Source organism: Hippichthys cyanospilos, chromosome 2, assembly GCF_059441005.1.
Source record: "Hippichthys cyanospilos isolate Australia breed blue-spotted pipefish chromosome 2, RoL_Hcya_1.0, whole genome shotgun sequence".
Lineage (NCBI taxonomy): Eukaryota > Metazoa > Chordata > Actinopteri > Syngnathiformes > Syngnathidae > Hippichthys > Hippichthys cyanospilos.
In genome coordinates, this window is record NC_142370.1 from 15,864,063 (window position 1) to 15,967,102 (window position 103,040).

Here is a 103,040-nt window from a genome sequence, read left to right on the forward strand (position 1 = left end):
AAAAGTGACTATCGAAGCCTATGGCAAAATTCTCGTCTCGTTCTGGTGGACTCAATCCATTTGGGCATCATGTTTTTGTGGTATTTGTGTCTCATCACATCGCTGTGTCAATAGGGATCTCTTCTACAACAAGGCATGTTTCAATCATTGAATGAATAATCTGTTACCATCGGTGGCACCATTAACGCCTGGATTTTTAACTTGAATGAATGATTATTCGTGTGACTCCCCTAAAATAAAAAAAAGTAAGGCAACACATAATTAGGGCAATTTAGCAAAAGGTTTTACTTTTCTCTGGACCTTTCATTTTTCTCGATATCAAAACATCTTGGGAAGTCACCAAAGTGGAAGGAAACTATTTTGCCTCTTCAATGCCTGGTCCTGCTGCATTGTGCAAAAAGAATCACACAAGACGGTGAATTCGGTACAACAACCAGCCAGCCTTCATGAGATATTAATAATGTGCAAGCGCTCAACTGGCCTCGGCATCTGTCCATCCTGATTTCAACTCTTCTCTCTGTCTTTCTGTGGGTTCTGTCAATCTGGATTGCCTCTAACTCTCATTGCCTGCAAAGTGGAAATGGCATTGGATCTGCAGAATGACTAAAAGCTGGGGAATTGTTTTCACAAGTGCCTGCCAATTGAGAGAGGGGAGACAGCTCGGGAGGAATTCCAAGCCTCTGGAGGAAGAAAAAAGCTCGTCCATTTGTAAACCCCAACTTTCCCCACTTGTTTAACGTGCTCCATTCTCATGCCAATTCTATGACGATAATCACGATATGAAACCACAAAAAAAAAAAAAAAAGCTGTGCCTCTTATAAACTTACAATTAATAAAAAAAAAAAAAAGGAAGACATCAGTATTATCTAAACAATTACAATTCTTTCCTATTTAACACTGGATTTGTCATGACCAGACTGGGTCTGTGGTGCAACACCATCTATTTATCATTTTCTATAAAACCGCTTATCCCGGCCATCTTCGAGCAATAGGCGGGGGACACCCTAAACTGGTTGCCACAAAATCACACCTGGGGACAATTTAGAGAGTCCAATATACTTTCCATGAATGTTTTTGGAATGTAGGAGGAATTTTGTACTTCATTAGATACTATTTTTATGGTCCTACAATCGATTGACATTTATATTTTCTCCTTAAGTTAGGCAGTAAATAATCGGTTTTCGGGGCTGTTAGTGCAGTGGGGTTCAAACTATGGCCATGAGCCATTCGCGGCCATTTGTGGACATCCATTCACATTTTAGCAGCTCTGATCGGTGATCAAAAATAAATAATTATTAATGAATATTTGTTCACAAAAGTAATCAACATAAAGTGTCAGACCTGTTCTAAAAATAAATAAATAAATAAATATCTGTCAACAAAAAAAATATTCAACTTAAAATGTCCTCTTTAGGAATCATTGTAGAGACCTGTTCACAAAAATAAATAATTAACTTGACAGGTAACAAGGGGTGGCACATGACAAGTTGGGTCGAACCATTCGAGCATGGGGAGAATCTGGGTTTATAAAATAATGAAATTGAATAACGTATTGAACATACCGGGTAATTTCTTTTCATGAAGTTATTTTTATTTCATTAAGTTATTTAATTAAATATTTTTTTAAAGTGTTCTTCCATGTTTACTTGTCTTATTTACAATTTTGAGTACCCCCAGGGGTACCCATACTCCTGTTTGACAACCATTGTACTAGGCAACTCTCTGCAATGAACAGATTACAAGACACAGAAGAGTTTAACATTTCAAAAGGGCAATTAAAACAGACATTGGTGATCACAAGGTTAAAATATATTGAAACATTCCTTATTAACAAAGTACCAAATTGTACATTTTCACGGTTGATGTTTCATTACACCCCATCCCAAAAGGTGAATTAAAATTGCACTGGTTTCTGGGGGGAAAAAAAATCGTTTCAAAGACTGTCATCTAACATTTAGAATAATTTCGAAACATGAATACCTATAATTTCAATTTTGATGGATGTAAAACGCTCTCTGTAATTAGCAGTGAGCCTCAGGAGGATACCAACTTCTACTCCGAACCTTCATTTTGCATCCTACGCAGTAACTTTCATGTGTCCTTGCACACAACAAAAAGCCCATTGGCCCACGCATTTTCCATTCATGCTCACGATATATCAAGGTTGGACCATTTAGATAAGCCTGCCGAGGGAGAGCAATACAGACCCTGAGTCTCTTTCAATCAAACCCCCTTGAGAAGCAATATACCAGGAGGAGGAGGAAATACCTGTACTAATTCTGACAAAAATCTTGCTAAACGCAATAATTACAAAATAAAATTCAAAAAGTACAAATATTTGGCAGCCATCTAAGTGAAATAAACCCAGGCGATGGGTCTATTGCAAGAAAACACACACACACACACACACACACACACTCCTGATAAGGATACCTGCAGAACACAACAGCCCCCAGCTCATTCTCTTGCTCCAGACATAGACATCATCCCAGTAAGTCATCTTAAATGATGAACCTCTATCGCCGTAGGAAAGGTAAAATTGCAAGCAGCGGTGAGATGGTATTTACTGTAGGTGGGGCTGGGGGTGAGTAGTGACAGAACAACAAGTACTTATTTTTTCCTCATTAAAAGGAGACTCAAGCTGCAAATCGGTCGGCCACAAGCTGCAAACCTGCTGTGCTGTAAAGGTTGTTATCAAAAAGTTTGTTGTGAGCAGAGACCATCTGGATTCGGCACGGTGTAGCTTCACACAGCATGGCTGATGAGTCGTTGGGTTGATGAGTAATAGCAGAGAGCGGAGGACGGAATGGAGAGGCATGACTTGGCTTCGAGAGAGAGGGTCCCCTTCTGGATGTGCGAGACCTAACTAATTACCTAGTCAACTCAGTCAACGCCACAGTCACTGAGTTGACCTCAACATGCTGCCTTTGTTTTCCCATCTAATTCCTGGTGTGTCTCACGACAGCCTTGGGAGATCAGCGTAGAAGAATTACCGGAGCACAGGCATAATTTAACAGTACACCTTTTGCAGACTCCAAACATGTGCAAGGTTCTCTACTGTATGTAAAGACTAAAACTGCCAAAAGATTGTATTTTGGGGGAGCGGAAAACCAACCATTTGTGAGCTTTTTCATACACTATATAAATGGTTCTCAACCTTGATGTACGCTCTCTGAAATATTTTTCAGACAAGTACCCCCTAACCAGCGGAAAGCATTTATAGATGCAAAAATGACTTGAAACTGAGTGATGTGGCATCCAAGTCTGATTCAATAAACATTGGAACTACTGTACATTGATAGTAATATCTCTAGGCGTATTTTGTTCAGTAATTCCAAAAAATTGGTTGTGTAACGTTATTTTTTCTGGCTTTCATGTTCCAATTAATTTGCTTGTCATTTGAAATTAAGCGTACTATTTCTGTCACAGACAGATTTGCAGATACAGAAAGCCCCTAAATTACGAGATTAATCCGTTCCGCGGTTGGGCTCGTAAGACGAATTTGCCGTATGGCGGGCAATCCAAACCTATGTTAAACAGCTAATGCGTTGAGAACCCCAGATAAAAACATCAAAATTGTACATACATATTAAAAATTGGAACCAAAATGGTAAAGTAAGTGCTGCGTATATATAGTATACATGCATACAATCAGAAGACATCATAAATAAAAACTATAGAAAGGATTTATTTACCCTTGAGTGGCGCTTGTTACGACCATATTCCCTAGTAAGGCTAGCCTAGGTTAGGCTAGCTTCGTATTACTTGATTATCTCCAGCTAGATAGATAGAAACGTTTACACATACTGATTGAAATAGATTGCCTGCCACACTGTAGCTGGAGCTTTCCTAACTTTAAACATTGTGTCTTTATGAAGAGTGAAGAGTGCGTGAGTGATTGAACGTATTCACCCATTAGACTTTCGAGTTGTGATGTACTCACTCAGCCGCATGCTTCACTAACAGCTAACAGTCCCCCGCTGCTTGCAGGCTTTTAGACTGAGAGGTTTTACAGTTCTGCATTTTAATAGAGAGAACTTTGAATGGAGTGGCGAGGGTGAGGTGGGGAGTGGGTGTGGAGGGGCAAAAGGAAAGAGCATCAAAATATTTTCAGAGGAAAATGAAGTAATGACAAAATACCCACCCGGAGTGCGTCGAGCAAAAGAGGTTTCATAGAAATGAGCACTTTGCGAGGGGTTGGGCACAAGTGTCAAAAGAAGCAGCCCAAAAAGCAGTATTGAACATCTTAATTGCTTTCTGCTTCAGTGCCAAAACACATAAGCCTGAAAAGGTTCCCTGCTTGTACATGAAAGCAAATCAAACTGCCCTTATGGTGACGGCTCACTCATGTTTCAGTGATGCTGGGTGGAGTAATTATCAGTCGCTCCTGTGAGCATTATCTCAAAGAAGATCATTGATGTGATGGTTCAGTTACATAGCTTAAAGAAAATCAAACGTATCAATACTCCAAAGGAGAATGAAATAAATGGAAGCAGCAGATCATTTATTTGTATTTAAACGTCTGGCAGCTCTTTCATTGGCCAATTTGGAAGATTGCAAGTTGTCAGCCAAGGCCATCCAACTGCATCTCAAGTGAAACTAGAAAAGCACTCAGAAGAGCACAGGCCTCTGCTAAGGTGTGGTCTGCATATCAACAACTAGGAAACATACTCTCTTGTGTTCCACCTTAACAGAAGTAAGACTATTTTCAGCGACTTAATACATGATGCTGTTTTTCAAGGATGCAACCCTCCATGTGTGTGTGTGTGTTTTTTTTTTCAGGTCAGTAACCTGTAAATGGTGAAAATCATTTTAGGATGGAAAAAAAAGACTTGTGAAAATAATGGAGTGCTGTGCCATATGTGTCTTAGGTATTAAACTTTGGAAATATGTCACAAATGGCAATGTGCGTCCGTATCCTGTAAAAATAAAGGTAAACTACATTAAAGTAAAGGAATTACTAGAACACATTTTGGCAACAAGTTGCTTCATGATATAAAAGCGATCCTGCTCCTGTAAATTCAATAATAAAATTAAATTAGATTTGCCTAGACCTGAAAATTGTATGTACCGCTGTTATAAAGTACAGTATGATAGCTACGTTAATATTTGCATATGTGTAATAATATGGTGGTTTTCAATTGTAATGCTCTTTTAAAATGATTGGAAATGTTTGATGGCCATATGTACTGTAAAAATCCTTTACAGCAAATGATGAAATGAAAACACTAGGCCAAGTTTAAGACCATAATAATGGCAATATAATGATGTATCACGTAGACTTTTGTAACAATATAAACATATTGTACAACAAACAGCTCAAACAAGTGTGTTATTTAAAGCCAGAGTTGCGGTTCAGAACAGGTAGTGGTGAATACATTTTGTCACAAAGTGCAGCACAACTTAACAGGTTACTGCAATGCCACATATTCACAAAACCTACAAAATAACTCACACGAGCCAACCAACAAGGAGGTGGGGAACAGAGCCTCTTTTGCACTTAGCGAAAATCTCAAACAATCTTAGTCATTTTTCTCAGGATCATGGCTGGAAGACAAGCTGATTGGGGGTAGTAGAGAAGTAAACCTCTGAAGCCCCGGAATAAATCATTTAACTCACTAAAAGCTCCCTAAGAGCTGAGCATAACATCTGAAAACATGTGCCGAAGTAGAGAAGGGCTACCAACCCAAAAGATTTACCACAGCTTGTGGGTGAAGCTATCGTGATCTGAGATTTTGATGAAAATGAAATAGTTAATAAGGCATATTTTGTCATAAATAAAACATAGGGATGCAGCATTTCAGTAAACTCCCCCAATGGAGGGTCCCAGGAGAGAGATGTTTGTGAAATGGTGCAGCGCAGTAAAGGGGGCTATTGCACTTCGTCATCACAGTTCTAACTACATCCTCTCATCCAGGCCTATTCAACAAGGACTAGTTCTCTTTAAAAATTCATTAATTTACAGCAAAAATAGATTAAAGCGCTCATCTGCAACAACCTCAAAAGTTTGGCTTGTGAATAACATTAATAATGGAAGCAAGCATCCAAAACCTAGAGGCCCCTGGCTCCAAGGCATAGCTTGGCTTTTGTTGCGCTTTATAATGGAGAGTCATTTACATTTTTTAGAAGTACAACAGCTTTCTTTTGGTTCTTTGTCATTATATTGTTTTACATGCAAAATATATAACAATTGCAACTTAACAAAACATCCAGTACAATGCTATAACTCAACTTGTTTTAGATACTGTTCTATGATTTGCATTAGGCTCTGATGACTGACTTGGCTTCTGAGTTCAATCTAAGAGGCTTTTGAAAGTGATATTCCTGGCGTTTTCTTGACATTATTATCTTAAATTTACAAACTAGACTAGTTGAAAGACGTTCTAATGCAGCATCGGATGGTAAATGGTCCTCCTTCTTTATTAAAGAAAAATGCTTAAAAAGGGACACTGTGTATTATTTAGACCGTTTTTCAGTAAAAAAAAGGCAGACATTAAATAATAAATATCAAAAACTTACAAATAAATGTGTTCACAAAGACCCAAACTATAAATTAAATGTAATTGTAGGTCTAGTTAATGTTATCATTAAATTATACTACATGCGGGGTGGCATGTCTGTTATAGCTACGGACAATAGTAAATGCAGCACCTCCTGCTGTGGGTAATGAAAAGCGGTCTAAATCTTACACACTGTCCCTTTAAGTCTTATGGAAGGCATAAAACAAATAAAATCATTTACAATGAATATTACAGTGACGAGCACACAATCATTTTTAAAGGTAACTTGGTTGCAAGAAGGAATCAATCTGCTAGAGATGTTATGAGACACTGAGTGATCCATAAAATGGCACATTAATCCAATCAAACGATGCAACAAGAAAAAAGGGGATGCCCTGCATGCGTGCGTGCATGTGTTTCGATTTTCGACGAAGCGTTTCCTTTTTGCGATTTTCGCTTTCGGCCAAATATTTTCATTTGGGTGCATCCCTAACAATAATGTATTCAGATTTTTTTTTTTTTTAATATGTGTTTTTGCATAAATATACCACTCATAGCCTGTGCATAACTTGGTGAAATGTCACAATTAAGTAGCTAATCGCATTCATTGGAAACACATCTTGTAAACCATCCACCCAGCACTTTTTTGCACAGTCCTACATGGACATGGAGATGATAGCCTGACAAGTGACACTTTTTATTCTGAAAGTAAATCCAGCCATCCATTTTCTATAACAGCTCCAAATGTTCAGGATGCTGAGGAGGTTTGATCCGTATCAACTGACTTAGAGCAAAAAGTGGACAAGACCCTGAACTGGGGAAAGTCAGTCGCAGGACACATACAGACGCAGGCAAACATTCAAACTGTCACTGCGTGACACCTGAAAACATGCTGCCTGCACAGTCGTCAATTGGATGCATCACTAACTACGGTACATAACTACAGTACACCATCAGTGACGGTAGTCTATAAAAACAAAAAACAAAACAAAAAACATGCATTAAATCGAAATTGAATTCAATAGTTCATATAACAGAAGCTGCTCTGCTACAAGAAACTTTTTCCGACAGCTTGTCAAACGTAGTGTTGGACAGCTTGGAAAAACTGAGGGTGTGGGTGTATGCTAAATGGATATTCTTCAACGGTATGTTTTTCAGCTGATTGATTTCAAACTAACATCAGATGCACACATTGAGAAAAACGGTAGTTTTGAAAAAGTCTTTCTAAGAGAGCAGCATACAGCGGACAGTATACATGTGATACGATATATGGGTCAGTGCGGTGGTTAAGGCAGCTACCCACATCAAACGCATGTCTATTTTGGGCTTTTAATTAGGCGATGATACAACACCAAGCAGAAGCTTCAAGATGCTGCTGAAAGACCAGAAAAAATGTACTACACTGTGTTATAAAATGTGTACTGGCACCCACTCTAAAGATAACGTTTTGAAAACCTGTGCAAACAGCAAACGTCTGTGAAAGAGCAAGCTAAAACAAAGAGCATAGTTATAAATACATAGATCAAATATACATTCAACCAAAAATGGTTTCTCTACAAAAGACATTTATGGAGTATGTTGCCTTAAGTCAATATCGTTCCAAACATGTTTATTGTGTTAAAGACAGTCACCTAAGAAGTATTCCAAAGTCATCGTGAATAAGTAAGCAGACAAAGAAACATCACCACAGGTGTGTCAGATTGAGAGCTGAATGCTGAGGTCATCTTTAGCAGGGAAAACGAGACGAATGTAGCGTATCTACAAATAGCCCTTAATTCAACTTTCAAAAAGTTATTACCGCAGTGCATTAACTGACATCGAAAATAATTACAACGACCTTTCCGATGATAAAACACGAATCAGTAAAACATTATGAGGGTTCCTTCTCTTCCCGTTTCACGCAATTCCGCATAATGTTTTAATGAGGCATTTAGGGGGTCTAAGAGCTATCTACTGAGAAGGTCTACAATGGCAATCAGCAGAGAGTGCGGCAGCTGTTCAGCAATTAAAAAGCCAAATTACCCTCAATCAACACCATTTATGAGCGCAAGTAAATCTCAGAGCAAATAATGATGAGAGAGATCTGTTCAGACAGCTCTCATCTTGATAGGAATTAGAGACGCATCCAAACCCAGAGCGTGGCGGGCTCTTAAACATTGCCACACACACTTCATTCACCTTGTCCGTGTGTGATTTCTTTTTTCTTTTTTTTAAGCATGAGTCAGTCGCTGGATATCCATGCTCAAAAAGATGAACGGCAATGACTTTTTAGAGGTTATAGACCCCTTTTTGTAACCACATTACATCAATACATATGTGGAGGTGGTGAAGTAGCACTAGGAACAACATATAAATGTCACCCAAATACACCACTGAAAAAAATGCAGAAAATAACTGATTTATGATGGAGAAAGGCAACAATCCCTGCCACCATAGATAAAATATGACTCATTGATGACACCCTCCTCCCAAAAAAAGACATTTTTTTATAATTGCCTACATGAATTCATTCACTGACCTGTATTTTCAAAGCATACTGTAGTTCGCCATACTACCACCAGCCGGTTCAAGCATTTTGACTTAACTTGGAAGATCCACACAATATTGTGTTGTGGCAATAAGCGCTGAACTTACACAAAGTAAACAAAAACTCTCTCATTTCACCTGGGGAAAAAAAGTGTTTCTAGCTTTTGCCATTTTGTTTACTAAGTAATCAGCTGTCAAACATGATATTTTCTCACCAAAAACATTGGTTTATGAGTAAAAATCAGAGAAACTTTCATTTGTGCGCATGAAAAGAAACATGTCAAGCAAAACAGAGACTTTCATCCTTTTGTTGCGTTTGTGACACTTCACTCAAACAAGAAAAACAGCCTTTGAAGGCAATTTAATTCATATTTATAATTAATTTATCATTTAATTTATAGAAATACAATTTAGAAATGTGCTATGATTCAATGTGCTCCAAAATGTAGCTTCGTTCATATGGTGTTTAGCATTGCCTCCAATAAGGTTGATGACAATTGTCATGCGTGCACATAACTGGTAAGCATGCGCGACCGAAATCACCGGTGTGTAACGTCTCATGCTTCACTTCACACATTAGCGTGAATGTACTTAACTGAGTTGAACAAATGTTTTTTGTAGGGTTTTTTGTTTTTTGTTTTTTTCTGAAAAGTGGCTCCAAGGTGAAAGGTGTGTACCAAACACTATGTCCAGGTACTTATGGGTAACCCACAAAAAAATTACATGCACCCCTGACAATTGTACAAAACAGCTATTTTTATCCAGGCAAGTACTTTTATTTCACCATAGTGTATTACACTTTTTTGCACAAGTACTCGCTTGTCTTTTAGGTGCTGTGTTAGCGCAACTAGTACACATTGCCCATTTCCTTGCTATTATGTATCACTCTATTGTATGAGTCCTAAATAACCATGCCAATGTGACTTATTATAAGTGTTGCACAGGGACTGCAGTCAGTATCATTCAAGTATCCACTAGTCATTACAATACCCACTGGCCATTTACCAGATGAGTGCACGAGTGATTACGGGGCTTCAGTTTGGATTACTACAGAAGTACTCATGTCACTTGCACAAGCACAGTAGTCAGTACCACACTATTGCATGAATATATTATCGGTTGTCACGTTGACAATTCGTGACTGACTGACATGCAGTTATTCTCATGCTGTTTGCAACGCTGACAAAACAGTTTCACAGAGTTGAAATCAATAGCAACCACCTGCTGCCAATGCCTAAATGAGCTTTTTTTTTAACTTCATGATTTAAAATATTAAAAATGGTAAGGTAACAGCATTGCGCAAGGCCGAACGCATATTCAAATGTACGCACAAAAACAGAGGGAAACCCGTCTAAGTGATTCAACCTGCAACTTTTCCTCATGTACATTTGCAAAGGTCATGTCTACGACAGTATGCTTGATGTCATGAGGAGCCAGTCGCCTCTGTACGCATGCATCACTGTGCAGACTGTGTTCACATGCACACGACAGTTGTAACTGTCCACAGCTCACTTCAATTCGCCACATGGACAAATTGTTTTAATGGGCAGACCTGCTAGGGATTCATGCAGTCAGACAGTCGGAATGCTGCAATGTTATCACACCAAGCTTACCAGAAGTTTACTTTACACGGCATATACCTTTTGTGAGGAATAATTCTTTGCGGTGACTGCATGCACGCATGTACTGTCCTTACGTGCAATTTGCTAGAACCTCGCCGTATTCTTGAAACGCCAAAATCGGAAATGATTATTAGTTGTACCTTGACATTTCAAATCGGCTCGGCACTACTCACCGTGATAAGTGAACATGAACCGGGTTTTAATATTCGAACGCCGGTTTCGAAGCTCCAGACTGTGCCTGCACTGCACTTCCCAATGTGAGTCGACGACAAAAGCTCCCGGTTGGCTTCCGCTTCCAGCTGTCACCCCGGGCTGCGTACTCTGTTCACGGCAGGTGTGTCACGAGCCGCTGCCTCGGTCATCCGACTGTCATGATGGACGCCTTGGCCCTATGTCGGCGTCTGACTCCAGTCTGCTGGTAGACCCTGAGGAGAGCCGCTCTCCGCCGCTAATTCACCGGAACTACTTGCAACGTGCAGCCGAAGCACGGACTGGAAGAATTCATACACCGCCAAAGATTATGGCATATCAAAGTACTGTATCTAGTCCCTAATATTAATGAGGCGATTCACACATAATAACGTGGCAAGGGACACAGTGGATGACTGGCGAGCAGAGCCGCCTCGCAGTTCAGAGATTGTGGTTCCAAATCTTGGCTCCGCTCTCCCTTCAAGGCTTTTGCATATTCCCCGTTGTCGAGATAGGTACTCCATTTCCCTTCCACATTCCCCAAATAAGGATTGAACGCTAATATGCGGCTTGCAAAACGCATCAACTGCGCATGTGTGAGTGGTGTGACATTCTATAGCGTATGCTAGTATATGTGTGAGTGGTGTGACATTCTATAGCGTATGCCAGTACAAAACTCAAATAGTCAAGTTAAATTTCCCATTCGCAAAAGCCTTTTCACATTTCACTCCTTGGTTTGAATCAGTATATGATGTTGATCTTTATTTTGAGTCTCTAAAGTTTTTAAATAGTAAGAAAGGAGAAATTATTCTGAACTTGTATTCTAATATGTTTAAGTAAAGTCTGTACTTTATGTTTCTTGATTGTGTGGATGTGATGATTATCTGGAATGTCTTGAATGTTCGTACATATTTGTGTTGTTGTTTTATGTTTTGTTGTGCTGTTGTTCTACTGTTGTGTTGACAAGGATTTATTGTGATTTGTAAAATGATTATGTGTCAGTAAATAAATACTGAAGTAAAGCTTGCACGAATATTTTAGAGAACTTTAAATGTGCCTTAAAGCAGTGGTCCCCAACCCCCGGTCCGCGGACCGGTACCGGTCCGTGGATCAACTGGTACCGGGCCGCGTGGGCTGCACACAAAATAATGTTTTGGAGATGATTTAGTTTTATGGAACGCGTGCACCGAACGCGAACAAGGCGAACAAGCGGAGCGTTTTGTATAGTAGTCAATGGAGTTCGCGTGACTGGGCGCGAATGCACGTCAGGCGACGCGATGGACGCGAATGGAGCGATGCAAATGGCCGCGGTCACGAGAAGCGCCTTTCGAGTGAAGTTATTTTTTATTTACTTTTTCCGCGTTCCGAGTCGCCACAGCCAATCAACTTCGGGAACATTCAACGGCTCAAGCAGCGGGCAGGAATGAATCATGGCGGCCGCTTTGCGGTCACCGGAAGCGATCCAACACGGCCAGCTGAGCTTTCAATAGGAAACAGAGCCAAGCAAGAGCCCTCACCTGGCTTGTCGAAAGGCGGAAGGGAGAACTTGGGACAACTGGTATGTGCAACGTTTGCTTCACTTAACAGCTGTTGAACCGTAGTTACTGTGCTAAGCTAACGATAGCGCAGCATTGTCAGCACAATATTTAGCACGGTCTCGGCCACTCGACTGCGACATTGAAACTTTTATTTTTTGGCAGGCGAGTATTGCCGCAAAGAATAAAGGTGTTGTCGGTGAAAATGTTGGCTCTGTCACGTCCCAGAAAAGTGAAAGTTCTCAGCAATGCTCTTTTTTCCGGAGTCCGCAGTCTAAATTCAAGGCGTTGACGGGGCCGCGGTGATCAAAAGGTTGGGGACCACTGCCTTAAAGGGATAGTGTGTAATTTTTGCATGTGCCTGTGGGAGATCTAGGGGCATTACGGTAAATGCAGCACCTCCTGCTGTCCGTACCTATAACGGACATGGTGACCTCCGGAGGAGTGCCAGCCCTCATGTAATATAATTTAATAATACCTAGACCTACGGTTATATTTAAAACATACCGTTGGCCGTTAAGAACACATTTATTTGCAAATTTTTCAAATGTCTAATAATTTAAATGATTGATTTTTAATGAAAAAAGGACTAAATCTTACACAGTGTCCCTTTAAGTGACAAAATGACTGGTTCGCAGCATTTTGTTCCTTGTTTAACTGCTGCTGGAAAGTGAACAGAATAAGAATTTCATTGTGTGGTATAATAATACTATAATATGATAATAAAACTCTTGAATATTGAAACTTGGATTAAAAAAAAGCTCCATGTTCACACAAAAGGCAAAAAAAGTCATTGTGTTTGTAAACTTTCATTCTTTTTTTTTACAAATTTGAAAAAGGACAATTCAAGCTAATGTAAAAGCTGGACTAAAATTGTAAAATTATGGAACACATTGTGAACTTCCATTATTTCTTAACGATTTTGAAAAACAAAGATCCAAGCAAACGTAAAAGCCAGACTAAAATTTTAAGATTCATGAACACATTTATTTTGTCGAGCTTAAAACCGAGACCAGACAGAGGATAAGCATGGTAAGAGAGCTAACGGTCATTGCAACCAATTGGAAGACAGGACATCAGATCAGTTTGACCACAAAGGAGTCGTTCTCATCAATGTCAAGATTTCATGTAAGAAGTAAGATACATTTGCACATTGTGTTGATGATTGTGGTAATTTGCTAAGTGCTACATTAAGCTGCCTTCAGACCACTTAGTAATGTGATCAAAATCTCAATTTTATTTACACTATATGTGTTTGGCTGACAGTGTTGGGAGTAATGCATGACAAACCTATTGATTTAAAGACCAGTAATGTTTGTCAAAAACAACATACAGTAATTATGTCATTACAGTATGTATTGTTGGCACTGAATATCGCAGCGCACTGGAGCAAAGCACCACTTTTGAGACAGTGGTGGGTCCTGGGGACCAGCAAAGCCTTCTCTGCGGGCTTAAACATACTCATAAAAACACATTACACAATAGTTTTAGATAAAATCATTCTCCCTGGTTTGTCCTCTGGTCTGTTCTGACATTATATCCTCTTTTTCGCAGTGCTTCCAGTGCTATATATTTAAAAAGTCGGATGAAAACTTTGTTCTCCAATCATATTTCGACTAGCGAGTGTTGCCAGGTTCCCTGGAATCCGAAAGAGCCTTCAGAATGAAAGGCGAAGACCCTGCCCGCTACAAATGAATGGAAACAGCCCCTTGAGGTCAGTTCCAAATGGCAAGACTGCGACCTCAGGGGAAGAAATCAACTAGCAGTTATATTACGTGCATATCCTGCCATTGGAAAAGCTCTCCCGGGAATGTTATTTTATTTCAGAGGTGCTTTGGGGTTCCTAGATGTGACGTATGTATTTTAGATAACCCAAAAAAAATCTTTGCTCCCTAACCTTTAACCTCAACCATAGTGGCCCAGCAGAGGCCATTATGAACATTGTTGTGCATGGTGGTTTATTTAATTTTCCAAATAGAACAAATCTCTCAAAGCAATAAACAGGTGAATCGTAAGATGAACCTTGGTGCTTTAATCTATCTCAATTTGAACACTTCTCATTTAAAAAAAATTCTGACTCCTCGTCGTCATGTCACTTTTTTTAATCCAAAGATCTCATTGCCACTGGCTTACTACCAAGTAGACCATCTGCTTTGTCAACAACTTGCGACTTGCATTAATTCACGCACAGGCGCTCAGTAAATGTTCTTCAAAGTTTTCAATGTCCTTCAAGATACTTAGTTACTTTGCCTGTTTGACCAACCAGAATAAAAACAAGACTGATGCACAGAGCTGGTGCCCAATGGACAATTCCACAAAATATATCTGAGCTAAACAAACTTCTATAGTATATGCCTATTTTGATTTTCATTCATGCTTGCTTACTGGTAAATTGAACAAGGGACGTACGATAAATTTACATGGCACAGAGTTGTCATTGGTTGTCCAACCATTTTGGGGATGAAGCTTCTCCGCCCATTCATTTAGTCTCGTCTCGGCGGTATGAAGGAATCGGTGGATTTTGGCTTCTTGATACTTAGCATGTGACACACATTTGTCGGGACAGTATTTTTGTTTTCCGTCCATGAAAGTATGAAAGTCTCATGCAAGGCAATTTAAATAAGAAGCAACGACAGCTAACGGTGGGCTGCAAGGTGGCTCCGTGAAACGCATATGACCGTTATTAGCCAATTAAATGTACGTAGCGCCGAGATCCGGCAAGTTCTGATGTTGAGCGGACTTCCGTATACAGCCATGTTTAAAACAACTCAATATTGCCCTCTACTGGATTATAGGGACACTTACAAAGGCTATTTAAATACAGGCTATTAGTCAAGGGTGCGTATAATTTTTTTCATGTAGTTACTCAGATGTGTACCAGGACATAGTATTTGGTGCGCACACTTTCTTTCATTAATGAGTCTTCCTCAAAGTCCTTCTCGGTGTCACTCACACATTAGCAGTGAGCGTCTGTGTGTGCACAGCCAGCCTGTGTCCTTGAAAAGCTGTATAAGTCCATCAGTTATGCTTTGCACGGTGCGTTCGGTTCCCAGTTTAGTTAGTCCAAGGAAGTCAGAGGTAAATTCTACGTCACTGTAAAATGACAACATAGACAATCTCCTGCACATCTTTACGAAAGAGATACGCAGCCCCCAACAGCCAGTATAAGCCACTTCAGTAAACAAATATCCTCAGAACAGGAATAAATGGGATGCATGTGCTTAGCTTTCTGAAAGGCAAGAAAAAAACTATACATAGAACTTGCATTGTTTCTGCAATTTGTCTCACTACCGAGCAAGAGGGCGATTAGCTACAGTATTGATTCTCCATTAGCTTGTTTGTTAGCTATAAGTTGCGCTACATTCATGCGTTCTTTTTGTATTTTGTCAAATAAAGGATGACTGAAAATGTTCAACCCTGTATCAAACGCACGTCTGCTAGCTGAAGACATAAGCAATAAATCTGGCACCATATTTAAGTGTGCTTCAAGCCATGGCACAGCTTCTCTTGGAAGTTAACACTGGCAAAACTACCACAATGAGTCTGTGGCAAATACTAAATAAATTAATACAAAGTAAATGAAAGCTTAAAGGTCACATTCAAAAATACACCACAGTACACAAATGCATGAAGTAAAGCACGCGACGTTATCCATAAGTGATTTCTTTCGTGCATGCGTACCTGTATAATTCAAATCACGCCGACCGCTCAAAATCATCTATTTGTCTGAGAGCTTCTAAAGGATCAGTCTCGTTTTCATAAAATGTTAGCGGGGGATGATTTGTTCTGCCTTTTCAATATTCATTTCATGAACAATCTCAACCAATTGTGATGGTAAGCATCCAAATACTGTATATGATTTGACAGTCTTCCATCTTTTAAAAAGAATGTGGGTTTTGTTTAACGCAGAACTGATAAGGGGGGAGAGAAAGAGAGACAGACGTCACGTGATTAATGACATACTGTAAAACAAATCTTTTACCTGGGTTTTGTTTGATATTCATCCAAAGAGTGAGCAACCACTGTGCACGGCCAGGATACCTCCACCAATGAGGAGCATGACCTATGGTGACCTTCCACCATGTAAATCATCCATTTTTATTTTATTTTATTTTTTTAAAAGAGAATCAGTCCCTCCTTTTGAGGAAGAGAACCATCTACCGGCGATGAACATCCTATTTGGATGTCACACATCTCAGAAATCATAATGGACAAAATTGCGTTTTCATGCAGTCGAGTCGAAAGCAAAACTAAAAGTGACCAGTTACAACTTCAGGGTTCCAACCCCCTGCATTTTTCTTTGTGTTTTTTTTTTTAAAGTAGGCGTGTTTTGAGGTGAATTTTAACTTAATTGGAACGGTAGTGGGCTGGACTGGTAGTAAGGAGTTGAGACTGTAAAGCGTAGGTGGCATCCAGCAAGCATAGGCGGTAAATTTTGGACTTCCAGAAGGCATAGGTGTAAAATTTGGTCACCGTAAGGCATAGGCGGCAAATCTGGGCATCCGGACGTGATGGACGGAGACCGGAAGGCATACAGGTGGTCACCAGAAGGTCAAAAAGAGTGGGAGTTTTGTCCAAAGGGGGCGGGACTTCCCGAGAAAAGGGGCGGGGTTTTGTGGGGGGTGGGTGGGCCTGGTTTGCTCTTATCTTATTTATCAATCTCATTTTGACAGCTGTCCTCCTGGTTATCTCTTAAGTATTTACACTTGAAAGAACACCCAAAAACAGCAGCTGTGGCTTCCTTGTCTCAATGACGGCCGGCCTGCTACATAACATACTTGGATATTCCAACATGATAAAGATCTAAAACACAAAACCAAGTCTAGATGCCAATTGGCAACTGCAGATTTAAGCGAAGGTTATGGGAGAGCCAACTCGTTCTCCTCATCTCAATATCTTTGTGCCACCTTGGGGATATCTCAAGCATGCAGTTCATACAAGGCAGCCCAATAATTTGCAAAAGACATACAGTACTTGGCAGCCAGTCATTCTAGACCACACACTGAAAAATGAAGCCAACGGTCAAGTTTATTTGGTGTCAATGTCCTTTCGTGTCTTTGTCTAACATCATCAAGGACATCACAGGCACACTCGCAACAAAAAAAACCCAATAAAGAATCAACAATTTACAACTTTTCTTTTTTTTTTTTTTTTTTTTTTTACCAGGGGTGTTGTAAAGCACACATAAAAGTGACGGACAAATTTGTCAACATCAACAATGTTTCAAATTAAAACAGTGCCAGAGGTAAATCTATGTGGTCTCTTCTCAAATACCTATTTTTCCAGTTTCTCATTATTTTTCTTTGTATAAATTTGTTTTTATCAGAAAAAGATAACTAGATACATATAAAGAAGATAAATATAAAATGCAAATGAAGAATTTGCGAAAAGAGCATTCTTTTTAAAGGCGTGGAAGCATGCAACTGTTGTATACTGTGAAATAACCACTAGAGGACGCTGTGGTCTGAAACAAAAATGTTACGTTCCCCAACGGTCTCAACCGCCCGTACACAAAGGAAGATCTTTGAAATGTGACGTTTGCTGTGCTTCTACTTCATGGGAAAACGCTTGAGCATGCGCTTTGGTTTTTGCATTGGCGTTGTGCATATTGGGTTTTGTCCCTCCAATCTAACTAAAACGTGTTTTATCGATACACTAAAAACACAGATTATATACTTGGCCGTTATTTAGATGACACGACAACGATGAAGGGATGTTGCAACGGCAGCAGATTTGTTTCGTGAAAGGAGGGAACGTGTACGCCTTAGCCCCTCGCCCGCCTTCCCCACGGCGGTTACTGCCCATGATCCCGTTTGGGCCGCAGCGTCTCTTCTTGGCCTCCCCCTCGTGCTTGCATGCAGACGATTATGAGAAATTCTTGGCTTGAACATAGAAAACAACGACCTGGACAAATTCGCATCGCTCGGAAGGCGTTTTGATTTCCAGCCTGTCGCGGCGGAGGCATCGACGATTCTTTGGCCATATCCTCTCCTGACCTCAAAGTCTGGTCTGAACCGGTTCTGAAGGAGGAGCGCGCGCCTGAGCCTCCACGCACTGACGTCTCAACGTTGCGCGCCCTCTACTTGGCTCGGCCTTCTTTTGACGAGTACGCCACCCATTCGTTTGGACGGTGTGACCACGCCCAAACTTTCCGCGTACTGCCAACTGACGACGCTCGCTGCCTTTTGCGATTGGTCGACAGCTTCCCCATCGTATTTTATTTTGAGACCAGCCCTCTCTGCGCACGAGGAGGAGAGGAATCGTATACATTGGCGATCGGGCGGTATACACTACCCTAAAAGCGTAGTGGGCGTTTCAGCACCACTTCTGCGCGGATAGCAGACCCCGGAACACCGAGACGGCCCGCGAGGAGAGAGTGTCCGACGATTGTGGAAGACGCGACGTTTTCGGGGAAAGTTCGTCGCACCGTGTGGCGAGCTTGTTCCGCGACAAAAGGCCTTAGCTCGGTTGAAAGGACGACTTTACGTGGACGGGATTTTCCGTCAGCGTTACTGAATGGCTGCAAACGAAGTGGGAGTCTTCATCCAAGCTGCTTGGTCGTGATTACGGTGGCGCCAGATCTCCATTGTGTGAGCATCCCGGTACTATTTCCCACTGTTGCCCAACCCCTGGCGTCCCCCCGACTCCCTCCTCCCTAGCCACCCGCGAGGGAGCTACAACTCTTTTAGACTCACTTAAATTTGGGAGGAGGTGGGAGGGGGAGACCACGAGCCTTCCGTAATGTGCTCCCGGCTTTGGTTCGTGACCGATCGACGTATCAGGCAGGAGTACCCCCAAATTCAGATCCTCCGAGCACTGAAGGAGCGCTGCGCCGAAGAGGATGTGGAATTCCGCTCGCTTCTCATGGATCAGATCGTGCTCACCATCAGCGAGGGACAATTAGGTAAATGCCGTGAAAACACATCATATATTGCACCAACAGCCGTCTTTCAGTTGCGATCGTTTCGAACGGTCACTTCAGGCGCTGGTCGATGCTAATAGCTAATAGCGTTTTCATGTCTGGGGGCGCGCGCGAAGGGGAGGGGTGGGAGGGGGGCTTTGTGGGCTAGTCCTGTTAGCCTGCTCGGAGGCGGAATGAAAGCAAGTGTGTGACCGCCTAACCTACTTTTCCCAGCGCCTCGTCACCGGGGAGACGCTGGCTCCAGATAATGTGATTTATTCTGGCCGCGACTCGGAACAAACGTCTTTATTAGTCAGATCGGAGTGAAGTGTAACATATATTGCTGGATGTCGTTTTGAAAATCGCAGGGCTTTACGTTGTTTATAATGCTGTGAGAAATCAAGACGGGGAAACTATTGTTTTTCCTCCACGACTAGCGCTAGCTGTATGAGGCATCCTTAGATCTTTTTTTTTTTTTTTTAGAATAATGGTTCTCAAACCGCGATCCGGGAGCCGCTGTTTTGTTTATTCCCGCAGCCCTATAGATCTGGTATTCTGTGTCCAGCTGATCAAAGTTATTTTGAACGGGGTTTGATTCGGATCGGATTGGTTTTTTGAAAACCGTGTTGTTTAAAAGCGTGTCTGGATCCTGAAACAAGATTGTGCAATGTAATCTAATCTTGGTTTTTATTATGTCCAAGCCCTCAGTTTTTTTTTTCAAACCATATAGTAGTAGTATAGTAATAGAATTGGAATAACCTTGATCCTAAAATGTTGTCTTTTTATGATCCCAGTAAGCAGACCTAAGGTGGTTTTATTTTAGCTCTCCAAGTACCGCACAATATTAAAATACTGCAGTTTAGTATGCCTAAGCATTCATCAAAACAAATCAAGTAAAACAGCGCATTTAATACCTGCCTCTTGATGCAGAAGTTTGTCCAAGTGGAACATGATGTGCATTTTTTTAACCTGTTCGTAGATGTTTTTAAATTTCTTTTTGCCCAATAAAAGAGTGTTGAATACAATACATATCAGGCATAAAGTAGACATATATTTTACTTTGAAAATAAACATTCACAAACTTAATTCCTCATGTTACAGAACATCAATAACATTTTTTTTTGCGAATACCCAAGATTTCTATCAAGTGAAAAGTTTATTTATGAATGCTGACAACGGAATAAGCGTGTTTCTGCTGTACTGTATTATGAAATCAAATTTTAGAGCCTTGACTAGTGCTCTATCATGTGATGGTGACAGTAGGATTCCACCCCACAACATGCATGGAATTCCTCAGCAAAGCGCCAAGTGGACTAGTGTCATCGAAGGAGCGATGTGAATCTGTCTCAATTAACATTTGCATGGTGTCTGCTGCCATTGGCACAGACTGACAAAGTCAAATGGGTTGTCTTGTTAGGTTTGCAAAAAAAAAAAAAAGTGCGCTTCCTGGTAAGGCGCTATTACTCAAAAGTGTCACTGTATACTTGTTGTCAGTGGTTAGCAAAGAAAGCACCTAACTGATTCATGCATTTCCTGTGCAGTTAAGGGACAATTTAACGATGGACCCAAGGAGCAATTGAACTTTGGACCCAATTTATTTTTGTCTTTTCTCTATAGAAAAAAAATATTTTGAAAGATGAAAAAAATCAGAGGATTACTACCATCCTATTAATTCAGTTGACAAAAGCACATTTTTTGGAATAAATCCAACTAGTCTATGATTTTTGATGAATGTTCATTGGGATTAATTTGTCTTTCTTTAAGAATAATTAGAGGGGATATCCTTGGCTGAATACCCAACGCCTAGCATACCAGGAATTTGAACAACTGTAAGTGGAACACAAACAAACATATGACAAACAACATAAGTATACCTCCTGTTTAGCAAAGCTTAATTGTGGTACGTTCCTGCTTGTTTAATGCCATTCACAGCCAAGTGGAACACTGACTGTCTAGACCTGTATGCACTCAACTGGAGCAGGGCAGTTACCTGTAATCCTTCCAGGCGCATACAGCACAGCTCCTGAGCCCTGACACCAAAGATTAGCCGAGTGGGCCAGATTAAAGAACAGATCTGCCAGCACAGCTGATGTAGATGATGCAATGTTCCAGGAATTCAAATAGGGTGCAGGTATTGGCATCTCAATGAGGTTTTATGCTATTTTTTTTTACTGACTCATACTGTGTGTATACGAGACACACGGTTTTGTACGTATAGAAATGGATTTAATTTTCTCCAAACAGAAAACTGATTCTTTTCCGCCTTTAACATCCTATGCATAACTGTATTTTCATTTATGTATAATATCAATAAATTCAGCAACACGTCGGCCCTTGCATTGGTTTTCTCATTGACTAAAACTTGACGTCCGTTGTAGGTTTGGTCATAATGCAGTCACTGGTCACATTGACATCTAGGTGCCTCAAGGTTTATCTTTCACTGGCCACAATTTTAAGTTTTGTTCTGCTGTTCATTTCAATTTAATATGGGAAGGACTCATGAAATTGCACATGTACATCATACCCATTGCTTTCGGTGACAAATGTTTTCGCTGAAGCCTCACGCAGACGAACCCAGCATTCAACAGTGCAAGAGGCATTTCACATCTCATGATTTAGTCAATAGGGCCATTCGTGGAGCGCTCCAGCTAGGAATTTATGACAAATTCATCATCCCTCTGCTGTCTAATGACAGACTGGAACAGGTTTTTGCACACAGCCTTTATGTTACGTAAGTTTTAATTAAGATACTTTTGTTATTCATTCCGGCCCCTTTTAATGAGGCGTTTCTGATGCCAAACTAAATGTCATTCTGCAACGTGCAGTATATAGTCCCACACAATAAGCCTGAATCGAACGATGAGAAATATTTGTGTCACTGTATTTGTTAATGAGTAAGGGTCTTCTTGCTTGTACCAATTTGAACACTTGAAATGTTATAAATGTCTCTCACTCGGTTACCAAATTAATATCTTGCCATAGTGTTTTGCTGACTGGCTTGCTGCTGTGCGTGATGTCACCTCAATGCAATTGTCAGGTGTTTTTACACTTCACATGAATGTGCTTTTTTTAAACAATGACGTTGTGTTAAAAAATATGCGTCGATGATGAAGTATAACCCCATGAGCGTGCAAAACCATCTGTATGACAGAAATGCTTGCTCCATGTTGTTCTCATTAACCAATATTTGGTTAGTTGGAAGCCCTGCCATTTTGTCCATGTGATAGCATTCCGAATGCCAAGAGATCTGCCTGCAGTATGATTCGTTTGTGGACTTAACATCCCTAGTGAATAGTTATGTGGGGCGGGTATATATGCAGATTTCCAAAATCAATTTGATACGATTTACATGGGTACGATTTGATTCACAATTCACTTTCATTTTGACTCATGTAAGGATTCTATGAAGGACATATTTTACTCTCATAACAGAAGACTTTTTCAGTCGAACCAATGCTGAAAATAGTATAACTCTGTTGCGCTAACTTGGTGCATTAGTAAAACTATGAACATTTACATTCAAAATTTAACCCAGTGCAGATGCATTAATAAATTATGTTCTTGATCACACTTGATCAAAACAATAAATTAAATCAATTACAGGGCAAACTGCAAAAAAATAAAGTGGCAAAACACAATGTTTAGTTCATGACATAAAAGGAGTTGGTGCAACTCTAGTGCTACTCAAAACAAAAAGCTAATGACATTCACATTCATTTAAGTTTGGAGATTTCCATACCCTTAATTATCAATATCACTCAAAAGACAGAAGAAGAAAGACAGTCACGCGAAGTTAAACAGCATGAATTTATAGCCTTCCCAACACAACGTGTCAAACAAAATCAAATTATAATTGACTAAAATCAATAATAGCACTTGGGTTAGCTAGCTTCACAATTCCTTACAATGGATCTACATTAAGTAATGTATGCGCCAGTGTAGTGTTTGCTGCGTGTGATTAACAGCCTCATAATCGCCAATTAGCATCCTCTTCTCCTCATTTATCATCATGAAATATAGCCGAACATATCAAAATTGAGTCAAACACAACTAGACCTCTGATTGGTTCTAACTAATTTCTTGAGGGCGTAATTTAGCCCCCCCCCCCCCCCCCCCCAAAAAAAAAAAAAAAAAAAAAAAAACAAAACCTCTTAGAGCACTTTTGCATTGAGGCCTAGCCTTCAACGCATTATGACGGACCATTTGATGATAACAGCTCCTTACATCAGTGTACACACACATTTTGTTGCCCTAAAATGCAGGTAACTCGTTAGTGATTAAAAATAATGACTTAATCAGTATTTTGTATGATTTTAAAATTGTATATTATACCAAGATATAATAGCTTCGTTCATCATGGAACTCATAAGACAAGTCTCCTTGACCACTTATCGGAGACATGCGCTTCCCTGTGGCACAATAAGTACTACATCTAAATGGCATTAATTGTGGTCTTTTGGCATATACACACAATCATAAACTTGTTGGAACACGGATGGTGCCCAACTTATTTATGGCAAAATGAACTGGAGTTTCGTCGCAACGAAAAGGAAAAATAACTGCTTTGAGCTCATTTAACGTTACACTGGCACAGCATTCACTGACCGCTCACAATGTGGGAAATCTGAAACATACCCTCAATCTGCTACAAAAATGTAACTTGCATATATGTATATGTACATATATATTGCACAAGAAAATATGAGGAATTTACAAAGATGAGATTTGTTCTGCTTCGCTATACTTTTGACATCGTTGCCAAACTGTTAGAAACATAGACATAGAAACAGGAAACACCATATATATATATATATATATATATATATATATATATATATATATATATATATATATATATATATATATATATATATATATATATTAAATAAAGTGTGGCTCCCCGTGTTGTCTTTTCCATGGAAACCGGATCAAAATGCCTCTTTGAGTGCTAACGGTTACCGACAAACAATTTGTCTAAACAATTTGTCCATGACATAGATGATATGCATCCATTAAATGTTGTCTATTAGTTACATAGCATCCAGTGCCAATCAAGTGACCCTTGTATGAATTAAAAAATAAATATGTAATCAGACTTAAACCATGGTCTGCTTAAATGGTTTAGACACATTTCCCTTGAGAATAGAGAAAAGCACAGTAAACACTGGACAGTGTCTGTCCGACACCATGATACCAGCTCTCCACACTTCCCACTGTAGCACCACTCTGGCTTTGCTCTGTGTGCCAGTACAATCGGAGCAGTGTGTGAGTGTATTGAATAGAGTCTACCATGAATCCTTTTGCTTGTGTACGGAGATTTTGAGGAGGAGGGAAAGAAAGGAGGGTGCAGACTGTTTTTATGACTTACACACACTTTCACATGCATCACTAGTACCCTCCTGTGTGTTAAGACCACACGGCCTCCTTGACCTTTCTTGCCTGCTGCCTTCTTATTACTATCTCCTCAGTACTCACACACAATTGCCCTCAATAACATGTAAAATGTGCCTTTATTAGTCCTAAAATGGGGGCAATTACAGTTACACAAGCAAAGGGAACAGTTGCAGCCCACACGAATAATCGGCAGAGTAAGCGCATTAGTATATTTGACAATTGTACATGAAGAAAAGTATGCTGATGTTAATGGCAAACTGTACACACAAAAAAATAGATAAGTTCATCGTTTCGTGTCAACATAGTGTCAGCCCGTGTTGTGGCCAGTATTCCCCAAAGCAGCTGTTGCCCCAGATCACTGAAAAATGTCTGTTGCCACGATGGAATCCTTTTTTGTACATTAAGCTGTAACAATCATGGAAAGCTTTGTTAACCATACAGAGCAGTTTTTCTAAAACCTACTTAAACAAATCTAAAAAATATGTTGCATTTGCCAAAGTAGAGGGAAATAAACATAATAAACACATTTTCTATGATCAACTAATTGTCAATAAAATGTTGCACTTGCCAATAACCCTACCCTTTTTTGGGAAATAAGTTCAGTTACTGATTCAGCACAAAAAGACACTGTACTCAAAAGCTTGAATGATAAAAGCCACCTTTAGATCAGTACTTGAAGTACGCTTAAACAGAACTCCCCACAACACAGAGCCCCTTATATCAAAAAAAGGAGCAGTGCTGCCCCTAAGCTTTGTGGCACGTAAATGTTGTTATGTAAATGATATAACAGACAATAGGGCATTCAAGAGTGACATTTGCACCAATGGAGAAGATAGACCCTCTCAGCAGTGTATACAAAACTAGGGAATATCTTTAAAAGAATGCATTTTTTTTTCCCATCAGCAGTTCCAAAATGTTACGAAATGTAATCCAACTGTTTTGGTGGCTGATGACACTTACAGCCCAGTTGCGTGGGCACCATCTGTTTTGCCTCATCCTATTTTGTAACAGCTGTCTGAATGCGGTTTCTTGTATTCCGCTAAATTCATTCATTAAGGTCACTGAAAAGGCCCCATAATGTGGGATTTGTTTGTTGACACTGACCCAAACATTCTACCCTAGCGCATGCCTACATTTTTTTTTCAGTCAGACGTGTGATGTGTTAACAATAGAGTCTGCGTCCACTCTTTTGCTGTCACGGTAAACCAGCTCTCTTGTTATGCCAAACAAACCAAATGAATCTGTTCATGCTTTCACTGACCTAAACAACCAAATGAAAACACATGGCTATGCCATCAGGATTTCAGTCCGAAACGTTCTTTCCAACGTTCAGAGAATCTGGCAACACATCAGGATAGAAGATGGGGAAGGACAGCTTGAAGCTAATCACATCATCAGCCATGGCTGGCTCCAAACAGCTCAACACTGCCAGCCCTGTAACTGAGGGCCACTTCCCACTCCCTAACTGTGCCAACTGGCAACTCGAGCTGTGCTACAGGGATGACTGTAGAGTGTTCGCATAGTGCTTCTGCCAGAAGAGGTCACGTTTTACACCAAGAGCTGATTGCTTCCACAATAATTCACCGGCTCCTTACATAACTCTCTTCCTCAAACGTGGCAAGTTAACACAGACCGAAGCAGATGTTGACTGATGTCTGTGGTTCCGTGGCTGCCAAAAGTTATCCGTAATAAGCATGAAAACACACTGGAGGAACTTAAAGCGATGAGCTTCACTTATAAAAATGCATGCCGACTTTTCCCAGTAAATGAATATAGCTCATTTCTTACCCTGCAGGCCTGCAAGTGGACCAAGAAACGGTGACATCTTATCCACAGGTGGTGGTGGTGCGGGTGCCCACGCCATGGGTGCAGTCAGACAGTGACATCACCGTTCTGCGCCACCTGGAGAAGATGGGCTGTCGGCTGATCAACCGTCCTCAGGCTATACTCAACTGTGTCAACAAGTTCTGGACCTTTCAGGAGCTTGCTGGCCACGGCATACCTCTACCTGACACCTTCTCCTACGGTAAGTTATGCATCAAGGTGATAATCGATCAGCCCTAGCAGCGGCTGGCCGCCACTCCTAAATGAATGTCGAAGAACTACAGTGATGTTTGATGTCTGACTTTGATTTGCTGAACACTACTTATTTTGTAGGGAAGAACAAAAAAAGGGCACATACTAGCACAGTCGTGTGTAATTTTTTTGTGTGCCGGTTGTATGGAAAATGTTTTAATCGTGACTTGTGCGGGATGCTATGTATCAAGTGAAATCATAAATGAATGCTGCACTTAATGATCACTTAAATGCTCATTCAAAAAATCTGTAAAGAAAAAACAAAGTTTAAATTTACATTCCATTCATAAAAAGAGGGCCTTATTTCAAATTTTGCTATGCAATAAAATAAATGGTAAACTTAAGATTCAGTTCAAAAATCTTTCTCTACAAATATTAAATTAGTTTTACATAGACAGAAAAAGGATCATTTTTACTGGTGAGAGGCTACAATTTTGAGGATTTGAACAATTTTAAGTTAAACTGAGTATCATAAAGTGAATCTTTTGTTGAAAATACTTATTGATTCATTTTATAATTGAATAATTGTCAATTAATCAATCATTGCGGCGCTATAATAAACCTCTAACCTTTACAGGACCGGTTAGCTATAATATTTTCTCAGTTGTCTGTTAAAAGGCATTTAGACTGGACTCGTCTTCCTCATCCTTGTTCTGCTTGTTTTTATTATTTGAAATAGTAGCAGCATACAGCACATTCGGAAAATATTCACAATGTGTCACTTTTTCCAGAGGATAAATGGCTAAGGAAATAAGTGGGTTAGGTAGGTGGGTGGATGCATGGATGGATGGATGCATGGAGGGAGGAATGGATGGATGGTTGGATGTATGTCTTGTTCCTAAATTTAATAAATTCATCCTCTCCCTCGCCGCACAAAACCTTATCATGATAACACAAAAAAAACGATTGTTTTTCATAAATCTTTTCCAAATGTATCAAAAGTAGAACCTAACAAAAAAATCAATTAAGTAATTACATCCTATGACACTTCCTCAAAATTGAGATCAGGTGCTTCATTTTTAAATAAATAAAAAAAGCTCAAATTTTACGAGTGCAGAACACGGATTTAGTTCGGAAGAGAGTGAGAGAAAGTGGGTGTTGTTTGTCCTGCATTCCATTGGTCTCTCTTCTGTGTAGTCCAGGCAATTCATGCAGAGTTGATACAGAGCTTATGTAACAGTTCTGACGCCTGACCCTGTGTCCTCTCATGACTTTTCAAAATAAAATAAGCCAGCCCCCTGATGCTTCCCTCCTCTCGTTCTCTCTGCTTTCTCCCTCTCTCTTTCGGAAAACATGTAAATCAGTGTGTCTGGAAAAAGCCATGTGACTGAGTGAATCACATCTGTTCCCTCGAATGGATGCCAGAGCAGAGAGCCACGTGAAAACAAGAAGAGAATTAACTGCTGGATCTGCAGTGTTTAGTAATATTAGACATTTTACAAATATTGTTGATCTTCTGGATTCATTCTATCTTGACATTTTACCCATTTTACTATCTTACCCATCCTGTTTTGAGTCACTTCTGTTCCATAGCGACCTGTTTCTTTCCCTCACACCATCCCGCCAGCTAAGTCAGTTGTGATTTATAATCTTTGCAATCAAAGGATGCACCTTTTCACATGTTGCGCGTGCTGTGTGGTCTCATCTTGCTTGTGTGTGCCTGCGCGTGTGCATGGGCCTTCCTCAGGTGGCCATGACAACTTCCGAAAGATGATTGATGAAGCAGAGCCGCTGGGTTACCCAGTGGTGGTGAAGAACGCACGTGGACACAGAGGTGAGACATATGCATGATGCCTCGCTGTAATTGACTTCCAAATATGTGTTTAGTGGGGGCTACAGGCAGCTGACATCAGCCTTTGTTGGCAGAATGATCAAAGAATAGGTGCTACAGCAAAAGTGGAACTCGAGCTGAAACGAGTCCTCGAGTATTTCGAGTACCCCGCTGAAAGATATGCTTTATGCAATTTTTCTTGCCCCGGATTTACACAGGCGCCTGCATGACACTAAAACACAGGAAACGTGATGGGAAGGCCAACATCAAAATGAAGCGTATGTTTATTTTTGTTTGTGTAACGATATTACCACATTAGTGAAGTAGAACTGCAGAAGAGGGTAAACAATAAATAGTATGTGGTGTAGTAAGAAAATCCCTCTTTGAGCCATCACTTTATCTCGGGTGGAGGGGTTTGAGTGTTCCAGTGATCCTAGGGGCTAAGATATCGGGGACTTTATGCCCCTGGTAGGGTCACCCATGTCCAACAGGAAAGGGCCTGAGATGGTGTGTGAGGGCGAGAAGTTCCAACTAGATATAGTCGGACTGTCCTCCACACCCAGCTTAGGCTCTGGTACCAGGCCTCTCGAGAGGGGTTGGACTCTCTTCCACTCTGGAGTTGCCCGCAGTGAGAGGCGCAGTGCTGCTGTAGGCATACTTATTGCCCCCTGGCTCGGTGCCTGTACATTGGGGTTTACCCTGGTGGGCAAGAGTGGTGCCTCCCTCCACCTTCGGGTTGGGGGGACAGGTCCTGATTGTTGTTTGTGCCTATGCATCAAACAGCAGCTCCTTCTTGGAGTCCTCGGATGATGCACTGGAGAGCGCACCCTCTGGGGATTCCCTCGTTCTGCTGGATGATGTCAATGATCATGTGGGCAATGTCATTTGAGACTTGGAGGGCCGTGAGTGGGATGCAACGGCAGATCGACAGGCAGATCGGTGCAGCGTCTGCTGGTGCGGACTCTATACCGGTCTATTGTGGTGAATAAAGAGCTGAGCCGAAAGGCAAAGCTCTCGATTTGCGGCTCAACCTACGTTCCCGCCCTTCCCAATGGTCACGTGCTGTGGGTCGTGACCAAAAGAACGAGATCCCGGATACAAGGGATACATGAGTTTCCTCTGCAGGGTGTCCGAGCTCTTCCTTAGAGATAGGGTGAGAAGCTCGGTCATCCGGGAGGGGCTAAGTGTCGAACCGCTGGCATCTGGTTCGGATGCCTCCCGGACGGCTCCCTGGTGAGGTGCTCTGGGCAAGTCCCACACAAAGAGGCTCCAGGGACGACCCAGACCACGCTGGTGGAACTATGTCTCTCAGCTGGCCTGGGTATGCCTGGGGATCCTCCCGGAGGAACTGGATTAAGTGGCCAGGGAGAGAGAAGTGTGGGCTTCCCTGCTCAAGATGCTGCCCCTTAATGCAGTGGTAGAAAATGGATGGATGGGTAATAAGGAAAAACACGTGCATGTGTGCAGCTTCTGTTGACGAGATTAGTAACACACCTAAAGTTTGCAAGATGAATAGTGGTCGTCCCATAAAAAATCAGGTTGTGACTGTGACCAAACTCAGAAAACATGTGAGTCATAATTAGTGATCGTGATCTGAGCCCTGAGCTACTGCAATGCCATTTTCATACAACAGCAAATGTAAAATGTCCGCCTCCTGAAATGGATGAAACAGGGGCCCTTTTGCTGCTCAGTTTACCATGCAAAGGCAATATTAATCAGAATGCCATGTTCAGACTAGCAGGGCTGCATATGACATAATAATGTAAAGAACAGATTTGACTTGACTTAAAGGTCTATATTGATTCATTTTGTGTATTGGCCCTACACGAATGACAAAAATGTAATGAGTGAAACAAGTAGATGTTAAAAAATCTGTGTGTTTGGCTGCAGTAAAAATGGGCCGGAGTGTGTGTACCCTCAGCCATGGCAGTGATTTCTCGCTTGCCTTGTTTTCTACACGTGAAGTGCAGCGTCATGCCTTTCACTGTGACTTGTGCTTGCCAAGTGCTGCCTTGTCATCGTATTTGGATTGTCGCATAGCCACCATGTACACATGCACACACGTGTATGCAATCACATGATTTGTCCTTGCTTGCAGACTGGGGGTCAGAGGCCTTGACAAGAAGAAGTGCTAATTAAAACAGGCTTTTTCTTGCCCCTGTGAGAAGCATTTGTTTGTCCTTTAAGAGCAGCACTCTAACCATTATTTTAGAGAAGCGGAACCAACAAAAGGCTGCATCAGCAAATTTAGCTTAAAAGACTTTGAGGAAGCTATCAAACCACAATTAAAGTTCCTCAAAAGTCTGATCACTTGTGTGTCAAAATCAAAGGTTTGGATACTCTGGGGAAAAAAAAAAAAACATTCAATTTTATCTTGTTTTTTTATCCTCCCCCAGGCAAAGCTGTGTTCTTGGCACGAGACAAACACCACCTGACAGACCTGTGCCACTTGATCCGTCATGACACCCCCTACCTGTTTCAGGAGTATGTCAAAGAGTCACATGGCCGTGATGTACGTGTGGTCCTAGTGGGAGGCCGGGTCATCGGCTCCATGCTACGCTGCTCCACCGATGGGCGTATGCAGAGCAACTGCTCCCTAGGTAGGAGTTCCAACTGTTACCTAACATTGCTGTTTCCTGTACACGGTACATGAGTGTCTGCCCAACAGGTCGTTGTACATTTTCGTTACTTGGTGGGAGGTGTTCAGTCAGGCCTTAATTTACAGGTTCCTATACAGTCAGAACTGGAAGTCGGTCGGCATCATTTACAATAATTATTACATATTCAAGGTGAACTTTAGCAGGCTTTTGTCTTGTTATTGGTTCTGTTCACACCACTTTCACTACCATTGACGGTTATAGACGTCAAATACCTAGTTATATCATGCTGCTGGCGATATTGACCTGTGAGGACAGCAGGTCCATTTTTGCCATGCAAGCCAATCTTTGCTTCTCTGATACAAAACAACACATTGAGCTCAGTGCGTTTAGCGTGGAGTTCCTCCACAAGTGGAGGAGTGTTAAGTATCATGACTTACTTGGTGTGCAACACATTCTGTGCAAATAACCTAATCCAATGCCACAAATTCCACCTTATCAATCTGAATGTTAGAACTCCTCTAACTAAGAAAGAAGCCTAAGTCGATCAGGAGAGACTTAAGATAGTTCCTGCGCTGGTTATTCAATATTTTGCCTTTGCCAGAAATGCACTGCAACATTGCACACTGAATGTGCTCAATGAAAACGACCCAACATTCATGCTCCTCTTGTATTAAAAGTGCCAACAGCAATAGAATAGGTTCATTCCGGATCAGGTTTATTCCATTTTCCACTATTTTAAAAGGGTGGAAAATGGAATAAACTTTTATCCTTGCAGTCATACGGACACAACCATTCACTGCCCTGATATATCACAGTACCTTTCTCAGTTGTATAACTCAAGTCAAATTAGTTTTCTGAAAAGCTGTAAATAAAAACACACCCCCACCACATTTTATTTATTCATTTATTTATTTATTTTAGATTATGTTTGGTGGTCATAATACTTGGGTTGTGATGTGGGAATCATTCCTTTGTTTTCAAGATGACAATCCTCCTGGTTATATTTCAGAACTTCTCTGTACATTCCTTGAAAAGTGAAACATGGCCCTGTTTATGATGCACTGGATTGTTTTAGGTTGTAATCATAAATAATTATAACGTAGTTGTGCGAGAGGTGGTTAACATGCGTTGCATTCAAACACAATCTCTGTGTCCGGTAAAGAATATCACGATGGTGATGCTCATTGTTGTCTTGCTTCTTGGTGGGAATTAAACTCACTAGTTGCTGGTGGGGTTGGAAAAGTCACTCTCCATTAATTAATCTGAATTAATTTTGTTCAGCGACTGCATCGGTGCCAATTCAAAATATTTACCAGCCGCCTCTAAGCATTTCTCTGAAGACGATAAGAAAGTCACATCATCCTTCCAGTGCTTGTATCACACTTGATGATTCATCTGCTCCGTGACCTGTTTTTTGAAAGCACGGCCAGATCAATCGGAATGGCCTGAATCTACTCACAAGATGCTGAGTAACTCCCTCAGAGCTACGCAGAGTGATTTCCACTGTCAGATCGCAGAGAGTTTTGACCTGTGGGAGTTGTAATGCACTGTGACATATTTGGGGCATCCGTCATTAGATTATTAGAGTTTATGCAACACATTTTGTTGACTGTATGAGGATCTGGTCGCATTCAGTATCAGTGCTAATATCCCCTTCATTTAATTTTCATCAATCTTCTTATCTCATAGTTTTCAGTACAGTTTAAATTTTTAAATGCAATCCATTCTGTTTAGTTTTTTTGGGGGGCGTTTGTTTGTTTTTTTAATTTCAAAAGAATGTAGGGAGTTGTTTCAGGGTAGTTGAAACGAATCCATTCCGGTCGTGAATCCTCACTAATTTTGTTACATTATTAACTGTCTTACGATACATTTTGTAAACGATCAAATGTGATTGTTGAATGTGGGTTACCTTTTTAAGACGTCATGCATTACAATTTTTAATGTTTCATCTTTACAACTATCACATTTACCGGTACATTTAAAATTATTTAAAAAATTTGATCACTTTAACTTCATTCTCCTCACCAGTCAAGACAGATACATTTATTTACTCATTTCCAGTTGTGTTTGGTATCATTTTTTCCTTTTTTTTTTTTTTTTGGGGGGGGGGGGTGCAGCATGTGGTACAAAATGTAGTTTTTATACCAAACAGGTCATCATGTGCAATGAAAAGTTTAGTGATGGCCAAATTAAGTTCACCTGCAACTATTGTGGTGCATTTTAGGTCCATCCTGAAATTTCAACCAAATGCCAAATAACCCTTTCTTGGTGGTTGTGCCTCTAGGTCCATCAACTGAGGAGTTCCTTAATTAACACAGTGTGTTTTCTCAACAAGGCGGCGTGGGGATGATGTGCCCACTGAACGAGCAGGGCAAGCAGCTGGCCACCGAGGTGTCAAACATCCTGGGCATGGACGTGTGCGGCATCGACCTCCTGCAGCTCAACAACGGCTCCTTTGTGGTGTGCGAGGCCAACGCCAACGTGGGCTTTATCGCCTTCGACCAGGCGTGCGGCATGGACGTGGCGGGCATCGTTGCCGACTACGCCCTTTCCATGCTCCCCAACCGCCTCACCCGTAAGATGTCTTTACTGTCGGTGGTGTCCAGCACCAGCGAAACCAGCAGCGAGCCCGAGGTGTGCTCCGTGCCCGCCGTCGGGGGCTCCTTGCCCGAGGCTGTGTGCAACATGAGCGTGGGCTCCACTTCCAGCGAGAGCGACCCCGAGCTGGCCGAGCCCTCCCAGTCTCCTCCCTGCCAAGCTTCCGGGTCGGTTCTTCCCGACCCGGCATATTTCAACACGCTGCTCGCCAATGAGATCAAGTTAATGACTGAGTGAGATGCAAGCCGCCTGCACGCACCGGCAAGCGCGCGCGTACACAAATACACACACCCACACACGCACGCACACGCACAAACACACATTCCTTTTCCAAATACATGTGGATGAATGCAAAAATAGAAATTTGTCCTCATACTAACTCCCTCCAAAAGATCTGAGGCTGCTCCCCTGACTCCCTGAGTCCTAAGGGCTAATTCAAGTATTCTCACTGCTTCTGCTTGGGTCAAACATCCTTATGGGCTTAGGAATTAGGGTGAACCCAAGCCCTGCAGTTTTTTTGAGGGGGTGCTCTTTCCTAGACACACGTCAGATATGGGGAATGCGACTGCTGTAGTTTGTCCATGTGTTTTGGAGAGGAATACCACAGGGCACCAGATGGAAAAATGGGTGGAGAAAGTGAATTGTTTCCACAGGATGACAGACGGACGACAAAAATTTAGAATACTGAGTTAGTTTAAATAATTTTCAGTTTCAATAAGTGAAATACATAAACTACGCAAATGTCTATTTACATAAACGTCCATCTTCATCTGTCTTTTTGCTGGTCATTTTTCTCTAGGTTTGGTTGCAGATTAAGTTAAGAGTTCAGCTGTCACTGGAAGTAAATGGAACTGAATGAAGTGGGGGTTTTTTTTGTTTTTGTTTTTTTAACATTTCATAAAATAATTACATTTAAAAGTTAGAAAGATGATTGGCTGGCAACCAGTTCAGGCTGTACATCGCCTACTGCCCAAAGACAGGTGAGATAGGCAGCAGCAAGCCCACGACCCTTGTAAGGACAAGTGGTTAAGTAGATAGGTGGATAGGGGGGGCGGGCGGTAGAAAGACAAAAAATAAACAGATGCAGCTTTTTCACAAAATTATAATATCATGACAAAGGTCAGCTTTCCAGGCTCTCGGTATCGCAATCTTGTCAGCCAATTAAGGAATAGCACATGTAGGTTTCTTTGGCCTTTAAAGGGCCTCAGTCTACCTTGCTAGGTTTCAGAATTCTGGGTCATACTGCATGACCTGACGGTTCTGCAGAAAGCCACCCTCCACAAGGAGAAAAGGTCTCCAAAATAATTTGCAAAAGCAGCTAAATGCTCATAAAATGCTGGGCTTTGGAGAAAAAATATTGGTATCTTGTCCAGAGGTCCAAGTCCTCGTCTCTGATTAAATATTTTTGCATTTCGTTTGGAAATCAAGCAACACACAGGCTGAAATCTGATTAGACATAAAAAGTGTGTATAATATTGAAAGGATTGGGAACATCCAAGAGAAGTGCTACAAAAAGCGGAAAAAAAAAAAAAACAATTTAATTATGAAATGTAAGTCAGGCAGCACAATGGAAGAGTGGTTAGAACATCTGCCTCACAGTTAAGAATGCCAAGTTCAGTTACAGCTCACTCCGGCCCTCCAGTTTGAATTTTGCATCATCTCCCCGTGCCCATGCGGGTTCTCTCCAAGCACTCCGGCTCTATCCCATGTTCCAAAAACCTGCATGGTAGTAGTATTGGACACTCTAAATTGTACTTAGGTGTGAATGGTTGTTTGACCCTGTGTGTCCCTAGTGAGGATAGGCAATCACAGAAAATGAATGGATGGATGGGCGTAGGTCAGTGCCTCAGTAAGGGATTGGGCCACCTGAGAAGGCTTTGCTGGTCATTAAAACAAAAAGCTATTGGGGGACAAAAGTCATATTTTGGAAGCATGTTAAAGCTATATTGTGGCCATAATAGAAGTCCTGTCCTCATGTCATGTCTGGGGCTCTGTATACTATAACTTGAGGTTTACCTTATTTCCCTCATATGTTCAACTTAGCACAAAAGAGAACACACAACAACAAAGTACTAGTGGAAATGTCGTATTCACACACGATATGTATAGCCCAAGTCGCAATAAGCATTTAACTCTCATGTCCACAAAGTTCTCATTCTTGTTGCAAGTTATATTTGCGGAGCTGTTTTCATATGTAGTGTCTTTAATTAGTTGTACCAGCAGCAGCATTCTGCCAAGTTTTAAAAAATGTCCAGCACTTTATGATCAACAGGTGCATTTGTTTTTTTGTCCATACAAAAAGAAATATACCTCAAAAACAAGTGACCTGTCACTACCACAGAATGGCACACAATTTTATATATAAATGTGTGTGTGTGTGTGTGTGTGTGTGTATATATATATATATATATATATATATATATATATATATATATATATATATATATATATATATATATATATATATATATATATATATATATATATATATGTATATGTATGTATATATACACACACAAACACAAATACCACACATATCAGGCAGGTTGGTGCACCTTTACACACCTGCCTTTACACACCTGTTGTTATTCTCTTTGATTCTTCGTTGCGCTTTTATAAATGATATATTTGGTGTTATTTGTTTTTATAGCGTTAGAAAATCTAGTTTAAAAAACTGCGTTATATACAACACACACAAAATAGAATATACCTTTCAGTCTTGTCCTCACCCCTAAGTAGCCCTTGGTGTTGACATTGTTATGCATTTTGTCGATAACTCAGGGAAGCAGCCTGGATCTAACCTTCAAATTCAAGACATATCCCAAAAGGATAAACAAAAACATGACACAAGCAACAATGAGGAAAAAGTATCATAAGATATGGTGGATAATACCATGGGTAACATGCACTTTTCCCCCTTGCTTCTTCTGTATTGTTCCTTGTTTTATTCCTAATTTATGCTATTTTTTAAGACAAACAAGTGATTTGTGTGCACTAATTGTGTTTAAAAAAAAAGGAAAAATGCTGATGCGTGATTTTTTTTTTTTTTTTTTCCTGGGGTGGGTTTACAGAAGTGGAGTGTATCCAAAGCTAAGAACCCACGAGGCACCAGGAAAAGCAGCATTCCCCAAACCTCCCTACCTGGCTGCTTTCATTGCTATTTCAGTACCGCCAATAACGCATGCACGCACACACAAAACTAAGCAAGTCACATCACTCATGTCAAGCACACAAACGTGAGTCTATTTCCACTTCTGGTTGTCCTCTCAATTTGGATTTGTAAGGTCGTCCATATCATTCCACATTGTTTACACAATTGTTATTGCATATCTTTCATCAGCAAGTCTGGTAATCATATCCATACGGTTTAAGGCAAAATGATTCATAGGCTGGCCCATGTTCATTTTCATTTGTTGAATGTTGAAACTTAGCAAAAGGTACTATGCTGAGAGCACCATATTTTCCATTGCAAATCCTCAGAATGACCGTCAAACTTGAAAAAATCTTAATCTAGTAAATTGTCAATGCACCCATTTTCAATACATTTGGTGCAATAAACAAAATCTTTTCAAAACTAGACAGCACTAGAAACTGAGGGAGTACAAAAATGAAAACACTATTCAATAAGGCAATTACACAAAATGCAGTCCTAAATATGCAGGCACAGAGGCGTACCATATAGGAACACATGTACTGTCACACCTCATGTCATAACAGTTAAGACACATGCCTGGAAAAATCTAATTTCCCAAATAAAGGCCTATGCTGACCTGTGAGACAAAGGATTGATTGTTGTGTGATAGTTACAGTATGTGCCACATATTACGCATAATAGTTCATGACGCACCGTTCGAAATATTGAAACATTTGACAATAACGTGACCCACCTAAATGGCTCTGTGGCCCACTTTTATGGCCACACCTACCAGTTGAAAAATCGATGGGTGAGGATGCCCCCTGACAGGAGCCCTTTTTTTTTTTTTTGTTTTTTTTGTGAAATTACAAATTGTTTTGATTAATGAAACTACTGAGGGGGAACATCTTAAATAAGATTAATCTTTTATAGAGTGGCATCATCTGTACATTTTCTTAGAACCTAGTGGCAGGATCTAATTTGGCCCCACCACTGCTTTAAATAATACTTCAAATGCTTAGGATCCTTTATAATGGTGCAAAGCATTGCATCCTCGCAATCAGTCAAGCCATGAACGTGGATTTATGAAATATCCGTATGCCTGCTGTCTTTCAGTCAGTTCCAGCAGATAGTATTTATCTGATAATGTGGCCAGTTTATGAATCATTTAAGGCTTTTAAGTGTATACTTCAGGACACGTGTACTGCAGAGCACGAGGTTAACTATTCCATTTATTTGGGATAAACACACAAAGAGAAAAAAAAAGGGAATAGAGAAAATCAATGTTTCCATTGAATGAATCCCGATGCCAGAAAGATGCTGTATAATTGAGTACTAATGCAAGTACATATTGACTGGATGATTACATGTAAATACTGTAATTGGAAGGTAATAATAATTGTCTGGAGTTGAACAATTTGGTTTACAACAATGCAACGTGTATGCTTGGGCGACACGCTGGAACTCCGTGTTGGTATGTAGCGTCTAGAAAATACTGACTTAAGATAAGCTAAAAGTCGTTTGATGTTGGGGAATGCTACACCTGTACGAGATGTAAAGCAAAGGTCCTCACTGTTACTTAATGTCCGTCATTCTGAAAGTGTTCCAATACTCCCAAAAGTTGTTAACAAATGTTCCAAATGGTGTAAATAGTTCCCGCTTTCTTTTTCTTTTGTTTTTTTTAGATGAAAATAAAGACAAGTCATTATTCAGAACCAAAAAAAGTGTCTATCGTGTTTTCATTTGAACTCCCTACTGTCGACACACATTTTGAAATTTGAAAGTGTCTGCTGAAAATATGCGGTAACGTGTCTTTACACCTGTTGTTTAAACACATTTTTAGTCTTGTTTCTTCAAAAAAAAATTGCAATAAACGGAAAAACGGGTGGACATTTTTGGCCAATGTTCTGAGCACTTTCATTTCGCAGCTTGATCTAGCAAGCTGAATGCATTGTTTAACAGATTAAACATTTAACTTTGTTTTAAATAAATGAAAATTTCATAATGAGATAGTGAGCAGCTTTACGACATTCAACTCCCGTAATGCGGGGACAGTTATGAAATATACAATACACTGCAGTAGAGGCTAGGTCAGTTTTTTAGGTCAGCTTTGGGTCTTTACTCAGCAGTTGCAGCAAGGCCCGAATGGGTTCTGTCAGGTCATGGTTTGGTACCAGGTGACTCGCTTCTAGCGCCATGCGTCCAAATCCCAGTGCCTGACACACACACAGACACACAAAATCAGAAACAAAGATAAGCGGCAGCAGCTGTCACGCTGTAGAAAGGGAAAGCTGATTTATAAAATATCAACTGCAATCTGACCAGGCCTGCTTTGACCAGCTAAGATATAAACGAAATGTTTGGTTCATTTATTTATTTATATCTCTTATGGGGAAAATTTTATTTTGTGTTGCATACCATACCGATGGATGGATTCAAATGTCTGTTGGGTATTCAGTGTCCAGTACAAATCCAGCCCTAATTCCCAGTCCCATGGCATCACTTTTTGCTAAACTGTACTTTTCAAATGATAGCTCCTGCACCGCAAAGCACAAATGCAGGCCAAATGGTGACCGTGGCGTCCGAAGTCCCGCCCGGACTAAAGTTGTCATCACACATTATGGCTTGGAAAGGCACGGTGGTCATTACAGAACAGTAGCATGTCCTGTTTTTTCCAAAGTAGATCAGTGCAGATGAGCACTGAAACTACAGTAGAGGAAAGATTGAGACCTGTGGCACATTTTTTCAACATTTTGTTTCCCAATTACATTAATTTATACTTTCAAATGATCTTCCCCAACTATTTTTTGCCAAGCATACTCTCTTACATCCTGTTAGTGTGGGTACACTCAAAACAAAGCTGCATCTAACAAAATTGCATAATACTGAGAATGTTGCAAAGCTGGAAATTTACCATGAGAGATATTGTGTGTGAATGTACTGTATGTGAATTAAGTCATGTTTACTGTAATAAACAACAACTTTACAAATTTGAAGGTTTGGCTACTACCTCAGTCACTGCTATTGATGGCCATCCATTTTTGCTAGGCTAGTAGCGAATGAGCAAATTATTCGACCACAAGTCGTTGGCATATATAGAAGAATAAAAATGCATTATTTGCAGTAAATAGCATGTCTTATTCTGCATTTCACGGAAGAACATTTACCTCACTCACTATAGCTATAGATGTCAAAGATCAAAATTTTGCTGGACTAGCAATCGGATTTTAAATATGGTTGAGAAATTTCTAATAGAATAATCTTGACTAAAAGAAACCAGATTTAAGTACAATAAAATGTGACTTCTAACAAAGGGCCCAGTCGACAAATTTGGGGCTTTAAGCTCACTTGGTCGATTAGAAAAGAAGGAAGGACGGACAGAAAGAAAGAAAGAAAGAAAGAAAGAAAGAAAGAAAGAAAGAAAGAAAGAAAGAAAGAAAGAAAGAAAGAAAGAAAGAAAGAAACAAAAGAAAGAAAGAAAGAAAGAAAGAAAGAAAGAAAGAAAGAAAGAAAGAAAGTTCTGGATATGTCACTGCCTGAGTGAAGTTGTGAGGGTGGACCAATTTACTGAGTGTAGTTCCCTCACCTTTGGATTAAGAACAATCTATTTTGCGTGGATGTCTAAGATGTTTCAAGCAAAGTGTCTATCCTTGAATGATACCTTACCATTAAATTACCATAACATCCTAGGTATTGAACCAGGTCACAGCCAACAAACACAACGATGTTGTATTTATGGGTCACACACTACTTAAGCGTAATGGAAATTAGAGATGCAGACAATGTTCTATAAGTTGTTAAAGTCACCTGTCTGGCGGAAGGACTTTAAACGTCTGCTTAGTATTTTGGACGACCTCATTCTACAGACAGTGTCTCAATACACATTTAAATTGGTACACCTCTGTAATGTTATGGAAGTTGATGCAAAACCTAATCTAATCTCAATAAATTGTGATACTGTGGATGAGATGTATTTCAGATGAATTCAAGAAACACATAATTTGGTTTTGCACAAACGTTTTTCTTTAGTTTTACTCATTATACTTGAATCTGTCAGTAATGAGAAAATGTATATGTGGCCTGTTTAAACAAACAAAAAAATAATCTTACAGCAACTCTCTTAACCACAATGATAAAGAAGGTATCCAAGCACAGAGGGGTGTCTTGTGTTTCAAGAAGTGTGCATGTCGTCAAGCAGCTTCCACTAAATCCCCACTTCATCGTTAAAGCTTTTACAACCGGAGATAATCTCATTTGCAGACGGTTGACTACAAGAAATACGACAAGGGTTTAAGTAGGGCACTGTGTCATTAGTATGTTGACGCCCGCTAAACCTTGGCAGGTGACTCACCTTGGTGACATCTCCACCCAGGAAGGAGAGCATGGCCAAGGAATGGGCCACCAGAGCCACCTGAGCGGGTTCTTTTCGGGTTTCATCCTGAACAAACTCTAGAATGGTCCTGAGCATCTTGTCCACTTCCACTTGTTGACCTTTATCTGGTTAAAGGACGATAAGGACACACTTTAGCATTCTTGTACGGCGTGGGGAAAAGACTTTAATGATGAGAATTAGGTTTGTGGGTGAGGACTTCTGTGTTGTATGTATTTGATGTGCTATTGGGTGGTCATCCACCCATGGCGTGAGCCTATAGTCTGTGGGAAAGACCTTCAAGACAGGACAAGGGGAGCCCCACTCCTCATGTTTGGGAACCCTCTGGTAAAAGTGGCCTGAAACTGCCACTGGATAAGCCACACCTCATCCATTGTCCTGATAAGGAGATGTTTATAAATTATATTTTATGAATTGAAGTATCATGAGCAATGCTGAATTGTATCCATAAAAAAAATGTGTGTGTGTGTGTGTGTGTGTGTGTGTGTGTGTGTGTGTGTGTGTGTGTGTGTGTGTGTGTGTGTGTGTGCGTGTGTGTGTGTGTGAGTTTGTAGACGGGGGGGTTGAGCTTTTGGGGAGATCCTGCTGTAGTGTGACTCATCCCCTGGCAAAATTGCATAGCAGCTAACAAGCTTAGCATCATATGTAGGGCAGCAGCTGTGATAGAGGCTAGTAGTGCGGATATCGCACAGCCAAACATGTGTCAGTGAGGGTCACTTAAGCATGCGTGCCGTAAAGCTGAGCTTGAGCCTTCCGGTTACACAGCAAGTCAGCTCAGCTAAATTTAGCCCTGTTGACCTTCTTTTTCAGTGATTCGTCAATGAAACGGTTTTGTTTATTAGTGTTGTTATTCTGATCTCATATGGCAAATTTGCTGTTTTGACTCTTGCATCACAAAGAGTGTTACTTGCCTTGATGTCATATGAGAAATTTCATCTTTTGACTGTGTAGTTCCGTGACATACTAACCAAAAGCCATCATGCTGTGCCTTCGAATAAAAAAATGATCCTTTAAATGAAAAAATGATCATTACAAGAGCTCTTTTGGATGAATTTTCTAAGTGTGTGTCTGACTTCCTGACTTTTACCATTACCTTCGGCTTGTTACGGCAAAGCCTGAACTCTACCTAGCATCAAGTAACTTCCTGTGTCATCCAAGCTATTCTGCTTATCTACGTTGTTGAGTCTGAGAGAGATATTATAGCTACGTCCCGGTTTCGATGTCAAACAGTGACCTGAAAAAATTGAATTTTAGTATATTATCTATGATTCTGTCAGACGGTGCTACACCGCGTTCTAACTGACTGAGGGTCTTGTGCACTTGACAATTGAGTGACGTAGTCTAGAGTAGACATGAGACCAGGTGAACTCAGGTGTAATGTGTTTTTGGTGGATTTGATTTAGGTGCTGGCTGATGGACTTTGCAGATGAACGTGACAAATGTCATCATGTATCATTCATGAATAGGACAACAGCGTGCAATGAACTCTCTGACTGATAGCAGAGAGGAATTAATAGAAAGCATTATTACTGTTATGTAAAGATGCTATTGGACAAGACATAATATTATCTTGACTTGACTCATATTAGCATATGGACACACCAAAGACAGGCTCCAGCATATCGGGGTTCTTTTGCAGATTTTGGATGTGGTTCTGCAGGAGTTTGGCCAAGTGAGAATGCCAGGTCTCTGCCACCTAGGGAGAAACATTTACATTTCACTGTAGGCCAAATGAACAGAATTTGATAACTCTGCATCACTGATTGCTCAGACGTCACCTCTGTGTACAAGGAATGAACAATAGCAGGCTCTCCCTTTTTGACAAACACTTCAGCCATGAGGAAGTAACCTCCACACGTCACAGTGCTATCCAGACCATATTCCTCACTGGCAAAATAGATCTGAAAACACATCCGACAAAAAAAATCTCATATGAATTTATCGAAAGTGTGCATCAACTTTGCTCACGATGACACGCACGTCATTTGCAAAGTGAAAAAGAGCTGCCTCAAAGTGACCCGTAGCCGTGTGGAGGCAGCCCATGCTCCTGTGCAGCCGGTAATGGACCGCATAGCCGCATTCCGGACTCTTTAACACCGCCCACTCCGCTTGGGACAGGAGCTCCGCCACCAGGGCCAGATTACCCATGCCTGTGTGACACAATCACAGAAATGCAAATGTGCCGCACAAGACATCAGAAAAGCTAGGGCACTGCTCCTCACCCATATTGGCATCGGCTAGTAGCAGGTAAGCAGGTACCAGCTGGACCGTGTTGGGTCCATAAACGTCGATGGAGCAGCGCAGGCAGGCCTGAGCGGCAGGCACAGCCTCCTGATGCTTCCCCTCAGAAAGCTTGCTCTCTGCCACCAACCTGCAAATCTCAATCAGCTCTTTCTGCACGGGAGATAATACAATTCATCCATCCATCCTTCAAATAAATGTTATAACGCTTGTCGTCATTTGGCTCCGGAGTGCGCTGGAGCTTATTCCAGCTGACTTCAGGTAAGAGGTGCTTTACCTTTGACTGGTCACCGACAATTCTAAGTCATCAAGTTAGACTCTTAAATTACCTGATGAAGCATCTTTTTTTTTCTATTCTGTTCAAACTTAGAACTCAAGAAATTATTCAGGGAAGTGGTTCTCAACCTATTTTTTCAATCATGTACCTCCTGTGATTTGTGATTTTTTTCAGGGTACATCCTAACCAATGCAAAGCAGTGCCAATAGAGAGATTCTATTCTATTCTATTCTATTCTATTCTATTCTATTCTACTCTACTCTCACTCTTATTTCTGGTTCATCTGCCAGAAAAATTAGGTCACTAATGACAGTGTGGGTCGTTATAAAACTTAACTAAATAAAAGCATATGTTTTGTCAAGGAGTCACTATAACACAATTTAGCAATTAGTTGTTTCATGTTCCAATTATTTTGCGCTTAATTTGAAAAGATAGCTGCACTGTTCATGTCAAGGTTACAAAAAGTATTACAGTATATCAGATTTGGGTTTACCTGCAGAAAACCCTGTTGTGCCTTCATGTACCCCCAGGGGATACACTTACTGATGCACATGCCTCATTTTCAAAGAAACTGGGATGATGTAGCAAAGAAACAACAGAGCTAACATTAGTAAAAACAGATTCCAAAGCTATTGTTGAAATGGAGCATGGTAACAATTATGTTGAGTTGATTTAGTGTCTGTTGTAGATTCTTCCAGGGTGATGCAGCAGAAAAATTGAAAAGCAGTTTCACCAAATTCGAATGGTGCAGGTGCAAAGACCTTTGAGCTGTTAGAATATGACATGAACATGTTCATTTATTATTATGACTTAGAGTTAGAAGTGTTAATATACAGTTGAATGTTGCCTTTGAAAATGTATATTTTTTAAAAAAATGAGCTGGCTTATAATTCAAGCACAAAAGCAAGCTTCTGATCAGGATTGTAGTATAGCAACTGTAATTGTAAAATATATTTGTAAATATAAAAAAAAAATCATCAAACCAATACATAATAATATGCTTTATTTTGTTTATTTTTATGGGGAGTAATAAATAAGTTCCCCTAACAATGATAATTGTATTTTAAATCAATCGATACAGAAAAATAAACAATTTGATCGATTACCAAAAAAAAAAAAAAAGTGTGTGCATGTGTGTGTACGTGCATTCTTTTGAAATTCTATTGTGATTTTACCATAGCCCATGGATTAAACAGGAAACAAATTTCTGGTGGGAAAAGCTTTGCCTTAGGTAATACAGTACTTTTACTAGCATCAGATCTCATTCCAAGGCGCATGATATTGCCTCACCGTTTTCAGTAGATTTTCAATGCGGCCAGCTCGCTGCATACTGAAAAGTGATGGTGTACGAATGGGAACGAGCAACTGGCAAATCCTCTTGTGGATGCCTATCCAGTCGGATTTCTGGTGCTCCGTATCGCTGCCGGGTGAGAGAAAACCGGGAAAGAAGGGTTAGGGTTTTATAACATGACTCAATTTAAAGAAAGAGTTTGCAGTTTTTAGCCTTAACCCCACCCCTATTCCTCTCCTTCAATCTCCTCAAGTTTGACTAAAGATTGAGGTGGAGATTCCATATTAGTCAACAAAGTAACTGGAGCTCAAGTTAATGGTTTCCAAATTGCAAACAAAATGCAAACTCCGGCTTTGACATTTTTCAAATGACTTGATACGTAGGAGTGTATTTAAGTAGAGAGCGCAACGGAGCTTGGCATAAATTCTGGCGCATTTTCAATTTTGTCCTGAAGCCTCGTTCAGCGTCTTTGCGAATTTGTCAAGCTTTACTGCGCCGTGCTGACTGTTCCAGCTGATTGAGAGTGTTGACTTTCACAAGGACATGGCATACCTTGACAATTTGATGACAGAAAGTAGACTTGTAGTGGTGCACACAATTTTGATAAATACAATCAAGGTGCAGGTGGGCAAATTTTGCACTCCTCTGACATGACATGTATGTGAGTCCAAAATCATATTTCATTCATAAATATGACGACACCATTCTGAATTTTTGTAAAGGTAAGTTTTTCAAAAACATTATTGCCGTCACCTTCGCTTGCTGCAGTTTTTTTTGTTTGTTTTTAGTTTCCCAGTGTCTTAAAGGGGGACTCAACCTAACAGTTTTCTTTATCATAGTGTGCTCTTCCATACCCCTAATCTTAACATGGCTTTCTGATTAATATTGCATTTACGGAATATGCATCAAGCAGCAAAATCCACTCATTTTAAACAATCTCATGGGGTGTCCATTTTGCCACTTGTTGTTGAGGTTGAGGTAAAATGGGTAGATTTTGCTGCGTAATTCATATTCCAGACATACGATATTAATTATGATGCTGTGTTAGGACTAATGAGGTCACATAGAATGTTTTATTGTAAAACATAATTATTTTCACTGAGGGTTCAGCAATATGAACACTGCACTGCTTGTATGGACCAAATTGTTAACATAACAATGGAGCATGGGCAGGGAATTAAAATTAACTTGGTTATTTAATTTTACATCTGATGGGGGACTTGACTATTTTGACACCAGTTATTAAAGACTCAATTTTGCATGATGCGTTCACTTGATGCGTGTTTTGTTGTGAGTCACAGAGTCATTTTTAGAAGTATCATCAAACTGAATTGATGCTTTGCCAGACTACTGCTGTAATTTTCTTCAGACTGATGCAACTAGTTTTGGTGTCTTGTGTTTCTTTCCACTGGTGGAGCACACGGGCTGTGGTTTCTTCTGTTGGAGACTAAAGAAAAGGCCAACAGGCAAAATACATTGGCCACGTCGCATCAAAAAGTGACTCATAATCTTCCTTAATAAAGATAATCAAGTATAGCTGAAACAATACTTAACCACACTGCATGTCTGAGAAGTGTCTTTGGAGTTCTCCTTTCAAGGTGAGCAAACTACGAGAAACAAACATACCGCCGCACGGTTCTCAAACCTCTACAAACTACAACAGGAAATACTGATTAATTCATAACAGTCCTAGTCAAAACTGAAAACAATTTTCGCAAAAGCAGTATTTGTTGACATAGCAAAGACTGTGGTGGTGTCACCCATCTGTCATACTCGGTGATTTAATGTAAACTTGGCATAGACTATTTTGGGTCAAAGTTGCAAAAATACAGTTTGTGATCCTGACAAGCCTGGTGCACTATTAAAGCGGATAAGAAATTCCAGGACTGTCAGTTCCAAGATTGATATAAAAACATGATGCCTATGCCAGCTGCCTTTGGGCAGAGACGAGGTACACACTAAACTGGTTGCAACGCCAGCCGCGACCGCCCCCCATTGGTCCATTGTTAATATTTAGACGTTATATGGTGCAATGATCGAACAATTGGCTTATATGACTTCAGATGGGTTTTTTAGCTTTTGATAACAATTCTCTTTGTAGAATTGCCAACCGTGTAAAAATCTCAACTATCAAAGCAAAAACCTTTTCAAAGGTTGGTCCATCAGTATTAAATCGCATATATTTAAATGCTCAAATTTAATTTGTTTTACATTCGGATATATTGCCAACCAGCATAAATCCCGCTATGAGTCGCTATGATTCAAGCAGACACATGAATAACACAAAAATGTGTTTATTTCATTTCCCGTTGTTTTCTGGCAACAACAGTCACATGACGTTAAGGTCTACACGTGGACAACACTGTCATCTAGCGTTACAACTCAATTGTGTCCCCTATAGACAGACAGTCTTGTGAAGTAACGGCGTAATGCTTCTTTCTTTACTTCTACTCTACTTCCCCATTACTTTTCTGAACTAAAATGTTTTCTACTTCTCTGGTGCATGTTCGCTAACCACCGCGGTCACAAGTTCGATTGGGAAGCCTGAACTGGCACATACATCTTAACAGTCGTGCATTTTCCAGCGCCTCACAAACCCTCAAGTTTAATTGAATGAAAATACATTTAAATTATTTTTAAAATGCTGCCCACTTGCTAAAAAAAGTGGTCACTTCCTTTATTAAAGTATATCCAGTACCAGAAATGCACTGTGACACAGCAGATGTCAGATCATTTAATACTATTACTTCAAATTTTGCCCTACAAAGTTTTAACTTTAGCCAGAGTATTTGTCGGTCGAGTGCTGTTGTCTGCTTTTGATGATAATGGGATAGTTGCTACGCTTACCAGTAGTAGGTGACTCGACACCTGGCGCATTGCAAGTATGCTCGTTTCTGACATAGTTCACACAACTTTTCGGTTCCTTTGGGCAAGGCGAGGGGAATGATCTCGGTCGTAGGGAGGACGTCTTGCACTTTGGACTCCATCATTCGCTCTGGACTCCGGTCGCACGAGAGCTCGACAAAATTCGAGGACCCACGAGGTCAGCCAAAATTCCCCAAATTCTCCAGTTTCTCCAATTGTAAGGTTAATGCAACGTTAAACAATATTCTTTTATGTGTGTGTATGAGGCGGGTTTGTTTTCGCTGCAGTATTTGCTTCAGTGACTCCACAACGCTCTCACGCGTGTGACGTCACAACACTACGCGCGGTCTTTGTTCTGTATTTGATCAGGCGGTGCACCAGTAGGCGCGTTGTCTATGGTCGTCATGGTAACGAGCAACACTCCTGACTGAAGAGTTAACAATGTCTGCCTGATTGATTCTGTTGTCCTGCTATAACTACATCTACTACTTGTCTTTAATGTTATTGCTGCTATCATACTTTTTCTTTCTACTACGATTACCTAAGGCTGTTGAAACAATGTTTTTATTCTTTGATAACATGTACTACTACTTTTTCTTCAACTACTTTCTTCAATCATTAATATATACAGCAAAATATAGCCTATCCTTTTTGGGCCTAATAATTACTTAAATATAGTACTTTATTTCTTTAAACCTAATGTATATTTTTCATAGTCCATTGTCCATTTGTATTGTCTCTGAGAATGACAAGTGTTTTCTTAACCATCATTGCTCCCCGTCCAATATTTGAAGGAGTTGACGCTGTATCATGAATTTCTTATGATTCTATCAAAATGAGGTTTGTGGCCATTCTTTGACCTGTATTTATTTTGCAATCTAACTAGGCTGTAAGTGGCAATACATCTTCAAAAGAAGCATTGAACACAAGTATCTTTGAGTGACATTGATCACTAAAATAAAACAAAAAAATATACAGGTACAAAAATAGATATTTGCATGACTCTAAAGTTACATACTGCTACATATAAGGTATTTTCACATTGGTAAGTGTGCAATGGCAAACATTCATGAAAAATATTTTGAAACTACAGTAGCGCAAACCTGCTATACTGTAAAGCAGGGTTTAGCCACCTTCTTGAAACTTAGAGCTACTTCTTTGGTAGTGAGTAATAAAAAGGGCTGCCAGTTAGACATACACTAACATACACATCTGTGAGAATATGCTCAAAGTATCTGTCATAGTGTTATTGTTATCCATCCATCCATTTATGCATTTTATTGAGAAGCTTTTTTCCCCCACAGGGGTCGCAGGCTTGCTGGTGCCTGCTGACTTCGGGCAGTAGGCGGGTGGCACCCTGAACTGGTTGCCAGCCAATTGCAGGGCACGCGGAGACAAACAACCATTTACGCACCAATCACGCCTATGGACATTTTAGTATGCCCAATTCACCTGCCATGCATGTTTTTTGGAGTGTGGGAGGTAGCTGGAGTGCCCAGATATAACCCATGCGGAACCTGGGGAAAACATGCAAACTCCACACAGGAAGGCCGGAGCCAGGTGGATTGCAACCGGGACCTTTGAACTGTAAGGCAGACGTGCTATTTGTGTTATTGTTATAGGTTAATTAATGTTATATATTTTTATGTGAAGATACGACCATGTTGCTAATTTCTAACAATAAAAAAGGAACAGCTTGAGTAAATATGTAAATCAAGTGTAATATGTAATGTAAATACAAAATATACGTAATTGTAATATTCTTAAAAAAATGTTTAATTACTTGTAAGCTATTTGCAGAACAGGTCTGCGGGCTACTCATGTTTGATTTTTGGGGGCTACGTGCTGCCTGTGGGCACTGCTTTGGTGACCCCTGCTATAAGAAGTAAATGCAGAAGATGCAATTCCTTGCTCACAAAACAGACTCTTGTGTTTACATAGCAGAAAAGTATCCAATGACTAATGGCAAAGAAAGCAAAAAAAAAAAAAAATTACAAACTTTTGACAGGTCTATAGATATTTTCCATTATTGCTAAAATTGTGTTGCTTTGCATGTTCATTCCTTCTTGCGCAAGTGGACGTAAATGATGCCGCTACAGAGCAGGAGAGGCACGCACACCCAGGCTAGGATGAAACAGTAGCCAAAGTGTCCTAAAGTCACTTCTCTGTTGTCCTGGAGAATTTCCTTGTTTTGTAATGTGTAGATAAGTACTGCAGACAAAGATGTCAGGCCTGAATAAAGACATACAGAAGAAAAGTATGTTGTTTTGTCACTCTTCCACTACACTTAATTGCTACCTCTACAGTCATAAGTCCCCCCCCACACACACAGGCACGCACACACTCCAAAGAGTATATATGTGTGTATATATATATATATATATAAATATTAAAGGAAATATCTCAATTTTTATTTTCACCTGGTTTGGTGAAAACACACATTCTTTTTACCTCTGTTGGGGATTTTTACACATTCGATGACTTGTCATCAATCCACCTTGCGTATGTGAAAATGTCCAGCATTATGGACATGTGATATGTCCAAGAAATGGGCAATCCCTCCACATTTACCTGCAAACACTTGACACAGCCCAGTGAAGTAGAAGAGTCCTCCCTTGGACATGGTGAAAAGTTGACCCAGGAAAACCAGGAAGGAAACCGAGGAGAAGACTACTGAGAGGACCATCAAGACCTGAACTGCGTGAAGCCACTCTGAGAGATTCAAACAGATTCTTGTTTTATTTTGTACAAACCATTCTTTTCTTGTCAATGTAAAAAAATTAAAAAAATCTGGACAGTTACCACTTTCTTTGGAGGACGCGCACAACCAAGTTCCTGATAAGTTGTCATATCGACAGTTGTACCACAGATCTGAGTTCTCCATCCCGTCCCATACCCACCAAGACTTTGAAAGAAACGATTGCCTGAGTTTTCCAAAACTTTGCTCATCGAAACTCGTTGACGTGGTGGCTTACCTTTTCCATGGTAGCGATGAACAGCATCGCCAGGGTGACAAGATGCAGCAGAGACACGGACATGAGCAGAAAGGCCATCTTGCTGTTGTTTGCTATAATTTTAATGAGGACAACCACAGAAATGAATTTGGCATGCTACTCGGCATGAACATTTCTGATTAAGTTAGCATGCCTGTTGGTTCTGCATTACATGTGGGTTTTGGGGTCTTTCCTGTTTTGGAAAAACATCCACCAGAAAGTGTGAAGAGATAAACATAGTGAAGTTGTTATGCGGGTCTTTTCAAGAAGTAATGCAATCACTTTTTCTGAAACGTCAGTCTGATTGGAGTATCAGTTAGCCAACTTGTGGCAGGGCCGTAGAATTTGAGGCCAAAATATTTACTCAGTTTACCCCACCAACCCTCTCAGAGGGCTCCTATATTAGTTTTGGTTAAACCAGGACATAGATCAAATTTATTATTTTATCAAGAAACAAATCAACAAATTAACCAGGACATAGATCAAATTCATTATTTTATCAAGAAACAAATCAAGAAAAAAAATCTGACTGGATTAAACTGTTTGTGCTGATCTTTATCATAGGAGAGGCCCCTCTGAGTGGGTGGTGGGAGAAATTATGTCATTACACTAATTTCATCCATCAAACGAGGATGACTGGAAGGTGATGATTTGGCTAAAATGGACAGAAACAAAGTTGTGGAAAAAACGGTGTTCCTTGTAGCAAATTAAAATGCAGGAAATCTAGATGACTGCTTTAAGTTAATTTAATGGAGCATACATGGTTGGGATAGTAATAACATTCAGACAAATGTAGTGCCCTTCATTAAAAAATTATCAGTGTCATCAAGTTTTACTAATTTAACAACATGAAAGAAAGAAAGAAAGAAAGAAAGAAAGAAAGAAAGAAAGAAAGAAAGAAAGAAAGAAAGAAAGAAAGAAAGAAAGAAAGAAAGAAAGAAAGAAAGAAAGATGTCTCCTTACCCAAATGCCTGCTTTTGCTCTGATGTGAAGGCGGCAGGAACAGCTTCTCTGTTATGATCCAGTGTCCAGTAGGTGGTCCTCTCTTTCTTGACTTGCCACCCCCCTTTAGTTTTCCCAGTCACTCCATCCAAATTTTCCAAGGCAAACGCCCATTTCCTCTGCACAACAGTGCCTTCTTTTTCTTTGCCTCAACATAGAGTACTGTACACCACAGGGAAACTCCACCTCCCTCTAAAAGAAACTCCAGCTAGACACACCCTTTGGCAGTTGGCAGCATGTAGGAATGACACAAAAACACAGGAGTTGATTTAAAACAGGCTGTCGTGTTTATTATGGACAATCTACTGTAAATTCTGCCACACCTGGTTAATACTGTAAGTAGTTGTCCACTCACATCAATCCATATTTTGCCGTAGCCAACTTAAATACAAGTACAGCAAGCTCACCTTGAAACTAAGGAAACTATGCATTTGTTTTTTTTTCCTTCTAAATGGGCATACTGTATCCTGCAAGTACATTGAAGGGGGTTGGGATGTTCCGTTTTTAGTCACATTTTACAATTCCTACGACAGTTTGTTGTTGTGTGAAATAGTCACAGAAAATGCTGTGCAATTTCAACAACATAGCATCACCCACATCACTTTAACCAGCACTACCAGCCAACAAGCAACATAAGACTGCATAAAATGGATGTTAAATCGAGACCTGATTTATTCATAATTGCTTTGAAGGTTTATAATTTGAAATGCAATCAGTTTAAAAATCAAAACGGTGATAAGTGTATGAAACCTATTGAGCATTAGTTGCTAATTCTCCTTTGCTTCTGAACTTTCATTTACCAGTTTGCCTCTCTCTGTTGGTCGTCTTACCCAGCTGTTAGCAAACAAGGGATGGGTATTCGTTTCATTTTCAAGAGGTGGACATTCGCAAATCATCAGCAAAGATCATGAAACACAAGCTAACAGGTCAGTGCAAGGCTGCCAGGTTGTGCTGGTAACCAACTTCTTTCCGAGAACGCCACCTTGTCTTCCATCATGCCTAGTTCTGATAGATTGTTTTTCCACAGGTCTCATTTCTTGAAAATGAAAATGCAACATGGAAAAAAAAAAAAAAAGTCCGACTGATTAGGGTGTCCGCCTCACATGCAGAGGTCGTTGGTTTGCTTCCGGCTCTGGCCTTCCTGTGTGCAGTTTGCGCTTTCTCAGCATGCCTATGTGAGTTTTCATTGGGTAAACCGATTTTCTCACATATTCCAAAAACATGCAAGGTAGGTAAAATGGGCACTCAAAATTTTCCTGCGATGTGTTTGTGCACAAGAATGGTTGGTTCTTCATCTTAGTATGCTCTGCAGTTGGCTGGAACCAGTTCAGCGTGTACCCCGCCGACTGTCTGAGGACAGTATAGAATAGGCTCCAGCACCCCGCGACCCTTGTGAGGATAAGCGGCCAAGATAATGGATGGATGAAATAAAAATTATTACATCTTATTAAAGTGCAAAGCATTGGAAATATCAAATGCAAAATAGGTGATTATCCACATTACATGACTATAACATAAAAAGGACTAAGAAGTTGATTAATTATTTATTTTAAAGGATGCAAATTAAAATGGTTGTCATTTATTTTTGTAACCAACAAATTCAGAAATACCAATGGAGGATCTTGTGAGGAAATGAGTGCACGCATTCGTGCGAGACATGTGAGAGTACTACGCTTGCTGGTCACAAGAGTATATTTAGGCAAAAGAAATCATGCAAAGCATGCGTTAGAAATTACTAGAAAAAGAAAAGGAACAAATCACACAACTGCATCACTTAAATTGTCGATTAAAAAAATAACACTGTAATAAATAAGCCATTTTGCTTATGTATTTTGTCTCCCTCTGGCGGCCATATCCATGTAGTCAGTGTCTTTGATGTATGGTATTGTAGTTCCTGGTTTGGTTAATGTGGCTTCACTATATCGGGGATTCTATTTATGACCACTTTTTCTGTTGCATATCTACGCCACTATTTTTCATGCGTTGTTTTTTCTTTTTAAGTCATGCGTCTTACAAATAGCAATTGTTTTGCAAAAGTAGGATTCGAAGTCAGGGTTAGGGTTTGAGACTTTTTTTTTTTTTCCAGATAAGATTTCTAGTCTTTGTTAAGATCTATAGTTAGATTTCAAACACACAAGGGTCAAGGTTGCAAATGAGGGGTTTAAGTCCAACGCTTTGAAGAAAGGCTTCAAGACAAGTTTCAAATTAAATAGAGTAAATCTATTGGTCGTTTGTTTAAGGGAAATATATTTAGTGCAAATATTGTTTATCCAAAAAAATGATTATTTTATTGCATTTTCAGTAGGATACTCTACAATTGATGCCTTTGATCACTCCGCCGCGCTACTTTCAACGTTTCCCTTATATTGTCGTATTTTTATTTTAGTACGAACTCTTATTTTAGGGTCAGAACCCTGGAAATAGCCTTCAATAACCACTCCACAAAGCTAGTAATCAAAGTTTTGATTACTTTTAATTATTAAGTTAGCGGTTTCTAAAACAAAACAAAAAAATAAATAAAAGTTATCTCAAGGCCCTGGGTTAGGGTTTCAACAAATTATTTTCAAACAAACGGGATTAGGGGTAGGGTTCCAAAATAGGGATTCTGGTTTTTGTTATGGTTAATGGTCAGTTTCAAATCACAGTTTGAAACAATTTAATTCTTTTTTTAAAGGGTGTCGAACAAATATGGGGTCCACTCAACCAGACGACTCCCCTCCATGAACTTCCTCGTGGTACGCTCCGTTGCCAAGGTGCTCGTGGAAGCCAGTTGTCTTACCTTCAATTTAGGACGCTTGTCTGTAGTCAACGCCAAACGCCAACGCCTTTAAAAGCCAAAGCGTGAGTAAAACATTTTTTTCTTGTTTGTAAAGCGCAGATCTCAAGTGTTGTATTTATGTTCCGGGTGTTCTGTTACCACGGCGTTCTCCAGCACGACTTCGTTGAGGAGAGTCTGACTAGCGTTAGCTGGGTTAGCCTTAGCTCAGCATTCAAACTTTGTAACTCATTTTGTCGTTTGTTAGCTCACAGAATTGCCACCGAATGCGTGTACGGTCCCAGATTAAACCGAACTCAGGAATGTGAGGTTTTAAAATGTGCTTTCGCGGCTAAACCGCATCTTGGCTGAGCGTGGGCATGAGGAATTCAAGTGGCGAGTTTGTTTGGGGGAAAAAAAAAAAACACTGTTCCTTCTCGTCAAATTTTCAGAAAATTTAAGAAAATAAAAATATTGGTTGCAAGAAGTGGATAATACATTATAAGGATGTTGACTTAATCATAGGCAACTCTTGGGTCTGTATAAATGCATTCAATGCGTCAGTATTTATGTAAATCTGCCAGTATTAGTCTCTGCATTGTGGCTTTGCTTTACACCAGAACTTTTTTTTCGCACATTTTAAACTGTATATTCCTTCACAAATCTTATGTTTCACATAGTCTGCAGTAGTGATGGGGCAGAAGAAGAGTTTTGAAGATAACTTTGGCGTATCACGTCCAATTGCCTCATGAGGACACATCGTCTTCTCGAATGTTACTTTTGTTCCCTCCTCCAACCACGGAAGTCATGCTCTATCCGTCACAGTTGCTGCTCCATACAACTTAATGTGACACCATGGACCACGAAGAGGTAAACATTTCAACAGTTGGTGTGCCTGCTTTCAACAGTCTACTCCAAATTGTTTCAGTCACTTTCAGCTCACCGTTATTTATAGAGTTCAACCACCGCTGCAAACATGGCACGAAGAATATTGTGATGCACATGACTGATTCATCTTTTGTGAGACTCAAGACATCTGCTTGCTACGTTTAGGAGCATGGCTGCGACCATGTGGTAAAATCTTGTATAATTGGTACTTTAATCTTTTAGTTGCTCTTGCAAACATGTCATTTGTTTAGGTTTTTTTTTTTTGCTTTAGTAATATTAAGTTTTCTGCGTAGCGTTTAACTACTTTTTACAACAAGCCCATGAGACATGATACACAGCTTGTGACAATATACCTCATGTTGGGGGCCATTCCTGGGGCCTCATGAAAGGCCAGCTCAGGTTACACGGCCTGTGAAGTACAGTATTGGGTTGAGCAACAGGTGTTTAGTGTTGGCACGCCGTTCAGTAGTAGCTGTCACCCATGTACTCCAAAACCAATGTTGACTCACCACAAGACTGGGGTCATTGCTGTTGGATGCCTTCTGCCCCTAAGATGTACAGTATATGTTGTACATTATAGTCATCCCACATTTTTGAAGAATAGGGATCAAGGGCTTCCACAAATAAACCTGATAAACATGATAAACCATGAGCAATTGACAGTGCCACAATCCTAGAAGCCTTTATAACTGCTTTCCTTCATGACTGTCCCCACAGGCAGGGTTGTGAAGACCACCAAGTGGCTTTTGCCACCTTCCAATTGAAGCTGGAGGATCTAAAAAACATTTTTTCACATATAATAACAACATTAGTATATCTGACTAGCTGTGGTGCTATTAAATGCCATTGTTGAGTTCTAGTTCTTTTTCTCAAAGAATATCAAGAGGCAATTTAAGGGGAGTCTCATCAACAACAGCCTACCTATCATGTGACTAACTAGGTTTTAGCCAATGACAAACATCAGTCCATCTATCCATCCGTTATCTTAATCACTTTTCCCCACGAGGGTTGTGGTCATGCTCATCCACCCGTTATCTTAACTGCTTTCCTTCACAAGGGTCGTGGGCATGCTGGAGCCTATCCCAGCTTTCGGCGGGCTGTAGGCAGGGTACACCCCGAATTGGTTTGCATACTAATTGCAGGGCACACAAAGACGGACAACTATTCACAAAATCACATCAAGACAATTTCCAATATACCTGCCATGCATGTTTTGGAATGTGATAGAAACTGTAGTGGCCACTGGCCACTGGGAGAACATTCAAATTTCACACAGGCTGGAAGTGAACCCATGTGAAGTCTGCCACTGTGCCATCCATGACAAACATCCAAGGGAATCGCACACATGTGAGACACTTGTCGTACCGTAAGCTAATTGTTAGCTATAAGCAAGCTAGCCCAACAGTTTACAAGTTGTTTTTTTTACATTCAAGTTACATTTCATGTCCTACCCCAAAGACTGAGGAAAGAAAAAAAAAACTTCATTTGATTTAGAAAGATAGAGCACACAAAAAGGTGAGTTTTTAGGGTTAGGGTTTGCCCAGTGCATAAGATTCTACAGAAAAAAAGATGCATTTGTAAAAATGTGGATAGGTGGCAATCCATTCTTTATTTGAATCACACACATACAAACTGTACTATTAGAATTTAATGCATCAGCTATTATCTGGCATAATTTTGTTCATGTTAATGGGAAAGAATCTTGAAAAATCTGCTTCATCCTTTGTGTATAGGTACCGACAGTACTGGACCAGATATCTGCATGGCTCCAACAGGATGGTTTGCTTCCCGGAGCAAGTCCGGAGGAGCGCCAGCATCACCTTTGGCGGCGGCTCGTCGACACTGAAGCGCAGCTGCAGCTGACCTCTCAGGAGTTGCATACTTTGCGATCACAGCAAGCCAACGAGATGAAAGAGGTGCGATTCTTTGTACTGTGTATTTAAAAAAAAAAAAAATACCAAAAGCAGTTGTCACTGGTGAAAGAGATGAGACTTACATATTCACTGATTGGACAATAGGACTAAGCGACACAACAGTCAGATGTTGTTTTGTTTCCTTTTTTTTTTTTTTTTTGTTCTTTTTAGTTAAAGTTATGTTGTCTAATTTGTGGTTGTGTTTTATTATTGTTGTTTTTGTAATTTGCCCTTTGTGCTAATTATTTGCTGTTGTGTTTTGCAATTTAGAACAAAATAATTTTAATTGGTGAGAATCCTTGGCAGAGACGTGCCAGAGACAGAGGTGTGTTTTCTTAAGCATTTTTGTTAATTTTATAATGTTTATTTTTTGTAAGGTGGACAGCTATGTAGCACATATCCGTGGCCTGTTGCAACAGCGAGAGTGTATTACTGCTGGCTATGAAAGAGACAATAAACAGCTCCAACAAGAGCTCCACCATATCAGACAGCAACAAGGTGAGACCTTTGTAACTTTGGTGAACATAGACTACTCAGAAAAAATGTTAGACATATTGAGCTTTCCGGTGAAATTTTTCGGTCAAGATTTTTAGGCCCTATACAGTGAATCAAATTGGGCCTTCACTCAACCTTTAAATGTACAGTACGTGTTCATCTGTTCATTGTTTCCATGCTTTTTGCACAACTTGCTCTTCTGCAAAATTGAGCTGAATGGTGAAATTTGCAACACATATCAAATTTTACTCAAGCATTGTATGAGTAGTCTTTCACAAACTACAACAACTGTCTTGTGAATCTTTTTCCCCTGTCCTTATTGTCAAAACCCGTCTTCTAGAAATTCAGAGCAAGGAGCTGGCAGAAATGTTGGTACAGGAAGATCTTGGAGAGATGGGCTTGAGCAGCCCCAGTGAACAGGTGGCTTATCTACTAGTGGAGAGAGCAACACTCCTGGAGAGGCTTGAATCTGCAGAGAGACGGCGGGAACAGAGCTTGTCTAGCAATGGAAGGGACATCCCAATACAGGTGAAGAACACACACTTCTAAAAAGTTGCATTACACTGGTGTCGGGCACTAAAAACATCAGTGTTGTCATCATAGTCTTTTTATTGTGCGTAATACAGCAAAACTGCAGACTAGAATACAGTCACATCAGCTCCAAAGTAATAGAGCCTTGATGCCAGATGTCAACATTCCATTTGCATCACTTTTTGTGTTCAGTCAGATTGGAGTTTTTTTTGTTGTTGTTGCATTTGATCTTGAAATTACTACAACCAACATCTTTATTGATTTCTGTAAAATAATTTCTTCCTTTTGCATTTCAGCATCACTCAGCTGTCAGTCACATACCCCATCCATCCGTCCATCCATCCATCCATCCATCCATCCATCCATCCATCCATCCATCCATCCATCCATCCATCCATCCATCCATCCATCCATCCATCCATCCATTATATTGACCACTTTTCCTCACAGGGATGCGAGAGTCTATCCCAACTCTTTTCGGGCAGTAGGTATGGTACACACAGGCATGGGGAGGATATGCAAACTCCACAAAGAAGGCAGATATGCTGCCCAGCCCATACGCAATACTCAACTCCGCTTAGTTCTCGGTATTTTGTTGTCATGAGGCTCTCCAACAGCAGTTCTCAGCTTTCAAACTCATTTGATTTTCAATCTTCTTTATTTTATGTGGGATGTCAGGTGTTAGGTTAAACCACGTATTTTGAGGAATATCCACAGGTGCAGACACCTTACATACTTAGAAAACCTCTTCAGTGTTCTGCTGGTCAATCAAAAAAAAAAAGCAATATGAGCCTCCCCTGGATTTCTTTTTTCGTCTTCTAATGTCATTTATTTTTTGGTGTGCTCCCGTACACACTGGTTTTTGCTCTTGACAGGGTTCTTCCCAGACAACGTGGAAGAAGCTGTTTGGGCTGCGCAGGTCTGCTCAGAATAAAAACAATATTAGCCCTGTAGGTTCCCTCTCAAGATTTAACTAACTAAACTAACATACGTATGAAAAATATGATCAGGTGATTCTCTGGCTTATTTCACCATGGCATTGCTTGTCACTACTGGTATGCGCATGACCACAGTAATAGTTTTCTCCCTAACACATCCATGTGAAGTTTTTTTATTTTTTTAAAGATAAGGAATTGAATCCAATGGGCTGCAGGGGCATATCACAATTGCCAGCATGAGAACTGCTTGTTGTTGCATTTGTGCAGGTGAATTCTTATACAACACGGTATCTGAAAGCCCTCACTACTTTGCAGAGATGCAGCGATGAACTTAACTCAATCTTCGAAATGCATGCCTCTCACATCATCCACTTTATCTCCTCCCAAGCCCCCTGTATAATCCTGCTGCCATTAATACCTGTCATTCAACAGGCACACAGTGACGAGCTGTCTCGTGAGCAAAATGAACGCCAACGGCTGGAGCGTGACTTGGAAGAGGCATCGAGTAGGCTGGAGATGGCTCATCAGGAAATTCGAAGGCTGAACGATGAGCTGGATCTGGCCAAAAGCAACAGCCTAGATCCCTGTGGTTTGTTGTAAATTCTTTATAAATGAATTGAAGGTCAACATGGGGCTTGTCCAGATGCTACTTAGTACTATACCAACTTTACATTTCTTTCTTCAGGCTGCAGTAGTTTACAACTGTGTTGCTGTAGTCAAAAGGAAGTGTATTTCATCTAAAACAAAATGTTTTTCACCTCAGAGTCTGAGCTCCAGGAAACACTACAAGAACTAGAGATTCTGAAGAAAGAAGTGGACAAACTGAAACAGAGTGGTGAGTTCACGCATTTTGTGAGTGGCATGTTGCTACCATGGCAAAAAGCATTTTTCATATATATATATATATATATATATATATATATATATATATATATATATATATATACACACAAACAATCAATCTAGGTTAATTAATGGTGATGCATTTTTTTTCAGATATGATGAAGCTGCAGCAGGCCAAAGAACAAAGTGACAGACTAGATGCTGACAACAGAAGTCTGAAGGAGATGGTGTGCTCATTAGAGTCTGAGAAGAAAAATCTTCTCGTGCAGGTTAGTGTTAATGTGTATTATAAGTTTATTTTAATTGAAATTTATCGCAGGTTGTGATTGTGTTTGTCCAGTTGGAAAAAAGCGACATAAACCAAGAGGCTTCCCTTAAAGAGGCTGGGAGGCAAAGCAACAGTTGCAATGAACTACACAACAGGCCTGGATTTTCATTTAAAGAATTTGATCAAACTCACAAACGGTAAATATGAAGTCTTTAACAACTGTTATATATTACTTGTATTATTTTGAGTCCCCTTACTCTCATTTTATGTCAGCTGTAATGCCGTAATTGAAGATGGACTAGTTCAGGTGAGAGGGCTGGAACGTCAACTTCAAAGGCTACGCAAAGAGCAGGAGGAGATGGAGGAGAGGAATGAGGAGTTGGAGGCTTTGCTGGGCGATGCTCAGAATGCAAGCAAGGAGGAGAGGCTTCGTCATGACGGAGAACTGGAAGGACTACATCGGCGTGTAAGGATCTGGATTAAATCTGTCGTCAGTTTGCTATATTATTTGCTATATTGTGCAATCGTCGGTCAACCTTTTACAGGGCACAGTGGCTGCTTTCGACCGTTAGTCTAAACAGTCTAAAAAGGCCCTTATTAGGCACACATTTTTTTTCTATTTTTAAGTCCTAAACAGGCAAGAATATTCAGGATCTAGAGAAATTTAGGGGTACATTAGGATTCAAGCAATGGCTGTTACGGACGGTGTTGCCCATTTTGCCTGTTAAGACTTTCGGCCGAAAGGGGCTGCTGTTCCCAATAAAGGGTTAATATTTTGACAGACCGGTCAAAAGTAGTCAGTATGCCAGACCCCAAGTAATGCAAGCTAAATGCACTTTTTGCCAAATGCAAATTTCACTTTAGAACAATAAAGTTCATATCATTTCATCTCAAGTGAGAATTCGGGTTGGCATTCAGGGCCATCTCCTTGCAGGGTCAATAACAGACGTGAACTTATCATGCAGATCAAAACCCTTGAGGGAGAACTGAAGAAGAAAGAAACTCATGAAAAGCTGTTAAAAAATGACGAAGAGGTCAACACCACTGATTCCTATCTACAGCTGGTAAGAAAGTAGTGAAGTATTATAACTACATGAGGATGAGTCTCATTGAAGCGTTTCAATATTATTATTATTATTTTGTTTTGTTTTTTTGTCTTGAACATAGTGCAACATATCTGAATATTTCAGAACATGTTAAGTAGACTTATTTAATTTTATAAAGACAAAGAGATTTTGCTTTGTACCAGTTTATATAAGCTATAAATAAGTCATTCAGTTAAATAGAAATACAGTACATATAGCCCAATCCTGGCATCGGATTGGTGATCAATTATGTTGTTTTTTTTGGGTTTTTTTAAACTTAACTTGCTGATTGGGAATTGTGATCTGCCCCAAAAAAGCTAATCATGCAGTCTAATTTAAAGCAACACATATCTAATGACTGTGGGCTTAGTAATAAATCTGTTAACACATACCCATCCCTCTACAAAATTAATTGGAGGTATAACATATAAATATATTGACAAAAAGTAATCACTTGGCTTGTAATTGAAAACAGCGGAGTAAGAATGTCAACTCCCCCTCCTTGCATACAGCTATGTAAACTGTCCATGGTTTCAATCAAGGCGCAACTCTAATTTATCAATCATGTGATAGTTTAGTGTCAAAATTCAAATTAGAAAAGCAAATCCATCATTCTCCTTTGTCACTGTATATCAAGCACCTACGAGACAGTGGCCCAGAGAGAATGGCTTTGCTGGAAGCTCGTTTGACGGAGGAGAAAGACTGGAGGAAACAACTGGAGCTAGACCTCAGTGCTGCTCAGGCTGCCTTAAAAAAAGACAAAGAGGTATTATACATGACATGCATCCGTTGTATGTGCTGAATGTCCCACATTGTATAAATGTTGAAACTGAAACAACACTTGTTTTTTTTTCTGTCAACCAAGGCTTTGCAGATCGGTGAGAGAGAACTGAAGAAGCTAAGACTTGAAGTCAACAGTCTTGCCACTGAATGCCAACAAGGGAAAACCCTCATCAAGGGTCTTAACCAAGTCAAGGGGGAAAAGGCAGTTCTGGAGGAGAAGGTTTGCAAGATGTTTCCTTCACACATCAGAATGTTTGCACAGTGCTATTTTTACAATGAACTGCTGTTGAACATAGGTTCCCACCTTACTTTGTGACTCTTATTTTTCATGTGTTTGCAAGTAGGACAGACAATATAATTGAGAACTGATACAAGTATTCTTAAACAATCAAATCAATAAAAAGCAATCTATTACCATGCATGAATGTATTTCAGTTAGGCCAGATGGAGCGAGCTAACCGTCGACTCCAGAGTGAGGTGGAGCGTCACAAAGCCAGTAATCAGACCCAAAAGGGCCTGCGGGACAACAAAATACAGGTGGACCAGCTGCAGGAGCAGGCTGACCGACTGACCAAAGAACTAAGTAACCTTCAGAGAGAACACAACACACTCAGGTTGGTGGAATTTCAGTTATGGCTCAGAAATGCTGAAAGGAGAGAAATGACTGGCTCATGACAGGATCGCTCGGCAAAGCTCTCTTGTTTAGCTTTACATGCGTTGACTTTCTGCTTGGCCAGAGATGAGCTGGCCTCTGAGCGACGGCAGACCGCTGAGCTCCAGGTCAAACTGAGCAACAACATCCAGAAGAAGTTGGAGGTTGAAGGGGAAAGAGAGAAATTGGAGCTTGAGATACAACACCTCAAACTCCAGAAGCACCGGGGACAGCTCGGTTTGGCTAATGAAGGGTTTAGCAGCAATCTGAAATCGCCTCAATCAGAGTCCAGCTTTGTTTCTGTGGAGAAGACCAACAACAAATGCTTGGATCAGGTGACTGCACTGAATGTTGTCTGTCAATGCAATTCGACCCCCCCACCCATCCCCATCCCTCCAAAAAAAAAAAAAAAATCATATGTCTTATTGTTTAATATGCAGGGGTGCATATGATTTTTTTCATGGGTTACTCACATGAATATCAGGACATAGTGTTTGGTACGTAACCTTTCATTCATTAAAAGGTCTTATTCAAAATTATTTTCAGCTTCGCTCCCACATTAAGCGCACTGTCTCTGTGCACAGAGCAACATCGCATTATTCAAGCCTGCGTCCTCAAAGTTTCATAAGTTCATCAGTTATGGCTTACATGGTTCGTTCAGGACGCACTTTACTTAGTCCAAGGAAGTTTGAGGTATGATCTTTGTCTCTGTAGAGTGACAATGTGAATCTCCTTCACATCCTCACAAGAATGATACTCAGCCCTCAACAGCCAGTCCAAGCCACTTCAAGAAACAAACAAATCTCCTCGGAATAGGAAGACATGGGATGCGCATGTTTACCTTTGTGAAAGTTATGTGCCAGTTATGTGCATCCCTGTTTATATGATAACTCTTTTTTTGATGGAGCTGCTGTAAGAAAGCTTTGTATCAGATTATGAACAGATCTTAATTTATGCCTGATGTAGCGTGTTCCGCATTTTTTCCTCACTACTTTATGTTCTGAATACTGCACTCAAGTAAATGATTTTTTTTTTAATCACTAGGGCTTCTATTTTGTATTTAATACATCCAACTAATAATGTTTGTAAGATAATCATCCAATGCATTAATTTCTCCTCTTTTTGTCATTAGTCCCCGGACATTGTCCTGAGTCAGAGGGCAGAAGAAGTGAAAATTTTGAAACAGGACCTGCAAAGAGTACAGAGCCTTTTCACCTCAGCAGAACGAGAACTGCGCTACGAAAAGGAGAAGAACATGGATCTTAAGAGACACAATACCCTGCTGGATAATGAAAAGCTTAAGGTGTTTTTCTTTTTTTTTTCTTTTTTTAATGTTTTTGGACAGCTATTTCTAGTTTCTAGTTTCCAATCTGAAAAGATTTTCTGCCTGTGACAGATCCACTCACAACAATAGAAAAATAAAATGAAAATAAAAAACAGGCATTGAAAAATGGTTGTAATTTTGTGTCTGCTCTGCTTTGATTATCTCAACACAGCAAAATACACAAAGTTTCTGCTTTAACGCTGGCCTCGAATCCTGTCTTCCGAGGCCCTGGCTTCCTAGGCAGAGCTCCCTTGTTAGATAGCCTTGGTTAGGAAAGGTCAAAATCGGGACAAACTCAACCTGATTATTGTTGTGTGTGCCCGACCTTAAACTGTTAATCCAAGGAGAAGGAGTGACACAATCAAGGAAGTGTTACTAACAGTAAAACTCTTCTTTAAGCTTTCTGCAGAGCTGAACCAGGCACAGACCAAGCTGACACAGGTGGAGCAGAGTCTTCACACTGAGATGTCTGGTTCAGAACGTCAGCAGCAAAGAATCAGAGAGCTAGAGTTGGAGCTGGCACATAACTCTGCCAACTGCCGCACCGCCAACCGTCTGCAAGAGGAGTTGCAGGCGGAGAGAACGAAGGTCATTATTGCTGATAAAAAGGTTAGTCAGGGGTGAGCCCAAGCATTTTATTCCAGTCCCATTGTTGAATCGTAATATTTTTGCATTTTAAGGCAAATGCCTGTGGTTGTCCTGTTTTTTTTTGTTTTTGTTTTTGTTTTTTGTTTATTTTTTTGCATTGTTTGGATTTTACTATTGATAGGTTCAAATTCCTGTCTAGAAATTTCCCTTTTATACTTTTTGGAGGAATAAAAACTTGTTTTTCTACAAAGAATATTCTCATTTGCTTCTGATAGCATATGATTGCAAAAACAAACATCCATCCATCCATCTTCCAGAGCCGGTTAACCTCACTAGGATAGCTGTCGTGCTAGTGCCTATGCTAGCTGTCTTCAAGCAGTGGTTTCAACTGGTTCCCAGTCAATTGCAGGGCACACAGCGACAAATGACCACTCATACTCATAGACACATCTAAAGGCAATTCGGAGTGTCCAATATATCTAGCATGATGTTTTTGGTATTGTGAGAGAAAACTGGAATACCCTGAGAAATGCGTTTGATTGTTATGACAGGTCGTGGAACTGCAACAACAGCTTAAGACGATGCAACATCAGCTGTGCATGGAAGAAGCTCGATCCAGAGAGAACAGCCGCCTGGAACAGGAAAGCAAAGATCTATCTGACTCCTTGTTGTCCTTGAGAGCCCAGCAGCAGGAGGACCACATCAAAAGGTCCTAACAAAGTGCAGTGTTGTCAACCCAGTGCCTAGTTTTAACCTGTCGCGTATCGCCACAACCAAGCGTCTTCCACCTATCTTTTTCAGGAAGCTCTTAGAGCAGCGCGAAGAAGAGCTCCAGCACCAGGTACGTTCCCTGAGGTTGAAGGAAGCCACCCTCACCCGAAGCAATGCCGAGCTCAGCCATCGAGCACAACAGATTGAGACAGAACTTCATAAGGCCCAAGATGAGGTACAGAATGTTTTCATTGTATGTTGCTCTCATAAAATCACATATGTTGACCCTTGAAACTACTATGGTTGAAAAACACCACATACGATTTCAGGAAAATGATTGTCCGAAAGTCAAACGAAGTTCTACAAATGTTCAATGAAGAGGGGAGAGACTGAGCAAGACAAAGCAACTTGATATCAGCTTTCACACGCTTGTCATTGCATCTATCTTCATCAGTTTATATTGCACTCTCCTTCTGTATGCTGATACCTACACCAGTGTATTAAAGAAACCCAAAACAAAACAAAAACCGTAATCACGATGAAACCACTCTGAAAAACAAACAAACGAACACAAAAACCTTGATATTTTACCTGTACTGTATATTGTTGGAATGTAATTGATAAGTGAATATTTTAATATTTTTTAAATTGATTTAGTCAATCGAGATGCCTTAATTATGTGTTCTGGTTGTAATTTCGATGTATATAATCCAATACTTAATATGGAGCTGTTCAACTACATTCCAATAATATTAATGGGTGTTTTCATGCTGTGTTATATTTAACTTTTATTTTTCTATTTATTCAAACCTATTCAATCGAAGGCTGCTGAATGGTATGGGCTTTCGTGTCAAATATTATCTCTTTAAATCCTGAGCATCCTTCAAGCTGCGTTGAGTCAAGTCCGTCCTTTTTTGTCAACGTTGTTTCCTGTCCTTGGGTCCTTGCCCAATGCTGTTGTTATCCTTGACTTTTTTTTTTGTCTTTAATTCAATGCTGGGATCCCTGGTGTTGCTTTAATTCTATTGCACTGTATAGTCTCCTTTGGGACCTAACATGTTTTTTGTCTAGTTCAGATTTATAGTATAGATTTTTTTGTCTTTCAGATAAGGGATAAGCAAGCTGCTGGTCGCAGACTGAAGGATGATCTAGCAGCCAGTCAGCTAGAATGTGACAGAATGCAGGAAGAGCTCAAGCAGGTTTTCCTGCAACTGAATACATACGTCAGGTGAGACCAAATGATGTTCTTACCTGAAATCTGAATTATTTAGCGTGTACAGCCAAATAATGTTGCAATGTGTCTGTGAGATTGCAATGCCTGATGTTAATAGTTTAATTGTGACTTTTAACTAGGAAGTACAATGAAAAACAGAGTAGACACAAAACCAAACTGCATCAAGCCAAGCAGGTCTTTCTCCAAGTCACTGCACAGCGAGACAGCACCATCCAGAAACTGGAGAATGACTTAGCCCTGGCTGCGAGTCTTTCAAGCAAGGTCGGGCTATTATGCCGTCACATGTCGCCATCTTGTGTAACCAACAGGTGTATGTCCTCATTTAATTTCTGAACTACGTAACATTGAACAAATATCCTGTGCCTACAGGAAAAGGAGAGCATCCATAATGTGATCGAGGAAAATGAGAAGCTTCTGGAGGAGAGGAGGACACTGCTGCTGAAAATCAGCGAAGCGGAGGAAGAGGGCAGCAATGGCCTGAGGGCCGCATCCACTGTCCAACACAGGTATCAGTCTGACTTAAACATTTCAATATATGCATATTGACTATCGCCTAGGTGGTGGTAATGAATAGTGTGCGTGTTCAAGGGTCATCGTCTTAGAAGCAGAAAACAAGCGACTACAGGATCAAACTCTGAGGCTGTCCAATCAGGTCAGTTCCTTGGAGCGTGCCTTGAGGAATGCCCAGGCTTTCAACAGCAATGAGGTAACATACACTTGTGCGCACGCATACACAAATACACTAATTAAGCATTCTCACACGAACTCTGATCGATTGAATTGAGCAATCGAAAATGCATGTCTGTACTTTTCTGTGTCTGAACTGCTCATAAAGTTTAACACATGAATTATGTCAATTGAACAGAATTCCAAGAAAGTTCTTTGTGACAGCATCATTCAAACATCAAATTTAAGGTATGGATGTAAAAAGTGAATCATTCTAATTTCCACATTCCAATCAGCAGACACATTCTGCCATGTCTCATGTCTGTGTTCTCTAGCTTCACATCCGGGTCCTATAACCCTTGGGAGTTATTGGACGCAGTCACCCGCACCAAATTTGTGCACGTGTCTGACGGCACGCAAGCATCTATCTCCACACAGCAGCCATCGGAACAAAGCTACCTGAATGTTGTCTCCCCGTTATTTCCTCCTGACACTACCCTGGGGAGTCCAAATAGTGATGACGCATGAGAGGCACCGAATGATGCAAAGGGTAAAAGTGTACTGTAAGTGATATCAAATTAATATTAAATTACAAACCAGCAGGGGACTTCCACCGGAGTTTTCAAAAAGGGGGTATTCAACTGACCGACTTTTATTGTAATTTGGTGTCAGTGGAACAAGATAATACAATGTATGTTGGGCCAGTGAATGTTGAAATGTTGTCAAATTGACATTTAAAGCAGCACTTTATAGAGCATTTCACAATGTTTACATGTAGGGAATTATAGCCGTTGGATGTGAATAATTTGCATTGGAAGCCTTTTTTTAATCCACATTTTTTTATTTTGTGGGGTTATTCTCTGCCAATGTTAAGGTTCTGCAACATTTAGTGATAAGAGTTGTGGACACTTTTGCTTGAGTATTTATTAGGGCTGGATTTGAAAAGAAATCAACTTCTGAATTGAATCGATGTGGAAATCTATCAATGTCTTTATCGATGCCACAGTATGAACCAAGAAGCCACAACATTCTGATGACAAACACAATATGTGTCAATCGCCAAAAGAAAGTCAACACAATTAGAAAAACAATTTGCATCTGAGTATGTCACAGGACAAGTCAAATTATAAAAAGTGTAACTTAGTTTTAAAATTGTGGTAATTAATGCACAAGGACCATAATTAAGATATCCAGAGCAGAATGGCAGTGCTTTGACATAAACAATGAAAGTAGACAATTTCATTCTGATCACGGTCGGCTTTCAAAGTTTTGACGCACCTCCATTTTTAATGAATATTGTGAAAATCTTCCTGAGGGTTGCAGGCAGTACACCCTCAACTGGTTGCCAGCCAATCGCAGGACACATAACGACAAACAACCTTTCACATTCAAGAACAATTTAGACTAGAGCGTCCCGCTACCATGCATGGTTTTGTAAGGTGGGAGGAATCTGGAGTGTCCGGATAAAACCAACGCAGGCACAGGGGGAACGTGCAAACTCCACACACAAAAGCCAGAGCTGGAAGCGAACTTGTCTGTGACCTCTGTAAAATGAGGCACATGTGCTAACCACTTTCATATTTCACTCACACAAAGCACATGAAGAGTTGCTCATCAGATTATCAGATGCTGATCATAAACAGGGTATGTAAATTGTGTGCAGCTGGAGAATTTGGGTGGGCATTGTAAAGGTGATGCTCTGTTCTGATGGACGTATTCAAATTGTGTTGGAATTGAACAGTATCTTCAGAATGTCTGGAGTTGCCCTGTTGTGCAAGTTATCATAATGTTGTGGCTGGTCGGTATACCATACGAGGTTTCCCTCCACTGCCGTTGCCACTCCAGTATTGATCTTATATTATTATATTGATGCTAAGATGATTTATAAGAGGAAGTGAGGGCTGCTGCCTTTGTTTTTGCATTTGTCTGTACATGATTTGTTATTCTCCACCTAATCAAACACAGAGAGAGCATTAGATTTTGCACCATTTCATCACCATTTTCATTTACTATGTGCAGTAGATACAGAAGGAACTATTTTTGGTCTTAAAATGTGCCAAAATGACAGTGTGACTTAACCTTGCCCGGTGTGTGACATCTATAGAATAAAGAATGCTACACAAATTTGCTTTTGCATCATCCTCCACATGTAGACATTCACAATTTCAGGAACAAAGCAGATTAAACAGAAATTATAACAGTCTCTTTATTAAACAAGGTAAAGATAGAAAGTAGTTGTTTTTTGTTTGTTTTTTTGCGGGGGAGGGGGGGTTAACATTACTAACCCGCAGGTTAACTTTTCAGTCTTGGAGGTGCATATTTAGTTGTATAGAAACTGTTCATGAAGCCACAATGCAAGACAGGAAAAGGTTTAATAAATCTACCCAATATTTTTCCTCAAGAGAGCTCAGGTTAAACAGTTATCATACAGATTACAGCTCCATGCAGGAGGGAACAAGGAAAAAAAAAACTAAATGTTTACTGGAACCGAATACTGCAGAACACAATACAGAAAATGGAGATGGGATGATAAAACAGTTAAGGCTTACATGTAAAATAAGGAATATAAAAGATTAATAACATACAAAGATCATATTTTTTTTCTCTCCAAGCAGAACATTATTATGAAACCTTTGAAAATACAGTTTAAACGAGTAATGCGTTACACAGTACAGCAACTTGAACATTCTGCCCATTATCTCCAAAAGAGAGTTAAGTTGAAGAGAGTGGGTTTGCTTTTGTTTTTTAAACTATTTATTTTGTACATTGCTGTCAGTTCCTTCTCGAACATAATGCCTTGCCATAATAGCACCTTTGCACAAGTGCCCTGAAGGATACAGTGTACGCAATTAGTACCATGAAGTGGTTTAAAGTTACAATGGAAAAAACTAAAAATACTGTGTGCAGTCAGAATAATACCAGTCAAAAAAAAAAAAAAAATATATATATATATATATATATATATATATGAAGGAGGAAGCGCTGATGAAATATTTTGGCATCTACAATGCGTTTGGAAAATATTCGAAGCACCTCCCTGTTTCCCCATTTTGTGTTGCCTTCCTTATTCTTAAGTCGATTGTCAAACTCAACATATTGACAAACTTACAAAAAACAAATTTGCATTATCATTATGGTTGTGACATAAATGTTTACAAAGATAAGTGCACTGAATACTTTCTCAACCGAGCATCATGTATGTTTATACTGCAGTTAATTTTGACAGTGACGAATTACATACTGAGTGCAATTGTTACTTTGCAATTTGGTCCAATGGGTTAGGTAATGCTTGCTACTCAAGTAATATTAAGCATGTTTTTTTTCTTTATAATTAATAGTGCTGTCAAGCAGTTTAAAAGTTTAAATAATCTCAAAATTTTCCAGAATTCCGATTAATCGCAACTTCAGTGTTTTTTTTTTTAGATTTTACTCTTTATCAAATTTTTTTTAAAAAAAGGTTGTCTAATAGCATTAGCTAGCTAAAATACAATTGGTGAATATAACTACCAATAATTATGACTCATCATTCCAGACTTTTTCTGTCTATACTCATGAGAATGATTCTCTTCGAAGTTTTGTTGTGCCCATCAGTAACACACTCTAGTAGCATTTGTGAGGCTCTGTAGAGGTCATTTGGCCAGGCTATTTGCTCTGAGATGCTACAAAACGGCGCCTACACTGCCGCCAAAACTCCTGCGCAGCATGACAACACGCCCAAATTATCCGAGCAGCCGTGTCTGTTTAGTTTTTTACTAAATGTTCCCTTCATTAGTTAAAATGTTTTAATTTGGCCAGCATGTGTTGTTTGCGAGCACAACATTGACAGCTCTAATAATTATCTACACATTTTTAGTTGGGTGGTAAGTATGGCTGATTAGACCTGGCACCACTTAAGTGCACAACTAATATTTGAAAATCAAGCTTAATGTCTGAACATTTGGCACAAGTTTGCAGGGCATAGGAGGGCACGTGGGATGGTTTAAAAGCAGCAAGGCCTAGATACAGCAACCCGACATGGGCCAAATGTGACCGACGGCTATCCCCTGTGGCATCGGCACCTTCAGTCAGCATGTCGCGCTGGAAAATGGCGGCAATTACATCACAACAGACTGTGACGTTGTCCCCCCCCCCAATATAAAGTGTTTGTAAGTCATGTCATGGCAGGCATTGTGGCAAAACCTTCTTCACAAGTGAGAAGTAATACCCCTCCATAACCATTGGTGGTAGTCACGATTCCTCATTATTAGAAAAAGTCAACCAGAAATAAAAATGCCACAATGCATACCCTCGCCCTTGTATCATGCAATGTTGACACCTGGTATATCTAGTTACGCCCCCGTCTTCTCACAGTGCGGCTATCTTCACGCTGTCGACAAACTCTTACGGTACAATTCCAGACGTTGTATGTAAAAATGCAAAAGGCGACGATGTGCAAACTGAGCAATATCGCCAAGGCTTTCCCTTGCTAATTGTTTATCCGCGATCATCACTTCTTGTTCTTGCCCTGTGCATCGATTCATTAGCTAACAGCCAATCAGAGCGATCAAATGTCAAAACAGTCCGAGGCCAATTCAACTTGCTCAATCTGCCAAAAAAGGTCCACTGAACGGCCACGGTCTTTTCTTATTACCTAATCGGACGGCGCATCCCGACACCTGGAATGTTCCTGACTTCCCATGTCGGTTTGGTGTATGTGGGCCTTTATTGTGATTGTGTGATCACCAAGGTGCCATCAAATGGGGAGTGAAGGATTTCTGTGTGGGGGTGAGAACTTTGCTTCCCTTTATGCATTGCTACTCCTTCCCTCCTCATATTAATTAAAAAAAAATACAATCATTAACTGCTTCCATTGTCATCTACGATTGCCTCTTGAAATTTCGATGACCCTGTAAGCGTGTTCTTGCGCAACCATGTGGCTAAATCAGTAACAAAATTGCATGTTTTTTTTTTGTCTACACTTGCCACTGCTCCTAGCTGCCGCAGATAATGCCCACTGGCATTTTCCCAACCAAAAAGATTCCAGCAATTTGAGCCAAAGCAACAAGGCCTAAAAAGTGCTTCCAGATTCTCTCTGGATGTCTCCAGAACACACCCAGCAAACCTACAACTTGATCAAAAGTTTTTTTGGTGAGGAATTTATCGTGTGGTATACAGTATGTAAAAATCTCATTTAAATGGCGGAGGGATTTAAAAAAAAGACGCCCAATTTGTCTGACTCTGTCTTCATAAAGAAACATCTGTCTCTGAGAGGACTCTTTGCAAAAACAGATGCAGGCTGTTGACATGAGGCTTACCAAAGTGCTTATTAATCTGACGCAAGACTTTGTTTGCCACCCCGTCCTCTGGACAACATCTAGCTGTATTGTTACATTCGGTAAACGGTGCCCTCGTTCTCGACTAGCACAGAACGCTTACGTCAGCTGTAGTAATGCTAATGCAAGCCCTACGTTGATGACTGCAGGTGCGAGGCCTGCGAGGGTCGCGCCTATCACAGACACTCGATGGAACCGATACTCGGCGTCGGGCAGCTCAGATAAGGGAGATCCGTATGGGAATGCTGGGGGACTCGGTCCTCTGGGGGGACTGATGGCTCACTAGGTGTTCCACCACTGTGTGTTTGGACATGTGCTTCATAAGGTAGGTTTCCTGGAGAGACAGACGACATCAATGGTGAGCAACGCTGGTGTACAAAGCTTACATATTACACACAACACCAACCCGAGTACAGCAGTATTGGCTGCGAACTCCAGAGGTTATCTGAATGGACACTTGCTATGCTATCACTGTCTAGTATGTATTCATTCCACTGTGTCACCTTTTAAAAGGGAAAGGTCATGCGCATTTAATGGCTTCATGGGTTGAAATGGCGACAATGAGTCCTGCTTTGCTGTTGCTGAATGCCCTAAAAAATGAATCAATAGACTACTCTTGAGTCACTGACTTTGCTGAAGTACGCAACAAAAATCCACAAATTTGTGGCTGAAGTCACAAATGTGTAACGAGAAGTGCTAAATACATGTACTGTAATAAATATATATATATATTTATTTATTTATTTTTTAAATTACACATTGCACTACAGATAACACATAAATGGTCATTTCACCACACGGAGGTACAGGTGTGCATGCATGTGAGAGATTTACTTACTGAAGTGTATGCCCGTCCACACATGCTGCAGCAGTAGGCCTTGGCATTTTTGATGGCGTGCGCTGACAAGTGGATCTGCAACGATGCGGAGTCGGAGTAGGCACGGTAGCAGTTGGGGCATTTGTACGGCTTGTCTTTATTGTGCTGCCTCTGGTGAGACTGAAAAAAAATGATCGGCATTTATAAAAGAAGCCGCTATCGTGGGGCTTGAATCTTTGTCTCCCTTAGCGCATTGAAGCGAGAGTGGCAGAAATATACCGACCTGGAGATTGGACAGCTGGGTAAAAGCCTTTTCACATCCGGGGTGAGCACATTTATAAGGCCGGTCGCCCGTGTGGATTCTGCGACGACGGAAGTGGCAAGTAAGCCATTATGAACAATCCTGTTTCAGTGTCAATTTTGATACACAGAAATTCTATTGAAGGGCCCCTGGCCTCTGCCTGACCTGGTGTGCTGCTGCAGATGTGAGAGCTGGCGGAAGGAGTTTTCGCAGTAGGAGCAATGGTAGGGTTTAATGCCCAGGTGGATACGCAGGTGCTGGGAAAGGTAGGAGGCGTTGGCGAATGTCTTGGAGCAGTGGGGACATTTGTGCGGCTTTGCCTCTGTGTGGGACTTGGAGTGGATCTGCATCTCCGACTTGGTCAAGAAGGTGAGTGGGCACACTTTGCATCTTAAAAAGAAGTCCAAGCGTTAGCCTGTTCAACACTTTTCCAACGTGTGCTCTTTTTCATTTTCTGCCTCCCCCTCGCAGTTGCGTAATTTAAACATTTAGACAACATTAAATGTGAGTTTTATTTACAATATGACATTACAAGAAACATCAGATTCAGTGATATATTATAAGCAAGATACTCAAGTAGATTTCCAAGTGAACAAAAACATAATGCTGAAATGAAATTGGAATGTGTTGATATTATAGATTTAGCAAAGATGATTTCATGCGGAGTGGGTTGCTGTAACAGCCTCAAAAGTAAAATCCTTTTGCAAATGAAATCCCTACTCCGGCCAATGATCAAGGGTTGTCAACCTGGCATGCCAAAAAGTGTATGAACTGCGGTAAAAAAGCTTGACCAATTTAAGTGAATAAAAATCAAAATAATGCAGTAATGTACACAATTGATTACTAGTCTCCCGTGTGACTACCTGTGTAGCTGCGTTTTTTTGTTTGTTTGTTTGTTTCATGACTTATTTGCTGGTGGTACTTGGATAATGGCATTTGTAAGATGTGTTGTGGCCCAGTACACAGTGTCATACTGATTCCTGGCGGCTTAAAAAGGCCTTTTTTTTTTTTTTTTTTTTATACATAATAGTAACGTGAACGCTTCTATTAGGCATAACGTGTGTGTTGCCCACAATCAGCCACTATTAAAGTGCTTGGACAGATGTTAGACCAATTTCATGTTAGAGCGAGGGTTTGAGATCACTCCGAAATATCGGTGATGTATATTAGAATAGAGCGCTACTTAAATGGGAATAAGAAGAGTAATTTTGAATGTCCAACCTGTATGTTTTGCCTTCTTTGGGTGCCACAGTGACACAGCCTTGGTCTGCTAGAATAGGGTAGGGGACAACCAGCAAAGGACCTGACGAGTGCTCCGCTTTAATCTTCTTTCGTCCCCGTGGTGCCTTGGGAGGAGGGCCCAACAGTCCCGCCAGGCCCCCAACCTTCATGTGATCTATACCGGGACCACTGGCCAGACCGGTAATGATGTTGACAGAGGGGGCGCCACCCAGGCGGTTCTGGCTACTGGAGGTTGGCGTGGTAGGGGTTAGGGCCTCAGAGGTGCTATGGCTTTCAGGTCGGGAAGAAGGAGCCAGACCTGTGGTGGTGAGAGCCAGGACAATTCTATTACAAACAATGGCCACTAGAGGATAGAAAGAATAGTACTCACTGGAATTGAGAAGCGATTTGACCACTGGAAACGAATGCTGATTCAGAAATGTCTCATTTGATTTAAATGAGTCGTAGCATATTGTCCTTGAAGAGGAAGTGTATGTGCAAGTTTGGGAATATTACGCCAGGTAATAACAATGATATTCAACTGTTAAGCAATCAGTCCACGAAGGCTTTCAATGCAATCCATCGATACCTTTGTTGTTACTTTTCTGTTGCCCACTTGACCATGTCGGGAATTTTGAGACCTGCACCCCGGACAGGAAAAACTGTCAAGAAGCCTTTGATAGCTTAGCGCAAAGCTAACTATAGTAGGATAGACATGATGTGGAGGAAAAAGTTTACTAAAAGCAAAACCATATCCTGGGTCCTGCCATTGACCAGTGTATATTTCCAGCAACTTGTTATGACATTGAAATGCATTGTTTGATGGACAGCATCAGTAATTTCAATTGAAGTTGTGCTGAATACAAGCATATGCACATTTTACTCAAGAAATTTCATATTCAACTAGAATGACAGAATACCAGTAACAATTTCCAGTTTCAAGACGTGCCAAGAATGCACTGCCTCTATACAGTCTAGTTTCTCCATCAGTTTCCTGCAATTGGCTGGCAACGAGCTCAGGGCCCTGCCTGCTGCCAGTAGACAGCTGGGATAGCCCCCAGCAAGCAAGCGACCCTATTGAGGATAAGCTGTTATAGAAAATGGATGGATGGATTTTCTTCATAACAGACTTTTAAAAACTTGAGTGTATTTTACCCATAACCGGGTTTCAAACCAACACCTCACATTTCCCCCCAAATCCTTTAATATGATCTCATAGCCCCTGTAGCTGTAATGTCTCTTGAGAAAAAGGCGTGTCTCCAATAAGTGAAGAGACAAGGCAAATTTTAGCTTCCATGTCAGTTTTTTTTTTTTTTTTTGCGAGAGGTAAAATCCACAGTACCTGAGCGAGGGTTGGTGCGGGCTTGCTGCTCACTTAGTTGCCTCATGTGCCAATCCTCCCATAATCCTTTGGCCTTCACAGCCAATTTGTTGTCTATACTTCCCTCTGCAAAAGTAGGGGGCGATATACAACATTAATCCTATCTTTCACTGACAGTTTGCATCTTCTTACAGACCATTGGCTTTGTTTATTACTTTAAATAACTGATACAAACAAGGGTATTCAATGCAAGAATTAAGGATTGCATCATCAAAGAAGAAAAATTTCAACCTGGTCCAGAGCTGGAACCTGATCGGGAGTGCAAAGCGATGTCAGACTGCTGCTGCGGGTGGTGGCCCGGCACCTGTTGCGGTTGTGGCTTGGGAACCGGCATGGCATGCTGGGAGCTGCCGCTGCCTTCCGGGGATGAGGTGGGCACCAGCAAAGCTTGCTGGGAAGGGGTGGAGGTCGGCGGCATATGCAGCGGTCGAATCTTCTCGGCCATCAGTTGCTCCTTAATCTTGTTTATGAGTACCAGGTTATCCAGCTGAAAGGGTTAACGGGTCATGCTCGACAGAAAAATGAAACGGTCTACAAGTGAATCTTCAGGGATGGATTACCAAGACACAATTTGGGCCAGTCATGCTATTCTTTAAAAAAACAAAAACAAAACTCACGTGATAAAATCCCCCAAAACATTTACCTCTCATAAAGTGCAATGACTATTTAATTATTTAACGGAATAACTGAAACAAAAAGCTAACTTACCTGGCCAGGCATGGATGGCGGCGGTGGCCAAAAATAGGGGTTGTTAAAGCGAGGCTCGGCCATCCTAAAATTCAAAACATTTCATGGGTAGCTTCAAGATAAGAATGGGAATTAGAGGCGGTCAATAAACTGGGAAAGTAAAGTTGACACATTCAGGCCAACATATTACTTAAGCATATTCGCAGCTTCTGCAATTCTTGCCTTTATGTGCACCATTTCCACAAACAACAAGGCAGCAAACAAAGTGAAGCTAGTTTACAAAAGCCCAGTGGGGATTATTTGTGACCACTTGAGTGACTATTTTTCAAAAACACGACTGGGAGGTTTAATTGAGTGGCACTTTTTTCACATCCACCCATTTTCTAGTGCTGCTTATCCACACTAGGGTCGTAGGCTTGCTGGTGCCTATCCCAGATGACGTCGGGCAGTAGGCGGGGGACACCCTGAACTGGTCGCCAGCCAATTGCAGGGCACACAGAGACAAACAACCATTCACGCACCCAATCTAGGGACAATTTAGTTTGTCCGAAACAATCGCCATGCATGTTTTTGGAGTGTGGTTGGAAGCCGGCGTGCCCATACAGAACCTCCAGGAGAACATGCAAACGCCACACAGGAAGGCCGGAGCCAGGTGGATTTTGAACTCTGGTCCCTGAACTGTGAGGCAGACGTGCTAACCACTGTGCCACCTTTTCTCACACCAGTTTTCTAAATGATAAAAAGGGACAAAAGGCTCTCATGCCAAAGACATGGTGGCCATTCATAAGTCACAAAGGCACTCTTTCTCACTATGAAAGTTTTGACCCAAGGTATGTGCATCCAAGTTAAAGTCGCCTTTCCTCACCAGTAAGATTTTACATGAGGAATGAATGAGTTGTGGAGGGTGTCACATGACTGCAGTTACTCTTCATTGTGGATATTGAAAGTCTACACACCCCTGTTCAAAGGCCTAGTTTTTGTGATAGAAAACAATTAGACCAAGGTAAACATTTTCAAAACGTTTTCACCAGTGTGATAAACAGTCTTAATCCTCTCTAAATCGTCTGACTCTCTCTTTTGGTAAGCACAGCATTGTCATTGTGACTCTATATGAATTAAGCAGCAAAGTCCAAAATCCGCCTGTTTTTACTCATCTCAGGGTGCAGCCATTTTAACAAGCTCTCGACTGAAAATGACATCACAGTTCGTCCCAGCCCAGTTTGCAAACGTCACATGATTAAGGTAACTGTTATGAGTTGGCTTAAAATTAGAAATATAATGTATTAGTGCAGCTTGTCTTAAAACATTGCTGTGTGTGTTTGAGGATAGCCTGCTAGTTCGTTTTTGTCAGATGTTTGGTTTACATGAAATCTCTATTGTACCACTTCTTTTAAGAGTTATTTTGCATTATAGTTGATATGAATTTGCAATGTTTAAATGTGTTCGTAATCATAAAATATTACACAGCAATCGTGGCGTGATGACGAATTCATATTTGGCAAATCAAGCTCAGGCGTTATGTTATAGAAGTTTGCGCGCATGTGCCTAGATTGTTGCAAACGATTGCAGATAAAAATGTCACCCCCAAAAAAAAGAAATTGCATTGTTAGCCATTATACCTATATGTTGTGTCTTTACATCTGGTCGTTCAGCAGTGATGTTTGCATCGCCATAACCAAGTCAACGTTCCGTGTGTGTGTGTGTGTGTGTGTGTGTGTGTGTGTGTGTGTGTGTGTGTGGTTTTTTTTCAATCGAAACTTTGCTTTCTTGTGACCGGTGTTCGACAACCTCCGCACGGAGTCCTGTCCGGCTGTGGGCGCTTTTTGGCCTCACATTTTCAACTAACCCAGACGGTCCATCTTAAAACATTCCCAGACAAAAGAGAAACAAAAATGGCAGCCTTATTTTTATAAGGCGGGACGCCATATTCTGCAGTCTTCTTCTCCCGCCCCCCACTCCACAAAAAAATGTAATAAGCGCGTCGTTGCTGAGAACGTCCATCGTATCGTGTGTTTATCGCCTCCATGTTAGCATGATGGATTGTTTACGGCCCCTTGCAGCTTTGAATAGCCCGGCCTCCCCACCCCTTAAAAAAACTGACACTTCCTACAACAAGCATGCCCGGTCGAGGGGGGAGAAAAAAAAAGCAGCGCGGAAACACAAGACTAGATGCAGCCTCAAGCACAATGTCCATAAACGAACACTATCTTCGCCTCGACAATGCAGTGAAAAGAGAACGTGCCACCCTAATCAAATCCCACTTTGAGGTTTTTTTTTTTATTCTGCAACTTTTGTGCGAATGAAAAGGACGGCGACTTGTTTTTTTTTTCTGTTGTTTTTTTTTTTTTCGTGCAGCTGCTTGGCGCATATAATGGAAAAAAAAACATGCACAAATAAATACCTTTGGTCCTGACTGCAGGTATTGTCTTGCGAGCACAGCTTTCATATACAAAAAAAGGCTGGATGTTCTTTCTGCCTGCCTCTAGTCCGAGCAACGCTTCCGGGTCGCTTTGTTCACTTCTGGGTGCCACTGCTGCTGCAGCCACAATGGAGCTACATGCACGTAGTCACGCAAATTGAGGAAATCATTTTTAGGCTTTTTTTGGGGAAACCCCATGACCTACTTTGATAGCGACGTATGAAAATTCAGAACGTAGGTTTCTGTTACAGTATAGGGCGGCTTCACTGAGTCGTGAGAAAAACTAAACTGCATGTGCGTGTTGCATTGCCGTGAAACGGTTCAAAAAGATTTTATGCGTTCACACTCAATCCTGCCTTAATTGTTCATCCTCACAAGTGTCACTTTGCGTCTATTAATGAAGTGTGAGTGAGTCATGTCAAGTGTGTGCAGGGCAACCAATCGTCAAGTCTGTATTTTGCACGGCAACTCTGAACGTGCTCATAGCAGTTATAACACAGTGTTCCAATCTTATTGCCCAAACGTTATAAATAAGCAAAAATACTTGAATGCTAGATACTTGCAATCTACGTTTGAGAACACCCAGATTATTATTATTATCAAGGGCCACAAAGCACTTAAAGTTTCTGTTGGAGGTTATGTCTGTGAAGTCAAATACACTTGAAGTATTATTATCAGTACCATTACCATAGTACCATTACCAGTAAAACTGTTTCAAATGGGGATTGGTAACAAAAGAATGCTTGTTGTTTAGCCTTATGTTTTCTAAAAGTTGAAGACGACCCTGTAAATTTGGCATTATGAAGTTATAATGAGCATTTGCAACAGAGACTGATGTGGGGCTGGATCTGGTCCCCGGGCTTTGCGTCTGACACCTGTATAAAAGTATTACCAGCATTAGCGTCTGATAATGATGCTATAATGTTGTTGGGTGAGGGGGTCCCTCTTTTTGGCCATGCTGTGTGCTGCAATGCTATCTTAACAGAAACTGGACTCACCATTGGCCTTGCAATATGTGGGTCCAGTTGTGCTGGTTCACAGCAGACACTGATCCTGAAACAAAAACTCATTTCACCATAGAAACAAATAGGTTATAAAAATGTCAATAACACTTCATACTTTTTTGGCAAAGGCATTTGCAGTTTATTAATTTGACACCTTTAAATGGTTTTAAATGATGTGAATGTGTACAATATGCTGTATTTCTTTTTCACATGGGTTATTTTAGAGTACAACATATCACAGCAGTCCTTAGATAATACCGAAAAGCCCATAACCTAAGCAGCTGTGAACAGTGTAGTAATGACATCAGAGCAATTGTCTATCATGTGAGATGTCTCTGATTAAGCATGATTGCTTTTGAGTCCACCATGTCACCAAAAGGTTTAATTTTCTTTTTTTTTCTGATGGTTCAATCCATTTTTTTCAAATAGAAGGCTCTCACATATAGTCACTAGCTCTGCCATCCACCTTCCATTTTCAAGATTGCATTTATATTTGACGTTTGTCTCCTATGCATTTTTTTCCAATTCAAATTCTTAGAGGTCTTGGTCTTCAACTAAAAAAAAACAAGTCAACATTCACAGAGGTTTTTGTCAGCAAATCTGTGACTAAAGGCCAAAATTTGACTCATTTTATTTATTTATTTATTTATTTATTTATTTATTTATTTATTTTTGGGTGCTAGGGTAGAGGCATTACACGTAAATGTTGTAGACATGTTTCCACAGCATGTTCACATGCAAACGATGGAAGGTCTATGTCGGGCTGCTCATGTGCAAAAAAAATGGCAAGAAAAGTGCCTGATTGTTGACCATTTCAAAAGTGATTAAATCATCAGGCCGATTATTCGGTCCATCCATGGACTCAATTTACAATATAAGCAAAGTTCTTTTATAGGAATATGTTGATTTACTAGTGCAGGAGCCAGCCCAAAATGAACTGGAGCAGTATGGAAGTTAATAAAAATTGTTCACGGATAGTTTTTTTTTTTTCACCTTCACTATCCTAAGTTATCAAAACATGTTTGTATATACTTGACAATAAGGATCTATTCTCAGCTTTGTGCAAGTACAGCTCAACTTACTGTACAATTTAATTGCACTTGCAAAACCAGAAAAGTGAAATCCCCACAGGTTTGCTTTTAAAGGCTGTTTGTTTCCTTTGTGTTATCTGCGTATTGCAGTTTGGGATTCTTGAGCATCTGTAAATCTTGGGGACAGTTTGGCGCTTTTCCAATCAACAATGAATAATTTGAGGTTTATTGTAAATTGCATTTTTTTTGTGTGCGTGTGTGTGTGTGATTTCCTTATTTTGCAGAGCAGGAGCGATAAATTCACACCTAACGTTTGAAAACATTCAACCATTTTACTTGTTTGAGATTATTTCCCACCCTCACAGTTTCTGCGAAATCGTTTGTCAGCAGGAAAAGTTGTCGTCCACGGTAACCATAGCAACCTGCCCGGAGCTCATGAATTGGTAAGTCTCGATTCGATAAGAGCGAGGGGATAAAAAAATAAAGGTGTTTGACTATATTTCGAATGCCTTTGTCTCTGCGCTAACATTACAGCGTTTGTTGCTCAACGGCAATATTGAGTTGTCCTGGCAACGCAGATTAAATTACAGTACAGCAAAAGGGGCCCGCGAATTTGTTTTCTCTGGACGGCCTGTTGAAAGACATGGAACTCACTGTGTCCATATTTTTTCGGGTTTTGTTTGTGCTGTTTTTGTTTTAGAAGACATTGATTAACATCTGCAAGGTCCGGTCGATCTGCTCTTGGATATGAAATTGCAAAAAAATACATATACAGGTAAGTGATCGGAAAATTCCCACAAAACCGCAAAGGAATTGCACATACCTGTTTGTCCAGTGCTCGGTGACACGTGGTGCGTGCATCACCAAATTAAACGCAAATATATTTAAAAACATGAAATACCTGCAATCCTTTTAATGAGGTGATACGGTCCGTTGAATCTTTTATTTCTGTCTAGCACATTACTTAAATTTTCACATTATTTCTGCCTTGTACACATTTTATTTATCACTTAGGACAGTTCAGGTTATTTAACAAGATGTATTTTCAAACATTTAAGGAATAATTGTGTTGAAAGTATGTGCCGTGTTTTCTAATTTAATCACGAGGTATTTCCCCCCCTTTTTTATATTTCTGCACAATATGAATGTTTGCTTTTTTGTTTTTAACTCATAGGCCTATTAGTTTGGTTTCTGAGATTGTACTTTAAAAGTTTGAGAGTCGATGCATTAGTCTCCTTCGTTGTTGTCTAAATTTTGCCACTTAAAGTGAAAATGATAACTTCTTAATGATGAATTTTTGGGATACATTTTGAAACCAAATACTCCATAATTATACTGCTGGACATACAGTATCACAAGAAGAAAATAATACAGCTGAATATGACAAAGAAAAAAAAAACCTAACTGCATCGCAAGCCATAATTAATAACATGGGCAAACCAGTGAAAAATGACAAAGGGGGAAAAAATACTACATAAGAGACACAAATATGCAAAGTGTTTCAGTACCTTCAACACTCTTTCATCTGGACAACACATAAACATTAGTTAAATGCGGAAACAATATGGACAATATTTCCCCATGGAAATTTCTTGACAATTAATGGCCATGCTCAAGCACCCCTAAATTGAATCTGAGCACCCCTAAAATTTATGAGAATATTTAATTGATGTACCAACTACTGTCTTTTTTTTAAACAAGCTAGAGAAGTGTGTTCTCGTGCAGTACGTTGGTTATACTTATTTTAACAACAAAATAAAAGGAACTCCCTACCCAAAAAAAATGATGAAAAAAAAATCTAATTGCCACGTCAAACTTGAGACACAAATAGAATATGAACATCTAATTAAGTGTTCTAGAATGAAGCAGGTGACCAGCGCCTGAATGGAGTACATCTATTTTGCCTAAAAGAATCTGAATCTGAATTTACTACTGCATTAATACAAGAATAAAAGCTAACCCTAAAAAAATGTTGTAAACTTTAAGACGTGTCTCCACAGTATCTTCACATACTGTACACACGACTGAAGGTCTAGTCAGGCTGGTCATGTGCTATAGATACATACTATCTTTTATACTGACCGATGCATTCGCGTGTATAGTTTTATTTATTTTAATATTGTGAATATGATGACTGATAGTGCTCACAACTGCAGTATTTCACAAGCAGCAAAGCATCAAAAAAAGTAATGAACCTCTACCATCAATGTTTTATGTAAGTTGTTGGATCATTAGTGATATTTAATTGACAAGACTAATAACATTTCAATCTTATCCTTTGGTTTGGCAGGTGACAGATGTTCTGATGTGCAATTGAGAAGAGATAATCAATGATCATGACTGCCCTGGTGAGACCTGGCGTCAACATTTCAGCTCTGTGTGATGACGCACACAAGTTACTGAAAGCCGGCGAACTGGTGCGGGCGACCTCCCTCTACATGTCTGCCTTCAGAACCCACGCAGCAACAACGGTGGCCCACATGCGCAAAATGGACTTGCCCGACCTCCAAGAGGTCATCTGCATTCTAGAAAGTTGGCTCGACCGTCGCCAGGAGATCCAGCCAGCCGAAGGCCTCAGTAAAGGTTTGGTCGCTGTCTTCCTGTCCACGCTTTGCCCAAACAATCTCTCGGCCGCCGTTTTCAAAATGGAGTCCCTCCTCCTGAGCGGCGGCCAAGGTTGCGAGGAGATTTTTGCTCGCTGCACTGCGCTGCTCGAGAGGAAGCGAAAGCAAAATCCGGACGACATTTGTTGTGTGCCGCTGGAGCTGACCCGCGCCTTGGCCTGCTTGCTGTCAGAGCCCCACCGAGCGAAGGGTCTGAAGCTTTACCTCAACTCCTACTATAGCAACAAATGTGAAACCATCAAATTGGTGAAGAGCAGACAAGCTTCTCAAATACCCCAAATCATAAAAGCCTTTTCAGAGCAAATGCATCACTGGCATCCCTACATGATGCCGGATGTCACATGTGGAGTGGCCCAAAAGGACGGTGAACAGTTGAATGTTGAGGCTGCTTTCCCATTGCTAGAGTTCTTGTCGGAGCTTTCACCAGGTGACCGTCACTTGCAGGAGCTCCGAGCGGCACATTTGTTTTTCACGGGCCACTTTGGCGACAGCGCAGATGCGTACTCAGCTATTCTGCAGGTGGTGCCCGACACACCCGAGATGCGAGCGAGGGTCTTAACGGGCCGAGCCGCCGCCTTGCTCTCGGCCGGCGGCCGGGTTGCAGAGGCCTGTGAGGATCTGGGCCAAGCGTTTGAAACGCACCCCACTCGTGCCCGACTTTACTTCCGAAAGCTCTTCACTGATCTCGGCATGGAAGGGGCCGCTCGTGACCACCTACGCCAGCGGGCCGAAATGGCTGTGTCTGCTTTCCGGGAGGCGGTCCTCGGTCGAGTAGACCTGAGGTGCTCGGAGGGAGTGGAACTACTAGACCCTGCCATCATTCAATTCCGAACCCTTTGCCATTTGGAGCCCGACGGTGGAGGACGCGAGCTTCGGGTGCGACTGGCCGAATGTCTTCTTCTCGGGGGGGACCATAAGGAGGCCCTCTCCATCTGTAGCCGGTTGGCTGCCGCCAAAGATTCTCACAGCTATCAGAACACTGTGCAAGTTCTCTGTGGCTATGCGCGACTTCTCACAGATGACCACAAGGGGGCTCTCGAGGACTTCCTGGCTGTAATTGAACACAATGCCCCCCATCCGCCCAGCTGTGTGAGGGCCCTCTGTGGTAGGGGGCTTCTACGCATGACTGCGGGCTTCAACTATCTCACTGCACTGGACTATGTGACAGCCAGCAGGTTGCACCCGCAGGAAACGTCATTGACCGTTCGTTGTCTGGTCCCGTGGAACCTCCGCGGTCTGCTCTTGACTGTTCTTCTGGAGCAGGGTCGGGTCATGCTTGAGGGGGCCGGGGCACGTCGTTCGGCCCCCTGTGAAAACTCGGCGGAGGCACAGGTGGAGGGTCATCCGCAAGCCATAGCCAAGCCAGATGAGCACAGAGCGGGGTATTAGGGCTCTCACGCACATTCAAAAGCAGCATTTTCTATCAGTGCATCTATCGAATGAACTCATTCTCTGTAAAATCAGAAACTATAGACTCTCTAAGGGGCAATAAATAAAAAATATATATTTTTTTTCTTTTACCGTGAGTTAGCTTATATGTTTTTAGAACACAGAAAAAGACTTATCTGGACACAAAATATTTTTTTCTTTAGTTAACTTGCTTAGTGCTTGAATTTTGACGAAAAAGCTAGCCAGCATTAGCTGGCATTGGCTAGGCCAGTGGTCTACACCCTAAACCTCAAGAACCGAATGTGGGTCTTTTCATTCTTCTGGAGTGGCCATTGGAGTCCCTTATCTAAATTTAAATGGTTGTAGTTTGTTGGATTTTCTGGTGTAATTGTAATTATGAAGATTATGGTGCTCTTGTAATTTTAAAATGAACGTTTTAGTGGTTAATTGTCAGTAACCGTTTGAAATCACCCTCAATTTCAATTTTTTTTATGTTTTCCCTTACATTGTCAGATAATACTAAAGTCAACCAGACAGTAACAAAAAGTCAACCTGACTGACAGAAAGATGCACGGGATTTTGCCAAGAGAACATAATTTCGCATCATAGCATTATGATGTGGATTTGCTCTATGAGCCGGAATTACTTCTAGTTCACAGTTGTGCATTTTTAAGACCGTTGTGACGCCGAAAAGTGTTAGTTCAGGTTTACGGTTAAGACCGCTTGAACTTGAAAGGGTTTCTGAACTTTTGACCGGTGCTGTAAATATTTTATACTGTTGATAATTTGCAAATCTATATATGAAATGGCAAATTAGTCAATAGACCACCACCTTCCAGAGAACTGGCAGTATTAAGTCTGGCTGAATAAGTATTATCTTAGCACTGTTTATGCGACTTTCTACATCGAAGGTATGTGAGGTTGAAGATCGAAATGATCCTTCTTTTTTTTTGATGATTTCAAATGTGTATAGTAAGTCAAATTATTTAGTTCTCCACTGTTTATATCATTGTTCAAATCATCATATTTATCTCATTTTTTTATTTTTATATTTATATTTTATATTTTTGATATTAATACCATTAATTAACAAAAAGGATATGATCTTATTCATTCATTTGACGTCTGCTCGTTTTCTTTTTGTTATGTATATCAACACATACTTGTAAAACAGTACGACCGTAACGAAATATTTCTACTTTTACTCCTCACCCCTGTTAGTGTCATGTTTTTAATGGCATGCCATTGGAGCATTTATTCAATATGATCAACATTCAGCTTCAGATGGATTTCCATAGTGCAACTGATGCCCCCTCTCCCACCAGATCTCCTGCTGGTGTTCACACCCTTTCTGTGCTGCTCATGGAGCTCCAACCAGGCGCCGATGGGCCTCAGATTTTAGCAGCAGACGCTTTGTACCAGCTGGGCCGAGTGGAGGAGGCTTATCGCTTACTGCTGCTTTCCATCGGGCCGACCGGTCCTCGGGCACCGGTCCTGGCCCGACTCGCACTGCTACAGTTGCACCGTGGCTTTCTTTATGACACCAATCGGGTAGAGGAGCTTGGAATATGTTTACTTCTAAAGCAGATATTTTCTGAAAGAATCAAAAAACGGGCAAAAAAAAACAAAAAGCTACCAGTTCTACAAGAGGTTACAGATACTGTAGAAAAAACATTCCTTTCCGATTTGGCATATGTCAATATGTTCATTATTTCTAAGATATATTATTTATAATGATTTATTATTTAATTTGAAAATAAATTGCATATTCTTATAGTCAGACGCCATTTGATTTTCCATTTTTCTTAATTTTGCAGCTGCTGAAAAAGCTCATTCAATGTGGCGACACAAGTTGCTTGCGTCCTTTGTTAGCTGTGGCGAAGCAGAAGGACCGGACGCTGCTGCAGGCGCACTGCCACGCCGCTGCCAAACGCATCCTGGAATGCACGACAGAGGAGAGTGCCATCAGGGAGGCCGTGGCCTACCTCTCCATTGCCATCATCATCACTGGTTTCAAATAAATAAATAACACAACAGATTTTTTTTTCTTCATCATCTAAGAACGAAGCAAGCCATTCCGATGTCACGTTCCCAGGTGGCGAGGCAACAGACTCCTTGCTGGAAAGAGGGAGGTGCTACGCTTTGCTCGGCCAAACAAAGACAGCCATCTTTGATTTCAGTGCCATTCTCAAGGAGCACCCCGAACATGTTCAAGCACTTTGCGGAAGAGGCTTCACATATCTTCTGCTCAACCGCCAAAAGGTACAATTCAGACATCACTATATGGAACATACTGCTTTCCTCCTCCACCGTAAACCTTGGCAGGTCTGTAATAGCATGCGTATAGATGCTAACATTCATTCCTCACTATAGTTGAAATTGGCAAATGCGCCACACCTTGTTTTTCTTTTACTCTAAATGAACAAGTGCAGCTTAATTCGCTAAAAAATGATTAAAAAAAAACATCATGTATTTGAGTAGTTTGATGAAAAAAATGTTTTACAGATTAATTTAACACAGCGGTTCTCAAACTTGAATGCTGAACGATGCAACCCCTGAGAAATATTTTTACAGCCCTAGCAATAGCCCCTAACAAGCGCAAAGCATTTATTAAATCTACTGTCTAATGTCTGATTTATTAAAGCTTGGAACTACATTTGTGGGATTATCTCTAGGTTGAAAGGTTGTGTCTCATCATTTGTTTTATTTCTGGCTTGCCTGCCTGGAAATTGTGTTACTAATGGCAATCCATATTTGAGATTTAAAAAAAAGTATACATTGTTTTGCATAGGATTCACTATAACAAAATTTAGCTGTGTCATTGTTTGATCCATGTTCAAATTAGTTTGCTCTTGATTTGAAAATGAACCGTTTCTGTCACGACATTGCAAAGCATTAAATTTGCTGGTGCCTGCAGAAAATGGGAAAATCTCACGTACCCTCAGATGTGCCTTCCTGTACCACCAGGGGTACTTACGGGGGTACCATTTGAGAACCGCTAAGATATTGAGGAAAAAAACGAAAAGAAAAAAAAAAAAAAAAGCTTTTTAGAAAGCCAAAATCTACATGATATTCATGAAGGGTCCAGCTCACTTGTAACCTTAATGAAGAAAAAGGTACAAAATGGAATCCAATCTCTTGAGATGGTGAATTGTGACTTAAATTGTAATCATAAATGCAATTTTCCACCATTTTCTAATTGATTGAGCGGCATCTGTATTTTACATATTGCTCGCACCCTCCTAAAATTTTGATTCCACCTTAGAAAAATGAGTCTTTCTCCCTACTGCAGGAATGTACTCATGACCTCCTGGCGGCACTGCAGATAAATACTGATGAGGTCACCAAAGACCTTTTGTCACTCAAGGACAAGACGCGCAAGCCGGTCTGCGACTGGCTCTATGAGTTCTGCAGGAGCAGTCTGTCAGACGTCCTGGTCGCCAATGCTGTCCCCTGCCACGAGGACCGGCTCAGGGAGGCTTCTTTAATCTGCGCCGCTTTGACAAGGACAGACTGCGCATCCCCCAGATGGCATGTCCTCTGTGTTGATCTTCTTTTAGCCAAAGGTGTGATTTAGTCAGTCAGTCGCTGCTAATTGAATAAGCAGAATAAGCAAGCGATGTTTTGCTTGGGTTGATATTCATACGTTGGCTGTTATGGTCCGACTCTAAGGTGAAGTTGCCGCGGCATCTGCCCGCTTGAGCCAGGTGTTGAGCCAGGAACCAAAAGATGCGGTAGCCCAGGCCAGGGCAGGCGTAGTGGAGGCTTGGCAACACAACTACTGCAGTGCAGCTCGCAGACTCAGCAAGCTCGCTGAGAAAGAGTCTTCAACTTTGGACCTCTTGTTGGCTCTGATCCCAGCCAGTCAGAGGAAACATGTCGCAAAGGTGTGTCATTTCTATTTATTCGGTAAATTGCTTTTAGTATTACCAGTAGCACTGTCCACTTGTCCAAGCTTGTCTAAGGTTTAGAGCTTTACTATTAAAAACTCAAACTCATACATTTGCTGTTAACCACAGATTTCCACAACAAAAAAGAGATGTTTGTGATAAGTTGGGGAGTTTTGCACTTGATACATTTCTCCAAATAAAATCTAGCGAGGCCACGTTAGTCAACGATGAACATTGTTTTCCTTAAAAGCCTTTCAGGCTCAAATTAAGTTTTTGTTTTTGTTTTCAAACTTCTAAAAAAAATGCCTCATTCAATATTATTCAATATTATTGTTGCAAATTTGCCACGCCTGCCTGAGGAGGGTTAAAAGTAATCATAATTTTGTTTGCGTTTGATTCCCCTGGCAGGCAGCAGCACAGGATGCCTGCAGTGTCTCGTCAGACGGAAGCTGGGATCAGGCCCTTCCTCTGCTGACAGTGGCGGTCCAAGCGGCTGACAAACACAGACACCAGTATCTTCGCCAGCGGGCAGCCTGCCTCGCTCAACTTGGCTTACATGAGCGCTCTATAGCCGACCTTGAAGGAGTCATCCAAAAACACGGCTGTTCTAACGCCGCCTGCTCTGACGAACTCCGCGTGCGGGCGGAAGACCTGTGTCGTCGTGGCCACAGCCTGCTACTGTCTTCCAGCGAAGAATCCGCTCTGGAGGATTACAGCAGGGCCCTTGAGCTCCATAGGGAGCGGAGCGTCCAATGTGTGGATGAAGGTCTGGGGAGGCTGCCAGTTGCAGATTGCTTTTTGAAGGGTGCGCTGCAGCAATATGGGGAGCAGCAGCTCAACAAAGCTTGGACCTTGATTGAGTGCGGCCTTCTCGTGGATCCCGACAATGGAGAACTGCGCCGACTGAGGGCGAAGGTCAAGCGAGAATTGGCCAGCCCCTGTAATGTCAACTAGCGAGTCCACAAAACATTTGGTGATCTAGTACATTATCTGTTACGACAGTGGTTCTTTAACCTGGCTCAACAAAACAGTTTGCAATAAATAATGCCGTATATAAAAAGAAAAGAGTATACAGAGTTCTATCGCCACTTTGCGCTTCACTTTTTGTGGCTTTTTATTATTATTTAGTTTTTTTTATCACATTATTGCTCCGCCTACCAAATGTACTGCAACAACGTGCCCACGCTCAGTCCAGCATGGAGTCCGAACAAGTTTACCAGCCTGTTAATACTTGGTCTCGTTCGGCCGCAAATGAAGACACTTTTGCTTAAAGCTAAACCACTGCTTGTGATTCTATGTCAACTGAGTCATTGCTTGTGGCTTGAGTGAGAGAGCTGTGCGGGGCGTACATTTGGGGGAGGAGGGCGGGGTGTGAGCGGTTACATGAGTGAACCACACAGGCCGAGGCTGGCAACAAAGAAAAGTTGCTTTGTGGGGAATGCGCAAGGGGAGTAGGGGTACTGCTCGGGTTTGCGGGTAGAGCTACCCTCATGAAAAATACTTTAGTTGTTCCAGTGGCCATAAATTTCTCTAAATATTACAAACAAATCTCGAAATTGGTATGTCTGTGCTTCTATAAGCTAGCTTCTTACAGTTTGTAGCTATAGGTTGTGAGTGTCAGCAATGCTAGCAAGGAAATATAACATTGAATTAATTCAACTATATTTCGATGCATCCCTGTCAACTGAACGGGTCATTTATATTTAGGTTGAAAAGTGCAAGCAAAATCCACATGGCCCTTATAAATGCACATGGCATTTATCTTGATGCCTAATTGGTGCTGATAGAACAAAACAGCATCCTTGGAAAAATGTCTCCTCTCTAAAGAGTCTCTCTTTCGTCCAATAATGAATGTGACGAATGTAAAATGTTGTGAAAAACCAATTCTCCAAACAAATAAATGTGTAACAATAGCGTGTTCCTTTGCAATGAATGCATGTTCGAGACAAAGAAGACAATTGCGCTTTTCAAACTGTTCCTCTCCAACAAATGAAGATAATGTTTCTGTGCAAGAAAGACATGGCTTTATAGACTCGCAACTAAGTTTGAAACCATGTTTCAAAGCCTTATGAATGCATAAGGAAATGGGATAAAAATGAAGTTCCATGTTGTGGTAAAACTGTTTTTCACACTTCCTGTGCACAAAATAATTAGGGCCCGAGCAGCTACCGCTGCGAGAGCCCTCTTGTTTTTCTCCAGATTATTATTATTATTAGGGCCCGAGCAGCTACCGCTGCGAGAGCCCTCTTGTTTTTCTCCAGATTATTATTATTATTATTATTATTATTATTATTATTTACTGTGCAGCGCTTTTCCATTTTTGAGGGCCTAAACATGCACGAAAAGTCACCAAAATTTGCACATTTGTCGGGCCCGGTGAAAAATTGGATATTTTTGTTTTTCCCAAAACAATGCAAAAAAAATGGCTCTGCAGCGCCACCTAAGGTCGAAAAATTGTACCTGGTCCCGGCCCGTTTGACCTAGAGCTACGAAAATTTTTAGGCATATGTAGGACCTTGAGACCTACAAAAAAGTCAGCGCGAGCCATGTGCTCAGATGTACAGAAAAAGAGTTTTGAATTTTTGAATGTGCATTTTTGGCCCATTTTTGCACCTTTGCAGGTCCAAAACTGCTCCTTGTTTCTCCTAAATGCTTTACTCAATCGCCTTCAAATTTGCTGTGGTCCATATTCACACATAGGGGCACAAGTGGGCAAAATTTGGTGCAGATCCGCTGACATATATGATAGGGGCGTGGCTTCAAATTATGTGTTCAATTTTTCCTTCGCCAAGAGTGACATAAACCTTAATAACTTTGTTGTACTAGCTTAAAAAAATCTAAAACTTCATAGATACATGGAAACTTTTGTCTTTAACACCTTTGAAAAAAGTTTTTTTAAATACCTTCTAGCGCCGCCTAGTGGTTGAATAAAATGTTATTTTTTACACTTTCATGTATTGTGCTCAGTCTGTTTGAGTAAAACAAATGAAAATTGGTCAGAATATCATTAAGACATGGAATATTAAGGTTTTAAATTTTTACGACATTTTGATAATGGGCGTAGTCTGCACGCCACCTCAAAGTCAGATGACTCGCCAAAACGAAAAAAGTGGCTGTAATTGGCCCCAAAATGGCCTTATGAGTGGAAAATAGCCTCTCACTCCTGGCCCGTTTGACCTAGAGCTCCAAAAGTTTGTAGCCTTATGTAGGACCTCGAGCCCCACAAAAAAGTCAGCGCGAGCCATATGCTCAGATGTACAGAAAGAGAGTTATGAATTTTTGAATGTGCACTTTTGGCCCGTTTTTGCTCATTTGCAAGTCCCGAACTGCTCCTTTTTTCTCCCAAAAGATTGACCTGATCGACTTCAAATTTGCTGTGATGTTTTATCTGACTGTGAGGCACAATTCTAAAAATTTTTGTGATGATCCGCCATCAAATATGTTGGGGGCGGGGCTTCATATTATGCCTTTGATGATTACTTTGCCACATGTGAAACAAACCTTTATAACTCAGCTTTACAAGCTTAGAAAAATCTGAAACTTCACATACACATGAAGACTTAAGCCCTTAACACAAGTGTTTAAAAAATTCTTCAATTGCTTATAAGGCCATCTAGTGGCAAACAAAAATGTCAGTCTGATGTCTGGCAAAAACGAACAAAGTTGCTGTGATTTGGTCCCAGATGGTCTTATCTTTTCTAAACTTCATATATTTGATGGGTTTCCAATGCGGAATACACCTATCAACGTATTTTTTGTTATAGTGCGAGCGCCACCTAGTGGCAGCCAAAAAATAGCATTTTTTAAACGTTTTTATGTGTTTAGCTGAGCCCTTTGAAGTAATATCGCTGACATTAAGTCTGAAAAGCCTCTAGATAGCCCTGCTGACCTCCACCAAATTTTACGAAGTTTCGATAACGGGCGTGGCCTCTATGACCATTTTCATTCCGAAGCTTTATCTGTCCAGTAAAAGTTGCTGTAATTTGACCCAGATGATCTGATCTTCTCACAATTTCACACATTGGATAAAAATATTCCCCTGAACATACTGACAAAAATATATTCCAGTTTAAAGCTAGCGCCACCTAGTGGCTGCAAAAAATGTCATTAGTCGAAAGATTACAGTCAATCCTGTTTGGTTTGACCTACAGCTATGAAACTTTGTAGGCAAATGAAGGACTGTAAGACCTACAAAAAAGTCAATAGAAGTGATGTGCTAGGATGTACAGAAAAATTGTTATGAATTTTTTTAATGTGCAGTTTTGTCCCATTCTTAGACATTAGCTGGTCTCAAACTAGTGCCTTTTTCTCTTAAACGATTCACCCCATTACCTTCAACTTTGGCATGAATCATTATCCAACTGAGGGGCACACATAGTCCAAATATCGTGAAGATCTCTTGACATAAAAGATGGGGGCGGACCTTCAAATTATGTTTAATACTTCCTTTGCCAAGAGTGACTAAAATCTTAATAACTCAGCTATGACAGCTTCAAACCATCTGAAACTTTCCTGGGCCTTTAAAAGTAATGCAATAATACAGCTATGTGATAAACTTTCAAATCATTTACAGCGCCACCCAGTGGCGGACAAAAATCTCATTTTTTATACTTTTATGTACTGTGAAATGCCTGTTTGACTAAATGAACTCAAAAATGGTCAGAAAAGCTATGACACATTGGAACATTAAGGTTCTCAACTTTTATGACTTTTCAATAAAGGGCGTGGCCTCTATGCCAACTCAAAGTCCGATGTCTCGCCAAAACGGTAAAAGTTGCTGTAATTGGACCTAGATGATCTGATGTTTGCAAAACTTCGTATGTGGGATGGGTGTCCAATGTGAAACACACCTACAAGCCTATTTTTTATCATAGTACATGCGACACCTAGTGGCAACAAAAAATATAGCAATTCCTTAACGTTTTTATGTACTCTGCAAAGCCCCTTAAATTGATATCCCTTAAATAATGTCTGAAAAGCCATTGGCCACGCCTAATGCCCTCCACCAAATAATACGACGTTTCGATAATGGGCATGGCCTATACGACAGTGTAAAGTCAAACAACTTTAACAATAAAAGCTGCAGTAAGTCCACCCACATTATCCCACCTTCTGTAAATTTTACAAACTTGATAAGAGTCCTGCACTGAAGTCATCTACAACTAATTTTTCATTGTTCATAGTCCTTGTTCATACCCCGACCTGTTCATACCCCAACGTACACAGGTCTGCGAGGGCCCTTTATAGCTGCTTGCAGCTCTAGTTATTAGGGCCCGAGCAGCTACCGCTGCGAGAGCCCTCTTGTTTTTCTCCAGATTATTATTATTAGGGCCCGAGCAGCTACCGCTGCGAGAGCCCTCTTGTTTTTCTCCAGATTATTATTATTAGGGCCCGAGCAGCTACCGCTGCGAGAGCCCTCTTGTTTTTCTCCAGATTATTATTAGGGCCCGAGCAGCTACCGCTGCGAGAGCCCTCTTGTTTTTCTCCAGATTATTATTATTATTATTATTATTATTATTAGGGCCCGAGCAGCTACCGCTGCGAGAGCCCTCTTGTTTTTCTCCAGATTATTATTATTATTATTATTATTATTATTATTATTATTATTATTATTATTATTTACTGTGCAGCGCTTTTCCATTTTTGAGGGCCTAAACATGCACGAAAAGTCACCAAAATTTGCACATTTGTCGGGCCCGGTGAAAAATTGGATATTTTTGTGTTTCCCAAAACAATGCTAAAAAAATGGCTCTGCAGCGCCACCTAAGGTTGAAAAAGTGAACCTGGTCCCGGCCCGTTTGACCTAGAGCTACGAAAATTTTTAGGCATATGTAGGACCTAGAGACCTACAAAAAAGTCAGCGCGAGCCATGTGCTCAGATGTACAGAAAAAGAGTTATGAATTTTTGAATGTGCATTTTTGGCCCATTTTTGCACGTTTGCAGGTCCCAAACTGCTCCTTGTTTCTCCTAAACGCTTTACTCAATCACCTTCAAATTTGCTGTTTTCCATATTCACACATAGGGGCACAAGTGGACAAAATTTGGTGCAGATCCGCTGACATATATGATAGGGGCGTGGCTTCAAATTATGTGTTCAATTTTTCCTTTGCCAAGAGTGACATAAACCTTAATAACTTTGTTGTACTAGCTTAAAAAAATCTAAAACTTCATAGATACATGGAAACTTATGTCTTTAACACCTTTGAAAAAAGTTTTTTTAAATACCTACTAGCGCCGCCTAGTGGTTGATTAAAATGTTATTTTTTACACTTTCATGTATTGTGCTCAGTCTGTTTGAGTAAAACAAATGAAAATTGGTCAGAATATCATTAAGACATGGAATATTAAGGTTTTAAAATTTTACGACATTTCGATAATGGGCGTAGTCTGCACGCCACCTCAAAGTCAGATGACTCGCCAAAATGAAAAAAGTGGCTGTAATTGGCCCCAAAATGGCCTTATGAGTGGAAAATAGCCTCTCACTCCCGGCCCGTTTGACCTAGAGCTACAAAAATTTGTAGCCTTATGTAGGACCTCGACTTCTACAAAAATGTCAGCGCGAGCCATGTGCTCAGATGTACAGAAACAGAGTTATGAATTTTTGAAGGTGCACCTTTAGCCCGTTTTTGCTCATTTGCAGGTCCTGAACTGCTCCTTTTTTCTCCCAAACGCTTGACCCGATCGACTTCAAATTTGCTGTGATGTTTTATCTGACTGTGAGGCACAAGTGTTCAAATTTTCGTGACGATCCGCAATCAAATATGGTGGGGGCGGGCCTTCATATTATGCCTTTGATGATTACTTTTCCACATGTGAAACAAATCTTTATAACTCAGTTTTCCAAGCTTGGAAAAATCTGAAACTTCACAGACACATGGAGACTCAAGCCCTTAACACAAGTGTTTAAAAAAATCTTCTATTGCTTATAAGGCCATCTAGTGGCAAACAAAAATGTCAGTCTGATGTCTCGCCAAAACGAACAAAGTTTCTCTGTTTGGTCCCAGATGGTCTTATCTTTTCTAAACTTCATATATTTGATGGATTTCCAATGCGGAATACACCTATCAACGTATTTTTTGTTATAGTGCGAGCGCCACCTAGTGGCAGCCAAAAATATAGCTTTTTTTAAACGTTTTTATGTGTTTAGCTGAGCCCTTTGAAGTTATATAGCTGAAATTAAGTCTGAAAAGCCTCTAGACAGCCCTGCTGACCTCCACCAAATTTTACAAAGTTTTGATAATGGGCGTGGCCTCTATGACCATTTTCATTCCGAAGCTTTATCTGTCCAGTAAAAGTTGCTGTAATTTGACCCAGATGATCTGATCTTCTCACAATTTCACACATTGGATGAAAATATTCTCCTGAACATATCGACAAAAATATATTCCAGTTTAAAGCTAGCGCCACCTAGTGGCTGCACAAAATGTCATTAGTCGAAAGATTACAGTCAATCCTGTTTGGTTTGACCCACAGCTATGAAAATTTGTAGGCAAATGAAGGACTGCAAGGCCTGCAAAAAAGTTAATAGAAGTGATGTGCTAGGATGTACAGAAAATTTGTTATGAATTTTTTTAATGTGCAGTTTTGTCCCATTCTTAGAGATTAGCTGGTCTCAAACTAGTGCCTTTTTCTCTTAAACGATTCACCCCATTACCTTCAACTTTGGCATGAATCATTATCCAACTGAGGGGCACACATAGTCCAAATATCGTGAAGATCTCTTGACATAAAAGATGGGGGCGGAGCTTCAAATTATGTTTAATACTTCCTTTGCCAAGAGTGACAAAAATCTTAATAACTCAGCTATGACAGCTTCAAACCATCTGAAACTTTCCTGGGCCTTTACAAGTAATGCAATAATATGGCTATGTGATACACTTTCAAATCATTTACAGCGCCACCCAGTGGCGGACAAAAATCTCATTTTTTATACTTTTATGTACTGTGAAATGCCTGTGACTAAATGAACTAAAAAATGGTCAGAAAAGCTATGACACATTGGAACATTAAGGTTCTCACCTTTTATGACTTTTCATTAAAGGGCGTGGCCTCTATGCAAACTCAAAGTCTGATGTCTCCCCAAAACGGTAAAAGTTGCTGTAATTGGACCTAGATGATCTGATGTTTGCAAAACTTCATATATGGGATGGGGGTCCAATGTGAAACACACCTACAAGCCTATTTTTTATCATAGTACGAGCGCCACCTAATGGCAGCAAAAAATATAGCAAATCCTTAATGTTTTTATGTACTCTGCTGAGCCCCTTGAAGTGATATCCCTTAAATGTTTTCTGAAAAGCCAGTGGCCATGCCTTATGCCCCCCACAAATCAGTACAATGTTTCGACAGTGGGTGTGGCCTATAAGGCATTGAAAGTCACAAAATTGGAACAATAAAAGCTGCAGTAACTCCACACACATTGTCCCACCTTGTCTAAATTTTACATATTTGGTAATAGTCCTGCACTGAAGTCATCTACATTACATTTTTCATCATTCATAGTCCTTGTTCATACCCCGACCTGTTCATACCCCAACGTGCACAGGTCTGCGAGGGCCCTTTATAGCTGCTTGCAGCTCTAGTTATTATTATTATTATTATTATTATTTACTGTGCAGCGCTTTTCCAATTTTGAGGGCCTAAACATGCACGAAAAGTCACCAAAATTTGCACATTTGTCGGGCCCGGTGAAAAATTGGATAATTTTGTGTTTCCCAAAACAATGCAAAAAAAATGGCTCTGCAGCGCCACCTAAGGTCGAAAAAGTGCACGTGGTCCCGGCCCGTTTGACCTAGAGCAACGAAAATTTTTAGCCATATGTAGGACCTAGAGACCTACAAAAAAGTCAGCGCGAGCCATGTGCTCAGATGTACAGAAAAAGAGTTATGAATTTTTGAATGTGCATTTTTGGCCCATTTTTGCACGTTTGCAGGTCCCAAACTGCTCCTTGTTTCTCCCAAACGCTTTACTCAATCGCCTTCAAATTTGCTGTGGTCCATATTCACACATAGGGGCACAAGTGGGCAAAATTTGGTGCAGATCCGCTGACAAATATGATAGGGGCGTGGCTTCAAATTATGTGTTCCATTTTTCCTTCGCCAAGAGTGACAAAAACCTTAATAACTTTGATGTACTAGCTTAAAAAAATCTAAAACTTCATAGACACATGGAAACTTATGTCTTTAACACCTTTAAAAAAAGTTTTTTTAAATACCTACTAGCGCCGCCTAGTGGTTGATTAAAATGTCATTTTTTACACTCTTATGTATTGTGCTCAGTCTGTTTGAGTAAAACAAATGAAAATTGGTCAGAATATCAATAAGACATGGAATATTAAGGTTTTAAAATTTTACGACTTTTCGATAATGGGCGTAGTCTGCACGCCACCTCAAAGTCAGATGACTCGCCAAAACGAAAAAAGTGGCTGTAATTGGCCCCAAAATGGCCTTATGAGTGGAAAATAGCCTCTTACTCCCGGCCCATTTGACCTAGAGCTCCAAAAATTTGTAGCCTTATGTAGGACCTCAAGCCCTACAAAAAAGTCAGCGTGATCCATATGCTCAGATGTACAGAAAGAGAGTTATGAATTTTTGAATGTGCACCTTTGGCCCGTTTTTGCTCATTTGCAGGTCCCGAACTGCTCCTTTTTTCTCCCAAACGCTTGACCCGATCGACTTCAAATTTGCTGTGATGTTTTATCTGACTGTCAGGCACAATTGTTCAAATTTTCGTGACGATCCGCCAACAAATATGTTGGGGGCGGGGCTTCATATTAAGCCTTTGATGATTACTTTGCCACATGTGAAACAAACCTTTATAACTCAGCTTTCCAAGCTTGGAAAAATCTGAAACTTCACAGACACATGAAGACTCAAGCCCTTAACACATGTGTTTAAAAAAATCTTCAATTGCTTATAAGGCCACCTAGTGGCAAACAAAAATGTCAGTCTGATTTCTCGCGAAAACGAACAAAATTGCTGTATTTGGACCCAGATGGTCTTATCTTTTCTAAACATTACATATTTGATGGATTTCCAATGCGGAATACACCTATCAACTTATTTTTTGCTATAGTGTGAGCGCCACCTAGTGGCAGCCAAAAATATAGCATTTTTTAAACGTTTTTATGTGTTTAAATGAGCCCTTTGAAGTAATATTGCTGAAATTAAGTCTGACAAGCCTCTAGAGAGCCTTGCTGACCTCCATTAAATTTTACGAAGTTTCGATAATGGGCGTGGCCTCTGTGACCATTTTCATTCCGAAGCTTTATCTGTCCAGTAAAAGTTGCTGTAATTTGACCCAGATGATCTGATCTTCTCACAATTTCACACATTGGATAAAAATATTCTCCTGAACATAGCGACAAAAATATATTCCAGTTTAAAGCTAGCGCCACCTAGTGGCTGCAAAAAAAGTCATTAGTCGAAAGATTACAGTCAATCCTGTTTGGTTTGACCTACAGCTATGACACTTTGTAGGCTAATGAAGGACTGTAAGACCTATAAAAATGTCAATAGAAGTGATGTGCTAGGATGTACAGAAAAATTGTTATGAATTTTTTTAATGTGCAGTTTTGTCCCATTCTTAGACATTAGATGGTCTCAAACTAGTGCCTTTTTCTCTTAAACGATTCACCCCATTACCTTCAACTTTGGCATGAATCATTATCCAACTGAGGGGCACACATAGTCCAAATATCGTGAGGATCTCTTGACATAAAAGATGGGGGCGGAGCTTCAAATTATGTTTAATACTTCCTTCGCCATGAGTGACAAAAATCTTAATAACTCAGCTATGACAGCTTCAAAACATCTGAAACTTTCCTGGGACTTTAAAAGTCTTGCAATAATACAGCTATGTGATAAACTTTCAAATCATTTACAGCGCCACCCAGTGGCGGACTAACATCTCATTTTTTATACTTTTATGTACTGTGAAATGCCTGTTTGACTAAATGAACTCAAAAATGGTCAGAAAAGCTATGACACATTGGAACATTAAGGTTCTCAACTTTTATGACTTTTCAATGAAGGGCGTGGCCTCTATGCCAACTCAAAATTCGATGTCTCACGAAAACGGTAAAAGTTGCTGTAATTGGACCTAGACGATCTGATATTTTTAAAACTTCGTATATGGGATGGGAGTCCAATGTGAAACACAACTACAAGCCTATTTTTTATCATAGTACGAGCGCCACCTAGTGGCAGAAAAAAATATAGCAAATCCTTAACGTTTTTATGTACTCTGCTGAGCCCCTTGAAGTGATATCCCTTAAATGTTTTCTGAAAAGCCAGGGGCCATGCCTTATGCCCTCCACAAATGAGTACGATGTTTCCACAGTGGGTGTGGCCCATACGGCATTGAGAGTCACAAAACTGTAACAATAATAGCTGCAGTAACTCAACCCAAATTGTCCCACCTTGTCTAAATTTTACATATTTGGTAAGAGTCCTGCACTGAAGTCATCTACAACTAAGTTTTCATCGTTCATACTCCTTGTTCATACCCCGGCCTGTTCATACCCCAACGTGCACAGGTCTGCGAGGGCCCTTTATAGCTGCTTGCAGCTCTAGTTATTATTATTATTTACTGTGCAGCGCTTTTCCAATTTTGAGGGCCTAAACATGCACGAAAAGTCACCAAAATTTGCACATTTGTCGGGCCCGGTGAAAAATTGGATAATTTTGTGTTTCCCAAAACAATGCAAAAAAAATGGCTCTGCAGCGCCACCTAAGGTTGAAAAAGTTCACCTGGTCCCGGCCCGTTTGACCTAGAGCTACGAAAATTTTTAGGCATATGTAGGACCTAGAGACCTACAAAAATGTCAGCGCGAGCCATGTGCTCAGATGTACAGAAAAAGAGTTATGATTTTTTGAATGTGCATTTTTGGCCCATTTTTGCACGTTTGCAGGTCCCAAACTGCTCTTTGTTTCTCCTAAACGCTTTACTCAATCACCTTCAAATTTGCTGTGGTCAATATTCACACATAGGGGCACAAGTGGGCCAAAATTGGTGCAGATCCGCTGACATATATGGTAGGGGCGTGGCTTCAAATTATGTGTTCAATTTTTCCTTCGCCAAGAGTGACATAAACCTTAATAACTTTGATGTACTAGCTTAAAAAAATCTAAAACTTCATAGACACATGGAAACTTATGTCTTTAACACCTTTGAAAAAAGTTTTTTTAAATACCTACTAGCGCCGCCTAGTGGTTGATTAAAATGTCATTTTTTACACTTTCATGTATTGTGCTCAGTCTGTTTGAGTAAAACAAATGAAAATTGGTCAGAATATCATTAAGACATGGAATATTAAGGTTTTAAAATTTTACGACTTTTCGATAATGGGCGTAGTCTGCACGCCACCTCAAAGTCAGATGACTCGCCAAAACGAAAAAAGTGGCTGTAATTGGCCCCAAAATGGCCTTATGAGTGGAAAATAGCCTCTCACTCCCGGCCCACTTGACCTAAAGCTACAAAAATTTGTAGCCTTATGTAGGACCTCGAGCCCTACAAAAAAGTCAGCGCGAGCCATATGCTCAGATGTACAGAAAGAGAGTTATGAATTTTTGAATGTGCACTTTTGGCCCGTTTTTGCTCATTTGCAGGTCCCGAACTGCTCCTTTTTTCTCCCAAACGCTTGACCCGATCGACTTCAAATTTGCTGTGATGTTTTATCTGACTGTGAGGCACAATTGTTCTAATTTTTGTGACGATCCGCCAACAAATATGTTGGGGGCGGGGCTTTATATTATGCCTTTGATGATTACTTTGCCACATGTGAAACAAACCTTTATAACTCAGCTTTACAAGCTTAGAAAAATCTGAAACTTCACAGACACATGGAGACTCAAGCCCTTAACACAAGTGGTTAAACAAATCTTCAATTGCTTGTGAGGCCATCTAGTGGCAAACAAAAATGTCAGTCTGATGTCTCGCCAAAACGAACAAAGTTGCTGTGTTTGGTCCCAGATGGTCTTATCTTTTCTAAACATTACATATTTGATGGATTTCCAATGCAGATTACACCTATCAAAGTATTTTTTGCTATAGTGCGAGCGCCACCTAGTGGCAGCCAAAAAAATAGCATTTTTGAAACATTTTTACGTGTTTAGCTAAGCCCTTTGAAGTAATATCGCTGAAATTAAGTGTGACAAGCCTCTAGACAGCCCTGCTGACCTCCACCAAATTTTACGAATTTTTGATGATGGGCGTGGCCTTTACGTCCATTTTCATTCCGAAAATTTAACGGACCAGTAAAAGCTGCTGTAATTTGACCCAGATGATCTGATCTTCTCACATTTTCACACATTGGATGAAAATCTGTTCCTGAAGACACCGACAAACATATATTCCAGTTTAAAGCTAGCGCCACCTAGTGGCTG

At 40.6% G+C, this 103,040-nt stretch overlaps 7 protein-coding genes and 1 long non-coding RNA gene across 21 annotated transcripts in view; 4 read left to right on the forward strand and 4 right to left on the reverse strand.

Annotated features, from left to right (window-relative positions):
* The window catches only part of LOC148427558 (forkhead box protein J3-like), a 68,652-nt gene extending 57,449 nt beyond the window's left edge, over positions 1-11,203 (reverse strand). For all 3 annotated transcript variants that reach the window (XM_088408814.1, XM_088408813.1, XM_088408812.1), the window contains exon 1: positions 10,822-11,203. The gene's annotated coding sequence lies outside the window, so the exon portion shown is untranslated. The remainder of the gene's footprint in view (positions 1-10,821) is intronic.
* A 7,376-nt stretch (positions 11,204-18,579) lies between these two features.
* Positions 18,580-37,245, forward strand: rimkla (ribosomal modification protein rimK like family member A). Its single transcript, XM_088408229.1, has 5 exons — positions 18,580-19,276; positions 26,463-26,693; positions 28,431-28,517; positions 30,911-31,114; positions 33,450-37,245. The coding sequence occupies exons 1-5, from the start codon at positions 19,114-19,116 to the stop codon at positions 33,947-33,949; spliced, it is 1,185 nt and encodes a 394-aa protein (XP_088264355.1). The 5' UTR covers positions 18,580-19,113; the 3' UTR covers positions 33,950-37,245.
* Positions 37,246-38,057: 812 nt separating this feature from the next.
* zmynd12 (zinc finger, MYND-type containing 12) lies at positions 38,058-48,214 on the reverse strand. Of its 5 annotated transcripts, none has more exons than XM_088408231.1 (9): positions 47,892-48,023; positions 46,599-46,651; positions 45,044-45,173; positions 43,458-43,629; positions 43,216-43,385; positions 43,014-43,136; positions 42,838-42,931; positions 41,197-41,342; positions 38,058-39,061 (listed from the first exon to the last, which is right to left on the reverse strand). In XM_088408231.1, the coding sequence occupies exons 1-9, from the start codon at positions 47,943-47,945 to the stop codon at positions 38,945-38,947; spliced, it is 1,059 nt and encodes a 352-aa protein (XP_088264357.1). In that variant the 5' UTR covers positions 47,946-48,023; the 3' UTR covers positions 38,058-38,944. The 5 variants fall into 5 exon arrangements, with proteins under 5 accessions (XP_088264357.1, XP_088264358.1, XP_088264356.1 ...); XM_088408232.1 differs by lacking the exon at positions 47,892-48,023 and adding an exon at positions 47,188-47,263; XM_088408230.1 differs by lacking the exon at positions 46,599-46,651 and having other exon boundaries at positions 47,892-48,214.
* Positions 46,378-50,771, forward strand: LOC148427561 (uncharacterized). Of its 2 annotated transcripts, none has more exons than XR_015864823.1 (3): positions 46,378-46,642; positions 49,214-49,496; positions 50,551-50,771. It is a non-coding gene; the product is annotated as an uncharacterized LOC148427561 (long non-coding RNA). The 2 variants fall into 2 exon arrangements; XR_015864824.1 differs by lacking the exon at positions 46,378-46,642 and adding an exon at positions 47,886-48,087.
* Positions 48,730-52,164, reverse strand: LOC148427562 (epithelial membrane protein 3-like). The gene is made up of 5 exons (XM_088408236.1): positions 51,866-52,164; positions 50,885-50,976; positions 50,712-50,814; positions 50,481-50,621; positions 48,730-50,141 (listed from the first exon to the last, which is right to left on the reverse strand). The coding sequence occupies exons 2-5, from the start codon at positions 50,960-50,962 to the stop codon at positions 49,966-49,968; spliced, it is 498 nt and encodes a 165-aa protein (XP_088264362.1). The 5' UTR covers positions 50,963-50,976; positions 51,866-52,164; the 3' UTR covers positions 48,730-49,965.
* A 2,495-nt stretch (positions 52,165-54,659) lies between these two features.
* Positions 54,660-69,702, forward strand: ccdc30 (coiled-coil domain containing 30). 2 transcript variants are annotated; one of them, XM_088408219.1, is made up of 26 exons: positions 54,660-54,745; positions 55,340-55,529; positions 57,281-57,463; positions 57,838-57,958; positions 58,296-58,483; positions 59,362-59,436; positions 59,857-60,013; positions 60,188-60,259; positions 60,421-60,536; positions 60,608-60,732; positions 60,809-61,001; positions 61,501-61,599; positions 62,258-62,386; positions 62,486-62,623; positions 62,839-63,017; positions 63,141-63,390; positions 64,188-64,358; positions 64,779-64,988; positions 65,519-65,676; positions 65,769-65,913; positions 66,785-66,906; positions 67,032-67,173; positions 67,282-67,418; positions 67,501-67,618; positions 67,778-67,827; positions 67,914-69,702. In XM_088408219.1, the coding sequence occupies exons 2-26, from the start codon at positions 55,515-55,517 to the stop codon at positions 68,104-68,106; spliced, it is 3,486 nt and encodes a 1,161-aa protein (XP_088264345.1). In that variant the 5' UTR covers positions 54,660-54,745; positions 55,340-55,514; the 3' UTR covers positions 68,107-69,702. The 2 variants fall into 2 exon arrangements, with proteins under 2 accessions (XP_088264345.1, XP_088264346.1); XM_088408220.1 differs by lacking the exon at positions 59,362-59,436.
* Positions 69,703-69,764: 62 nt separating this feature from the next.
* znf362b (zinc finger protein 362b) lies at positions 69,765-79,923 on the reverse strand. 3 transcript variants are annotated; one of them, XM_088408228.1, is made up of 9 exons: positions 79,699-79,923; positions 77,319-77,382; positions 76,842-77,070; positions 76,572-76,676; positions 75,230-75,548; positions 74,174-74,398; positions 73,991-74,069; positions 73,729-73,887; positions 69,765-73,224 (listed from the first exon to the last, which is right to left on the reverse strand). In XM_088408228.1, exons 2-9 carry the CDS (start codon positions 77,379-77,381, stop codon positions 73,108-73,110), a joined length of 1,296 nt encoding a protein of 431 aa, XP_088264354.1. In that variant the 5' UTR covers position 77,382; positions 79,699-79,923; the 3' UTR covers positions 69,765-73,107. The 3 variants fall into 3 exon arrangements, with proteins under 3 accessions (XP_088264354.1, XP_088264352.1, XP_088264353.1); XM_088408226.1 differs by having other exon boundaries at positions 76,842-77,097; positions 79,699-79,922; XM_088408227.1 differs by lacking the exon at positions 79,699-79,923 and adding an exon at positions 78,917-79,653 and having other exon boundaries at positions 76,842-77,097.
* ttc34 (tetratricopeptide repeat domain 34) lies at positions 78,497-91,802 on the forward strand. 4 transcript variants are annotated; one of them, XM_088408224.1, is made up of 11 exons: positions 78,497-78,539; positions 82,117-82,194; positions 82,452-82,526; positions 84,042-84,099; positions 84,204-85,757; positions 87,090-87,315; positions 87,582-87,774; positions 87,860-88,089; positions 89,057-89,330; positions 89,437-89,651; positions 90,063-91,802. In XM_088408224.1, exons 5-11 carry the CDS (start codon positions 84,232-84,234, stop codon positions 90,606-90,608), a joined length of 3,210 nt encoding a protein of 1,069 aa, XP_088264350.1. In that variant the 5' UTR covers positions 78,497-78,539; positions 82,117-82,194; positions 82,452-82,526; positions 84,042-84,099; positions 84,204-84,231; the 3' UTR covers positions 90,609-91,802. The 4 variants fall into 4 exon arrangements, with proteins under 4 accessions (XP_088264350.1, XP_088264347.1, XP_088264349.1 ...); XM_088408221.1 differs by having other exon boundaries at positions 84,042-85,757; XM_088408223.1 differs by having other exon boundaries at positions 84,042-85,757; positions 87,860-88,026.
* Positions 91,803-103,040: the final 11,238 nt, after the last annotated feature.

Excerpts from the sequence above, each read along its gene's own strand:
- rimkla (XM_088408229.1), top strand. The coding sequence starts at position 19,114 with ATGTGCTCCCGGCTTTGGTTCGTGACCGATCGACGTATCAGGCAGGAG. Across the intron at positions 28,518-30,910 it reads GAACGCACGTGGACACAGAG|GCAAAGCTGTGTTCTTGGCA; the intron begins GTGAGACATATG and ends ATCCTCCCCCAG. Across the intron at positions 31,115-33,449 it reads GCAGAGCAACTGCTCCCTAG|GCGGCGTGGGGATGATGTGC; the intron begins GTAGGAGTTCCA and ends TTTCTCAACAAG.
- zmynd12 (XM_088408230.1), bottom strand. The coding sequence starts at position 48,034 with ATGATGGAGTCCAAAGTGCAAGACGTCCTCCCTACGACCGAGATCATT. Across the intron at positions 45,174-47,891 it reads TGTCGAGTCACCTACTACTG|CGATACGGAGCACCAGAAAT; the intron begins GTAAGCGTAGCA and ends CTCACCCGGCAG. Across the intron at positions 43,386-43,457 it reads ACTAGCCGATGCCAATATGG|GCATGGGTAATCTGGCCCTG; the intron begins GTGAGGAGCAGT and ends TGTGTCACACAG.
- LOC148427562 (XM_088408236.1), bottom strand. The coding sequence starts at position 50,962 with ATGGCCTTTCTGCTCATGTCCGTGTCTCTGCTGCATCTTGTCACCCTG. Across the intron at positions 50,622-50,711 it reads CGCGTCCTCCAAAGAAAGTG|AGTGGCTTCACGCAGTTCAG; the intron begins GTAACTGTCCAG and ends TGAATCTCTCAG. Across the intron at positions 50,142-50,480 it reads GCTGTGTCAAGTGTTTGCAG|GCCTGACATCTTTGTCTGCA; the intron begins GTAAATGTGGAG and ends GTCTTTATTCAG.
- ccdc30 (XM_088408219.1), top strand. Across the intron at positions 60,733-60,808 it reads TTTGATCAAACTCACAAACG|CTGTAATGCCGTAATTGAAG; the intron begins GTAAATATGAAG and ends ATTTTATGTCAG. Across the intron at positions 65,677-65,768 it reads CAGGAGGACCACATCAAAAG|GAAGCTCTTAGAGCAGCGCG; the intron begins GTCCTAACAAAG and ends TATCTTTTTCAG.
- znf362b (XM_088408226.1), bottom strand. The coding sequence starts at position 77,381 with ATGGCCGAGCCTCGCTTTAACAACCCCTATTTTTGGCCACCGCCGCCA. Across the intron at positions 76,677-76,841 it reads AGGTTCCAGCTCTGGACCAG|AGGGAAGTATAGACAACAAA; the intron begins GTTGAAATTTTT and ends CTACTTTTGCAG. Across the intron at positions 73,225-73,728 it reads GTGGACGGGCATACACTTCA|GAAACCTACCTTATGAAGCA; the intron begins GTAAGTAAATCT and ends CTGTCTCTCCAG.
- ttc34 (XM_088408221.1), top strand. The coding sequence starts at position 84,082 with ATGATCATGACTGCCCTGGTGAGACCTGGCGTCAACATTTCAGCTCTG. Across the intron at positions 85,758-87,089 it reads CCAGATGAGCACAGAGCGGG|ATCTCCTGCTGGTGTTCACA; the intron begins GTATTAGGGCTC and ends CTCTCCCACCAG. Across the intron at positions 89,331-89,436 it reads TGATCTTCTTTTAGCCAAAG|GTGAAGTTGCCGCGGCATCT; the intron begins GTGTGATTTAGT and ends TCCGACTCTAAG.